Genomic DNA, 144,179 nt, shown 5'->3' on the forward strand with positions numbered 1-144,179 from the left:
ATTCACCCACATCAAAATCCAGGAGGAAATCCACGCACTCCCCACCCGCAGTAAGGGAAAAAAATCTTTTCTTTCCAGAGGGAAACTTACCTCTTTTGCCTGGGTCGAGATTTACCTCCCCTGTGAGCAGCAGCAGATGCTTTCCCAGCTCTCCTCCCAATCTCTATCCCCCATCATTCCCTGCTGCTTCCCAGCTTTAGCTTCACTGAGCAGCAGCCCAGAGGGGAACAACAGCCCAGGGTGGCCCGCCTCAATGGCCACAATAGCAGCTGAGCAGGCGTGGAGAAAGGTCACTGAGAGAGTTCAGGGTGAGCCCAGGAGCCCTCCATGGAGGGGGCCACGAAGCTGGCAGGGGTTGGGGGCGGGAGGGGATCTTTAGTGACAGCAGTCCTGGGGATCCTGGAACAAGCAGAGGCTCACAGGAAGCCAAAGGACCAATTATCACCAGCAGGCTTTCAGTTATGGGGGAGGAGTGGAACTAGGAGACATGCCACAGGTCATTAATACAGGAGCAGGAGGACCTAGTGCCATACCCATGGGGCACTTAATCCACTCAACTCTGGAACTCCTGCCCCGGGGCTTGGCCGTCCACACTGGTGAGCAAGCAAATACAAATTCATAAAACCTGCTGTTCTGCACACAACCCTCGGGCCCTCGACCAGACCATGCTTCCCATCCTGCAGTCATCCTTCCCAGCTAGTTCCTCCCCGCTGTAGGGGATCTGCTGCCCCACAGTGCTTAGCACATAGTAAGCACTTAACAAAATGCCTTCTTCGTTCGCTTATTTAGACAGAGAAACAAATGGTCGCTGGGAAATGTATTAGCTCTGTGGCTTTGAGGAAGCCATTTTAATCTCTTGGATCCCTATTTTCCTCATTTGTAGAATCGGGGTAAAAATCAATCAGTAATTGATTGCCCATGTACCACCTACATCTCAGGGAGGAGAGAGGGGAGGGTGGAAGGGAGGGCTAGAATTTGGAGCTCGAAAATTAAAAAAGAAAATGTTAAAGATCATGGGTGAAATGGGTGAAAACAAAATTTCATATCAAAAATTCATCAGCAAGTATATACTAGATCCCTACTATGTACTAGCTAATGTGCTAGATGCTGGGGGGAGGGGGGTTGCAAGTTTAAAGAATGAAATAATCCCTACTCATAATTATCTAGCATCCCAACAGGGGAGACAAAGAAATACATATAAACTATAGATGGCATAGGATCAACTTGATAGATGCATCTCCACATACATAGTAGTTAAATACAAGGTAATTTGAGAGGGAAGGCACAAGCATTTGGGGGATCAGGAAAGGATTTATGCAGAAAATAGTGTTTGATCTGCATCTTAAAGGAAGAGGTCTCTATGAGGTAGAGGGAGGGAAGCAAGTGCATTCTCTTACAGGGTTGGGGTGAGGAAAGTGTTTTTTTTTTTCCCCCAACCCTTATAAGCTTTCCAGAAGTGAATATGGTTCTGGGTAAGCCCAGTACAAGGGACTGTATCTAAATGGAACAGAGATCCCAATCTGGGGTGGGGGTGTCATGCTGTAGTGATTATTGAATCAGAGAACCTGGCTTGGAATCTTGGTTCTGCGACTTTGGGCAAGATCTTTAATCCTTCTGGGCCTCAGTTTCCCCACCACCCCATTCTTAAAGGGAACTGAACTCTGATAAATCACAATGTCCCATTTTGGGGGGCAGTGAACAAATGAGGAAACGCATTTCCCACCTCCCAGCAGAGGACAGGGTCTGAGGGTGTGGGTCGGCCAGCCAGAGTTGCTTTGTTGATAATTTTCGCTAACTGGGATTGTTGTTGTTGTTGGGGAGGGGTGTTCCAAGGGAGGGTCCGTTTGGAAGAGGGTGGATAGGAGGAAATGAGTATGATGGAAAACCCAAAAGGCATCAGTGAGAGCTTAAAGCCAGATGGGTTTGAGGGAGTTGGGCTGGCGATCTCAGAGGTCCCTCCCTTCCAGCTCTAAGATTTTGCTGCTACAATTTGACAAAAGGAGAGTTTCATCATTCACTCATATGTCCTTTTGAGTCAGCGCCTTTGCTCCTGAGCCTAACCCCCTGGATCCTCAGCATTAATCTCTGTGTTGGACAGCTCCCTTCCCAAAGGGGAAGCTTACATCAGCCCCCAGTCCAAGTGGCAGCACGCAGAGGTGGGGAACAAGAACCAGGGCAGGATCTCAAGCCCAGAACTAGTAGGTGGCTGTCCACATTAGAGAGACAATTCGTCCTTGGGTTTTTGTGATAGTGATGCTGGACTTGAGTGAGGATACCAGAAGGACTTTAACCGTACTGAGCTCAAAACTCCTGAGATGAAACAGTCCATTAAGCCCTCGAGAGCCCAGTATCAAGGATTACAATTAGCTTTATTTAAAGAATGAGTATAATAAGGTTTATATGAATGAGAGAGGATATAGAGGGAGGAAGAGAATTTGGAATAAAAAAATTTAAATTAGTAAAAAAAAAATTTCTCAGTGCTTTAATTTTTATATCCCAGCCATTTCTGGATTCTCTCTTTCCCTCCCCACCTCTTACCCCCAAGTCTGTTTTTAAATTGAATACACTCTTATAACAATATTTTTTTTAAAAAATTAAGTGAAAACAACAGATACAGTGAATCCTATAAAATGATAACATTTTGCATTTATAGTGTGGCACAGGAAGGAGAGTCTCAGTTTCATTTGTTCTTTGGAGGCACTCAGCATCTGAATCCTTTTGCGTGTATTTTTCATTTAGATGCTTGTAATAGAAATTGTGTTAACATTATTGGGGAGCTTTAAGGATCACGAATGCAGAGGTGGAGAGGTCATTAGTCCAGAGGTATAGAAACTCAAATAGAAATAGATCCTTGCTGGCCAAAGATCGACTTAGAAAACCACAAGGTGGGGCAGTTCGGTGGTGCGGTGGATAGAGCACCAGCCCTGAAATCAGGAGGACCTGAGTTCAAATATGACCTTAGACATTTAGTACTTCCTAGCTGTGTGACCCTGGGCAAGTCACTTAACCTCTAATTGCTTCAGCAAAAACAAAACAAAAACAAAAAACAAAAACTCCACAAGGTAAGCTCTGAGTTCCTATTTAACAGTAGACTCGGAATAGTGGTATGATCCTGGGCAAGTTACTTAAACTCTGTTTGCCTTGGTTTCTTCATCTATAAAATGGGGACAATAATAGCACCTGCCTCTTAGAGTTGTGAAGATCAAATGAGATAATAATTGTAAAATGCTTAGCATAGTACCCGGCAGATAGTAAGAACCGTGCTATGCAAGCTTAGCTATTATTGTTGTTATATTCATTCATTTATTTTCTTAAACATGCCCCAATTACATTTTAATGTGCTACAGACCAAAATTTGCTGGTCTACAGGTTTGACACTTCTGATGTAATTCAACCCTCTCATTTTATAGGAGAGTAAATTGAGGCAAACAGAGGTGGAATGATTTGCCCAGAAACACAAATCTCGTACATACCAGAGGCACAATCTGAATGCAGGTCTTATTGATTCCCAACTCAGCATCTATCCATTATACCACACTGCCTCTCAAGATTTACAAAAACATTTCGTAGTTGTTGGCAAATGTGAGGCATTTGGATGGTGCTATGGATAAAGTTTTGAATCTGTAGACAGAAGGACATTAGTTCAACTGCAGTTTCAAATACTAACTAGCTATGTGAAATTCTGACTCTGTTTCTCTCATCTGTTAAAAAAGAGAGAAAGATAATAACAATATCAGAGTTGTTGGAAGGATCAAATGAGATAATATTTTATTTTTATTTATTGTTTCTTTTCTTTACATTTATTTTTTTGTTCTTTTGGTTCTGATTATTTTCCTCTGTAGCATCCATCCATTTCACCTTTTTCATTTCCTTTCATTTCATTTCACGTTTGTTACTCTCACTGAATAAGGATATTTCATCACATTTAAATGCCCCAGTTTGACCAGCCATCCCTTCCTCCATTTTATTTCTATTTTTTTGATGCCACAGAAGAAGCTGAATTGAATCTCTTGATGTATATGGAACCTCTTCTTTCTGTCTTTGACCTCCTTGGGAATGTTAGCTAATGGACTTATTGGATTAAATAATTTCCCTCATAATTGCATCCCCCCCCAAAACCAGTTGAACTAATTCAGTTACATATATGTATTTATGTATGTAGTATATAAGTTTAACAATAGTGTATAACAGTGTCCATGTCCCCTTGGTCCTACCAACATAAGCCAAAGACGTTTCCAACGTATATATACTTTAGAATCTGACTCCGGCTCCCCTTTCTAGTCTTTTGGAGGCAGCTATGTGGTTCAGTGGATAGAGGGGCTGAGCCTGAGTCAGTTTCTCCTCTGTCACATACTGGCTGTGTGAGCTGGCCAAGTAAGTCACTTCACCGCCATCTGCCTCAGTTTCCTTAGCTGTAAAGTACAGATAATAATAAAACCCAACCCAAGGTTGTTGAGTAGATCCAATTAGATGCTATTTATAAAACATACAAGTACCTTGTATATAATAAGGGTTTAATAAATGATTTTTCTTTCCTATTTTCCTTGGGAGAATTCTGGGGATAGGGAATGCAAGGATTACATAATAATAACAATAACAATAATAATAATAATAATGTCATTATTATTATTCACATTTTATAGGTGGAAAATGGAATCTTAATGAAATCGCTGATTCCTTATATAGTTAGAAAGCATCAGAGATAGGGTATGAGTCTAAGGTCTAAGGCACAGAATCATAGACTGTGAGAGATGGCAGAGACAACCTCAGTAGTGATCTAAAAATACCTCCAAACAGAAGTCATATTCTTTTCTTTCTTTCTTTTTGTGGGGGGCAAGGCAATTGGGGTTAAATGCTAGCCCAGGGTCACATAGCTAGTAAACGTTGTGTCAAAGGCTGGATTTGAACTCAGGTTCTCTTGAATCCAGGGTCAGTATGTTATCCACTGTACCATCTAGCTGTCCTAAAGTCATATTTTAACATGGAAATGTGTTTTTCCTGACTTCACATCTAGAATGAGTATCATATTGCTTATCTTCTCAGTAAATGGGAGAGGGTTTGGTGGGAGCATGAGAATTTGGAGGGAGGGAAAAAGGGAGAGACTTTGGAGGGAGGAAAGGAGGAAGATAATTTGGATGGAGGAAGAAAGGGAAGAAGAGAATTGGAGGGAAGGAATAAGGGAAGGGAGAGAATTTGGAGGAAGGGATGGAGTAAGGGAGAGACTTTGGAGGGAGGGAGAGAACTGGAGGGAGGAAAGGAGAGTTTGGAGGGAGGGAAAAAGAGAGGGAGAGAATTTGGAGGGGAAAGGGAGGGAGGGAGAAAATTTTCTTTTAAAGAGTGAATGTTAAAAAAAGGAATGAATGATTGTTACTTTGAAATCTATGTGAAGTGTAATCAAGCATTATTTCTTGGAAACAGAGGTTGAATATATGGAATTCTTATTCCTTAGAACTACATGGTAAAAAAGAAAAGTCCTGGAGGGGTGCGTTTTCATTATGCACACAGTGAAATCCTGCTATTGGTAGTATCAGACTTTGCAGTGAAATGAAATATATAACTATCAAGTCACATTGCCATGTGACCATCAGTGTTTGACATTGTCTTTATCTACATTCTTTCAGAAGTAAAAGGGGACTGTTTTAAGCTGAGCCATGGATGATCACTGGGAACTGCCTGCATTGCTCTGCAAGAAACCCTGGAATTGGACTTTTGTTAACATCTTGTAAATCAAAAATGTGCTTCTCTGCACAGTAAAGTACATTATTATTTAAGAATTTGAAAGAATGAATGAATGGGGGCAGCTAGGTGACTCAGTGGATAAAGCACCAGCCTGGGAACCAGGAGGACTTGAGTTCAGAACTGTTGTGTGACCCTAGGCAGGTTATTTTTTTTTTTATTAAAGCTTTTTATTTTTCAAAACTTATGTATTGATAATTTTCAACATTCACTCTTGCAAAACCTTGTGTTCCAATTTTTTTCTCCCTCCCTTTTCCCTGCCTCCTTCCCCAGATGGCAAGTAATCCAATATATGTTAAACATGTGCAATTCTTCTATACATATTTCCACAATTATCTTGTAGCACAAGAAACATCAGATCAAAAGGGAAAAATGAAAAAGAAAAAAAAACAAGCAAACAACAACAAAAAGAGTGAAAATGCTATATTGTGGTCCACATGCAGTGCCCACAATCCTCTCTCTGGGTGCAGATAGCTCTCTCCATCACAAGATCCTTGGAACTGGCCTGAATCATCTCATTGTTGAAAAGATAGGCAAGTCACTTAATCCTGATTGCCTCCAAAAAAACCTTTTTTTTTAATGAATGAATAAATATTTTTGAAAATAGAAGTCATACCGCAACATACTCGATAAGTGGGCTCTGAGACTTGAGTCCGAGACTGCTCCTGCTGTAGCATACTAAGTTAGCAGATGAGGAAAATTAGGCTGAGAGAGGGAAGGTGACCGACCCAAGCTCACACAACAAGTTCGAGGCAGGCCACGTGTCCCTCAAGTCCCCGCGGGTGAAAGAACTCTTTCTCCTGCCTATGGGCAAGGCCAGCCTTGAGAGGGAGCGCTGGCAGTGCCATCAGCATTCCCAGGCTCAGGCTGGCTGAGGACGAGCCAGGTCCTAGCACAGTCTCTTACACTGCGGTAACTCCCAGGAGTCCTGGCTAGGAAGGGCCGAAGCTCCCTGGCCTGTCAACAAAGCCGGGCCTCTGCCTTCCCCACTGACAGCCTCCTGACAGGGCCGCTTCCCCTTCTCTGCCAGGTCAGCAGGGCCCGGCTGCTGGAGCAGACAGGGCCTCTGGCCTCCATAGTTCCCTTGGGAGGCCTGGAGAGGCGGGGGCCTGACTATCGCCAGAAGCCAGCTGCCTGTCAAGGGGCAAGGCCCTGTGGGCCGAGAAATGGCACAAGCGGGAGCTTGGGGGGCTGTCAGGCTGAAGACAACGGGCCGGGATGGCAGCTGGAAGGGAAAAGCCCCCGGGGTTGTGTCTGACCACTGACCCTTATCAGCCTCAAGACAAGCCTAGGATATGCATGTGACCAGCTGGTGGAGAGCGGGACAGGGAGCCAGAGCAGCTCTTGGCCAGCGGTTGGTGACAATGTGAAGGAGACCTCTCCGAGGCACAGTGTCCAGGCAGAATGGAGATTGTTTGTCTGAGGATCTAGTAGCTTGGGATCCTGCTAGGAATTCTGGGGGGAACTTGAGTCAAAGTGGCAGGGTGCCAGAGGAGGAGTTGGTAACCTTTCTCTTCGGGACTGAAGCTGGCATGGAGGTCTGCTCAGATGGCATGATGGTTGGCACTGTGCCCGCTGCTCACGAGAAGGGCCAGCTGGCTCCTGAGAGAGATTCATCTTTAGGTATTTCCCAGGGTTGTTGTGTTCCTTATTTGAGGTAATGGAGACTACCTTGGTAGCAAGAAAAAGGGATGGATTCCTAGTCAGAAGCCCCAGATTTCTTTCTAGTTCTGCCCCTTCTTAGCTGTGTGAACTTGGGCAAATAATTTCTTTACCTCTCTAGGGCGTCATGTCTTCAATAGTCACAAGGGGTCGTTGGACTAGATGATCCTAAAGGGATTGTCGATTCTAGATCCAATGAATTTAATTTTTTGCCTCTTGTCTGTTTTAGTTTGGGGGAAAAAAGGTATGGCAGAAGGGAAGATGCTTAGTTGACCAAGATGGTAATGGTAAGATGGGGGATTACCAGAGTTTCCCAATGAATGGAAAGTCCAGAATGGATGACAATTCACTCCAAGTGGTTCATGTGCATAAATCCCCCAAAGTCTTGCAGATATTCTGAGAACGGAGACCCCGTTCTGTGGGGATGAACTCTTACAACCCCTACTCAGGCTGACAGGCATGGTCTTGAGAAAGTTGTCCTAATATCTTTCCCTCGAGGTTCCAAGGGGCAGCTAGGTGGCAAAGTGGAGGCAGTGCCAGGCCTGGAGTCAGGAAAGCTCATCTTCCCACGTTCAAATCTTGTCTCAGACACTTCATAGCTGTTTAGTGACTCTGGGCAGGTCATTTAACTCTGTTTGCCTCAGTTTTCTCATCTGTAACACGAGCTGGAGAAGGAAATGGCAGACCTCTCCAGTATCTCTGGCAAGAAAACCCCAAGTAGCGTCACAAAACAAGAACAAGAAGGTTCTAAGCATAGCCTTGGGGATTGGTGGTAGGGAGAGGGGTGAAGTATCTTTCTGGTGATATAGCTTAGGAGCCCCCTGTAGTGTTTCTCCCAAAGTAAACTGAAGAATCCTCAGAGACTTGTCATCTCCACATGCACACATGCCATCACTTTTACAACTGAGATGTCAATAAAAATACCCCAATGCGCTGGCCCTCCAAAGTTTACAAGTCAAGCATGGGGAAACTGAGATCAAGGTCAAGGCTCTTCTTCTTCCCTGGCCCTGGTCAAGTGATTCTTTCTTGGGGAAATGGCCAGAATGGCCCTTCTTGGATTGCTACTAGTTCTAATCCTGCCCTCCAAATTAGTTTCCTGGTCTTAAACAGGGTTCCAGTGGGCACGACGAATTTCCTTACTCGATTCAAACAAACTTCCCTTGGTTACCGAGTTTACCACCACCACTGCCATCCCTTGGCATCCCCTCCTTCCCCCAAGTTGATTGATTCCATTGAGATGTGCTCTCACTGGACAAAGGGACCAGACTAAGTGAAGTGGGATGATTGACTGACTCTCTTTACCCCTGCTTCTTAACCACCTACTATGTGCAAGACACTGTACAATGTAATTGGGAAGAAGGGGCATTTGAGAATGGGGGAATCAGGAAAGGCCTCTTGAGGGAAGAGGCTCATTAAAGCTGAGTCTTGAAGAGAGAATGGGTGGCCAAGAGGCAAAGTAAGGGGATAGCACTTCAGGCAGGGAGCACAGTCTAAGCAAAGGTATAGAGGAAGAAGATGAGATGTGGCAGAAGGGGGACAGAAATTAGGTCAGTTTGTTTGTGTTGCTAAGCTAAGTCTAGAGAGACAATGGAAGATATGAGAAGGGAGCAGGAATGAAGCAAAGAATCCTTTTGTAGGCGGGAGTAACCACAGAGGGCTTCATGGAGGAGGGTGAATTTAGGATCCAATTTGATTTGGAAAATGACTTAAAAGAAAAGAAGACAAAAAAGGCAGGAAAGAGAAGAGTTGGGGGAAAAGGGAAGCTAGGAGTGATATATGTAGAGAGCACCAGCAGAGTGGTTATTTTTGCCTCTGTTGAATCCCTGGGATTGTTGTGGGCTGGTTATATCTGGGGACCGGGACCAAAAACATGAGCTGTTCTTGCTGCAATTCTTATTCACATCTCGTTTTCTGGGTTCTGAATATCTCCTGCCTCCCATTCAGAAAAGTGAGGGAGGGACAATGGATCTGGGAAAGACAATTATCCCGTGAAGCAAAGAAAGAAGTCCTAGAGAGCTGGTGACAGATCTGTGGGGTCTGAACTTAGGGAGATTCCCACAGGGGTCTACTTGGGGACAGACCTGGTGCCCATCTTTGGAGGGGGGGGGCTGATAAGGCATAGATAGTCTCAGACCTGAACCTAGCATCCTGGGATCAATTTAAAGGGGTCTGTAAATTTGGATGGGAAAGAAATGACATGATTTTCACTAACCTCTGATATTTAGTTTTCTTTCGGTGAATTAAAAACCTCTCAACATTATTCTGAGAAAGGATTCATCGAAGGGATATAAAAAAGGCTAAGAACTCCTGATCAAGAGAGAGATTGAAATCCAATGAAACCTCCCTCCCGGATAACAGTGCAGAGCAAGAGCTGGGTTGGAAGCTGGATGTCCTTGCGTGTCCCTTCTGGATTTATAGTTCACTTATTGTCACATAATCTATGGTCCAATACACTGGTTTTTCCACCATTCCTCACGTATGTCATTCTATTTGGGACACTTACAGATCCCCAAGGATCTGGAGCAAATCACTTAATCTCAGGGCTTCGTTTCCTCTCCTGTAAATGGAGGGTGATGGACTAACATGACCTCTGAGGTCCCTTTTACTTTTAGACTTCCAATCTGGCCTCTGATCTCCCATCTTCCTGCCTTTCCTCCCTGAAGTCCACTTTTCCCCTGCCAAGCGCTAGTGCCTAAGATCCAAGATTGCCGTGGTTGTGCTTTGTATGCATTTTGCATCTGCTTACAAGTCTATCTGTGGCATGTCTCTCAATATGATGATAGCTACTTGAAGACAGAAGTTGTTTTTATTTTTGTCTTTGAATCCATAGTGCCTGACCTAGTGTTTGATATATAGAATTGATTAATCCATACGTGAGAACCTTGGCAAGTCGTTTTCTCCTGGGCCCCACTTTCTTTATCTGTAAAATGGAATAATAATTCCGTCCCGGCTACTGAACAGGAGAGCTATGAGGCGGAAGGTGATTTTGGGAGAGTGATTGGAGAAAGTGAAAAATTTTACCCAAGAGATTCAATAGCTTTACAGATGGAAATGTCTAGCCCCACCCTCCAGGTTGGTCTCTGTTCAGTAGGAGGAGTCTTTAGGCTAAACTCCCTGGCTTTCTTCAGTCCTAGAGTTTACAGCTCTTCACAATTCTTTGGATCCACCAGATGCCAACCTTGGGAGGGTGGACCTCCTTCTTGGCTTGGTGACCTGTCTCTCTGGCCCTGCCAGGGCACAGTCTAAGAGCTTAATGTCTGGGGTTTTTTTAAGTCTCATGATTCATAGCTGATGGTCCTAATCTTGGGTTCAGCAAATGTGTCTCTGACCTCCAGGCATCTTGACCTGGACTTTATAAACCTGACCCCAATCTGGTGTGGACCTCCTGGCCTCCTGACTTCATTTCCTCAGGAGCTCTTTCGTCCCCTTCCCAATCGAGGTTGCTGCCTCAGACCCTCCCGCCCCACCTCTCTGCCCGGCAAACTTCCTCCTTCGGTAAACTTGGTCCTTTGCCTGATGGCTCTCTTTGTTGAAGGGCTAGTTGCTAATACGACCCTGAATTGCCCAGATTCTGACTACCACCTGCCTCCACTCCCTGGTTAGTCTCACTCCTTGTCTTCTTTCCCACCCTCCCCAGGGGGCTGACGTTCCGTTCTTTTTCTCATATTGTCCCATGACAGATCGCACATCTGTCTCCAAACCCTACAGCGGGGGGCTCCGGCTCCAGCCCCGCCTCCTCCCAGTACGCAGAGGCCCTGTGGAGTAGAGGATGAAGCTGTCTCTGACAGGGGAAACTAAAGATGTAAACGGGAGCATGAAATCCCGGGTGACAGCCGTGACCACTCTGGCTCTAACCATTAAATATGGAGTTTTAACTGCACAGAAAATACACCTGGGGCACTTGTATAAATCTTTCTTAACATCACACGCACATACGCTAAGGCACACACACATGCATGCGCAAGTGTGCACACACACACACACACACACAGAGAGAGAGAGAGAGAGAGAGAGAGAGAGAGAGAGAGAGAGAGAGAGTCCCTCAAAGATAGATTGTCAGGATATCAAAGCTGGGAAAGACTTTTGAGACCAGCAAATCCAATTCTCTCCATTTAAAAAGGGAGGCCTTGAGAGGGTCAGCCATAAGCCCAAGGTCACACTCTTAGTGATTCAGTGGCAGAAGGTCATGGGATTTGGAACTGGAAGGGACCTTAAAGAGTATTCTGGTCTTATTCCATTTTTATAAAGGAAGAAACTGAGGGTCTGAGAGGTCATGGGATTTAAACAAGGAAGCAGGATTTGAATGTGGGTTCTCGGATGACAAATTCAGCTCAATCTCAAGTCCAAGGCTCCTAACTTCTTTCTATCTCAAAGCCCTTGGCATAATTGAATTCATACATCTATGTCCCATAATTCTTTGGGCTTACACTCCATATGACCCCATACTTTCTCATCCTTTCTATCTGAATTACATATTCATACATTACATACAATGAATAGCATATTATAGCAAAGATTGTGCCAGACTAGAAATCAGGGAGATAACAGCTAGTGTTTATGCAGCACTTTAAGGTTTGCAAAGCACTTTACAAACATCTCCTTTGAGCCTCACAAGAACCGTGGTGTCATTACTATTACCATTTTTAAAGATGAGGAAACTGAGTCAGACAGGGCTTAAGTAATTTACCCCTTTAGATGAAGTTGGATTTGAATTCAGGTTTTCCTGAATCCAACTCTAGGCTCCATCTACTGAGCCACCACCTCGTCACCAGGTTAGAATCCTGTCACCAATACTAGGTCACTGTGTGATCCTGGGAAAGGAGTGTATGCTGTGCCAATCTGTCCTTGCCCATCTGCACTGAAGGGTTGGCTTAGGACCCATTTGATGGTGGAGACCAACCTGGACTCAGAAGTTGGCCAGAGAAGGAGCCAGAGAAAGGTCAGTCCTGGGAGCACCCTCGTGGTATTTCCACACCCTCCCCTATTCCACGTCCTCACAGAGGCACAGAGGCTGCCAGTACTGTGGACTCCATGGCAAGAAGAACAACGATATTCTCCTTTTTCTCTCTTCTGGGATGCAAAGTTTTGTTTCCAGCTTTGGAAGTGGCTGCACCAAGCCATCCCCCATCCTTTACCAGGAGCGACAGTGTCGGGGACCCTGATGACCTTGGAGTTTAGCTCTCACCCTCTCTTCATCATCCTCCCTAGCTACCTGCAGACGTTGTCTGCTCTCAACCCTCTGACCCTCGTGAGGATGCATTGCTTCCTAGCACCATGGACAGAAGCCTGTAGTTTGTTCTTGTTTCCTAGCACCATGGTCAGAGCCCGGTGGTTTGCTTCTGGATCCTGACTCTTCCACCAGCTCTCCAAGTGACCTCCGGTGGACCTTTTTTTTCCTTTTTGAGACTCAGTTTCCTCATGTGTAAAATGATAGGGTTGGACTAGATGGCTCCCAGGTACCTTTTTGCTTCGACATTCTCTGGATTTGATTGTTGGCAGGCAAGCAAGCAGGGAGACCTGGGGCCCGCCCCCTGGGGTGTCTGTGTGCTCAGACCCACCCTCCCCCACACCCCCAGCCCTGCAATCTCCTTTCCACCAGGGACTCATTGAAAAGAAATGACCAGCTTGCCAGAGGACTTCAAAGATAGCGTTTGATGACTTTTTAGCAGCTTCAGCAAAACTCTCATTTGAATTTCAGGGGCTGCTATGTGATTTCTTTCCTCGGTGACAGCTCAGAGGGGCTGGCTCAGGCTGGGGCTGTCATTGAGCCATACCTCTCCCCTCTTTCTCTGCACTCCATCATAGGAAAAGAAAAATGGGGAAAGAAAATGTTGAGCCAGTGAGGCACATAAAAAGATGTCAGAAGTAGCGTGAGCAAGAGAGACAGAGACAAAGAGGTAACAGAGGAGACCTCTGAGAAAGGGGCATCCGGAGGGAGACACTGAGTGGGAGGAGGAAGAAAAAACAGGTTAAGAAAGTTCCAGGACAGAGAGCAGAGAGTACACACAGAGACAAAGACTGAGAGATTCCAAGCAAGGGAGAGACAGAGACAGGTTAATAAACATTTATTAAGCACTTGCTATGTGTATTTCAGGGACTGTATTAAGAATTAAAAGTGCAAAGATAAGAAAAAAAATGCAGTCCATGATCCTCAAGGAGCTCACATTCTAATGTGTGTGTGGGGCCAGGTGGGAATCATATTTATAAGATAAATTCAGTAAAAATGGAAGGAGAGAGAAACAGAGAAGCACAGGAAGACCAAGAGGGAGTGAGGGAGGATAAGTAGGATAAATAGAATGAGAGTCATATAGATTGAGAGAGACCATAAAACAGATAGAGAGGAAGGTAAAAGAGATGGGAATGAACAGAGAGATACCAAGAGAGACAGAGAAATAGGAAGGAATGAGAGAACAAAAAAAGTCTGGAGCTGTATGCAGTGGGGGGAGGGAAGACAGAAAAGCCCCTTGCTCCCCAAAGAACTCGCACACTCAAGCTGTCTTAAGTCCAAGGCTGAGGGGATGCCAGCCCATCTTCTCCGAGCTTAATCGGAACCAGAGAAGGGCCCTGCTGACCCTCATCATTCTGTCCTTCCCTTCAGTAGCTTGAAAGCATTCCACATAAGTTCTGGGCACTGGCAGGCTGCACACACTGTCAAAGCATCACCCCGCCCTGCATCTGTCCCCTCAAAAGGGAGTGGGGGTGGGAATAAAGGGATGAATGGAGGGAAGGAAAGGAGTCTGTCTCTAAAGTGCTTCCTCTCTCTTTGCTCATTCCCAGTTCTTCACGGATAAGGGAGTAGACAGCCCACACTTTAAAGAGCTTAGTTTAAAAGACAGAAAACATTTAATATACAGAAGCAAACAAATACATAAAAAACAAATTGTATACAAGTGTTATGAGAATATAGAATAATAGAGAGAAGACACTACTATTAAGAAGGGTTGAAAAAGTTTTCATGAAAAAGTGGGATTTTAATCGGGACTTGAAGGAAGCCAGGGAAATCAGTGGGCGGAGATGAAGTGGGAGAGACAGAGGAGACAATCAGAGAAAATGCCTAGAACCAAGAAATGGAGTGTGTTGTTCCTGGAATGGCCAGTAGGGTCACCAGATGGGAGAATTCAAGGTGGGGAATAAGGGGTAAGAAGACTGGAAAGATAGGAGGGGGGCTAGATTAGGAAGGGCTTTGAGTGCGATCCTGGAAGCAATAAGAGATAGTTGATGGAGTGGGGCTGGGGGAGGTCAGACTGGAGCTTTTGGAAAAATTTGATTGTTAAATGAGGAGACACTTGAGGCAGGCAGCCCCACTAGCTACTGCAATCCAGGTGTGAGGTGACCAGGATAATGGCAGTGTCAAGAGAGAGAAGGGAGATGTTACCAAGGTGAGATCAGCAGGCCTTAGAAACAGATTGAATACTTGGGAGATGGTGGTGAATGGCCAGGAATGCAGGATATTCCTAGGTTGTGAGCCTGAGGCTCTAGGAATATGGCAGCACTCTAGGCAGTAATAGAGAAGGTAGGAAGGAGAAGGATTTAATGGGAAAGATGATGAGTTTGATTTTGGAGAGAGAATTTAAGATGGCGATGGAGTATCTCTGTTTGAGATGTCAAAGACAGGGAGATGCAAGACTGGAGATCAGCAGAGAGATTAGGGCAGGATAGATCAATCTGAAAAGCATCAGCACAGAGATGATAATTAAATCCATTAGATCTGATAAGCTCCCTAAGTGAAGTGCCATAGAAGGAGAAAGGGCCCAGGGAGGAACCTTATAGGATGTATGATCTGGAGAAGGATTCAGCAAAGAAAACTGAGGAGTGGTCAGAGAAGTAGGAGGAGAGCCAGGAGAGAATTAAAAAAAAATGTCCTGAAAACTAAGAGAGAAAAGAGTAGAAAGGAGAAGAGGGAGGACTTTTGGGTGTGAGGGTCTGAAGAGAGATAGGATCATGGTAAAGTACAATAACTCCCCCCACCCCCCATTGATCCTTACCTCAAGGTGCACAAGCCACATTTTCTCCATCTCTCTCCATAAGTCAGGAGAGGTAATGAGACAGTAGAGATGAAAATCATTGAATAACAGGACTGCATGGGCTCAAGACAGAGGTTATAGGAAGAGTGTCAGAGTTTTCCAGGAACTTGGACATCCCACAGCCTAACTCTTCCTTTTACAAATAAGATAACTAAAGCCCTAAAGAGTTCATCTCCTAGGAAGTACAGCTGGAATGCAGTCAATCAATAAGCATTCATTAAGCACCTACTATATGCCATTCACTGCACCAAGATAAAGAACACGAAGACAAAAATGAGACATTCCCTGCCCTCAAGGAGCTTACATTCTATTTAGGGAAAACAGCATTAAGTAAACATATATACAGTATGTGATACATACAGTGCAAATATGGGGGGGGGCACTAGAAACTGAAAGGGTCAGGAAAGGCCCCATATAAGAAGTAGTGATTAATCTGAGGTCTGAAAGAAAATGAGATACTAGAGGTCTAGGGGAAGAGGGAGTGCTTTTGAGGTCCTGGACACAGATCCTGCAAAAGCACAAAGATGAAAGGTGGGGGGTGACAAGTAGATCAGTTTGGCCAGAAGAAAGAGTGAGAGAGAGACAGGGAGGGAGGGAAGGAGGGAGTAATGTGTGACAAGGTTGGCGAGGCAGGTTGTGATGGGGTTTTAAATGCCAAATGACACAATCTGTTTTGGTCCTAGTGGCAAGAAGAGCTTTTTTAACAGGAGAGTGTCATTATCAAATTTGTACTGGAGGGATGTCCATCTACAGCTATGGGAAGGATGGACTGAGGAAGGAGAGAAACTCAAGACAGGGAGACCAAGTCCAGGTGAGAAGTGAGAAGGGCCCATGCTAGACTCGTGACTGAGAACAAAGAAGGCTGTAAGATGTGTGTAGGTAGAGCCTAAAAGACTCTGCTAGTAAGTGTCTGAGGCTGGATTTGAACTCCCAAAGATGAATCTTCCTGACCTCAGGACTGGCACTGTATCCACTGCACAATCTAGCTGCGCCATCATTTTCTTATCACTCCTCTAGTGTCTTACTGTGCATGGGGTTTCCCCTGAATCTCCCCATTACCCATAGGTAGTCCACTTCCATTGCCAAGGATTCTAAAATTCCCCTGCTTGATCATAAGTTCCTATTATTCCCTCTCTCCCTATACCTCCTCTTCCCTCTAAGGTCTATTTCATCTTCACTATGACTTCTACCTCTCAGTGCTTTTAGGCTTAAGGATTCTTAGTCCTCTTGGGCTAAAACCCCACTCTGGCTTCACTTGCCCCTCTTACAGTCTTGACCCTATAGCTAAGCAGTTCAATATTTCAGTGCCCTCGACTCTCAGATCCCCCACCTAGCAGCCCCTCCTATCCCCTTTCCCTCATGCAGGATGCTTCTCTAAAGTAGAATCCCTTGGATCCAACTCTGCCAAGTCTATACCTGGAGGCCAGGCTAGAAGAATCATGGGATTAGAGATGATCAGAACCAGAGACTTTAATGATCACCTAACAGACCCAGAGAGGGCAGTTTGCTCAAGGTCACACAGTAAGATCCAGGATTTGAACAGATCTCCTGACTCCAAGTCCACCAATTCCCATCTCACTACACCCTGCTCTCTCAAGTTCAGAGGTAACTGAGGTCAGGCTCATTTCTGTGTTAGGCTAATCCCTGGATCAGGGTCTGAGTCACTTCAAGGTTGTGGTCGGACTAATACTGCTGTGGATTTATGCGGCAAGGTTCCTCTCAAGGAGTCCCTCCGCCCTTCTTCCTCCTCTGTCACAGTTCACTTGCTTGTAGCCCTTTTAAATTTTTTTATTGATGCCTTTAAAAAATATCATTTAAATTTTCAGATATACCCCTTTCCCATAGTTCTATTCCTTATGATAAAGATTTAAAGAGTGGGTGTGGGGGGAAAGGGGAGAAAATTAAGCAAAAGCACAGGGCAAAAATGTGCCATTTCATAGAAGTGGCCCTCCTCCTTCCTTCATGAAGGCAGAAAGGCGTATTTTCCCAACTTTTCTCTTGCTCCTTGCAATGACGCTGCCTTATCTATTGTCCTCTATGTCCAGGTTCATTGTCTGGGCATTATGCAACTTCCTGCTTCTCATTTTGTTGTGTATCCCATTTTCCTTTCTCTGAATTCTTTATTGTCTTTTCTTTCCACACAATTATGCCCCGTGATATTGGTGCATTCTGGTTTTAGCCATTCCTGTACCAATTGGCGCCCACTTTGCTTCTGCTCTGCTGCTTTGAATATAGTGGTCATGAAGCTTGCTTAGGTGCTAGAAGGAGCCCAGATGGAGCTTCAGGCTTCTTGCTTCTGCCTGCTACCCAGGCCCTAAGCCCTTCATTCGGATCCTCGTCATTTCTCATCTTGGATTTCTCCCGAGATCCCCATTCAGCTGCTCCAACATGGTCTAGCTTCTCCCCTTATCAGTGGCAAGCACCCTCCCACCCCCACTCCAATCTCCACCAGTCAATCATGTCCTCCCAGTTGTTTCTCCATAGCCCCTCTCCCACCCAAATCCACCTGCCACAGACCTCGGGAGTCAGGGGCAAAACTTCGGTGGGAAGAGATTTCAGAGCGATCTAAGAGGGACTGTCCCTGAAGGTGCCCTCCCCAAGGTGATGAATGGTGGCAAATATGTTGGGGTGAAGGGAAGCTGCCCTTGGACTTGGATCAAAGCTGCAGGGAAGCCTCAAAGGACTCAAACGGTTCTCTTTGATGTTCTTCTCACCACCTGTGCTGGGATCAGTGCCACTACTGGGCACATTCCCCTCCCCTCTCAGGTACTCTGGGCTTTCCAAATAGCTCCAACTGAACATAATGGCAGAGGCCCAAGTGCACACAAACGGGTGCCTTCCTGGAAAGCAGCGTGCAAATCTAAGAATGGAGATTTTTGAATCTTATTTTCCTGTAGACTTCTACCCAATTTTGCAGATGTGTTCCCATATTTTGAAAGGCTTTTGGCCCCAAGTCAAAATAAAAAATCACATTTGAGAGCTTTAAAAAACTGAGGTTTAATTAAGGCAAACCATTGTCCGATAAAATATTCATCACAATAAGTCATAGCCGAATCCGGGAGCCGAGGCTGATGGCGAGACCCAACAGCTACAGCTGCTCGGGCCCCGATTTGTTTTCCAGCAGTACTTGGAGTAATAAGAGGCATTTCAAAAGCCTGTGGAAGGGAGGGGAAGCCAGGCCTAGATTCCATTGTTACCTCTCAAATCCTCAATTTTTTGTTTTGTTTTTGTTTTAACTCTAGTCCTGGCAGAGAAGGAAATGGTACTTTCCCTTGATCCTTCCAACTAGTGGAAGGTCTCAATCTCACAGCACATCTCTCTGTATTAGAATCTGCTGTGTGACCTATGTCTGTGGAAGGAAGCCGACTGTTGGGTTGAACAGGGCGTGGACCTGAAATCGAAGTGTGGAAGCCCGGGATGTTGGGCAGAGTTTTGTTGGGGGAAAAGAGGAGGGGATGAGGGTCTTGAACTGGGGAGTAAAATGATGAAAGCATCATTTTAGGGAAAAAATTAATCTGGCTAAGGATGCAGGACAGATGGGAGGGAAGAAAGCTGGAAAGCAGAGGGATTAGCTAGAAGGTGGTCCCAGTAAACCAGGCACAAGGCAGTGAGGGTCTGGGCTAACTGGAATGTTCAAGGAACAGAACTGTGGTGAGCTGAATTTTCGGATTAGCTGAGGATTAAAGCAGAAAATCCTTTTTTTTTTTTTTTTGCCTCAACCTTTGTTGAAAAATCTTGCTAAAATGTGGTAGTAATTTCTTGACTTGAGTCGGGAGTGTGGGATAATGAGAAAGACGGTGTGAGGTTTGAGTCAAGAGGACCTACTTAGTGAAACTCTCCATTCTGACCTCTTGGGACTCAGTTTCCTCCCCTGTGAAACATATGCTGGGCTAGCCAGAGATGTGAAACTTGCTGCCCCGCCTCCAACTCCACAGCGCCAGAGGAACCAGATTAAAATGTAACCAGTAAAGGTTTAACAATAAAAACACAAGTTTGGGAAGGTTAATTTGTGGCTTTCTAAGTTAATATCTATTTCTGAGTTTGGCACAACGGACCAAGCCAGTTCCTAAAACCCCTTGCAGCTTCAGATCTATGATTCAGTGACTATAGTACAGGTCACACTGTTCTTCCTTGAAGTCTGTATTACACCATTCAAGGCTCCCTCCCTGTTCCATACATCTCAGGGTGCCAGACCCCCACTTCTCAGCTTTGATGTGTCCTTCCTTTCCTCAGGATCCCCTAGTTTCAGGACTCTCAGAATACTGGAACCAGGAGGGACCTTTGGGAATGTCTAAACCGATCGGATTTTCCAGGGGCAGTCTGGGGACTTATCCAAAATCATGTGTCAGTGGACTTTTCCAGGACTGCTCCATCTCGCCTCTTATTGCATCTTCCTCAGCCCTGTGCTCATGCCTGGTGGTCTCTGGTGCAGAACAGACGCCTTTGTGATTCTTGCACACCTGCTCACCTGGCTGCACTTCCTCTCTCCTGCCAAGGTTTAACTCAGGTACACCTCCCTCCATCATCCTTGCCTGGTGCCCTCAGCTGAAAACACTCTCCCCTGAATCTCTGCTCTCCAGGCCACTTCTCTGCCCCGTGGTCCTCCACCTTGTTCTCCCACTTAAGAGTTATACATGTCGTCCCCTCCCAGGAGATCGACCACAAGCTCTTTGAAGGCAGAGGCCAGACTGGCTTTTTTTTTGTTTTGTTCTGGTAACCCCTATCTTCCCCCTCCCCCTCAAGCCTGGGACAAGGCCTTGAACAAAGTAGGGACCCGGTAAGTTTGCTCGGTTGAATGTGCACCTGTCAATGGGCCACTAGCCCAAATCTCATTCCTACCCCGGTGACTTTTATTCAACTTAATTCTTTGTGTCAAGAAAGGCATCTCTGAAGGCAGCTCTTTCTAATGGGAACGTCTGATTCTGCCTGGATCCTTCATGGGGTGCCAAGGAGAGAAGGTCTGCTTGTTGGCGCCCAAGGCCCCCTGCTCAGCTTAGCCACTTCCAATCCATCTTGCTGGGGACCCCCAACGACAGACCTGTGTAATGTTCCCTGGAGGGGCGCGGTGGGTTTCTGCAGTCACCTTGCCCTACTCTGTTCAATCCCATGTTCTCGGCATCACCAGGGAGCACTTGATGCAAAAAGAACTAGCAGGAAGGGCTTGTTATGAGCCCAAGCAAACAGCATTTGGGGGGCGGGGCTCCCCAGCCCATGTGCACAGCTCTGAATCTCCTGCTAATCTCCTTTAAGGGAGATAAAAAGGACAAGCCAAGCTTCTGATGGAGCCAGAACTGGTGGTCGTGGGCAGGATATGGGCTGCAACGTTCAATTCGATTTGTTTCTTTTTAAAGAGCCTACTGTGTGAAAATTCCCATTCTTGGCTATGCTGATGGAATAGCCATTTGGGCAGAAGGGTCTGAGCAGAGATGTCAATGTCAGCAGTCTGTCGTGAGGGCGTCCTCAGTGCTCGGTGGGCTTCTGAGGCTGGAGTAAACATGTGCAGGAGCCTTCCTCCATAAGCCTGTCTCACCTCCCCCGAAATGCTGGGCGACATGCTCAGTTCAGCTCCTGCTCCCTCCCCAACCCCCTCATCTTTTTGCTGAGATTCCCCTCCCCACCTTGTTTTGCAGCGTGTTATTCTTGCGACACTTAGGGTCAGGCTTGCACATGAAATAACCACCGATACAGGGCTCTATGTAATTAAGGGTTGTTGGATTGTGTAAATGATGCAGGGAATCTAGGAGGGAAGATCTCAGGTCATTCCATACAAAGGCAAGGAGGAACGAGAGGGGACACTGAGGTACCATCCAAACAATGGAGTTTGGGAACCAGCTTCATGAGAAAAACCAGCCAACAGTGGCCAGGGGTCTTTACCATCCTTAGTGGCAGTCATATAGAAACCCGGGCTGCTTGGAGGGGTGGCTGGAGCCCTGTTCTGCAGGGGGATGAGACAGCCCAAGAGCCTGTCAGCAAGTCTGTAGAATTTATATCATCAGTTATATGGCTGTTCCAGGTACAAGTGGAAGGAAACCAGCCTAGTTATCCTTGGCATGGTACCTGACAATTTTATATTTGAACAATTTAGAAACGGCCTGATTTAGCCTTGGGAACTCCCCTGGCCCATGCTGTCATCTAAAGCACGGATGGTCTCTTTCTTCCTTGTGTGCTAATGCACAAGCAGAGCAAGTGTCTGGAGTTTGCTCTCCTTCTCTCTCTGAACTTGGCCCAAGTCTGACCAGCTCTGGATAGTCTATCACAATATGACAGATAATTAACCACCTCACTCTCTGACAATTCCCTAATCCCAAATCCGGCTAATGTCTCCCTCTAAGTCAAACCCTCCCTTTCTTCTGAATATTCTAGGGACCCACACAGTGCTGAGCAGATCCCCGGCACAGGAGTAGTCATGGGGCCTCCCCCCCCCAACTCTCACTGTCTCTCAGAACCACCTGGCTCTACGGGGGGGAGAGGGCTGGCTGGCAACTGTCTTCACCCGGGAAGAGACGCCACATGGCCCTCTTCCTTCCAACAGGGTCCCTCCGGTGGCTCACTGAGGAGGCAATGGTGGCCAGAGGGAAAGTGGCTTATCTAAGTTCCCTCTCTTCTTCCCATCCCTGAGCATGAGTGAGTGGAGGGCAGGGATCCCACATGTCCTCCTGGCGTCTGGAGCACCCAGAGCACTCCATCGCCCGATCGAGGGGCAGCAAGGCCCTTCTGTCTCGGTAAGTCGTCCGACTTTCTCATGGCCCTGGGGGTGTGCTCCATGAAGGAAAGCACTTTATTCCTCTGAGAGGATTTTAATCACCATGGGAACACAACATCCATATTCCAGCCTCTGGTCCATGCAGTGCTAAAAAGCTTTAAGAAGGTTGTAGAATCTGGGGCTTCTGAGGCAGATGAGACAGACTATTTTCAAGAAGAGAATAAAGCCACCTTAGTCTCCTGGCTGCTCTGCTGACCTCCCGGTCCTCCCGCCATGTACACCAGGCTTAGAAGGAATGACTCACCCTCCCACGCTAATCCCTGCTTCCCGATCACCTAATTGCCTTCTCCCTGAAGTAGTTTCCTGTGATGGTCAACCCCCAACCCACAAGGCTCCATGCCTGCTCCCCATCACTTGCCCCGAAGGAGATTTCCCACGCTGCTTCCTCCTCATGGCTGCTTCTACATAAGTTAACTACTGTGGGAGCCTGGCCTGAATGAACCTGTAATTCGCCTCCCTGAAACGCCACAAGCTTCGTGAGCAAACGCCCAGTCTCTCCCTCGGCTGGGGGACACGAGGGGCCATAATGAAAATGGGTTGTTTGGAGACGGGAAGGCGCTGAGCTAGCTAGGAGGAAAGGGGTGAGCCTCCCTGGGGCACCATGTCGCTGTATCTGGGCTCGGGACCCTCTGTGGGACAAGCAGGTTCTACCATCTCTGCTCAGCAAATTCGGTTTTGGAAGGAAGTGAAGGTGGAGCGCCGATAACAGATTCTGCAGCTACGGTTTGCCTCTGCCGGAGCAGCGGGGCTCCCTGGGTGGGCCCGATCAGCAGCTCGGCCTCTCAGACCGCTCCCACTCCGTCCCCCACAGGCCAACAATTCTGTGGAAGGCTCTGTGGCCCCGATCTGAGCGCCTCTCTGCCAGAAATCTGGGCAGGACTTCTTCCAAATGCTCACATGGAGCCGGAATTTAAGTCAAAAAAGCCTTTCCACCAGGCACAGCCCATGCGCCTCCACTCTCCTGTCACCTCCATTATGAGCCCTTTGTCTTTCATTCTCTCCCTTTCTGCTAATTGTGGGCAACAGTTCCTGGCCTGTGCGCTGCTGCTCAGAGTGGCTGCCGGCGGGTTCTCTGGGGTCTGGCACTGGGACTTTCTCACTCAGGAGCTGACGTTCCAGGTCGTTCCAGGTCACTCCCTGTGGGCCAAGTTCTCTCCAAGCTTGAGAGCTTGGGGAGGGGGCCTGAGGAAGCTGAAATGACTGCCAAGAATCCCAGGGAAAGCCACTGTGGAGCCTTCTCACCAAGGCTAATGCTCCAAGTCTTAAAGGCTTGAGCACCATCTTCTGGTCATTATCAGTGTTTAAGGCTGTCCCCACTGAGAACTTCATTTATTTCAGGTTTACTGGAGAGACCCGCAGGACCCCCGGCACTGATGTGGAATCCTTCACCTACAACGCTCTCAGCCCCAGAGCCGCTGGCCCTCAGACTAAGGCATAGACTCGGCGGCTGAGGCGCTGCGCTCCCCCCCCCGCCCCCAAAAGGGGATCTGAGATCCCCCTCCAAGAGCAGGCCCACTCGGGCAGGCAGAGAACCCCTTCCCCCCTACCCCCAGGTGCAGCCACAGACTGGGAGCAGCAGCAACAAGAACAGAACGAGCTCCTGCTTCTGGGCCCAGCTGTGGGCAATAAATGGGGCGAAAAAGGGGGATGGTTCTATCTCCTGCTGGAGCTGGTTCTGGGAAGAGGGATGGAGTGGGCACGGCTCCCCGGAGGGGCTCGAGACCTGGGCTGCGGCAGGGACCGCGGCTCAGCGTGTAAACACCATGCGGGCAGAGCCCGACCTTTTGGCACAAGGAGGAGAAGATAAATGCTGGGTGCTCCCTCCAAACTGCAGGAACCTACATCCATCTAATTGCACTTCATAATGGAGTCAACAAACCATTAATTATCAGATTATATTTTAGGAAACGGCAGATAAAAGGCTTTGGGAAATGTAGTCGTTGAGGGGCCGTGGCCCAGCAACAAGAGAGGCATACCAAGTGGGCTCCGCGGCAGCCTGAGCCCCAAGGCCTCTGAGAGCCTTTCGCAAGGAGCCGGGGCCTGTGGGCAGCCGTGGCTGCACCGGGGCAGAAGGGACTGTGCTCCCGCCAACCCCACAACCATAATTCTCTCAGATGCTACAATGAAGGTGCCCGACTCTGGGGCAATTGCTGTGCTCCTCCAACAGCAGCTTCAGGCTTTCCTCAAGGAGAGGGGAAGCTGGCACAAAGGGAAGGGACAGCTCGGGTCGCTGGCTGTGCCCCGGGGCACCTCCCGAGGCACGTCCCACAGGGGCAGGGCAGAGCCGGCTGGGGCTGCCCTGGCAGCTGGCTCGTCTCACATTTGGGGTTCTCCAGAGAAGACTCCAGACTCTTTGTTCTGGGAGAGAGATTACTGTGCCGTGCAAGCTAGACCTGGTGGGGAGAGAGTCTGTATGGATGACCCAATTAAAACAAAAGGTCAGCTTGGGTCATCACCCTGGGCACAGAGTAGGGAAAAGTGCTGAGGGCCTGGCCCTTGGACATCAGCGTAATGAGAAGGTGGGGGCTGCTGGGGGGCCTCCTGATGGCCACTCACCAGGACAGGAACAGGAAACGAACAACAGAGCCTGGGACTGGTGGCGTGGGCAAGGCCGGGAGGAATGCGCCTGAGCTGGAGCTGCTGATGCCCTGCTAGGGAGTTTGACACAAAGACTAAAAATGATTTGTCGGACCCTCCTCTGCTGGCCGCGTCCATTCTGCCATGGGTGCTGCCTGTAATCGGATGAGGCCCTGGTCCCCAGCCTCCTTTCTCCGGCGCCCATCAGGCTTGCGGAGGCAGTGCTCGATGTTAGGCGGAATGTAACACGAACACCGGAGCGGCCGCACTGTGTGAGGGGTCAGGCTGCCTCTGGGGGAGGCCAGGGTCAGGGTCGCCGTCCTGGACACCGAGGGCAAAGCTCCTGGCCAGCGCGGCCTGCGCTGAAGGCTCAGTCACCACGCGGCTCTCCGGCTCACGCCCCGCGCCTCTCTGAGGCCCCCCGAGTGGCTTTTACTTTGCCTCTCCACAGATGAGGGTCACGGTTCCATCCAACAGGTCCTCCACTGTCACCGCCACCAGCTCTGAGCTGGCCTGGGGAGCCTGGGCGTCTGGCAACGTCACAAACACCTGGGATCCAGCCAGAGGGTTCTCCTCCAAAGTGATCACCTGCTCGGTGGCCGCCCCCGGCTCCGGGGCCTGGATCACCTGTAATGGAGACAAGGACCAGGACTCGGGGACCTGTAGCGGCCCCTCTGTTGTTGCTTGGGCTCCGTCTCATTCCCGTTTTACACTGTAATGATCCTGTTTGTTCTCTCACCTGAGGAGAGCGATTACAGAATGCACGGGCCTAATGGGAGACTCCGAGCCTAATAGGCAGTGATGCCCCGGGAAGGCGGGCACACAATTTAAATAACTTTGCCCGTCAGGCTGCTGCCGTGTGGCTCTGTGTGCCCTCTCCGAGGACGCAGGCTCTGGGATCACAGGCCAGGGAGCCTGCGCACGGTTTCCTAAGGGGCCCGACCAGCTGCTTTAGCAACAAGAAGGTGCACAGCAAACAGTGGCCAGTGAGCATTACTTCCCTGGCTTTTCCAAAGGGGTGATGGTCTCTGCACCGAGCACTACTGATAAAGGGCACGCTAAACCTTGGGGGCAGCAGGTGGCACAGCAGAGAGAGCACCAAGCCTGGGTCCAGAAGGCCGAGACCCTTACTGACGGTGTGACCCTGAGCAAGTCACTTCACCCTGTCTGCCTCAGTTTCCTCATCTGTAGAATGACCCGGAGAAGGAGATGGCCAGCCCCTGCAGTATCTTTGCCAAGAAAACCTCAAATGAGGTCAAGATCAAACAACAAGAACAACACAAAAGTCAACCTTGGAGGACTCAAGTCAAAGGTCACTCAATTCATGAAAAGGAGGACTTTAGAGCTGTTAAAAACTGTGGAGATCAGTAGGGCCAACTCCCTCATTCCATAAAGGAGGAAGCTGAGCCTCGGGAGGGGGGCGGCCAGTCCCGTCTCCCAGGCAGCCCCCAGGCTGGGGCTCCCCCCGCCAGGCCGGCTCTCCTGTCCAGGCCCCCCTGGGTCGGGGGCCCACAGACAGGACTGTTTCTTGAAGGCCAGGAGGCAGACACCCGGGTACCGGCCCAATGTCTTTGTCTGGGGGAGGGGACAACGTGTGTGGCGTCCCCCAAGAACCAGGGGCTGCCTCAGTGAGATGCTCGTCTTCTCGAAGAGTGAACATGACTCCTTGTTCTGGACTCCGCTTATCAAGGACAAGCAACAAAAACTGAGCCTGACTGAAAACCACCCCAGTTCCCCGTAAAGGCCATTGATTGATACAAGATTAATAGCAAAGGAGAAGATGTAGAGAAGACAAATTAAGAAAGCAGGCCTTGAGAAATCCCAAAGTGCACGTGGACTCTTAGAGTCCCAAGTTAAAACAGAAGCAACCCATGTCTCTCCAATTCTGTTTCCTGACCCTGTTCAGGTGGGGGGCTGGAGAGGACATGGCAGGGAATGCCAACAAAAACCAGGCCCTCGAGGCAGAAGCAGAAGGAAAGAAGGCAGGAAGACAGAGGTTCCACCTGCCACTGACAGGCCTGGTGGCAAATGTGGCCGCGAGATGTTCTCTGAGCTTCCATTTCCTCATGTGTGAAGTGAAAATGTGAGAATCGGGGGCACTTCTTCACCAGGTCATTGGGAGGCTCAAATGAAATAAGATTTTAAAGCACTTGGAAGATTCTAAACCACCTCAGAAATGCCATGATTACAATAACAAGTCACGTTATCACTTTAAACTTGGTGAGATCTTTTCTTTCTATGCATTTTCATTTGATCTTCACAACAAGCCTATAACGGAGACGTTCTCCTGTTTACAAATGAGGAAATGGAGGCTCAGAGGGATTAAGTGATTGTCCAGGATAAGTGCCAGAGCCGGGGTCTGAACCAAGGCCTTCCTGGCTCTGAATCAAATGCTCTACCGACACACTAAGCCACACCCCTCTCACCCTCGACAACGGTGGGGTCCCCAAGGTATGCCGAGGACCACAGGTCCGGGCACCTCCCTTCTAAAGGACCCCAGTGGGCATCCAGGCCGGTGAGTCCCGGAATCTCTTTTGGAATTTCCCTCACAAGGGGTCCTAGACTCCAACACCTGCTCAGCAGGGCCGCTCCTGGACCCTGCTCATTGTTGCAAAGGCTTTTCTTACATCAAGCCGAAGTCTGTGTCTCTGCTCTCAGTCTTGCTTGCCCTCCAGAACTAAGGAGAAGAGGTCTAAACTCTCCCAGAAAATATCAGCTGCTCCCTCAGTCTTCCCTTCTCTAAGCTAAACGTGCTCAGCTCCTTTACCCCATCCGTAGTCAGGCACGTCATGCCCCACTTGACCTCTGACCCAGGTGGTCAGTGGGGACTTTGTCCTAAAATCCGGAGCCCAGAGTAGAACCTAACGCGGGACTCTCCTGCAGCCCCCAGCTCATCTTGGCTAACTGGTCACATTTCCTCCGCTGCTCCGGATGGCTCAGAGGCTGCGGGTACAGGCTGCGATATTCCTTGACAAAAAGGCAGGACTGGGGCAGTGGCCTCCTCCTCCGCACCAGGCAGCGCCTTCCAGGCCCAAAGAAACACTCATGACTTGCCCAGGATCCTGGAGGGCAAGTTCATCGGCAGAGGGGCTTTGGCACTTTTAGCAGTAGGACCCAAAGGCACAGGAGGCGCCGGAAAAGGGCTGGCCGGGGGTTTCCGGGGCGGCGGCGCGGGGGTTTCCGGGGCGCCGCCCGGTGACAACGGCGGTGGGAATTACCTGCACCATTTGGGTGGTGGCTGCGGCCACCTGGGCCTCCGTGACCACCACCTTCGCGTGGTCGGCCTCAAAGTGCGCCTCGAGCTGGGCCTGGGAGATGAAGAGCTCGCCACACGCCTCGCAGGGGAACGTGCTCTCCGTCTGCCGGAAGTGCTCCGTGGCCACGTGGTGCTGCAGGGCTCCGGGGAAGCGGAAGGAGGCCGCGCAGTAGAGACACCGGAAGGGCTGGGAACCTGGGGGCGAGGGGGAGGGGAGGGGCTGAGGGCGGGAAGGGAGAAGTGACCGCGGCCACAGGAGACAAAGGAAGAGAAGGAAAAGCCAAGTCCGGAACGGGAGGGGAGCGGAATGGGGGGAGGGGTCCCCCGGGGGAGATTAAAGCGCGTCCCACGGGAACACCACTGACCTGAATGCCGGCACTTGGCGTGAACCTGGAGCAAAGCCAGGGTGGGGAAGAGCTCCTGGCAGGTCTCGCACTCGTGGAACGTGACGTCTGGGAAGGGGAAGGGAGAGCGGGAAGGGGGATCAGCCCGTCTGTGCCCGGGGGCGGGGAGCCGCGCCCCGTCCTCCCCGAGCACCCCTCACCTGCGTGCTCCGCCTTGACGTGCTTCTTGTGGCGGCCGTGCTGGCGAAGGTCTTGTCGCAGGAGCCGCACTGCAGGGAGGAGAACCTGGAGGAGCGGTGGTTCTGGGCAGCAAACACGTCCGGGTGGTGGGTCCGGTTGTGATACCACAAGCCAGACAATTGCTGTGAATAAGTAGGGGAAGGCTGGGTCTCAAACTGTGCTGGGGGAAAGGGTTCCAGGAGCCTGCCGGGGCTCGCTCCCTGTGCCCAGGGTCAGAAAGGGGCTCGCCGGCCAGCCCCTCTCAGCCTGGCCAGCGGCTGGCCCGCTTACCCTAGCAGGGCTTGTGAGTCTCTGAATTTAGACTGACCTGCTATTTATTTGGTTAATAGTTTTATCAGAAAAGCAGACTCCAACTGAGCTGATGCCTTAGGATAATTTTCCCACTCATGTTAATTCTAGATATTTGAAATTCCCCACAATCAAATGTGGCTTCAAGGATTTATTTGCTGTGTGACTCTGGGCAAAGCATGTGACCTGTGTCCCTCAGTTTTCTCCTCTGTAAAATGGGAGCAATAACACCACCCACTCTGAAGCATTATTGATAGGATTGAATGAGATAATAGCTCTAAGTGTTGGGTGCAGTGTCTGACACATTGTATCCCGGCGCTACATAAAAGCTTGCTCCCTTCTCTCCCACGTTCTGACACTGATCTTGGCCTTGGACCAAAGGCATCCAATTCCTTCCCTCCTTTCACCTCCAAACTCTGCATACAGTCATTATATTTTACAGAACATATACATTCAAGGAAGAAAGCAGGTCTTTCATTGTGATTTCATAACAAGGAAGCTTGGCTGAATTCTCAGAGATGGGAGGAGCAGAACTGACAAATTTTCTGCTCCTGTTAAGTCTAGCTTCCCCTGTCCTGGGCTTCTCCCAGAGTAGCTGGTATCTCTAAATGATCCATCCCTGCCTGTAGCTGAATAGGATGACACAAGCATCAGACTCCAGAAGGACGGACATGGACCCGTGCCAAGTCCAGCAGCCGGGAGAAGGTGCCCTCACCTGATAGGCCTTGTCACAGATGCCGCAGCTGAAAGGCTTCCCTCGGACGTGGGTCACCATGTGTCGCTCCAGCAGGGACGGGGCGCTGAAGATTTTCCCACAGGTAGGGCAGGGATGGTACTCCTTTGAATGGACTTCGTGGATATGATTTCGATGATCTTGCAGAGTGGGAAAACTCATCCTACACTTCTTGCAGTCATAGGGATCATCTATATCTGATGCCGTAAAACAGGAGGCAGAAAGTGAGTGAAAAGAAGAAAAGCCACAGGTATTAAATAGTAAAAAAACAAGGAAACAAAACTCTTAGTAATCCATATCACTATTCCACTGAAAAACACTTGTTCACGCATCCCCTATAAACCCAAATCCTAAGACGATGGTGGAAACCTTGCCTCCAGGTAAGATAATACCAAGTCCCCCCACGGGGATGATCCATCCCTTCTACCCATGCAAAGATGATTCCCAAAGGTATTTCGGATAAGCTCCCAAGGATGGTCTATTGTACTGTCCATTAGTTCTCCTAGTATTAAACAATAGATCTAAATTCCTCAGGCTGCAGTTTAATTCTGGTCCTCCTATTCAATGTGACCACAAATTCCCAAGCTGTTGCCAGTCTGGCCAGCCTTTCTCCACTCTCCATGACCCCCAAGTCCACAATCTTCCTTTGCACATATACTACAGAGTTGAGCTTCAACTCTGGGCTACCAAAGCTCCGTTCCAATCAGACTCATGCTCTTGTGATCTATGTGCCCACATTCCTCTCTGTCTTTTCAAGTCCATGCCCTTGAGAAAGCCTTCTTGAATAACAAATGAAAAATTACAAAACTTATAGCCACAGCTAACTTGACAAAGGTGCCTTTCTCTCTACTTATGTAAGGATCAATATTCAAATCAATCAATCAATAAGCACTTACCAAATGCTTACTAGGTGCCAGTCATTGTGCCTGATTACTAAAGATAATGAAATTCATTTTATAGTCTCAATTAAGCATTCAGGAGGCATTTAAAAATACTATTTGGGAAAAAACTCATGGTACAGAATAGGTGGAGTTCAGCTAGTTTTGTGATCAGAAGCAGGGGTCTGAGTCTCAGCTCTGAGACTTAGGAGCTGACAGCACTGGCTAAGTCTCCTGCCTTCTCAGAATTCAGGCCTCTTCTCCTAGAAAGGGGATATGAGTGAGTGTTCCAGGGGAGTGAGGAAAAGCTTCATAAACCTAGGATATTCAGGAGCCAGGGGGACTATTGTAAAGTGCCTTTGCTTCTCCCTTTCCTATTCTGCTATCGCCACAGCATTTTACCTGGGTGCCTCCTTTGCACCAGCCTACTCTCCCTTGTCCATGGTTATTTATCCATTGGTCCTGCCTCTCACTAGCCTCCTAGCTCCTTGAGAGGAAGGCCTAAAGTGCATCTACGGTTCATCTCCACTGCTTACGGGCCTTTCCTAAGTGCTTGCCAAATTCAAATGACTGAGTTAGGTTTGGGAAAACATGGGCTTTCTTCTGAGGCAAAAAGGAAGCCACATTATCTTCCTTTCTTTTACACATCTTATCTGTAGGGTTTGGTGGCCCATGCCTCTAGCCTGGTCCACTTCTGATGCGTCTTTCTGGCCTGGTGACTCTTGGGTTCCAAAAGCTCCCCCAGGCTCCCGGTACTGGCAAGTCATCAGAATGGACCTGGAGCACTCTGAAGACCAAAGTGGAAAGGTCATCATCAGAAGGACGGACATTAGAGGATAAATATTTCTGGCCACAGCAACTCAAAATGACTGGAGGGATGGCGGTCTAAGCAGATGGAAGGAATGCCCACATCAGTGAAAACACAGATCTTTTCAAGTAAGAAGATGGGATATCAAACTATCACAACAACAGCTATTACTATGTACTGGAAATTTACTGCTTTTGTTGCAATGAGATAATGAGCTCCTTAAGCTTGTGCTGTTAACTCTATTTCTCATAGAATCTTGCAGAATCCTTAATACATAAGTATCTGTGAATGGATTGAAATAAAATGTTTGAAGCATCCTGTTACAATAACAAATTTGGGGGCGGGTTGTAGGTGGGGAAGAAGAAAGATTAGCTTTGCTTTGTTTGGACTGGAAGTATTGAATCCTAGTTTTAAAGAGGCAAATTTAGGCTCAGAAAATCTTAGTGATTGCAGAAGCAGTTGTGAGTTTGGGTCCTTGTCAATGCAGATCTTAAGTAAAGGCTGGTGGGTCATTTGTCGGCTTTTATTGTAGAGGGGTTTCTTATTCAGATATCAGTTCGATTAGATACTGACTTCTGACCTTCTGTGAAAGACAAGAAGGTCAAGCAAGCAAGCAAGCTGTAAAAAGCAATGGAAGCCTAGGCCTGCAGAGGCCCAGCAGTGGGGAGTGTGACTACTTGGTCCCCTTTAGCTGTAATCACACAGGAAACGGCCGAAGGTACATGCGACTCCGAAGGGGAACCTCTTCTTTCACCTGGAGGGGTAGGGCCTATGTGTCACAGATCTGACTCTCACTTTTTCCAGGCCGGGTGAAGGCCCGAGTTGGGGGTTCCCTGGGACAAGGCAGTCTCTCATTTGTCCTGCAGCCATCTCTCAGCAGGCTCTCTCACCACTCCAGGTACAGGAGAGAGTCTGTCCCAGCCGGATGCCTCAGCTGTGATCCCGGTGTTTCCTAAGGGTCCCACAGAGGCCTGATTTATCCCCTTCCCTGGAGGATCTCCTGTGGCCCCCTTCATCCTTTGCGGTCCAAAGGGCCCTCTCGGAACCTGAGTTGTACCCTCACTGATCCACCTCCTTCTCCAAATGTCCGTTTCTTGGACCGCGCCATGGCTGCGGCTGTGACTGCTTCAGCTTATGTCCTCATCAGTGTTAGGCTGCCGAGGACACACGCTAACCCTATGTCCAGAGCAAGTGATGACAGAAGTCATCAGAGCAGTTATTATTGAGCCAAAGGGCACCCCCCCACCCCCCACCCCCCATGGCCGGCAGACTGATGCCTGAATGAGCCCGTTCTGTGAGAAGATCGAGGGATTTTCCTTCAAACAAAACTTGTATCTAGGTCAGCCAGCAACCCCAGTTGTTATTTACATAATACCTGGCCCACGGGAAGGAAGAGCTGCAGATTTCTTCTTCTCTAAGAGATGAGAGAGCCAAGGCTGGGCCGAGGCGCTCTGTCCACAGGCACATGGCTACCAAATGTCCAAAGGAATTGGGTTTTCCTGACTCTGAGCCCAGACCATTCCCTCCTCCTATGCTTGAGCCATTAGACACAGATTAAGCTCAGTTTCTAAAAACAAGTATCCACAAGACATTTGGTTTTCTCTGTGATGTGGAGATGAACCCTGAGTTGTTCTAAGAATAGGATGACAGACACTGGCCCCCCGTTCAACCCCCTTGGCGAGAGGGCCCCTGACACACGTACTGTGAAAAGTCCGCAGGTGGATGGAGAGGCCATTGGCCTGTCGGAAGCCTTTGCCGCACTCGCGGCAAACGTATGGCTTGTCTCCAGTGTGAGTGCGCACGTGCCGGGACAGCTCAATCGACTGGGCAAACACAGCATCGCAGTACTGACAAGCGTACATCTTCCCTGAAAACGACAGGTACAAGTTATAACTGAGTTGTGGAGCCAGCCCGTGGCAAAGGAGCTCTGGGGAGTCACGTTACAGTACTGGGGGCACACAAAGGTGTCCTGAAGGCTCATGTCGGACCCTCTAACACCAGTCATGGCAAGAGCCCTTACAGGTCTGACAGGCCCTGCGAGATGGTCGCTGGCGAGTGATAGAACCTCTGACTTTGAACTGCCCTGGCGGTGAGCCAGCGCTGGAAGGGATGCTAGAGAACGGGAGGGGAACCCCAGGGACCACCTCCTCAGTCAGAGATGGGACTGGCCCAAGAGCACACAGCTGCTTGGCAGCCAGGAAGGACCAGCACAAGGTGGAGGCTGCACACAGGGATAAGCTCGTTCAGGAGTAAGAAACACCAAACAAGAAACTAGGCAGGAGGAAGGAATACCTTTTGGTATTATGACACTTTTTGGAAACTTATGACACAATTTAGGCAAGTTGCCTTTAAAATAGCACTAACAAAGCAAATGACTGTTAAGAAAAAGAACCTTCATATAAAAGTTCTTGGAGAAAATAATACACTATTGAAATGCTAGATTATAGAGGAGTAAGGAGGGAAAGGGTATCATTACACAGCCAAACATGGCAAAGATTATCGCAAATTGTGGCAGTAAATCACAATAACCTATGGCAATTCTGAAATGTAGCATAAAATAAAACACTAAAAGAATCAGGATATTATTTAATTTTCAAACACTTCATATCTAGGATCCTTAGCCCTGCCCTTTTACCCAAACACATGTACATATTCTCAATCATCCAAACACGTGCCAGGGAGCCACCATCATTATTAAGATCAAAGAACGGTAGAGATGACAGGTACTTTCGAGGCCATTTCTATTCCATCACAACCTGCTACTTGCTGTCCAGCTGGGTTGTTTGGGGCAAGGCCCTTTACCTCTCCAGGACTCAGTTTCCTTCTCCACAAATGAGTGGATTTTGCACAAATTTCGCAGACAATGAAATGAAGGAGCCCAGAAGGAGCCACTCACTCTGCAGCACCTGAGCTGGGCCCTGGGCCTGGGCTCCAGCTCCGTCTACAGGGGAAGGCTTTACCTTCAGCGTGCTTCTTCTTGGTGTGATAGGCCAGGGCGGATGCCTGTGTGAACGTCATGAGGCAGTGCTTGCACATGAAAGGGCGGTCCCCGGTGTGAAGCCGGAGATGGTTCTTCAGGGTCGAATTGGCTGCAAACTTAGCCCCACATTCTTCACATGAAAAAGGCTTCTCATCGAAATGTTCCGTCAGCTTGTGGTACTGCATCCCTAGGAGACCCATGCCAGAGACCAAGAGACGGAGGCGATTAGTCACCAGCAGAAGCGCCCTGTGAATGGCAGTCCCAGCCAGAGCCAAGTCACCAGAGCCGGGCGGCCTTGGAGAATGGCTCCAAACCTTCTGTGGCTACTGGTTCTCCCCTGCCCAACTGGCATTCCCAAAGTCTTTTCCCCCCACCCCCAGCCTAGTACCCCTCACTGGGCCCTGTGGTCACAGTTTCCCTCGGGGTCTCTCTTCATGGGAATGCCGATGGCTGCCACCACCAAACGGCCAGTTACAGAGCCCCGGGTGGCTCACCTCGGATCCTGCTCATAAGGGCCAGGGCTCCCACTATCTCTAGGATCAAATGCAATCACCCAAAGTCCTCAGTCTCCCCTCCCAGTGTGCGATAGTCCTCCTTCTTGCCATCCGGCCAAAGGGGTTCATTTGCTCTCAGGCCAGATGACTTCTGTCCCCATCATCACTGCTCAGAATCCCCAGCTTCCTTCAACCCCCAGCTCCCTCCCTACAAAAGACTCACTGCCCCAGTTAGTCACCTCCCTCTCCAATATCACTTTGTACTTCTTTTTGTACATTTTACACTTATCTGTCAGAAGGAGCACAGTAAGCAGAGAGCACGCCTCAGAACCAGGACATGGGTCTCCCTTCTAACATAGCCTGGTCATGTGAGTTAAATCCCTTAACTCAGATCCTCAGTCAGAGACCACCTGGTGTTGCGGCTGTGGGAAGTGCTGGCCCACCCTCCCTTCCTGACCTCCGTCTCAGTGCCTCCCGCCCCAGGAGCCTGAGTTCAGGCCCTGATTTTGTTTTTGTATTTTAGATGTGTTTGTCCTTGTCCACGGAAGCTGGATGGGGTGAGATAATCTGTGCCAGGCACTCTGTGGGCCTGAAGGCACTATGAGGGCTGCCATTATCTCTGTGGCCCCGAATAATCCCTGGCAGCTGCTTAAAAATCAGGAATACTTGTTAATGAAAGAACATCACTCTTCCCAGGCAAGGACCTCTCACTTCACCCACAGACACAACTCTCTTGTACGACACTGGTGCGAGGGGCCTCGAGAGCAGCTGCCTGCTGAGCCCCCGCCCCACAGGGGAGGCTTCTTGCTCACCATGCTGGTGAATGTCTAAGAGAAGGCTGGAGCCCAGGCCTCTGCATGTGAGCCTGTCACTGTATCCCCCCTCCACCCAGCCTCTACACTGAACCTGTAGCACAAGGAGAAGGCCCGGTGGAGCTCTCCCGTGCCCAGGTCGCCCCTCCCGCAAAGTGTCCGACGGCCCAGGGAGGGGAGAGCAAACTCTACCAGAGGCGTGAGCAAACTCCCTCCCGCAGATGTCACAGGTCACGGGGAGCCTCCTCTTCTTCTTCTTTGGGGTGCCTGGCGCCCCCGCCCCACCATGAGCTTCCTGCAGGTGTTTCTCCAGCTCTTTCTTGGAGGCCTTTGTCTCGCCACATTCTTTGCAGGGCACCTGCTTCCCCTGGGCCGCACGGCAGCGTTTTACGTGCACCTTGAGGCGGCAGTAGAAATGGAAGCTCTTGTCACAGGCTGTGCAGATGAAGCTCTTCTTAGGGGAGGGGGCGGCACTGCTCTCCAGCTCCTCCGCCAGGGCTGCCCCCTTCTCCTTATCGCTCCCTTCCACAGGCTCATCAGGAGCCCCGGAGGCTTCTCCCTTCCCCTCCAGCACTTTCCACCGCTGGGGAGAGCCCTGCTCCTTGTCCTTAATAAGGAGACCTGCATGGGAGAAAACGGTCATTGTTTGGGGATCTCTTGACGAACCGACTTTCATTATGACTTTTAAAATTCACATGACTTCTTAGGGGAGAGTGGAGACCACTTGGTTTCTAACAAATTCTGTTAAAATGTCATCATTAGTTTTATCTTCTAACAAACATGAACTGTGTCCCTTTTTTATCCATGCCCCAGGCCTCCCTCAGGTAGCAAAAGCTCGTAAACACCAGTAAATAACTTCGGGAACCAGGAGACCCATCTCCGGGAGGCCGGCTCCTGTCTCCCAAAGGACACAAAGGGAGGAGGGGAAGCCCACCTCACCTCCGGACAGCCCCTGCCCCAGGTCTCTTACCCAGGCTCCCCAGCTCTTGCAGGACCGCCTGCAGGCCTGGAAAGACCTCATGAATGGTGCAGAGAAGGCGGCAGATCTCCATGGTGGGGAGTGACTTTTCCTGCGCTCTGCTGAGAGCTGCTTTCAGGGAGGCTTCAGGGCTGGCTGGCTCACAGGAAGCACTCAGAATCTAAATGAGGACCAAGGGACAGAAGTTCTTGGTGAACACGGTGGGGTCTGTCCTGCTTCAGTTTGGTTTTTATGGTCTCTTAGGAAGGCAGGACTCATCTCAGAGGAGACTAAATTCCGTGTGATTAGCATAGTAAAGTCCTTTATGTCTTTCAGAAGACATAAGCAAAAAAAGAAGCCAAGGGTGGATTAGGGGAAGGACTGTCCTGGTGCTTGGAAGCAATTAAGCATCAGGAGCTCTCCATGAGAAACCTTTTCATGCACAGGGAGCCTGAAGAGCCCCCTCAGATGTCTGCTCCAGAGCCTCACAAAGGCAGCTCAAGGCACGGGCTCTGTGAAGTGCAGCTCCTATCCAGGACATCAACAAACTTGTCACAGGACAATTGTTTCGGTGGTTTTAGGCTGCATGTAATAACTCCTTACTACTAGGGATGGCTTCACAGTTTTAGTCACTTTATGAAGTACAGTGGTTTTAAACATTATTAGAAGAAACTCAACTATTGCAGAAGGCTTAAATTGGGGCCAAGACTATTCTTTCAAAGCTTCCCTGTTTCAGACATTAGGCCTTGCAGTGGAAAGAGCCAGTGTGCTCAGAAAAGCAGGATGAACCACTCACAGATGGCCACATGGAATTTTTGTATCAGAGATATTTTCTTTCTACTCTTTTCAAGTCTGTCTAGATAAACCTGGTGTTCCTGGAGGCAGGCATGAGACCAATTAGAGCAGAGAAAAAACAGATCACCTGCAGACAGCTGTCTATGTCTGAAAAAGGTAGTTTTCTTCTCTTAGAGCTCTACAGAAGTTTGTGCCCCACACACGCTTCCCTTCCTCACGCAGGGGTGAGTGTGAAGATGACAAGGACTGAAATTCGAGAGGGCTAAAAACCAGAGTGATCCCCTCTCAAATGAAAATGAATTACAGGGGAGCCTCCGTCCCAATTCTGTGTTTGCAAAGGCTTTCCATTCAGGACATCTGTGGTCTTGAGCTGACCCCCCCAGGAAGTGGCCCTTCCCCACCTGGTTTTTCCGGGAGACTGGCCATGTTGTGGCTGGCACTGCATGGCATCCCATATGGGCATCCAACATCTGTTCTTTCTACAGCTAACCTGGCTCTTGCTGGAAGCCAGAATAGAGCATATCATCTGCCCGAGATGCTACATACAATTTGATCACCCTGCCGCTGAAAGGAGCTGGCCCTTCCCTCCCCGGGGCTCAGCAGTGGGGCTGGTTTGGGCTCCCTTTGTTCTTCAGCCCCGTTACCTCCTTCACAGCCTCCGCCAGTTTCTCCTCTCCTGGAGTGAGGCACTTTAGCTCAGCTCTCGGCTGAATGGCCTCAGTGATTAGCTTGCCATGTCTCAAGATGATTTCTATAGTAGCATTTTCTGGGGTGGCCACTAAAGAAAGTAAAGGGGATTAAGAAAATCAATAGCACAACCACGTACACCGTATTTACCCTTCACCTTTTCTAAAAATCTACTCTTTGCACTGAGAACAAGCCTCCATCTCCTGCCTCAAACTGGAAATTTGGAACGTGACAAACTCCACTAATCAAGAGGATAACAAAGAACTTGATTTTACGGGGACACTAGCTACCTGGGCACTACAACTTAGCAAATGACTGTGCCCTTTTCCCTGTTCATGCTGCTGGTGTCTGAACACTAACCCAAGGGGGTCATTGCCTGGTCCCAGGCCCCACTTGGCCGGATTCTCCAGCACAGGGCAGCAGGCAGCAGAGCCCAACATGTACCTGCTTGGAAGAAATAGTCGGCACCGGGCTCCTTGTGCATCTCCTCCATGAGCAGGTTCAAAGGACATGGCTCCGCTGTCTGGGCCCCCAGCAGTACCTTCCAAATGGCCCTCCCTAATAAAGGCTGTCCTTCCAGCACCGCAGAAATCAGGGAGCCAAAGCCGCCTCGTCCAGCGTCGCCTTTCACAAGCTGTTCCAGGGCCTTCAAAACAGGTGCCGAGCACAAAGATCAGGGACAATGCACTCCATCCCAGTGAATTTGACAAGCGTTTACGAAGTGCCAACTATTCTCAAGACACCGTGCTAAATGGGCTGACACCAGGGCACAATCACCAGCTTTCTCTCTTAGGAGTTCTCAGGGAGACTCGGCAGTTACACACGAGCTGGGCTGGACGGGAGGAAGCATCAGGAGACGTCCCGAGGAGAGGAGGGTCTGAGCAGAGGGAGGCAGGAGGCAGTGGGGAGGGAGCCAGCGTCCAAGGCCTAGCTAGGCTCCATCCCCTATCAGGGCGAGTTCTCAGCCGAGTGAACGCAAAGGCAAAAGGATGCTGGGCAAGGGAGCACTTGTCCCGCCTCATCCCTTCCGCCCCCTCCCTGACTTTGCTGTTGGGCACTCGGTGTCATCTCCCTTCTCTGGGCCTCAGTTACTTCATGTGAAAAACCATAGGCTGGAATAAAAGCAGGACTTCTCAGCCTTGCTTGGAGACACAGACTTCCTTGGGAGCCCGTCTGGTTTAGCTAATGGACTGACTCAGAAGGAGGCTTTAATACATAAAATAAAACCCACAGGGTTACAAAGGAAACCAGTTGTACTAGAATGCAGTTATCAAAATACTTTTAGAAAATAAGTTCTTCACAGTCCCCAGGGAAGAAGCCCTCGACTAGGCAACCTTTAAAAGGCTTCTAGCCCTAGATCCTCTGACGTTCTGATGCAACACTGACATGCAATCAAACGCACACTTGGGTCACTGAGGAAGGCAGGGGGAGACATCCCACTCCTCTAGTTTCCACGGAGACGGGGACTTTGTATCATCTCCCCTTTGGATCAGAGTCAGACTGTGCTCTGCACATAGTAGGTGTGGGATGAAAATGGTTATATTTGCATTTTGCTACATCTCTGATTGTATAATCCGGGTTTAAACATCAGGTTTTAGGTGACTCAAGGAAAATCAGTTAACCTTTCTAAAACTCAAATTCTTCATCTGTAAAATTCCAGGCTTTTTGACCAAAGGAGGAGACTTTAACCTTTGCTGTGTCTTAGACCCCCAAAGGTGATCTGATAAAGCCCTGGACCTTGCTTTTCCAGTTTGTTGTCTATGTTCATAATCAAAGGGAATGCTAAATTCCAGTTAAAGGTTAGTGGAAAAAAAAAAGAAAAAGATAGAATTTTTTTCCCTATCCAAATTTAGGGACTCCTGGGGAACTTATAAGAATCTCTGCACCAAATGATTTCTAAGGCCTCTTTTTGCCTTCTATCCCTACATCATCACTGTGAAAACTTCTACCATGCCATCCTCCTTGTCTGAGCCTAGAACAAAAAGCCCCAAGTTCAAATCTGGCTTCAGACCCTTGTTTGCTGTGTGATCTTTGGGAAGTCATTGTCTGCCTCAGTTTTTCTAACTGTAAAACTGAAATAATAACAGCATCTATTTCCCAAAGATTGTTGAATGAAATGAGATAATATTTTGCATCCTGTAGATACTACATAAATGTTTCTTCCCTTCTCATTCTCTGGTTTGCAGACAGAATTCTTCTCCTTCTCCAGGGTAATTTTTTTTACAACATTATCCCTTGCACCCGCTTCTGTTCCGATTTTTCCCCTCCCTCCCTTTACCCCCTCTCCTAGATGGCAAGCAGTCCTATAGCATATATCAATTATTGAGGAGAGGCAGTAAATATTAATTAAACACCTACTATGTGCCAGGTACTATGCTACTCCATATTGGGTTCTTTGGGCCTTTGCCTTGTCTGCTTGGGATGAATGATTTCTCTCCTCACGTCTGCCTCCTGATTTCCTGCAGTCCTCAATCATCATCAGCTCAACTGCCACCTTTATCAGGAGGTCTTCCTGGTCTCTCCCATAGCCCATCTCTACTGTATATGTCTTATACACCCCATAATACACATTGTTTCCCCATTGGATTGTGAGCTTTGTGAACTCTGGCATTGTCCTTTCTTTGCATACACAGTGATCAGTAATGCACCTAGTGCATAGTAGGTCTTTAATGAATATTTATTGAGATTCATAATTATCAACCAGTAGAGCCTGAATGTGGATCAAAGATACTTTTTTCTTTAATTTTCTTGGGATTTTTTTGTCTACTTTTTTTTTCCAAATAGAATGACTTACATGGAAATGTGTTTGGCATAGTTATACATGTACAATCTATGTCAAATTGCTTGCCTTCTCAATGGGGGTGTGTGAAAGAAAAGAGAAAATTTGGAACTCAAAATTTGACAAAAAAAAAGGTTAAAATTATTTTTATATGGAGTTGGGAAAAATAAAACATTAAGTAAGAGGCTAATAATGACAAATATCAGAAAACAGACTCACAAAAATCCTACCACATCCCTCTTACCTCTCTTTCTCCAGAAGTTAAACTGCTTGCAGATGAGATTACCTTTAGTATCATCTCATCATCAGTGAAAATTTCAGAGAGGTTTTCATGGTACCGTCTCAAGAGTTCAGTCCCATAATCATCAGGGCTTGGTTGGACTGTAAGGATATTATCAAAACAATAATGTTTGATGCAACATGACCTCCTTAAGGGTTTCTCCTGCAGAGACTGAGGGGGATTACAAATGATAAGAGGGAGAGGGAGTCAATGTAAAATGTTTCATCATCTTCAGAGTTGGATTCAACTCTCATCTTGGGACAGAGTGAAAACACATTAACAATCTTGGCCAAATGTCCCTGGGTCCTTATTTATCCATCTTCTGATGCCCACTAATAACTGTTCATGCACATGCTGCACTCTATAGTTTACAAAGTGCTTTTTCCCCAATAATCCAGGAAGTAGGGGATGTCCAGAAGGAGCAACATTCCCACCTCCCACTTTAACAGAGAAAAAAACAAGACAAAGATTAAATAATTTCTTCACAGTAACACAGCAAGGAGCTCTGTTAACATTGAGCCCAGAGTTCTTTCCATTATCCCACAATATCTTTTAGAGAAAATAATACTTTCAAAGCTGGCTGTTGACATTAAACCTTCACTCCTCTGAGGTACAGAAGTTAACCCAGGAATAGTCTATTACACTTGTAATTTAAGCTGTCTTATTGTCATGAGGGCACTTTCAAGAGTACTAAGTTTGGCCAAAATTTAAAAAATTAAGAAAGCAAAAACATGTTAGACTCAAACTTATATGTCTTTAAAATTGCCCACTAAGAGATCTAAATAATTTATAAAAGTTTAAAATAGGCTGAACTGTTTTGGGTCAGGAACCAGGATCAGTTTTGTTTGAAAAGTACAAGCATTTTTCCTGTGTGAGCCGGAGAAGGCAACCAAACTAAGAATATAGGTTTTGAAGCTATGCTATTGTATCAAGGTTATCATCAAGGGAGAATAAAAAGAGTGAGGTAGAAGTTGTAGCACTTGGATTTGACCTCTACCGCCGTGGCCTTGATTTAACTGAGGCTTTGACCTCTGACTCCCTGGCTCATCTCTTCCCAGAGATCCTTTTTGACTTTCCTCGTTATAACTCCTCTCCTTCCAAATCACTCGGCCTTTATTCTGTATCTATTTATTAAGTTCTCAGATTTACTTGTGTCCCCCAGGACAATGGAAGCTCCCTGAAGGCAGGGACTATTCCCATCTTGTCATGGTAACCCTGATGCTTGTTCCATGCCTGCCACACAGCAGATGCTTAATACATGCTTGTTATTGCTGGCTGAAGCCACCCTGGGCTTATGGGAAGGGGGCGGAGTCCTGGTGCTGCCTCATCAGCCAGGGCTGGCCCAAAAGGTCCAGAGGCTAAGCAGAGGGACAGCTGGCAAATCTCTGGTGTCCACACCCTCAAACACAATCTATTTGCATATACACACTGAGCTCCGCAGAGAAACTTGAGAGAGACAGAGGAACTTTCAAGAAGCCCCACTTTGGTTGTGTCCCCTTCTAGTTTCTGTTAACAAGGACCTTTTTCAGCAGTCCCTGCCCTTATATCCCTGCTCCAGCCCATACATCTACCCCCCTCTCCAAAGACTGCATGGAGTATATTTTTATCTACTGGGACTCTCGCCCCAAGGTCTGATGATGAATCGCTACCTGTGGTGCTTGACACACTTGCTTGTTTCTGTAAATCTTTCAGCAGAAGGTCCAAGTTGGGAAATGTGATCTTCACAGCCTGAAGGAGTTTAACCAAACTCTCAGCAGTCAATGTTTTCTCTTCAGTCACTCTGTGCAACAAATTTTCTATTGTCTCCTTGGGTGTTCCGCCCTCACAGCAATTCAAAATCACCTGCAGTGGCGGGCAATCAAGCAGACACTAGTCACTGGCAATGCTAAATTTATCTGACACACAACTGCAAACCCCAGCAAGGCTGCATTACAATTCTGCATTGCAAGATGCACCGATCTTCTTCTGCTTCTCTTGGCTCCCCTCCTTCTTCACTTCTCATTGATCCTTAGTCTCGTGAAGAAGAGAAACAAAAATGCTTTCTCCCCCCAATGGAAAAGAGATGGAAGAAACTAATTACAGAAAAATAAGAGGAATTCTATAAAACAATAGAAACCTTAAAAAAAAAAACTGAAGGAAGGAGGGAGAAAAAGAAAAGGGAGGAAAATTTGCAGCAATCTATCCTATAAAAACTTAATATCCAAAGTTGACAAGAAACCGATAACCTATTACCATTCTCCACAATAAATTGTCAAAGGACTTGGATAGACTGTTTATAGAAGTAGATTTACAAACTAAATAAAATTATACCTAATGATCAAGGAAGTACAAATTAGAACCTTGTGGAATTGGCAACAAAATTTAACTCTGGTGCAAATTTGGAGAAGCAGGGATGCTTGTCATATACAAGCACTGCACATTGGTGGAATTATTTCTGGAAAACAATTTAGTGGGAAAGATTAACTGTGAATGATCAGTGTAATATAATGCTTTTAATGTAAGTAAGAACAGAGGTTATATAAGAAAATATGAAAAGAAGAAACAATGTTTTAGGGTTCAGAGCACTGAACCTGAAATCCAGGAAACTATGCTTAAATCTTGCCTTTGATGTTAGCTGTGTGATCATAGGAAGGACACTTAATGTCTTTGAATCTTAAGACAGCTCTTTAAGAAAATCTTAACAAATTCTCACATTGGTGAAATAACAGATTCCTGAACTTTTATCACATGGAAAGACCTAAATAAAAGTTAATTTAAGTAAAAATTAAAGAAAGTAAGGCAAGGAAAATAACTGGCTTTGGCTTTAGTTGCATTAAAGGGAAAATGGTCCATTAAAATATAAGGGTGAAAGACAATAATTAGAAGGGATATGTAGTAAGTATATTTTTATACACTAGAGGTTCCAATGTCCAGTGTATTTTATATGTTGAAATTACTTTGTAATACAAATATGTGTACACACACACACAAGTTTAATATATATATAATCAGACTGATATTTGAAGTTCTGGATAAATTATTTTGAAACAATACCATGAAATCTTTTTTCCATCCTTAAGTACATGGATATAATTATATACAAATCTTTTTTTTCTCCATTAGCTTACATTTGGGGAGAATATGTTTAGCTGAGCACTGACAGAATCTATTAGATGTAAATTTCTTGACTGAACTCTCTCATTCCAAGTTACAGGGAGCTTAGGAGGTCATGACAAAGACCAGTATATCACAGAAAATGTGACATGTTTTATGGTTATTATGTAGTGAATAACTCCTAGAATAGATTATAAAGTAGGATTAACTTTATTATCCTGCCTCTTTATTTCCTTTCAACCATGATATTTGAGTATCAATCTCTAGGCCTTTTATTAGCAAGTTTTTTTTTTTTTTTTTTTTTTTTTTATGCACTGTTATTTCTTCTAGTTTCCTTCTCATCTCCTAATCTCATCCCTAGTCATGGTAGCTTCTTTAATCACAGGATCACAAGACTCAGAACTGTAGAAGATCCTAAAAATCATCTAATCTATTTTCCTCATTTTACCAGTTGAGGAACTAAGGCTCAGAGAGAGAAAGTGACTGGCAAGGGTTAGAAAGCTAATAAGGATTAGTGTCGAAGAGGCTATTTATTTAGTTGGCTGATAACAACATACTAAAGAACTGTGATCACTTCCTTAACCCTGTATTCTATGCACTTCTTAATGTATCCCAAAATTATATTAGTTTTTTGGTTGCTGTATCACATGGGGTTTACCAAAGACCTCTTTCAGATAAACTATTATCTAGTTAAATTTCTCCACTCATACTTGATGAAACTGATTTTTTTTAACCTAAGCATAAGACTTTAAATTTAGACTATTAAGTAGCTTATTAGGTTTAGTCCCAAATTCTAAGTCTGTGGGAATGTTTTTAAATACTGATTTAGCCATCCAATATGTTAACTTAGCTTTTCTAGCTTTATAACACCTGCAAACTTGATAAGCATATTATCTATGCTTTTAACCAGGTCATTAAGAAAAAATATTAACTAGCATAGGAGGCACAGTCAGGCAATAAACCCCAAAAGACTAACTTCAGGGAATGGTCACTAATGCAACTCCAGATCCACATCCCTCTAGATTATTATCCACTCCAGATTTCTCTTTATCAACAAGAAAAGCATGATAAATGATATCAAATACCTTCCTAAAATCTAGGTAAACTTCTTTAGGACATTCCTTAAATTGACCATTCTAATAGTAGTCATCTTGAAAAAAGACATGAATTTTACTTTTTAAACTTTTATTGAGACCTCTTGTTTATAATCCAATCACTTTCAGGTGTAACCCTTTTTTCTGCCCCTCTTCAGCTTGAAAACAGTAAAGCAAAGCCAATATACAGTTAATACTTGCCAGTGAATGCCATATTTCACCTCTTTATGTCCCCACCTCTTCAATGAAAGGAGGTACACTGCCCTACTTGCTCTCTAGCGCAAAAGCTGAACCCAGCAAGCAGAGAGCCTTCCCTTTCACGGGGTTTTGGGAGGCCTGGTTTCTTCTTGGTGGAACCTGCCAGCTGCTTTTGATCACACTTCTTTGTCTAGCAGGCCCCTTACCACTCCTTTTATTAAATCTTTTAGACTTATGAAGAAAGCACAGTGAAGTTCACTAGCCTGTTGTCACTCGCCTGCTAAAACAAAACAATCTTCTCACAAGCATAGCCAACACAAAAACAAGCCTCTGTTTTTTCTGGACCTTTCTTGCCAGCCTTCACTCACTGTAAGTACTCCTAGCATTAATTGTTTTTATTCTGCTCCCCAAAGACTATTTCCATACATATAGCAAACTACAAAAGAGGGATTCCACACGAAACTATAAATCTCCATTTCATGCTTGCTCTTAAAAGTAAATATATGAAGTATTATAGATTATACTTTCCAAATGGTCCTGCTTACCTGTGCTTCTTTCTGTTTTCTCCTCCACTTAGAGAAATGGGGAAAAAAAAAAAAAAGCAACTCCTGAAACAGACAAGCAAGAGGAACCCCAGGTATTGGCCACGATTTCTTTGCAGCCTTGTGTCCTGTTTAGAGGAGGTCATGGGCTGTGTCCCAAGTGCTTAGGAGACATAGCTGATCCTTAAGTCTTTTAGAGCTGTCCTTTTTCACCATTTGGTGTTTTCTATTCCCTTCCTGGGATTATCCTTCCACTTAACATGTCACCCTTCTCTTTCTGTTTCCTTGTTGAGTCTGATGTAATTCTACACCAAATTCTGTGTGTCCCTTTCCTTTGTTCCTTCTAATAAGAATGTGATTCATCACTCCCTCCACCCATTCCTCCATGTCCATGTACAAGTTCCTTCTATCTCCTTCTTCCTTTTTTCTGCACAAATGTAGTCCTTTTATTCTTCTTTCTCTTTTAACTCTTAAAGCACCTAGAACATAATCGATTTATCCTAGGACCTTGGGAGATCTAATTAATATTTGTTTTAAAAAGCTGGACTCGTGCATTTGTTGAAGCTCTCTGTTGGCTTTCAAGCTCTTCTAATTATTCTAAAACATTCAGCATGACATCTCACACCCAATACATACTCCAAAATCAAATTTAGGGCCTCATATTTATGACCAATCCAAAGTATTATGCATTTAGGAAAATGTTTCCCCAATCTCTCCTTCAATACATTGAATAGGTGTATTATAATCTGATGGATTGGTACTCAAAAAAAGTCCCATCAATATTCTGATTCTTTCTTTTTACTAATAAAATCCCTATCCAGTACAAATAGGTGGAATCAACAATTTACTCCAAATTTGGTTAGACCATTAAGTCATGTCAGGAGTTCTACTTTTCCCCTTGGTATGAGGAGGAATCTAATAACTAAAATGTCTTTAAAAGAGCTATTGTCAAAATAAATAAAGAGATAAATAAAACTACAAACTTTTTTTTTAAAGAACCAAATACTTCCTCTCTATTAATAAAGCCATTCTAAAAATTTAAATTTTAAATTCATGAATGAAAAAACCTTCAAGGTATGAGGTTAAGGCACTCAGAGCAGGGTTCATCTCAAGTAATCTCCCATCTTGTCCCATTCACTCACCTCTTTTTCCACATTGGTCAGGAGCTCCCCAGGGGCCGTCTCTAGGAATTCCCTAATGGGTCTCATCTGGGTTATGCTCTGGATCAGGTCCTGTTTGTGTTCCAGTAACAGGACAGACAAGGTCTTTCCCTCCTCTGTGCTCCCTGGGGGAGAGAAAATGTTAGAAACACACAAGAGAGACTAGTCAATTTGAAGAAAAATGACAGCTTGGTTTGTTGAGAGAGATCTAACAGAATAGTAAAGCAATCCACGGCTTATTCCGAGCACCGGAATGCAGATACTCTTTTAGCAAAGGAAAACACTTTATTATTCTGTTTAAACTTTATAAAAGGAAAACGTTTCATTTTTCTGATGGATCACAAAGCTGCAAAGCCAGCCAGAGGTTAACTTCGAGTTGGCAAGGCCACTGCTTTGTGTCTAACCCAAATGAAGAAGAAACTGTAGCCCTTCAGCTCAGTCAGAGAGCCAATTCACCTTGGACACCCAACCCATCGATCTGATAGGCCTTTTTATTTTATTTTATTTTTTTCTGAAGGGCATAAGAACACTGCTGGTTCTCTCTCAATTTAAGGTACAAGACCAGTTATCCTAGCAATGAAAAAGCTAATTTTGCTTTTATAGATACATCATACAGCTATGAGAATTGTACACAGCAGAACTCAAATGAAAATCATATGAACAGATAACCAGGCCTATGGGGATAATTAAAGCTGAACTCTGAAAACCCCTTCAATGAACATAACAGACTGACTCAAGTAGATGGGAGCTTTCCTACTTTTTAGCTGCATGTTTTCTCCATCTTCTGGATCTTGCTTTTGCAGTGCCGCTTTTATTTCAGGATGGGTGTCCTGGAATAGCTCCAACAAAGACACCACAGTCTCAACATCGAGGCACTCATTGTTTCTTACTTTACTGAGGATTCTTTTGAATGTTGAGAGTCCTTCTTTAGCTTCAAGACACTCCAAGATAGCCTTTTAAACAAAAGATTCCAGGAAGAGTAATTAGCAGCCGTATTTAATTTCCCGATGCTCTGCCTTGTGGCTTTCTGCACCCTGAGACCTTGACCTCCATACCCAGGGCTTCTGGAATCCATGCTTCTGGTCTTTGGAGAAGTTAATCCATTCATCATTAGAGCTTCAACCTTTGGGTCCCACCCTGCCAACCACCTGCTATAAATCTATTGGCTGATCTTAGTTATCAATTTAGGATTCAGTTCACTACCACCCAGTCGTCTACACCCACAAGTCATCCACCATTAGCTTGTAGATCACCACGGCTCCTCCTCCTGTACTGCCTCATCAGAGTATAACAAAAACACAGTGCTAATAGAATAGTCTAAATGATTCTGAACTCCAGAAAGTGTCACATTATTCAATTTGAGTACAAGTTAAACCGTGTGGATTTATATGGAGGAGCAAATAAATCTGAGTCAGTGAAATTTCTAAATTACAGCCTATTTCAAAAAGGAGCTAGTTTTATTATTTTGTGATCTTGCACAGTATGGTGCAAAGAGCCTTGGGTTTAGAGTCAGAAGATCTTGGCCCAAGTCCCATCAACTTCATGGGACCCAAGGTTTTTCATTGAAAAAACGAGAGATTGGATTAGAAAATCTCTAGTATGCCTTCTAAGTCTAAATTTATCATCCTTAACATATCACACAATTATAAAATATTAATGCCACAAAGGACCTTAGAAATAATTTAATCTAAGCCATTAATTAAAAAAGAAATCATTAAAATACCCCTCAAATTTTATTGATTCCTAAAAACAAACAAAAAGCCATAATTTCTAGATAGACCACTAGGAATTTTATCTCTAAATTCCCTCCCTTGTAGGAAATAAAAATAAGTTTTAAACAAAATCCATGGACAGGAGTGGCCACTCCACACCTTTGATCCCCCATCTCTTTAGTGAAAGAAGGTGGCAAATTCCCTCAGCTCATCCAGGGTCACAATCAGTCATTATAATTATGCAACATTTGGCTTCATCTTAGTTACTGCATACATTAGTCTAGTTCTGCTAAATTCACTCTGTTTGTGTGTTTCCTACATCTGTTGTGCACTAACATTCTCTTGCATTCTCATTCTGTCCACCGCCTGCTGCTCTCCAATCTCCCATCTACCTCTCCTGCCCCAGCCCCTCCGCTCACCTCCAGTCTCACACCTCTAACTGCCCTTCACACATCTTGAACATGGCCCACATGGAACTCATTATCCACCTCCTCGGTCCTCTGACCTACCCTCCTGCTGCCCAGGGTACCACCATCCTTCCAGGATGCTCACTCTAAGAGTCAGCCTGGACTCCTCGCCACCTCTCAACTCCCCCATATCCAAGCTGTTGCCCTCCTGTCCTCCACCGCTGTAACGGTCTGGTGCAGACCCTCCTCACCTCACGTCTGGCTGCTGCAGAAGCCCATTGACAGGTCTGCCTGCCTCAGCTACTGCAATACTTTCCCTAAAATGCAGATCCAATCATGTCTCCCCCCCTCCCTGAACAAACTCCAGCAGCTCCCTGTTGTCTCCAAGAGCAAATGCAAAATGCTTTGTCTGGCATTTAGAACCTTTCCTAACCGAGCCCCCTCCTTTTCAGTCTTCTTACACCTTACTCCTCCATATGCATTATTCCATCTGGTGACAGCGGCTTCCCGACTGTTGCACAAACAAGACATCTACCTCTCACTACCAGGCATTTTCTCAGATTGTTGTCCATACTTGGAGCACCTCCCTCCTCCACTCTGACTACTGACTTTCTGGCTTCCCTTAAGTCCCCACTAAAATCCCCCCTCCTGCAGGCAGCCTTCCCCAACTCCTCTCAGTTCCAATGTTAATGATTTTGTTAATGATTTCTGATTAATCTTGCATATACACTTTGCATATATTTCTTTGCATGATGTCTCCCTTATTAGAGTGTAAGTTCCTTGAAGGCAGGAATTGCCTTTTGCTTCTCTTTGTATCCCCAGCACTTGCCATATAGGCGTTTGATAAATATTCATTGATATGTTAATTCACATATTAATTAGAAGGCTCTTCAGACACATCTGCTATAACATACATTACTTACCCGTGTATGTATATATGTATGCATGTGTATATGCCCATGTGATATTACACAAACATTATCTTAGAAATCAAGACAAGAACAGAAGTATTACAAGATGAATATGAAACCACAGGTGTGCGTGTATATCCATGGCATAAACCATATAAAGGGTCTCAACTGAAAATATCCACCACCCCAAACAAGTGGTAGCCATGTCTTGTTATTCCTATTTCTGAATCTTTCATATCCGTACCCTTCTCTCCATTTGGGTAGTCACTCTTATAGGTCAAACTTCTGTTTACACTCCTTGCCCGTTCTACTGAAGCAGCTTTCTAATTGATCTCATTACTTCATCTCTCTCCATTTTAATCTATCCTCCATCAAGCTGCCAAAAGGACCGTGACACTCTCTTGCTCAATAAACCCCAATGGTTCCCCGTTACTTCAAAGCTCAGAGACAGACTCCTCTGTTTGTCATTTAAATCCCTTCGCTCCCTGGCTCAGACCTACTTTTCTGGCTCCATTACACTTCTGCCCTTATCCCACTCTATAAAACAGCAAACTGGGCCCCCCAGTGAGACCTCACACACTTCCCTTCACCTTCTGGCCGCCTCTGCAGGGACCTCTCCCACGCCTAGACTCCTCCTCCTCCTGACCGTCACTCTCTCGGTCTCATCCCCACCCCTAGATGTGACTGTCTCCAACAACTACAGGATCATAGATCTGGGACTAACGGAGGCCTCCGATGCTCTGGACTCCAGAAGGAAAGGAAAAGATAAGGAACTTCAGTGATTGATTTGCCCAAGGTGACACAGGTAGCACAGGATTTGAACCCAGGGCCAATGTTCTTTTCATGGTACGTGGCTGTCTTCCCTTCCTTCATTCTCTAGTCTGTCTATTTTTAGGTGATGCCTGGGAAAAACTGCCGCAATGAAACATTACTGGGCCAACTTCCAGCCCATTAGTGACGGCCCCAATGTTCCAGGGCCAGGCTTCCTACAACTGTTCCACCACAGTCAACTATGGTCACTCCACATATCTGCATTAGTTACAAATAAGGGCGGCTGGAGGGCACCACAGTGCACAAGAAGACATTTTCCTGAGTTCAAAGCCAGCCTCAAACACTTTCTAGCTGTGTGATCCTGGATAAGTCACTTCAGCCTCGGTGCCTCTGTTTCCTCATTGGCAAAATGAGCTGGAGAAGGAAATAACAAATCACTCCAATATCTCCATCAGGAAAACCCCAAATGGGGGCATGAAGAGTCAGACAGCATTGAAGTGACCGAACAACAAGAAATAAAAAGCTGGTCAGGCAAGAGTCAATTTTCAGCACACTCTGTAAGGATTATCTCAGTTTTTAACTCACTGATTAATGATTGATGACATTTGACTGCTAAACTACACTAAATCCTCCAGCACCTTTCCTTCACTAAGTTCAAAATGTTTGACAGCCATTATCTCATTTTAATCAAAACTCTCTTGCGAGGGCTATCGGGAGGAGGGAACATGGACTTTGGATTTCAAACAACAAACATTTCTGAAGGGCCTGTCCTATGTGGGCCTGGTGGTAGGGGCTGAGAGATGCCAAGAACCAATTCAAGGGCTCACTGAAATTGGAACAAAAGCCACTGTGGAATTTCTACTGCCACAGTCTTATGATCAAACGCTATCTAGCCCCAAAGCAGGATACATATAAAGACCCAAGGTGCCTAACAAGGCAGTCGCTTGTACACACTGAAGGCAGTTTTAATGCTACTGAAATAACTTTAATAACAATGTTAATTCATCTCATTTGGCAAGGAATTTAAAAAGAAAAAGAAAAAACTAGCAACTTGGCCAGACTTAACTCAAGCATGACAGAAGCATATATATTTAAGTTTTAGATAATCTTTCCTCAAGACAATAAAAAAAAAAAAACTATAATTATTCATTTTATCCTAATCTGACAGATCCAACTTGTTTTATGTAAACGGCTGACTTTGCAAGCGTCATTTATAATTTATTGGAGAGAGAAATTATGAGGGAAAAAAATTTATAGCCAAACCCTAAGTCTACAAGTCTGGAAACAGTCTCCTTTTATACCCATGTGCTATTGTTAACTATAGATGACCAAGGTTCAGTCGTGTTTGTGAAATCTGGATAAATGATCCAAATCAGTGTTTTCTTGAGTTAGATGAGTGTTCAAAATTCAGAAAGACCCTCTATATTGGCGACCATTGGCTACATTTCTGTAACATCCCTCTTGTTCTCATTTTCATTCTCCACATTATTTTACCTGACCTTCAAGGCCCAATTCAAGCCCTATCTCATCAGCAATCCACGTTCACTTTCCAAATCTCAAGTATAAGCTCCCTTCAGGCAAGGACTGGGTTTATACTCTACTCTCTGCATCATGGAAAACCAATTTGTGCAGAAAGAATACATGACTTTTGTATATGATGGAGTTCATACTGTAAAGTGGCATTTATCATACACCAGGCTTTGATCATCGGTCACTGCCAAGACTATGTCTTATTTCAATGGAAATAGGAAAATAAATTGGATATGAAGTGAGAAGATGTGGGTTTGAAGCCCTGCTCTGCCATTAACTGTTGATATGACTTTGGGCAGATTCCTCCCCCTTTTAGGACTTCAGTTTTTTCAACAGTATCAAGGAGGTATGATTTTCTAAGGAGTCTCTAAGGTTCTGAGGTTTTCTAAGGAGGAAGGAGTTCCTAAAGTTTCCCCCCACTCCCCAAGCTCCAAAATGGGGTTTTCATGATCTTTATTGGCAGAGGCAGAGCGGAGGACTGGACTCAATGCTCAATGCATACTTGTGGATTGGCTGATTTTTCATTTCTGTCTGCTACTTTCTCCCTAACAAATCCTATAACCCTTCCAGGTCAGTTCTAAGAATTGTCTTGTACAAGTTCTAGATTAACACAATGATAAACTCTTAAATCAGAAACACTAAGAATACATCACCCCACCCACCTCCTGCCATGGAGATGATGAACTTAAACTCAAGAATGAGACACACATCTTTGGGCGTATCCAACATGGGAATTTGTTTTGTGGACTTATTAAGAGCATTGAGTTTGGGTTTTCTTGACGAAGGGACAGTGAAAGGGAGAGATAATAAATGCTTGTTAGTTCACAAAATATCTAGGAGGCTGTAAATCTGAAATAACTGTTTACATTTTTAAAGAATGAATGATTTCATAAATTTCATCCTTTTTAAACAAATTCATTTTAATGGAATTCTACCATTTTGTAGAAAAGACGAGTTCAAATTCCAGCTCTAACAAGTCTTGGCTATGTGAACAAGAACAAGTTACTTAATTTCTCTGGGTCTCAAGGATTTTTTTAATACCCTCAATTATGATAGGATCTCTAGGGAAAAGGTCCCAGACCTGATTGGGGGTTAGGACATTGTGATGGAATTCACTGGCTTATCAACAATATGTCCAGCTAACCATTTTTCCTATCTTTACTACCATTTGCTTTCATTTGGGCACCTTAAGTGAAGCAGGTTCAGCTGTCTGTTTCTATTCTACCTTTCTCTTACTGGCAATATATGCCTAGGTATTTTTTTTTTCTTCTGCTCTGAGGCTTCTGGAAATCCAGCTCTCCTCATATTGTCCTAACTCCCTCTGGCTTTCTGATTTGAGCTGGTGGCTAAGAGAAGCTTTTATCAGCAATGGCATCTGACTCAGCTCATTATCCTCCCTCTTTCCTCTCCCTTTGCAAAGCTACTCAGCAGTGAAATTAAAACATTTGTTAACTTCATTGCTCAGCAGTGAAGACAAGGTGGCCATCTGGGAAGAGTAGCAGGGGCAGACTCAGGGAAGAGCCGGGAGGCAGGAGCCAGCTGCCTGGACAGCCTGCTCCTGGCTTTCCCTACTAATCCCTAGTGAGAAGCTGCACCACAGAAAGCCAGTTATGGTTGTGGCTCCATCAGCCATTAAGATGCTCAGGGTTCTCTAGCACAAATAAACTGGGCTCAGACTTCCTGCTGGCCATCCCTCTTCTAAAATAGCTGATCTGCCTAGATGGAAGGCTATCAGTCACATGTTAAAATATGCTGGAGGCTTAGGGGTTAAGTACCATGTGATATAAATGTCCCAACTGTTCAGCTCAACACACAAAGCCTTTCCAAAAAGGTTGAGGGCTTTAAATGTAAGTTTTCTTGCTTATGAAAAATGATTAAACAATAGATTTGCCCTTTTATAAAGGCAGTATATTAAACCAAGGGGCACTAAGCTGACATCCATCCCTAGAACTAGACCCTTATATTAAAAAAGGTTGAGTTCTCCATGTTCTCCTTCCACTCCATCATGTGAAAAGACACTTTAATTTCATCATCTGGGACTCAACAAGGATTACTTCCTTCCTCAAATCCTAGCCTTTCTGCCTGCCCTACCTGCAGACTTTTAATAGGTTGTGATCACATAGATCACATCTTCATTTCCCTTTTTCTTCTTGGTGCTCTAAAGATCCACTGACCTCATTGTGAAGGATCCCTAGCCCTTTCTCTAGGTTCTGCCTCCCTAGCACTAAGTATGATTAGGAATCAGATCATCCCAGCATCTGCTGGCCTTTCTAAGAGGATTTATCTTCAGTTATTTGATGAATATCATTAAGTCGATCTATTTTTCATTTCTAGATGTCTATCAACACTTCTATGTTCCTTCTGGCTGTATTTCTCATCCTGATAATGTAGGGACTCAGAAATAAAACACAATTGAGTTTTTTCCCTCATCCCTCCAGACCTCATACAAGTAATCTAGCTCCCCATAATCATTTCACAACAAATCTGATCCTATAATGTCATAATAGGGAACAAACAAATATACTTACTTGCTGAAGAACATCTTAAGATTTACATAGGAAAAGAGAAAACTTGACTGCCTTCTAAATAAAACTGTGTAAAGGAAAAAATGACTGAATCTTAGGCCTTCTGGCTGTAAACCTATGATCCTATGACCTCAGAATCTCTCCAGAATTTTGTGGGAAAATTAGGAAAAAATGGAAAAGCTCAGAAATCACCAGCAAAGAAAGGGAAAGTGCTCTCTTAACTCTAGTCAAAGATCTAACATTACTGTGTATATCTAATTCACTAAGAAAATGACAATGATTAGAAAAAAAGGAAAAATCAATATAAACTATAGCCCCCCAAACAAGAGAAAAATATGAATTTACTCCCAGAAGAAATGCTACAAAGACAATTGCTGTCTAACTGGCAGCGATATTATCCTGAGATAAAGACACCTTCCAATTCAAGGCCTCAGAGACTTCTTAATCAATCTGGGTTTGATCTTACACCATCTTCAGCAAGCTAGCCTTTGCTCATGTTGCTGCAATCACTGCTTGGAGAATAGATTTGCCACTTTTCATCATCTATCCCTAGGAAATAAAATCAGGAGGACATCAGTGTATGGTGTCCTCCTCAAACTAAGCACAGGGTTGTTTCACAAACTAATTTCAGTGAAGAAATACACAAAACTGTAACAACTAGCAGAGAACCTACTTTTGCTTCCTTTCCTTCAGAACAATGTGTCAAAACACAAGCCTCAAAAAGAGTAAAGTTGAAAGCACTGAAATTTGTAAGATTAATAAACACCATGACAATTAACAAGATAACAATGAAACAAGCTAACTTCTTTGGAAGATAAAAAAAAGTCTAGGAAAATAATAAAGAACTAAGTCAAGCAACAATCATCTAATAATCATCTTTCTGACACCACGCTCTAGAATCCTTTCTACCAAAAAGAACATATAAACAAAAAGGCAAGATTTCTGCTCTCTTGAGAAAGACAAACAATAGTAATATAAAAGAGAAATGGTGACTCAAATTTTCTCCTGAAATAGCTGGAGAAGACATGGTGATATTTGCCATCTTTTAATAGAAATAAATGTAGAGAGCATGGCCTTTCTAAATCTGGTCCTCCCTCCTGCCTTTCCCTCAGACACAATGACTTTACTCTGGGTAATTAGTAGTATCAAGTAATCAAGAATCCCCTGGGCTGGGGAATCTCCCCTATGTTTGGACAGTAAATAAAGAAGAAACTTCAAGGGAATTTATTTTTTTAAACTGTAAAATATTTTTTAAAAGACTATAAAACACTTAAGTCAACGTATGCTAATAAAAGAGAAGTACTAGACTAACCAGCCAAGGAAAAAGAACAATTCAAAGGTCCTTTCGGATACAACCCCAAGAGTCCCAGAGAAGTGGGACTCTGGATATTCCTTTTAATGAAGAAACCATTAAGCTTAGTTATTTTTCCAGAGAAAGCTATAATTTATATTCAGGGAAATAAAAAACAAAACTGATTCCATTGATTTAATTATCTACATCGTTCCAGCAATGAGAACACACGGTTTTCATCACCAGGGATTTATCTGGTGATATACCATATCAGTCAAAATATAAGCAAGCCTCGGGCTACTCTCAAAATCTGGTGCGTACAAAACCTGAATATGGTCTGAAACAATGAAAATAACAGCTAAAAGTAATGATTTTTAAAATTGTGATAATCAACTGGGATGGACTTGGCTCTTTTCAAGTGAGATGATTCAAGGCAGTTCCAATAGACTTGTGATGGAAAGAGTCATCCATATTCAGAGAGAGAACTATGGAGACTGAATGTGGATCAAAGCATAGTATTTTCACTTTGTTGTTGTTGTTTGTTTGCTTTTTTTCCCCATTTTTTTTTTCTTTTTGATCTGGTTTTTCTTATACAGCATGATAAATATAGAACTATTTAGAAGAATTTAGAAGAATTATACATATTTAATCTATATTGGATTGCTTAATGTCTAGAGTGAGAGGAGAAAGGAAGCTGGGGAAAAATATTTGGAATACAAGGTTTTGTAAAGGTGAACATTGAAAACTATTTTTGCATGTATTTGGAAAAATAAAAAGCTATAAAAATTAAAAGTCTCTATTTGAATTGAAAGAAATTTAAAAAAAAACCTTTTTATTGGCAAAAACATGTTCAACATACAGTAATTATATGGAATTCTTTTCATTGTATACTTACATATTTTTTTCCTTCCAAAGAGCCCACACTTTAGAAGGATGGCCTATCTTTAAATTAATATAGGATATATTATATATATTTATATTCAGACATATTATATTTAGCACATATATTATAGTATAAAGAACCCTGATTATGATCATATAAGAATAAAAGCTAAGAAAATGAAATTTAACTTTAAGAAAAATCTGCACTATTAGAATATTCTGCATATCCATTTTGCCAGGCTTCATGGCAAGCAAAGGGAAAATTGCTAAGTAGAATATAAACTCCTTGAGGGCAGAGACTAATTTTTTTGGTTTTGTTTTGTTCTTCTATCCTGGGGATGCAGGACATTATATTTTGCCCATGAAATACACTTCTTACTTGCTTCCTGGATTCCTATAAATTGCTAAGAATACAAAAAGATAGGAAGAAAATGATGCATACCTCCTTATGGGGACTTTTAATGTTTCTACATTCATCTAGTCTTTTCAGTACATCCTGGGCAACAGAGAGCGCTTCAGAGAAGATATTTTCGTTTTGCAGGAGAAAATCCAGCTTATACATTCTCCTCTCATGCTCTGCATGTAAGAAACAAGATCAGTCAGTCATTAATTGAAGGGACTAAGTGGAAGTTTAAGCTGCCTGCAAGTCTTTAGGTCAGACACATCTTTTAACTGCTATCTAGTGTGTCAGGTATAATAAGGACCAGAATGTCACTCACAGCTTCCTCTTCTGTGCCACACTCAGCATGGTTAAAACAATGAGCATCAATCCAAAATGGTACATTGTTGTTGGTCTTACTAATGTTTCTGTTCTCCTGTTTGTCTTTTGTCTTCAGACTGCTGACAGGCCCTCTTCCTACAGAGTGAGAATGGCGGCTTCTATGAGACGCAAACTGCGCCAACAAGACAAATCTAAGAATCTCACAGAAGTACGCCAAGAGGAAGAGAATTCAGCCTGGTACAAAGGCTCTGAGCACTTTACACTGAATGAAACTGATGTCAGTCATGTCACCATGACTAAACCAGACCCCTAGAAGGCTGCTAACAGAGCAGGGGTTATTGAAAACCATCAGCTGCTGTACTTCAGCACTTCAAAAGAGCCGTGACTGTGCTGGCGTGGGTGTTCCTTCACCGAGCCAAACTGCAGGCGCCCCCTCCATGACTATGGAGGGGGTCTTCAGGAGCTGTAATGGCCCAAACACTTCTTCAGTTGGCTGTTCCCCTTATGGTGAGTGCCCATAATGAGCCACTCTGAACGCCCAGAAAGGTATCTGCTGAGAAAAGCGATCGTCACATAGCCACTTCAGTTCTCTCCCACTGTTATGAAAGGGCAATAACTAATATTTATGTACACAATACCAATAACAAAAAGTGGGGGGAAAAAAGGCAAGCATATGGCAGGAGAAATGAGCTCTTAGAAACATTTGTTACACCATAAAGTTGAGATTTAAAGGATAATTCTAAAAATATAAATAAAAAATAGGATCAAAATCATTAAGTAATAAGAAGATAACCCAGACTTCAAGATTGCCTTTAAGGACAATTACCTGGCTCTGTGGTGGTCTCTGTCACTTTCTGAGATGTACATGCTGCTGTTACCGCCTCCTCTTCCTCCACCTCTTCATTTACTGCTTCTTTCCCAGGAGAAAGAGAAGGTATTTGGGAAATGGTGGAAGCCTCCCCTGGTGAAACTGCTCCCTTCATTTCAATCTCCAGAGTCTCTTCCTGGGCAGCAGCAGAAGTTGTATCAAGCTCCTGCTGCTCCATGGCAGGATTTACCTCCTCAGCTTCTTGTGTCATTGCACTAACCACCATCACAGTGTCGGCCTTCAGAGCCACAGGAGGAGGTGGAACCTCTGTGGAATGGGAAGACACAATCACATTCTTTGGGGAAGGATTCTCGACCAGCCGTCTATCAGAATCGGCGTCATTTTTGCATGGCTCCACTGCCTGAGGGGAAGCATCTCTTAGTACTTGACTTGGGCCAGAGCAGCCCACAAGGCTGGTGAGCAGATTCTTACAGCTAACTGCCACATCAAACATCTGCAGGCTGTCAGCTAAGGAGATAATCTTGGAGAAGTTGTGTTTACCCACAGGGAGTTTGCCAGTGTACATCATTTCTAACAGGAGAGCAAACTCATCTGGACTCACAACAGACGCATCAATAGAGATTGTATCTGTATTATCCAGTAATGTTTTAAAGAGGAGGCTGGCAGCAGCCAAGACCAGTTTATGGGCCCTGAAATAAACTGTCCCAATAGAAATGGTGCAGTCACAGAACTGTCTCTCCTTGCAGAGTGTATACAGCTGCTGCAGCAACTGGCGACTATAGTTGGGAAGTTCCATTGCTCCAGCTGGGGGCAAGAAGAGCACTGTTTAGCCTTCCTGCCAAAATGCCTCTTTGATGATCAACACCAGCTAGAGAGAACCAGAGAAATGTTAGGTTAGTATTTTATCAGGATTGAATGTATCACGGTTTCTACAAGCCAAAAGTATAAACCACTATTACCACCACCACTTAAACTGAGATTTGCACAGTTCTTAATATGTTAACAAATGTCACAACTGTGACTGGTGAAATCTGAAATGATTGAGGAAACAAAGGTTCAAGCTTCCGAGCATACTGATTTATTAAGCAACGCATGCCAAAGGCGCATAACAAATTGTGACCAGGCCTTCTCAGCTTGGCACTGTACCCCAAATACAAGGAGACGCAGATTTTTATGCATTAAAAGAAAATATCTAATAGGATATCAACCAGGATACAAGATTAGATCATCTGATTTCTAATTGGAGGAAAGATAGGGGCTTTTCAAGTTGGGAAGGGGAGAGCTAACAGGCACAATTCCCTGAAATCAGAAAAAGAGGTGTCCCACTCCCTAGAAGTGCCTGTATTCAATCAAAGAAATAAGGAAACAGTACAGAGCTAGTTTTCAGATAAGACATCTGGGTTGCTTACGATATATAATTGTGAGAAAACTTTTTGTATCAATCTTTGAATCTGACTGGATTTTAGGGGTCTCTAAGCAATAGGTAATGGTAATCCATGCAGGGCTGGGTTCAAACAATGCAATAAAGTTTTCTCACAATTCCCATAAATAAATTAAGTTTTTCCCCCCCCACACAAGACAGAAACTGGATTAAGCCCACAACTGAATAGAAAGGGAATGAGCTAGATACAAGATTGAGTGATAAGATGGAGTCAGTATGGTTCACTCAATTCCTATAAAACAATCTTCTGAGGCAGGCACTCCTCATTTTGCAAATAAAAAATAGGTAGACCAGAGTTAAGGGATCTGTCCAGGGTCATAGAGCTGCTAAGTATCTGAGGCTGGATTCAAACTTAGGTCTTTCTGATTGCAGGTCTAGCACTCAATCTACTAGGCCACTTGCTGTCTCAATCATTCAAGTCTAACAGGATTTAGTGAATTAAGGAACTTTTGAAACATACTTTTTGACTTGGAAAGGACCTTAAATATCATGTAGTTCAAGCTCTCGGTTGACAAATGAGAGAATAAAGGTACTAAGAAGTCAGTGGTATAATGCTAGTATGGCAGAGTTAGATCCTGGAATCCCTGTTCCTCAAATTTTGATTTGATATTCATAGAGGATAAAAGAAATGCCAAAATATTTTAAATGGTCAAATTCATGATTCTCCTTAATAAGAGAGAGAGAGACATATACACATACAAGTGTGGGATGTAAACTTTAGTTACTCTGATGCTTTAGGAGAGCATCTCACTTTGATATTTTGAAGCTTGGGAAACTATTAGTCAAAGATCTAGTATTCAATATGCAAATACCCAGAAGAATATGACATAGTGACTGGAAAAGCACCAATAAGGTTTAAAAACAAACTCTCAGCCTGATTCAATTGTCTTCTAAGACAAGAATCGGACCCTGAGATAAAGAAAAAATAACATATATAATGTATTTAGATTTGTACCACACATATGATTTTAACCCACAAAAACCAGAACATATAGTGTATCCTCTGCTATCAAGTGACTAATCAGATGACCAAAAAATATATGCCCAAAGCATAGTGATCACCAGTTTGCCATTAGTCTAAAGGGCAGATGGAAAATGGCCTGTGCTGGAAGGAGTCTAATACCATACACATTTGTATTAAATAGGCTTAGCCAGACCACAGAATTCAGGTAAACAAGTTTACTACCAAACTATAATTACAACAGCAATAGAATTTAAAGTGAAGCCAACAAACATGAAGAAACAAAGGTCAACCTATGGGGAAAACAACATGATCAAGTAGAGGCTACAGCATGACTACCTCTAGAAGCAGAAAAGTTTCAAATTTCCTGGGAAGTATGTATATAGGTAGGTATGTGTTTATTTTATGAAGCTTTTTATTTTCAAAACATATGCATAGTTTTCAACATTCACCCTTGCAAAACCTTGTGCTCCAAAATTTTTTCTCCCTCCCTTCTTACCATCCCCCCTTAAATAGCAAGTAATCCAATATATGTTAAACATAGGCAAATCTATACATATTTCCACAATTATCGTGCCACACAAGAAAAATCAGATTGGGGGGAGGAGGTCAATGAGAGAGAAAACAAAATGCAAGCAAACAACAACAACAAAAAAGTGAAAATACTATGTTGTGATCTATGGATCAATCCCCACAGTCTTCTCTCTGAGTGCAAATAGCTCTCTCCATCACAAGACCATAGGAAGTAGCCTGAATTACCTTGTTGAAAAGAATTACATCCAAAGAACTGATACTGTATAATCTTACTGCTGTATACAATGTTCTCTTGATTCTACTCACTTCACTTAGCATCAACTCATGGAAGTCTCTCCAGGCCTTTCTGAAATCGGCCTGTTCATCATTTCTCATAGAACAGTAATATTCCATAACATTCATATGCCATAATTTATTCAATTATTCTCCAACTGATGGGCATCCACTCAGTTTTCAATTCCTTGCCACTATAAAAAAAAGCTGCCACAAACATTTCTGCACATGGGGGTCCTTTTCCCTTTTTTATGATCTCTTGGGGATACAAGCTCAGTAGAGACACTGCTGAATCAAAGGGTATGCACTCTTTGGGCATAGTTCCATATTGCTCTCCAGAACGGTTAGATCCGTTCACAATTCCATTAATAATGTATTAGTGCTGGGAAGTATTTATTAATGGCAATAAGACATTCAACTAGGAAGAACTCCTGATAGTAATAACTAATGCTGATCTAAGGATTTATATACATCATCTCTTTACATGTTGATCCCCTTAATAGCTCTGTGAAGTAGGTACTATTATTATCCCCTTTTACAAATGGACAAAATTCATCTCAAAGAGATACAGTGACTTCCCCAGAGTCACACAGCTAGTAAATTTGGGCCAATATTCTTGAACCCAGGCCTTTCTGGTACCAAGCCCAACATTTTGTCCCCTGGGAAATATTATCTTCTCTTAGAATTATGTGCTAAGAAAGAACTTACAATCATTGTATCTAATTTGGGAGAGCCTAAAAAAAGTCTGATAAATAGGAAAACAACTATTTGTTGGGCATGTATTGTTTTTTAGTCAGTCACATCTGACTCTTTATGATCCCATTTGGGGTTTTCTTGGCAAAGATACTAGAGTGATTTTTCATTTCCTTCTCCCGGTCATTTTACAGATGAGGAAACTGAGGCAAAGAGGGTTCATTGACTTGTCTAAGTTGACATAGCCTAGAGTCTAAGGCTAGATGTGAATTCAGGAAGATGAGTCTTTCTGATTCCAGGCCCATCACTCATTTCCAATACTCTATGGCTGCAAATCGTGGAACCCAAGATTCATGGTGGGCATGAATAGGCTGAAATATATAATCTGTGATGCAAAAGGTACCAGAAATACAAAGGGGCTGGTGAAGTATAACAATGGTCTGCCAGAGTGCTAATATCTGTGAAGCAGCAAAGACTACTTGGTTATTGTAGAGAGGATCTTATAGAGAGAATTTCCAAGATGGCACAAATAACTTCACAGGAAGAAGAAGACTGCTGTAGGGAGTACCTACAACCAGTGACAGGGATCCCCTGAAATTTTACAGTCTTATCAATAATCCCAGACTGTAGGATCTTTCATTCCTACTCAAGGGAACACTAGAGAGTTAAACAGGCTGTGTAAGGGGACAATGCAATCTAAACTGCGGTTTCACTATGTGTTTTTTTGCTAAGGTAAATACATGTAGCTGTGTTTTTTTCCTTGTTCTCTTGGGGGGAGGTTATGAGTTTCATGTAATGAGTAACTGAACTGAACTTTCTAGAGAAGCAAAAAAAAAAAAAAAAAAAAAAAAAAAAGAAAGAAAGAAAGAAAGAAAGAGGAATACTGCACATTGGGATCTTTAAGTGGAGTCCTGGAGATGCCTATATAGAAGCAACTGAAATTACGTTATTAAGCATTTACTGAAATTGCTAGGCTTGGGAAAATTGTCAAGGGTCCCAGGGGAAGAACATTTAAGCAACAAAAGAGCAGAGGAAATCCGGATGTTCCTCAAAGGAACAATATTAAAGGCATAAGAAAAGACTGTCCCGATATAGAATCAAGATAGGAGGGGTAAGACACTTAATTGGTAGAACGAAGTGCAGCATAAAGCCCTGAAATGCGAATGGGAATTGGACACCAAGTGGAAACTAGGCCAACTTGATGAAGAGAAATACAAAGAAATAGCAGGTGCTTAGAGGAGTAAACTCAGAAAAACACAAGTGAGAACCAAGATACAATTTACAAGAGACATGAGGTCTCTTTAATGGATAGGGAAGAAAATGACACTGAAAACACAGACTTGAAATACTCCTCCTCCTCCTCCTGCTGCCACCTCCCTCCCACCTCCCATGGACTTTTACAAAAGAAAAAGGTCAGCTAGAGTGATGAATGCCTTAGCTGGAAGGGCAAGATGCCACAGTAGAAAAATGGAAAGGTCTACCTGAAGACACTAGTGTTTTATTGAATAAACTGAATGTTATCACATTTACAAACCCAGGTGTGAGGCAGAACAGCCAGCTGGCTGCTAGCTCCCCATATTGGCTATCTCCACAGGAGAAGGGAGAATGAAGCTTTTTTCTCCAGTTCTTACTTCCAGACTTCTACCCAAACTGTGCCCCTCCCCACCCCGACCCAAACACTGTTATCTCAGGCCGTGCAGAACTGAACCACCTTCCTACAAACACTAGACATCTTTCTTTTTGTTAGCCCCGGGCTCCTTTTGAAGTAAAATCTTTACTCTTTATTTCATAATGCTTAAGTTCTGTAGGAGCTAGAAAGCTGGAATATTACTTTTCAGATGAAGAAACTGAGTCTCTGAGACACAAAAAGAAGAAAGATTTCTGACTCCAGCCACAGTCTTCCCTGTAAGATTACTGCTTCTTTCTCAGAGAAGGAAGGATCTCAGAGTAAAAGCAGGAAAAGAATGGGGAAAAGCATGTGATTTGGTATCAGAGGGCCTGGACTAAATGCCAGCTCTGCTGCTAATCAGCTGTGTGACCATGAATCTCTGAACCTTGGGCTTCTCAGTTTCTTCCTTTATGCAACAGGAATAAAAACAGACTTTCAAGGGTCACAAAGCACTTGATAAGACAATAGCTCATTGGATCCTCATGATAACCCTGTGAGTTAGGTGCTATTGCTATCTTCATCTTACAGATGAGGAAATGGAGGCTCAGAAAAATCATGTAATTTGCACTACCTACCTCACAGGGATGCTGCAGAATCAAACAGAATAAAGGTAACTTACAAAGAATAAAAGCATCATATAAGTCTTAAGGTCGGGGTGGGAGTTGAAAAGGGCTGTTTGAATCAATCATACTATCTTAACTACCTTAAATCAGGCTATGAGTTGAACTCATCCATCAAAAGCATTAAACTCGGTACAGTGTTTGGAAATAACACTGGCTAAAATGAAAATGATACTCTGTGGGACTGCAATTGGTTGAGGAGACTCAGCCATTTTCACGGGGCTAATTTGGCTATGACTTATTTGAGCAAAGGGGAGAAGATGGGGATTAGTGGGAAGAGCCTCAGTCTCTTTCTTTGTGCCTTTTACCAAAGAATGACCTTGTGAATTCTAAGGGGTCAAAAGACCTGAATTTGTCTTTAGCATCCTAGTACTGTCCCCAGAATAGCCATGGTTAACAATTGGGTCTGTATCAAAAGTCAAGGAAAAATTAGACATGTTGAGGGATGACAATTTCAAGACTAGAGACCAGAAGCCCAACAGGAAGCGATTACATACCCATGGGGGCTCCATGAAAGGAGAAGAGGGACTCCTATCCAAGAGCTTTCAAGAATGCTGCATGTGCCATCTACACTTGAGCCCGCTTTCTTCTGACCTCTGTATGCTCTTGTGCTTGAAGGAGAATGAGCCCTGGGTGGGGAATGTCCATCCCAACTATCTTTACTAAGTATTCATCTCTAAAATTTCATTAAGTCTGGCTGCCTAACTGATAGAAAGTGACAATCAACCGAAGAAGCACACCAGCAAGGGACTGACTGAGGCATTAAAGGGAAGGGTAGCTGGTCAAGATCTGAGGACCCAACCTGTAACCCAAGTGAAGGTAGTGCAAGAAAGCCCAGAAGATACACTCTATATCACTTATGGTTCAGCTCTCTTGTTATTACATTCACCATTAAGTCCACAGCCATTTAGTCTTCTATAATCAACTTCTATGGCCTATTAAGAAGAAAAAAAAAACTTCTTATGACAACAGATGACAAAAGGACACAAGCAACTGAGGCAACTGCTTAAAAAGGAGAGCTTAAGTAAAGGTCCCTAAGGAACTGGGCTTAAGTTGATATGGAATCATTGGAAATTATTTCAGAAAACTAAAAGAAGACTGGTAAGGTTAGAAAAGGATGAATACTGATTTTTGGAATGACAGATTTTTCTGATTCTAAAGAAAAGGTCATTTGGTCCTATTAACCCTATTTTGACCATGCTTTTTGGATGTATGATTCTGGCCAAACCCCTGGGATTCAAAGACCTTTTAGTCTAGGGTTGCCTTATAGCCTATTCTAAGCAGGGGATGATTCTGAGGTCACAGTGGTCACTGGAAAACCTAGCAATAAACGTGGAATTTCCCAATTACTAAAAAAGAATAACTGCCAACAAAAAGCATTGATCTTAATCAAGTCGGACTCCACACAGTTTTACTTTTAGGAGATCTGGGTCCAACTTTCTTCCTCAGTTCCACTACCTCTCACTTCACTCTGGGGAGTTTATTTATTTATTGATCACTTATCATATTATCCTAACCAGCTGAAAAGGACATTAGAAGTCACCTAATTAACCTGGGGAGACTTAATTGAACTGATACAAAATGAAATGGGTGGAACCAGGAGAACAATGTATACAATACCAGCACAATATAATAATAATGATGATGATGATGATCTACTGTGAAGGACTCAGCAGACTGATCAATACATGAAACCACAACAATTCCAAAGAATTCATGATAAAAAATGCTATCCACCTCCAGGTAGGAAACTAATGGATAATTGCAGATTGAAATAGTTTTTTTTTCCCTCTTTTCTTTCTTTTTTGCAACATGGCTAATGTGAAAATAAAGGGTATTATATTTTTTGTCTTCTCAATGGATGGGGGAGGGAGAAAATTTGGAACTAAAAAAAAAAAAAATAATAAAGTGATTCCTAGAATGCATTCATAAATTTTATCAATCTGCCAAAGAGATCCATGACTAAAAAAAGAAAAAAGTTTAAGAATCCCTCCTTAGCTGAATAGGAAATCATCTTGAATACTGTGATAATATTCTACTGATGAGGGGAATGTATCAAACAGAACTGGAAAACAGTCACAAGTCTAGAGACACAATTCATTTCAGATTCCAAGGTTTTCTGACATGACCTAATCTCAAGGGTTTTGAATTGGCCTATTCTAAATGAAACCACAGACCAGACCATAAATGACTCAGAGCCAGTCCAACCTCCTCGAGTTCTTGACACTATGATGACTGGAGTCAGTATGACCTGAGTTCAAATCTGACCTTAGACATTTACTAGCTGTGTGACTTTGGGCAAGTCATTAACTCCTTTTTGCCTCAGTTCCTCATTTATAAAATGGGGACACATTGAGGAAATGGCAAACCACTCCAGCACTTTGGTAAAAAAAAAAAAAAATAACAACTGAATAATAATAAAAAAAAGTCTTTTCTCAAGAAGCTACCAGGGAAGAGAACATGCAAACAACTATGTATGAACAACATAGATACAGGATTGGATATGGGAGATAAAAAGTGAGCAACAGAGGATAAGCTCTAGGTTGTGAGCCTGGGTAACTAGGAAGCTGGAGTCACTCTCAACAATAAGAAGAAGTCAGGAGAGAGAAAAAGATATGAGGCGAAAAGATAATGCATTCAGTGTTGTTGGATGTGTTGAGTTTAGAGATCTACAAGACTTTAAGTTTGAGATGTCAATTAGGTAGTTGGAGATGTAAGATTGAAGGTCAGCAAAGAGCTGAAGTAGATTTGAGAATCATCAACAGAGAGATGATAATTAAATCCATAATAACTGATTGAGATCACCAAATAGAACAATAAAGATGGGAAAGGGCCCAAGAGAGTCGTGGGGGACATCGACGGATATCAAGCATGATCTGAATGAAGATCTATCAAAGAAGACTGAGAAGAAGCAATCAGATAGGCAGAAGGAGAACTAAGAGATAGTAGTGTCATGAAAATTCAAAGGGGGAAAAAAAAAGAGTATCAAGGAGAAGGTGATAAACAATATCAAAAGGCTGCAGAGAGTTCAAGAATAATAATAAAAAAAGACCATTAGGTTTGATCATTAAGAAATTGTCAGCAATGGGGAAACAAGGAATATTCTAACTCCTACACCTCACCAAATGGGGAGAAGGGCATTGTGTGGAAGTATAACTAGTGCTAGAAAGGGTGACTAGGTAGCTATGTCATCAGAAGTGAGCCAGAACACATGGGAGTCAGAAGATAGAAGGAATAGGATTGTAAAAAATGTAAAATGCCTTTCCAGAGACCACAATGGAAGGGTGGATAGCTTTTTAATGGCATATGGAGGTGGGAAGGTTGAGGGAAATGGGAATAAAAGATCTGGCAATGGGGTATAGAGAACAGGATTTGATTGATTGTTGTATGGGGTGGGGGAGAAATGCATCCAGAATCACTGGAATGGAGAGAGAATGGATTGGAGGAATGAATTCAAGAAGCTATACATGTTCAAAGAAGTCTACGCTCATATAGAGTCCCCTTAAGGCCTTAGACTGTTTAAGTGAAGGAATGGGTTTTTGGAGCAAAAGGAATGGTGTTATATTCAGCATCCCCAAGGCAGAAGACCAAGCAGACTTAATAGAATAGCCTTTCTTCTCTTCCCAAGAAGAAAGGAGAGTTCTAAGGAATGGTGTTTCTTCTTTTGTTCTGAGAGACTGAAGAACATGAAGGAGACTCAGAAAATGGATGACATTTTCTCCCCTTAACTCAAAGGTAGGAAAATGGTTCCCTAAATTTTACAATTCTTAGACTCAAATGCAGTGACTAAATCAATTATCATAAACTAAACAAATAAAATAATATTTAAAATACTGAATTCAAATAAAATGTCTTTGAATAAACAAGCTTTTAATAAAAAGTTTTAAAAAAAAATTTAAGCCAGTAAAAATATTCTGTTGGCCTCATCTTGAAAAAAATAGCTTCACTATTTCTTAAACCTCAATCAAACTTTCCAGTAGTAAGTGCAGCTGCAGGTGGTCTGTCCCATTTGTAAATAGGTCAGTATTTGCCTAAGCACCCTAACACAAGCATGAAAGCCCAGTTGTGGAAGAAACACTGAAACCACGAAATCTAGCAATAAAAATATGGCAGTGTCACTGTGCTTTCTCCCTACAAATTCAAAGGTTCTTCTTTTATAAGCATTAATTATCAAGTTTCCCATTTCTTTTATAAGAAGACAATACCTCAGTGCCAGTTTTAGAACTGAAAAAACTTAGCTGCTTCTCCATACACTGAGCAGGTGGGCAGAGCCAAGAACCCAGGCGCCACCATCTATGTTATCTCTCTTCTAGCTCAAATACTACAGCATGTTTAACCTCCCTGCTTTCCTCACAATGGTCACCTCCACCCAGAAATGATACAAAGCTTAATTTTTACAGACAAAATCCTCTTGTTCATAACTATTTCCTTTCTAACCTTCACCTAAGAGAAAGCAATACACCTTAAAATTGTATTCCTGAAAGGTCAGTAATTATCATTTGAGTCAACTGGTTTCTTTTTCCAAGTGGTCTATTTCTGATAGAAATGTTCCTCTGAGAATATCTATGTAATACCACAAGGCACACCACTAATATTTTCAACATGATAAATCTCTTGTAATTCTTGTGCTTTCTGGGTAATTCATAGAGCCTCATAACTTTTAAAGACTGTTAAAAATGGAAGGTTTTAGGATGAGCCTCATTTCCTGCCTTTACTGGGGCTGATACATGATACAATTCATTGGATTTCGATTTATTTAAGGGAAGAGGTTACAGATAAAATGAAGGGATACAACAGACACCAGGAATGGTGAACATGAAACAGAGTTAGGAAAGCATATAGTTAAGAGTAACCAGAGTTAGCTAGAGTAAGGAGAAAGACCCCATCAGAGGAAAGCAATGAGGAGGGAGAGAGAGTAACCTCATAATGGAGTTAGAATTAAAAAGAATTTAGCTCCAAGAACTCTTTATATCTTGAAATGAAAATCAAAAGTCTTGCAAAACATCCACCATATAAATAACTCAAAACTACTATTAAATTTCACTTAATTCTAATCTTTCATCTGTTACAATCAAGACTCTCAAAAATCAGTAACAACTTTGACATTTTAAAGCCCATCCCCAAATATTTAAAAAAATAGTTTATTCTTCTTTTTAATTTTATATGTTATATACATACTTTTTGCAATTGACAAAAATCCATGTTCTCTCCCATCCATTCCCCACCCTCACACCTCAGCAACTGAGAATAGGAAGAAACCTTTCTCATCAACACTGTCAAGCAAAACAAATTCCCATATTGGCCATGTTCAAAAACTATATGTCTCATTCTGCATTCCAAGTCCATTGAAAAGTTGAATAACATGCTTCAGGAAGGGCTAGTCTTAAAAATGATTAAGGTAGTAAAAGAGAGGAAAGAGGAAGATAGGTGGGGTGTTATAAAACCCCCAAAATTTTGATACTGAAAAAAACTGTAGCATAGTGAACAAAGTGCTGGACTGAAAGCCAATCCTACCTTAGACATTTCCAATTCTACCTTAGACATGAGCAGCATGACTCTGGACACATCACTTCTCTTGTCTGCCTCAGTTTCCTCATCTATTAAATGGAGATAATAGCCGTCTTATCTCACAGGGTTGCCATGTGAATAAAATAAAATAACTTGTCTCTTGTTAGCATGCTGAAAATTACAAATATTAGCTGTTATTATTGTGTGTCTAGCAAGAAATGAGGAATAGTGAGGTTTCCACTTTGAGAAGAAGGAAAAAGAGACTGGCATTTTCAGGGAACACGATCAACTCCCTAGAGGATCTGCTCACAACTACTCCAAGAGTTATGCAGTACAGGGGTGATTACCCTTACTCTCTGCTGTCTCCTAAATTTGTGGTTTGTGACCTTATATAAGGTCTTGTAACTGAATGTGGGGGTTGCAAAATTATGATCATCAGCAAATGTTTGACTTGTATACCTATTTCAAATATCTACATATGTTCTGGTGAAAAGAGATCATCAGTGGAAGGGACTAAGCCATGGGTCACAGACCCAGCAGATGCTGGGAGATGGGATTCCAGCCCAGGTATCCAGTACTTCTCTCACTATACCATCTGGGGGAAGTTAGAAGCAGAAAAGCCTCTGGGATGAAGGGATCGGGATCACATGTATTTCTTACTGCTTGGACTTTCCAAAGATACACAGCAGGTGAAATGGTTTTGCTCCCTGTATTGCTAGTGACAATAAAGACCTAGGACATGAATGATTCAATCATCTTCATTCTTTGTCTAACTATCTTTGTAAATAGACTATCCTTCTCTAGCATGGCTAACATTAAAAGATATTCCCACTCTTCTCACTTCCTACGCTGTAAAATTTGGCAATCTTTTTGTCTTTGAACATTTGAAGATTATTTTGATATATATATTTCTCAAGTACCCATCACTAGGGAATCTGATAAAGAGTTAGATTAAACACACACACACACACACACACACACACACACACACACACACACACACACACACGTGCTGATGAACTTCTCTATTGCTTTAAACTTCAGGACCAAGCCTCTGGGATTCCATATGATTGGCTCAAAACTATTCAGACAGACAAGGAGAAATCTGTCAAAAATTTTTTTCAACATTTTGTTGCTCAGAAATAGCCAGAACTCTGGGGGCCAATTATTCTACTGTCATGGACCCTGGCCTTGGAAAGCTCTCCCTAGAGTTTTAGTCAAGATTAAAAAAACAAAAACAAAAACAAAAACAAAAACAAAACAAAACCTTAGTGACATGCTGGCATTTATACACACTGGCTGGGTGTCTATGGCCAAACTTACTTTCTGAGTTGTATGTAATAATTGTTGTAAGCGCAAGAGTATGTTAATACTCATCCCAACTATTTTTACTAAGTATTCATCTCTAAAATCTCATTAAGTCTGATTAATAATGGGGTAGGCTATTAAAAAAACCCCATACTTTCAAACATTTCTTTGGGGCTCTCAGTTCAATTTTTGAATGTCTTGGAATATGAACAGGTAGTATGAATAAGAAGGCTCTAGACCTTCCATTGGCTCCCAAATAACCAAATACTCAAGCATATATATGACAACCCTCAGAAATTGATTTTTAAGTTGCTATCTCTGAGCTACCTACTCTCAATGTCTCCCTACTGCTAAAATGAAAGCCACTGCTTCCTAAGCCATTAGAACTTTCAGGCTTCTGGGGCAGAAAGAGGGATAGAGTTGGGAGATAAAGCACCTCCTGCAATGTCTGAGCAAGTCAGAACCAGAATTAGAATCTGTAATAACATTATCAAGGTGTGCTTCTGTCAGTGAGGAAAAAGGAGCACTCTAACACGTTTTCCCGAGGGCAAACTTGAGGCCCTTCTCTTGCTTTCTGGACTGCCAGCCTCATCCTCTCTACCTTCTCCCTCACTGATCTCCACCATTTCTAGCAGTTTATGCCACTTCTTTCATTCTCCAGGATCATTATTTTCCCACAAGCATGGGTCCTAACCATATGTGGGAGAATGGATTGTGTGAAGGGAAGGGGCTTTTTGAATCAGAAGCCTTGGGTTCATGTCTATGATCTTGGACAAATCACTTAACAGATGTGAGCCTCTGTTTCCTTATTTATGTATTAAGGGCATTAGCTAAATTCTTAAATCCTGGCCAAATTGGTTCCTAAAACAATTCCTTTTGGTAGCAACCCAAAGATGCTAAAAGATTTATGAAAATGTCCATTATCCCTCCTTTCTTTTTCACTACTAGTAAAACCAGAAAGGACAATGTAAGCATTGGATTGTTTCTTGATGCTAGCTAGCCATGGGGTTTCAGAGCCAGATACTTTGAATATCACAATGAAGGTATCTTTGAATGTCTAAAACCAAGAGTGCCCTCTTAAAGAGGGCCCTCTTAAAGAGGGCCCTCTTTAAGACCTGTCTACTCCCCTCTAGTCTGTTTCCTTCAATCCATCCTTCTCTTCACTCTCTTCACCTAGCCAATCTTCTTCCCTGACTATTTCAATCCTATCCATCTTTTTGGCAACAAATTATGTTCCCTCAGATACAAACTGTCTACAAATTGGCAAGTATTTGTCAAGAACCTACTACGTGCTAGACACTGTGCTTAGTGAAGGGGATACAAAAAAAAAAAAAAAAAAAGGCAAAAATAGTCCCTGCTCTGCTCACAATCTAATGGCAAACTAGATACCAAGATGACAGAAGCAGGAAGAATTCTAGGGTCTAACACTGGAATGCTACGTGTAAACAAGCATATCATCTTTCTTCAGGGGACAGGGCTGGTGTGGTACAAAAAGTGGTGCTCTTGTCTCATATTAAGCCTGAACAAAAGAAGACCAGCATAAAATTCTGAATTATTTTTCAGGAATTTATAAATTATTGTGATCCCTTTATCTCAGTGACTAAAAGAGCTGAGAAGCCTGGTCTTTATCACAAAGGTTTGGGCAGAAGTCTTACCTCTGAGAGTTGCCCAAATTAATCTTTCTAGTCCTCAGTTTCCTCATCTATCAAATGAGTCAAGAGTAAATTCCAAGGTCCTTCAGCTCTGACCTTCTGTGCATTAAAATTAAATCAAAATAAATAAGCCATAAGATTCTAGCTGGATGTTGCTTTTTCTAAATAGAAAATAGTGAAATGGACTTTGAATCAGAGGACAGATCCACAGAATTTTAAGCATGAGAGGACTGCAGCAGTGAGCTGGTGCCAACCATCAACTATGGTAACAAGTGGTCATGAAATCCCTGCTTGAAGACTTCCAGTGAGGGAGGAACCACCATCTTCGAGGCAGCCCACATAGCTGTGGGAGAATTTTAAGTTCCACGGGTTGTTCCGAGATCTAGTCTCAGCATGAGACAGAACAAGCCCACCATGGAACAACATTCCAAACACTAGAAGACAGACATCAAGATGCATGAATCTCTACATGTTAGGTGCTTCAAATGATCCCCAGAGAACTCAGATTCAAGGTCTCCATCCTCCAGGTGCCTTCTTTTGGGCACTTGCACACTTATCACTATCTTGAGAACTGGGCTGTCCAGAACCAAATATAATATTCTAGGTGGTCTGACCAGGTCAAACTAAATTGGGATGATGACTGCTTATTTCTGGAAGTCATGATTCCCTTCATCTATTCTAAAAGGCATGGATTTTTTGATCGCCACAACACTGATAACTGAGCTTACAAGTCACAAAAACCCCAGGTCTTCTTCACACAAACTCCATCTTGCACATATAAATTTAATCTTTTTAACCCAAATATAAAACTTCACATTTATCCCTATTAAATTTCACCTAGGTCAAGTCAGCCCAATGTTCCAGCTTCTCAACACCTTTGGATCCTAATAGTGGACTAATAATTCATCTCTTCTAATTTTGTTATGTTCAACAGCACAGGCCAAACAGATGACTGAGGGACTCTATAAGAGAACTCTAAAACTGTAATGAAAGCCAGGAAGGACTACTCAGTGAGAAGGACTATTCAACAATTTCAAATCCACCTGAATGTACTATGAAGGATACAGTCAAGCTCATTGGTCTATAGTTTGTAAACTCTATTTTCTCCTGTTTTTGAAAACCAGAGCATTTCCCCTTCTTCAGTCCTATGGTGCCTCTCCCTTTCTCCGATATCTTTCTTATTAAATACACTGCCACCTTCTGTTATCTAGATTTTCCCCAGTACCTCACTCCTCAACAAAAGAGCCCTGGATCTGGAGCCAGGAAGACCTTAGGTCAAATCCAGCATATATTTACTAGCTGTATGTATTTACTAGCTAGCCAAGCCAGCCTCTGTCTACCTCAGTTTCCTCCTCGATAAATACAGAACAATAACAGTGCCTATCTCCCAGGGTTATTGTGAAGATCAAATGAGATAATATCTTGTGCTTATGACAAAGATTTTTTTTTTAGAAAAGAAATTTTGAATCAGCAAAACCAATCAATCCAATAAACTCTTTCCCCTCTTTCAAAGATCACTGATGGTGGCCAAGTAGCCATATTTGCTATCTCACTTTCAAAGGCTATAGATCACTCGATCAGATAACATAAGTTCACCAAAGGCAGCTTATTAGGTGCCCTCTTAATTCTGAGTTCAAATCCCAGTTCCGTCCACTGGCAAGTTTGGGCAAGTCATAACTTTTTTGGGCTTGAATTTTCTCATCTATAAAATCAGAAGGTTGGACTTGGTGATCTCTTAAGATCCCATACAATTCTGTATTAGTGATTCGACAGGGCTGTGAATCTTGGAAGAATTAAAATTATAAACAACCCAAAGGGGAATGAAAAGATGCATGGCTGGTACTGACAAAGACAAGAGGAGCTAGATGAGAAGGTATGGAATAGCCAAAATCTGTCAGTGGACAAAGTTCCCTCAACTGGCTGATAGGATCATGGAGTTCTCACATACTCAACGTAGAGATCACTAGAAAGAAATTTATCACCCTGTGTTGGAATCTGATTTCAGGCACCTCACAGCTGTTTTGTACCTCTGTCTTCCTACCTGTAAAATGAGAGGTTTGGACCAAATTAGTTCTAAGGTACTGCAAAGCCCTAAATTCAATAATCCTATAAATTTCAATAATGTGGTTCCAGCCACATTTCTGTGAGAACAAAATGAATCTACAGGGATGTCAATGTACAAGTCACATCAAAAACATACTAAAATTTTATTAATCTCATTAAATTACATACTTAGTGTCCTGATTTTGACTTAAATCATAAATAAGAGGGAAATGCAGTGAAAGTTAGTTTTCTCTAGCTCAGCCACTCGCCTTAAGGGCCAGAGAAGAGCTAAAACTGAGCAAGATCCTTCACATTCACTGTAAACCAATCCACCAAGTTAAAGAGTGACAATCTTATCTCTGAATTTAAATGCCCTTAACATTATTTTAATACTTTTCTCAATGTGCTTAGCAGCTTGCTTTTCTCCTCATTATCCAAGATGATGCCTTTGAAAAGCAGGTTATTGGAGATCCAGGAAACCATATATCCCAATTCAATTTCCTTCCCCAAAATCAAAGTGCTTACTCTCTTGAAGAGTTGAGAGAGGCCAAGAGGTCCCTGCCTTCCCCCAGGGTGCTGCTGGTACAGGCAGTGCTCTAGAAGCATAATGTAAATACTCAGCATGAAGCACCAGGGCATACCAATTTGTTTTTCAATCTATTTTATTTCAGTTCAAAGCATCATTGCAGACAGAGAGCCTGAAAAAACAAGCCACATTCTGGTTATACACAACTCTCCTCAATCTCCAAAAGCAGCAGAGGATTGCCAAGATACGGCTTGTTTTCCTGGGTTGTCCCTTTGCAATGTCGCTTTGAACTGAAATAAAATAGATTGAAAAACGCATTGGCTGCTCTGGTTCTTCCTCCAGGGCTTCCATCATCCTGCCAAGCAAGGGTCATCACCTACTCTCTGGCTCAAACCCAGTCGACCCAAATCACCAAGACACACTGTACTGATGTGAATGTGAAGGGCCCACCCAAACCCAAAATAGCAAAGAAATTCAAGGCTTGCTTTTACTTTGTGTTAACAGGCCACTTTGTGTTCAGTTTCTTGCTCCATTTGCTAGGTTGGATTATAGCTTCTGATGACATTTGCAAGATGGTTTCTGGATAGAGTTTCAAGTCAAAACTTTAAATTTCTCTTTTTTTCCCATAGTACTCTCTTGATCTATTACTGCCTCAGCATAATTTTTCACAGTGGCTTAAAAAAAAAAAAAACAGTCTCCCATTTTGGACAGTTCAAAAAACTTGTTACTTCTCTGCCTACATACAATTACAGAACCATAAGTTTGGAGTTATGAAGGATCTTAGGGGTTATCGAAGGAAGACAGCTTGGTACAGGGGAAAGGCAATTGATTCTGCTGAGGAACTGGGTTCAAATTCCTCCTTTGATATTTACTATCTATGTGACCTTGGAGAGTTACTTAACTACCTAGTGCCTCAGTTTCTTGATTTGTTAAATGAAATGGATGGATCGAGGAAGAGAGGGGGAGAGAGAGAGAGAGAGAGAGAGAGAAAGCTAACAGAAAGAGACAGAGAAAAAGAAAGACAAAAAAGGAAAAGGTAGAGCTAGAAATCAAACTTACACCTTTTGAGCCCCCATCTATCACTTTACAATAGATTGTGCTACTTCTGAAATTTTTCTTTAAATTATATCTATCACAAAAAGAAGGAACTCCCCTCAAGATAAGGAAACTCCCTCTAGATCGGTCAGCACCTATTCTGCAGCTGATTTATAGTCTTAGAATGCTGCTTAGAGCATGGAGAGCTTAATTGCCTTGCCCAGGATGTTTCAGAGGCAGAATCTGAACCCATATCACCCTGATTTTGAAGCCAGATCTCTATTCAATATGGTACTGCCTCTGCTATCATTTTCCTAGCTGGTATTTACAGAGTACTTTAAGGTTTGCAAAGTACTTTAAAAAGATTCTCTTATTTGATCCTAAGCACAGTACTCATTTAACACAAGCCTAAAATAAATCATGTCCCTAACTGCCCAGGAAGAAACCATTTCAAGCATAAATTCTTGAGTCTGGCATTCAATGTCCTCCATTACCTGACAAACCTAACCTGTGCAGTTAGCTCTCATTATTGGGTACACATACTCTCATAGCCAAACAGAACTGCTCTCTATTCATCTGCCTCTCTATCCATTCCCATCTCAGTGCCTTTGCTCCTACCATCCTTCATTCCCTCAATAGCATCCCACAGATGTCTGTCTGAACTGCCTCTTCAAAGAGTGGAAGGGATTTACAAACCAGAGAGCCTCCAGAGGAGACAGACCAGGATGGTAAAGGGCCTCAAGCTCATGCTCCATGAGGACCAACTGAAAGGATGGGGGGGTTTCTGACCTAGAGAAAAGAGACCTCAAGAGACTGAGCTGCTATCTTTATACATCTGAAGGATCGTCATGTGAAAGAGAGGTCAAATTTGTCCTTCTTGGGCCCAGGGGAGCACGTCAGAGGCAGATTTGGGCTGAATCTAAGGAAGAACCTAAAAGTACAAAATTGCTAAAATAACAAGAGAGATGGTGTGGCCTCAAAGCTACAATTCGAGGTCTTCTGACACATGACTGGCTAACCCCAGGCAAATCCCTGATACTTTCTCTGCCCTAAAGGCATTCTCTGAGACTCTTACCACAAAGCAAAAAGTGAGCCCAGAATGTTCTTGTCATTTTAGCTTTGGGTGAGCCCTTCTATTTAAATCAGTCTCTGTTTTAGTTAGTAATTTTACAATGCTGATATGCCCTCGTGTTGAGGGTTTCCTTACAAGGAATCTCCTTATGCCAGTAAACCCCAGGCCTGGTCCTCTCTCCCCAAACAACCATCCAAAGGTGGAATGAATAGATTGTACTGTAGTTCCCCCTTACGTAGAAAAGCAAAGCTTTTCTTTTAGCAGAAAGAAGAGGACCTTTGGCCAAGATTTAAAAAAATAATCTGGAACTTGGCAAATGCCATGTAAAATAAGGATTTCTATATATAAAGTAGCATAGAAAAAGATTACACATGGAATTATGAATCTCTATTATCTATAGCTTATTTTTCCATTATAGCATATAACAAATTTAACCTGTAACTTTCAAAGCTATCCTACTTGTCTATGTTCCTTCTGGCCTCTTCTGCATATTTCTTTAAAATACTTCCAAGATCCTCTTTTCTTTTTTTTCTTTTTCCCTTTATGTCAAGGCTTTTGAAATGGGAATTCTTATCAGCTTGATGATCACCGAAGTACCTTCAAACCCAGATTTCTGCGTAATCCTCAGGAGACCCAAGTTCCTTAACAAGTTCTGAACCTCTATTAATTATACAGCTATGAGCAAAGCAATAAGTCAGCATGGTATAGTACAAAGTTTAAAATCAGATGACTTCTCAATGACATGACCATGCTAAGTCATTTACTCTCTCTGGGCATCAATTTGTAAGATGGGATTAGACTGGATGTTCCTAAGACTTCATTTCTTCATCTGTTAAGTGAAGATAATATTTTGGTTACCTAGTTCACCAAGGTCTTGGCTTAAGTACTTTGCAAACTTCATCTAACTATCCAGTAAGCAATCTGACCCAGATATGACCTACTGCAAAGCTTAAAAGTTAAGGTCAAAGGTTAAAAAGTTGTTACAGACACTAAAATACTCATAGCAATACTTTGTGTAGCTAAGAGCATGAAACAAAATGAATACCCATCAAAATGAATGGCAAAACAAATTGTGATGAATAAATATAAAGAAATATTACTGCATTGTAATAACCATATGACTATGAAGACATCAAAGAAGCAAAGAAAGACATGAACTAATAAAAAGTGACTGGACACTAAAATATTATGCACAAAAATAACACTATAAATTGAAAGGAAACAATTAAAACTGAACTCTGTGTAATTATAATGATCATTCCTGCCCTCAAAAGAAGAGTTACAGAATACACTTCTCTCCCTTCTGAGATAAAGTACTCTACATAGTGGGGGAGAAGAGGGGAAAAAGGAGAGGGAGAAGGATGGGTCAAGGAAGGAGAGGACACTGCATAAGTCTCAAACTGGAAATTATCTCAAGAGGCTATCCAGTCCAACTCCTTCATTTGACAAATGAGGAACCTCTAGGATTACATGATTTGCCCAAAGTCATACTAGAAGTATTAGAATTAAAGATAAAGCTAGGTCCTCTACTTTAGAAACAAATGTGAAGTCTGATGAGGAGACAATGTACACATAGACATTTGTTGTTGTTATGGGTCTTTTTTTCTTACGTAGTGTCTGACTCTTTGTGATACCATTTAAGGTTTTCTTAGCAGGGATACTAAAATGCTTGGTCATTTCATTTCCCAGCTCATTTTACAGATGAGAAAACTGAAGCAGGCAGTATGAAGTGACCAGCCTAGGGTCACACAGCTAGGAAATGTCTAAGGCTGGATTTGAACTCAAAAAGATGAGTTTCTCTGACTCCAGGCCTGGTGTTCTATCTACTGCACCACCTAGATGTTCCTAAAACAAATATATACAAACAAGCCATATACAACAAAGGCACTGGAATTCAAAGTGGCTAGGAAAGGCTTCCTGTAGAAGGTAAGATTTTAGGTGGGCCTTGAAGCCAGAGAGGCTGCTGGTCTCAAGCATGGGGGAAAGCCAGAGAAAATACTGAGAATGAGAGCTGGAGCAGTTTGTTGGAGGAACAGGCAGGATGTCAGTATCACTGCATGGAAAGAAAGGTGAAAGAAGACTGGAAAGGGAGAGAAGGGACCTGGTTAAGAAAGACCTTGAAAGTCAAACAGAACACTTTGTATTTGTTCCTGAAAGTATAGCATTCCCCAAACTCCTCAAGGAGGAGGGATTCTTTCGGTTCTTCTTTTCAACATTTGACATAAATTAATAGTATGTACCAAGCAGAGCAGCTAGATGGTGCCAGACCTGGATGCAGGAATCAGGAACTCTTCCTGAGTTCAAATCTGGCCTCAGATACTTAGTGACTATATGATCCTGGGCAAGTCACTTCTCCCTATCTGCTTCAACTTCCTCATTTATAAAATGAGCTGGAGAAGGAAATGGCAACCCATTCCAGTATCTCTACCAAGAAAGTCCCAAATGGTATCACAAAGATTGGACAGGACTGAAAAAGACTGAACAATTATTTGCCAAGCATGATGCGAGGTGCTGGGATACAAAGTTAAAAATGAAAATCTACGCCCTTGAGGAGGTTACATTCTGCTAAGAAGAAGCTGGGGACAGGAAACAAAGTTAATATGACATTCACAAACACAGTACAAGGAAAATTAAGGAAGGAGGAGCACTTACTATCAGCTGCAAAGGTCAGGGCTCTGAATGGAGCCTTAAAAGATAACAATGTTTCTGGGAGGCAGTGAGGGAGAATGGCATTCTGGGCACAGGGAACCACTTGCTTTTACATTCCCCATATTTGGCTCAGGGTTTAGCACATAGTAGCTATTAATGTTTGAAAGTTTCATCTGTGTGTCCCCTATGGAAAATAAGTACTCCATGATCACAGGAAATATTATATTTAAATTTTGTATCTTCTCCCTTGCCTAGCACAATATTTTACATGCCGTAGAAGCTTAATATATGATTAAATTGTTGAATCCCTGTATACCAATGGCTTTTAAAGCCAAATAAAGTAACAGACCTATAACTATGTGTTGATAGATTTCTTTGGAGGATGGGAGGATCCTGGAGGGAACAACTTGAAGCCCTAAGAATGAAAGTGGCTGTGCTGGGGCAAAAAAAAATTCAGAGAATTCAGATTCAAATCTCAACTTTGCAACTTCCTATCTGTGTGCTCCAGGGCACTACCCTCTGGTCATGTTCCTCCTCTGAGGGTGCCAGACTACAGAGCACTCAAGTTTTCTGTCCTTTCTGTTTATGTGGCTTACATCTAACAATCTCTAGCATATTAGAAATGAAAACATCTTAAGTATTGTAAGGCACATGGTTTTGACTTTGGAATCCCCCAAAGGATTTTAGAAGCCCTAGAAGTGTCCATACTACTCTGAGAACCACTAGACTAAAATGATAGCTTTAAGGGGAGATTTAAGTTGTGTAGTTGCATTTACATATATAGCCAGTCCCCCTCCCCCTTTTATCTATCATCCTTTCTGCTTTTGTGTACAAATCATTCCTCTTCTGCTTTCCCCAATGCTCTCCTCTGAGTTCTGCTCCTTATGCTTCCAGACCTCTCCCTGCTTTATACAACAATAAATAATAAACTCATTGTACTAATGAGACAATGAAAGAAAATTCCTTTTGAATATTCCATACAAGTCCAAGGCCAAGCATGTGCATTAAAATAAAGGTCTTCTGTAAATGAAAAATATTTTTTTTGTGTTTCTGTTGTTACTCTATGGAAATTAATAATAAGATGTTTAACCCTGTTCAAATGTGGTTTCAGTAAACAAATACTTTTGAAGTGCTGACTATATGCCAGTAGTGTGTGAAAATGTTCAATCTCTCTGGCATGAACAAAAAAAGTATGTATGTATGGCTATGATTCATGCAATACCACAACCTCAGAAGAATAAGCATTATAAGTAAGCCAAAGGACAATGGAAAGCCACATAGGGATAATCTTTAGGTAAATCATTTTACCCATCTAGGCCTATTGCCACATCTGTAAAAATGAGTGTCAGAAAAGGGGACCTCCACCAATGCTTTGAGCTCTAAACTAAGGCAATCTTAAGAATGAGAGACTGGCTGGTAGACAGTCAGAGGCTTATCCTGATAGCCCTCCCAATACTAACAGGTCCAGAATAAAGCATCCAATCATGGTGATCCTCTCTGAAAAGATTGTGGAAAGAGAGGCACAGAAAGAAAGGCCTGAAGAGATCTTGAAGCACATGGCTAAAGGAGAAAATTCCCAGAAAAAAAATCAGGGAAGAATGTAAATGGGTACATAAAAATAATAGCTTTAAAAAGTTATATTCCAATAGGATTGAAAAAAAAAATTGACTTATATGTCTTTGAAAACAAAAAGAAAAGGTTGCCATCAAAATTTTTTTACAACCAGTGTTTCTGATAAAAAGCTTCATTTCTAAAATATATAGGAGGTTGACTCAAATTTATAAGAACATAAGTTATTCTCCAATTGATAAATGGTCAAAAGACATGAACAGACAATTTTCAGAAAAAATTAAAGTCATATGAAAAAATGCTCTAAATCACTCATGATTAGAAAAATGCAAATTAAGACAACTCTGAGTTACTACTTCATACTTCTCAGATTGACTAAGATGACTGGAAAAGATGATAATAAATGCTGGGGAAACTGGGACACTAACACTTTGTTAGTGGAATTGTGAACTGATCCATGCCCAAAGGGCTATTATTAAACTGTGTATATCCTTTGATCCAACAGTGTCTCTACTGAGCCTGTATTCCAAAGAGATTACAAAAAAGGAAAAAGAACCCATATATGCAAAAATGTTTGCAGCAACCATTTTTGTAGTGGCAAGGAATTGGAAATTGAGTGGATGCCTATCAGGTGGGAAATGGCTAAATAAATTATGGTATATGAATGTTAAGGGATATTACTATTCTATAAGAAACAATCAGCAGGCTGAGTTCAGAAAGGCCTAGAGAGACTTATGTGAATTGATGCTAAGTACACATTGTACAGATTGTACACATCAACAAGATGATTATGTGATGATTAATTCTGATGGACTTGGCTGTTTTCACCAATGAGATGATTCAAGACAAATCCAATAGATTTGTGATGGAGAGAACCATCCACATTTAGAAAGAGAACTATGGAGACTGAATGTGGATCAAAGCATAATAATTTCATCATTTTTGTTGTTTTTTTCTTATGTTTTTTCTCGTTTTGACCTGATTTTTCTTGAGCAGCATGATGAATACATAAATATGTTTAGAAGACTTGCACAAGTTTAACCAATATTGGATTGCTTGCTGTTCAGAGAAGGGGGCAGAGAGGAGGGAGGGAGAAAAATTTGGAACACAAGGTTTTGCAGAGATGAATGTTGAAAACTGTCTTTGGAAAAAGGACTCACATGTGCAAAAATATTTGTAGCAGCCTTTTTTGTAGTAGCAAGTAATTGGAAACTGAGTAGATGCCCATCAATTGGAGAATGGCTGAATATGCTGTGGTGTATGAATATAATGGAATATTATTGTTCTATAAGAAATGATTAGCAGGATGATTTAGGAAAGGTGAGGAGAAACTTATAGGAACTGATACTAAGTGAAGAGAGTAGAAGGAAGAGAACATTGTACATAGCAACAACAAAATTATGTAACAATAGATTCTGATGGACATGGCTTTTTTCAACAATGAGGTGATTCAGGCCAGTTCCAATAGATTTGTGATGAGAGAGTCATTTGCATCCAAAGGGAGGACTGTGGGGATTGAATGTGACCATAACACAGTATTTTCTTTTTCTTTCTTTTTTTTTTTTTTTTTTGCTTTCTTTTTGTTTTCTTTCTCATTTTTTTCCTCTTTGATCAGATTTTTCTTGTGCAACATGCTAATTGTGCTAATATTTATAGAAGAATTACATGGTTAGTATATATTGGATTACTTGCTATCTAGGGAGGGGATGGTGGAAGGAAGAGAAATAATTTGAAACATAAGGTTTTACAAGGGTAAATGTTGAGAATTATCTTTGCATGTATTTGGAAAAGTAAGTTGTTGTTTTGTTTTTTTTTTTTTTTTTTTTTTTAAGATTGCCATCCCTGCTTAAGACTATCAGGGTTGGAAAGGTCCTTCAGAAAAGGCATAGCACTAAAACTATATTATAAAGTAGCAGTCATCAAAACCATTTGTTACTCAAGGAAGAACTAGAGGTCATTATTGATTACAAAATAGAAACTTTTGATTATATTAAGTTTAAAAAACTTCTGTACAAATAAAACTAATGTGGACAGGATTAGAAGGGAAGCAATAAACTAGGAAAACCTTTTTACAGCTAAAAATTCTGATAAAGGCTTCATCTTCAAAATATATATTGAATTGACTCCTATAAGCCATTCACCAATTGATAAGAACAGACAATTTTTCGGATGAAGAAATTGAAACTCTATCTACTCATATGAAACAGTGTTCCAAATCACTGTTAATCAGAGAAATGCAAATTAAGACAACTCTGACATACCACTACACACCTCTCAGATTGGCTAAGATGACAGGAAAAGATAATGACAAATGTTGGAGGGAATGTGGGAAAACTGGGACACTGATGCATTGTTGGAGTTGTGTATGGATCCAACCATTCTGGAGAGCAATTTGGAACTATACTCAAAAAGTTATCCCACTGTTATCCTACTCTTTGACCCAGCACTATTACTACTGGGCTTATATCCCAAAGAGATATTAAAAGAAGGAAAGGGACCCATATGTGCAAAAAATGTTTGTGACAGCCCTTTTTGTAGTGGCTAGAAACTGGAAATTGAGGGGATGCCCACCAATTGGAGAATGAATGAATAAATTGTGGTATATGAATGTTATGGAATATTATTGTCCTATAAGATATAAGCAACAGGACGATATCAGAGAGGCCTGGAGAGACTTACATGGACTGATGCTAAGGGAAATGAGCAGAACCAGGAGAGCCTTATACACTTCAACAATAATACTACATGATGATCAATTCTGATAGACGTAGCCCTCTTCAACAATGAGAGGATACAAATCAGTTCCAACTGATCTGTAATGAATAGAACCAGCTACACCCAGAGAAAGAACCCTGGGAAATGAGTATGGACCACAACATAACATTTCTACTCTTTCTGTTACTTCTTGCTTGCATTTTTGTTTTTTTCTTCTCAGGTTATTTTTACCTTCTTTCTAAATCCGATCTTTCCTGTGCAACAAGATAATTGTATAAATATGTATACATATATTGTATTTATCATATATTTTAACATATTTAATATGTAATAATTTAATAACTAAGTATGTATGTAATATGTATACTACCTACCATCTAGGGGAAAAGGTGGGGGCAAGGAGGGGAAAAGTTGGAACAGAAGTTTTTGTAAGGGTCAGTGTTGAAAAATTACCCATGCATGTGTTTTGTATATAAAAAGCTATAATAAAAATTAAATTAAATTTAAAAACCACCATTTGGTACTGGCTAAGAAAGGAAATAGTCGATCAGTAGAATAAGTTGGGTTCACAAGACACAATAATCAATGATGATAGTAACCTAATGTTTGATAAATCCAGAGACAGACAAGACATGGCCAAGCTATAATGGAATTTAAAGAATGGCACATTCCCTAGAGAGCAGGAAAAAAAAAAAAAAAAACTAACCTTTCTTTGTATCCCCAGGGCTTAGCACTGTAGCCTGGCACATATCGAATGTGTAATAAATATTTACTGACTAACCATCTCCCTCTTCTTACAAAGGAGGAAACTGAAGTCCAGGCAGGCAGGCAGGAACTGTGGAAAGAGCCCTAGATTTACTTGTCAGGAGCTGCCATAATTTGCATTCCCACAGCTGACACTTTCAAGATATATTACCTTGGGCAAATCACTTCCCTCTAAATCTTAAGTTTTCTCTTCCTAGAACAAGAGATAATTACCATTGCCATAATGGGAGGTATTTGAAGCTTTTGTAAACTTTTGTAAATAATAATAGTTGGTATTTCTACATACTTTATATCTTTGATAATTCCTAAGAGCCCTCCTCCACCTCTACCTCCCCAGGTAGGTTCTACAAGAATTTACATTTTTTTTTTTTTTTTTTTTTTTTTGGTACAGAAGAGGAAACAGGGAAGTGATTTAAATCTCTCTTCCCCATATTCAGAAAACTAGATGGAATTTGGACTTCCATTCCTCTCTGATTCCCCAGGCTTGGCCACCACACCCCAGCTGCTTCCACACTTGGTTCCTGCGGCCCCTTTCTTCTGGGATCTCCATGGTGAGGAGAGGCCATTCCTCACTCCCAGGCTGGAGGACCTCCCGCCCTCCTCTCCCCACTTTTCCCGCTCCCTTTACATAGAATCCAGGCTCCCGGAGCGCAGGCACTTGCTTGCACGATCTCCAGCACCTAGCACAGAGAAGGCTTTGAATAACTCTTGGTGACTTGGCTCTGTCCCCGTGGATCTCCAAGCACTTCAAGATTTACCAAGGGCTTCCACCCCGCCCCCTCCCAGTCATCCCGGACCCTCTGGACTGGGCCGGCCAGGCAGAGAGGTCCCGGCACTGGTCAGTATCTGGATTTTTTCCCCCAGTTCCCCCTGCCTTTCACACTTCCTCCATCCCTGCACTCTCCCACTCCTCGGGTCTCAAGATCCCTGCACTAAGCCTGGGATTTGGGAGTCGGAGGGGCTGGGTGCGAATTCAGAATGAGCCACGTGTTTTATTTTAACTGAATCCTAACGTCTTTCTAGTTGTGTGTGTGTGTATGTAAAAGGAAGGTTTAGAGCTTTGTGTGCCCTCAGGTCCGTGTTCCATAGCCTGCGACCTCCACGAGACTCTTGGGCAACTGTCTGCCTCAGTTTCCTCAACTGTAAAATGGGGGTGTTAGTAACAGGACGTGCCTCCCTAGGTTGTTTTGGGGATCAAATAAGAGTATTCGTAAAGTACTAAATAAATGTTTGTCCCCCCCTCCCACTCCATCCATAGGGAAAGGGCACAGAGAGGTCAAGGGCTGGCCCCGGGAGGCACAGCGGAAAGTCCGAGGCCGGATTCCCGAAGTGCCGTTGGGGTACTTCGGTCGGAGCCCGGGCCCGGGCCAGAAGGTGGCTGTCCAGTTCAGAGGTCCAGATCCAGCCCAGGCCCAGGCCAAGGCCACCCGCCGGCGAGGCCTCCAGAGGCTGGGCCCCAAAGCCCGGCTCCATTTAGGGGCCCCAGGCCAGCAGGGTGGTCCCAGCGGCCGAGCCCCAGCCCCGCGTCTCTATGGTTACCTGCTCGGCGCCGCCGATTCAAACTGTCTGTTCTTTATTGACAGCGGCTCGGAGGACACGCGAACACTCGGGCTTCAGGAGGTGATGGGGATGGTGGCGGCGGCTCGGGGAACAATAAAGCTTTCTCCATTCAACAGCGCCCGAGCCGCCTGAGCGACGCCATCTTGAGGCTCGCGAGGGGACGCAAGCAAGGCGGGGGAGGCGGGGGCTGAGCAGGAGTCGGCGACTTCCAGCGTCACGTGCCGGGGGAGCGGCGCCGGGAGGCTGGGGAGGGCTGTGTGGAGGAGGGCAGAGTGAATGGTGGCGGGGCTTTGACGTTCTTTTAAAAGTCCCCAGCCCCACCCCCTGTAGGCTTTGTGCCCACTTATAGAAAGAACCTGGCAGGGAAAGGGGGAGGATCGGGCTGGGAGGGAGTGCGGACAAATGGCAGTTTAACTTAAACGTCCTCTCTGGGCCTACGGGACACCCGGAATCGTAAGGGTCATCCAGGTCTGGAAGCAATGGAACGCTCCATTGGTGAAATGGCTCGGTCTTCAGTCTCATGTGATTGGCTGAGCGATTAATTTGTGTCCAATCTCCATTGAGCAGAGACATCTGATCCCCGCCCCCAGGTTCCCTAGCGTCCTGAATCAAAACACCGTCAAGCGCGCGGATCTTTCAAAAGGCACCAAGTTTCGCATCATTGCGCATGCTCTGGCGGATTCTAGGCTTGCCAGATTCCCCGTTGCGTGTCTCAACTAGTTTTGCCATCTGTCAATCAGTCAGTCACTGGCCCTCGAATCTGGTTACTATGAGACTTGAGCTCCTGCTGTATGCATGGATGTCCCTGTCAGCCCAACCTTGTCACTTGTCACCCATTCAGTCCCTGTGACATATGTCGGGCACAGTATTTAGTGAGCTCCTGCTGTGTGCACAGCTGTCCCCTTCACCCCATTCCTGTAACCTGTCACTTGTCACCTACTCAGTCACTGTGACTTATTCAGTACGGTATTTTAGTTAGCCACATTATTAATAGACAGTATTGTGTGTACCGTACAGCTGTCCCTGTCAGTCACTCCATTACTGCCACTTGTCATTTGTCACCTACTAAGTTGCACAAATGCAGCACGGTGTTCAGCGAACTCCTACTGTGTGCCCAGCTATCCCTGCCACCCCTTATCACCTGCTCAGTTACTGTGGCATAAATAAAGCACAATATTTAGGGAAGAGGAAGGAATAAGCATGCATATAGTATTCACCATGTGTCAAGCACCATGTTAATCTTTTACAAACATTAATTCAGCTCTCACAACAACTCTGGAAGGTAGGTGCTGTTAATATCCTATTTTACAATTGAAGAAACTGAGGCAAACAAGAGTTTAAGTGACTTTCCCAAAGTCACAGAGCTAAGAAGTATCTGAGGCTGATTCTGAACTCTGGCCTTCCTGACTCCAGGACCAATGCTCTTATCTATTACGTCATCTAGACACCCTCAGGACAATATTTTCTGAACTTCTCCACAGCTGTCCCAATCCATTTCTTGATCACTGTTACACAAAAACATGATGATATGATTTAACTCCTACTCTGTTTATGGCTGTCTCAGTTCATCCTAATCATGTGTTGCCATGCTCAGTCACTGTCACATAAACTTAGTACATTATTTACAAAGTTTCTATTAGGCACATGATTGTATCATCCACAAGCAATTACCAAGTTACTGATCTCCTACTGTGTATGCCCTGCTCCATCACTATTAAACACTGCCAATTTTCTTCCTCCTAGAAATTCCTAATGTGTAGGCCATGGCCTGTCACTCTCCATTGTAGTCACCATTCATACAGTTACTGTCAACCCACTTGTCAATTCTTGCATTGGTAGACAAGCTCAATACAGTATTGTTTGTGCTCCTGTTGTGTAGACAGTTACCTACTTGGCTACTTTCATTGACTCATGGCTACTGTTACAGCCACATTCATTGTATCAAATTCAGATGAGCCCCTGTTGTGTGCATGACCCTCATTCACATTCAGACTAAAAGATGCAAGATTAGTCAGAAGTGAAACAGAGAGAAGAGAGAGAAGAGAGAGAGAGAGAGAGAGAGAGAGAGAGAGAGAGAGAGAGAGAGAGAGAGAGAGAGAGAGAAACAAAAAAAGACAGGAAGGAAGAGAAAGGAAAGAAAGAGAGGGAGGGAAGAAAGGGGGAAGAAAGAAAGGGAGGGAAGAAAGAATGAAAAAGAAGGAACAAAAAGGGAGGGAAGAAGGGAGGGAGGAAGGGAAGGAGGGAAGAGGGAGAAAAGGGGGGAAGAAGGGAAGGAAAGGGAAGAGAAGGGAAGGGAAGGGAAGGGAAAAGAAATCAAGGTCTGGGTCAAAAGGAATTTGACCATGCCATTTGAGGGAATGGAAAGAGCCTGGTCTGGGACACAAAAACTCAAATCAGAAAATGAGGTTGGAAAAAGAAAACAATGACTTATGAAAAATATTGTGGATTGAGACACCCAAGAGGTAAACTGAGAAGAGAGTAATTCTACAGTTACTACAAGCAGAAACTAAGAGAAAAACAAAAAACAAACCAATTTGAAAAAAACAACAACCATGGCTTGGCCACAAGGAATAGACGAATACTTGCAAGGAATGAAGCAAGAGTTAAACATGTAAGTGAAATAAAAGTGATATAAGAAAGCGCAGAAAGAAAAATAACCTGAATAGGAAGTAGAAAATCTTACAAATAGAGACTCCCTGAAATTAGAATAGGTCAAATAGAACTCAGCAATCACATCAGTTATTAATATTAGAAACAAAAATCAAAAGTTTATTTTTTAATTGAAGAAAATGGAGGTGGAACCAAGGTGGAAGAGTAGCAAGAAGTTTTACAGTTGAGTTTCTCGCTACAAAATTCCTTCAAACAGAAATAAGACAATGAACTAGACAAAATCTTGATGGGGAAATAAATCACAGTGAGTCATTTGTCCAATTCAGTCTGGCTTAGAGAAACAAAGAGACTTATGGACACTGGACATGAGTTCAGGCTCACTGCATAATGAGTACACTAGTATCCAAATGATTCCAAGCATCAGGGAAACAGGAGGTCCTAGAGCTATCTTGGGGTATTCCTAGATCCATAATAAGGCACCTGGAGGGGGAGAGGTGCTAGCTAGAACTTTTATCATTCACTCCCATGTTCTGAGGAGACTGGAAAGGGGATCTTTACTGGGGCTAACTTTCCATATAGGGAGTCCCTAAGTTGTAAAACTGAGAAGAAAGTTGTGAAGCCAATAGCAGCAGTGTGACTCAGTCCAGAGGAGCACAGTAGAGCCCCAGTTCTAGCAAGTAGCTCAGCCTGCAGCAGAATAAGGAGAGCAAGAATTCCTTACCAAGGGGGAGTCTACAATTTGCCAAATTAACAGTTTTCCAGCTGACAGATAGGGACTGAGTCAATAAGATGCCTTATCTATCAGTCCTAATACTAGATTTTAGACTGTGTGAAATACTTTTTAATGTTACAGAATGAGGTAAAATGCTATGGGAACTCTAGTTGAGTGAGATTTTTGTTACATGCTCTAGGTCCTATATAAAAGTATCAAGCTACTTAAAATGTGGCTTAGAGATGCCAGAAAGGAGCAAATGATTTTGAAGAACATTCCAACTGAAAAGTAATCTCTTATGGAAGGTCAAAGAAGGTGGAGAAAAAAGCAATTTGGTTTTACCTTGGTCTCCTTGTCCATTCCTTACCCCAATTCCACTCTCTTATTTTATCCATCGAGGGCCCTTTGTGTGTTGAGGAATCAAGTGGATATTGAATTTCCCATGTCTTCATCTGTGTTCTAGTAGGTCAGCTGATGGCAGTGTTTGCATTGGGAGTCATGGACATGGAAGAGTCATGGGTTCAAGGGAGTCCAGGAAAGAAAGTATATCATGTCTAAGGGGAACTTTCTAAGGAGAAAAGGAATTACAGTAACCAGAAGTTGTAAATTACCCATTTCTACCATGTGTTCTCTCTAAACTGAAGTCCACTTTCTCCTGGATGCTGTATGTACTTGTGGGAGAGTGTCACAGACCATTGGAGGAGGAAAGGGGATGTTTTGTATTGTGTTCTTCTTATAGCACCTTATTAAATGTCCCTTTCTAAAGCTACTCAAAGCTGGCTGATTAATTGATAATCACCTGATAAATCTTGGAAGAAAACATACCAATGAAGATTGAGCCAATGACATTAGAAGATCATCCCTAACTCCTCAGAGATAGGCCCAGAACTTATATGGGAAAGCTAATCTTGTACTGGGATCCAAAGCTTATCTGTGAGAGTGAAAGCTGGGATAAGAGCTCTTAGAATTATATGCCCTTCATATAAAATAAAGGCTCTTGGCTAAATATACTCCAAGGTCCTTCTATTATTTATGATCTTATAAGTATATTTATTATAAAGATTCCGACAATGTCCTACTGGGGATCCAAGGGTCATTATTAACTTGAAGAATCAGAAAAGACTTTGGGAGGGTAACCTTGGAGTTAAGCTTTGAATAATATCTGGGCAAATTCATAGGGTAAATGGGGAAAGAGGATCAGCATTGAAAGCATAGGGGATACATGAGTAAAAGTACAGGCAGGAGAAGTCAGTGCAAGTCATATATAATCATCAATTCAGTCATATACAAACATATACTCACAGAAATGGTTCTCCCATTCTTAAGATCAGCAGGAGTATATCCATCTATGCTCCAGTTACATCATGATAAAGGTGACAAGGAAGCTAAACTATGTAAATGAGCATGGGTATATGTGATGGGGAGGCACAACACAACAATGAAAGTCACTGATCTGTGTCTAAATTCTAATGATTGATGAGGGAAAATGATATGATTTGGGTCTAAATACAAAACTAATTATTAACTGACTTGTTAATTGTAGGAATTGACTGGATCACAGTGGCTACATCTTGTGATTCAATTCTGGATCCAACTCAATTCCTTTCTATTCGGTTGTGGGTCTAGTCCAATTTTTGTCTTGTGAGAAAACTTTATTGAATTATGGGAATGGTGAGAAAACTTTATTGATTGTTTGAACCCAGCCTTGCATGTCTAGGAAGCTGGACCATCCCTACTTGTTACTTAGAGACCCTTAACAAGGAAATAGGTTATGCTGACCAGAAACCAAGTCATATCCAAAGATTGATACAAGGAATTTTCTCACAATTATACATCTCAAACAACCCAAATGTCTTATCTGAAACCCGGCACCGTACAGGTCAATCAAAACTGTTTCTTTGTTCCTTTGATGGAATACAGACACTTTTGGGGGTATTGGGACACTTTTTTCCCCCTGATGTCAGGGAATTGCACCTGTTGGCTCTTCTCTTTCCAATTCAGAAAGCCCCTAACCTTTCCTCCAATTCGAAATCAGATGACCTAATCTTGTATCCGGGTTTATATCCTGTTAATTGTTTCTTTTTAATACATAAAAATGTCTCCCTTTGTATTTAGGGTCCAGTGCCAAGTTGAGAAGGCCTGGTCCTGGTTTGTCATGCAATTGGCATGCATTGTTTTAAAAAAATCAATATACTTTGAAGCTTGAATCTTTGTTTCCTTAGTTACTTTAGATTTCACTACCATCATTATGACTTTAGGCAAATTCACTCGATGTCTCTGTCCTATGTTTCCTCATCTGTAAAAAGGGAATGAATAACATCAATCTTACCTGCTCCTATAGCGTAGCTGTGAAGATCAAAGAAGATAATAAACATGAATCATTTTTGTAAATTTTAAAGTGTTACATAAATGCCAGCTATTTTGTATGTAAGGATAATGACATTTCCCATTGACTTCATGTAACATTTTGTTCCTTTTTTGAGCTTTTAGAATTTATGTAGGATCATAGAGCTAGACCTGGAAGGGATTTCACAGGTCAGCTAGTCCAATGGCCTCATTTAACAGATGAAGAAACAGAGTCCCATTAAGTGACTTATTTAAAAGAACACAGATAGCATCAGAAGCAGAATCACCAACTCCAAATCTCTTTCTACCAAGCTATACTGCCTTCACATCATATTGTATACTTTAGCCACCTGTATATGTTATCTTAGAGGAATTGTGACTTCTCTAAGTTTCCAGAGCAGATTATTCTGTCTCCAGTAGGCATCTAATAAATATTTGCTGACTTTGAATACGATTGTATGAGTGGGACAGTGAAAGTGATTGAATAGTGATATCTGTTTACAGTATGGGAACTGCAAAAATGCAGAGTTAAAATTGTAGGCTGGACAGAGTGCCTGTGTATGACAGACAATGGGAATGATTTGGATAAATGTACACATAGTAGGTTCTTGGCAAATATTATACTGATGAAAGCTGGGTAACATTGTGAGCCTGTAAGTGACCTGAAAGTGACTGGGAGGATTAATCTGGGACAGTCATATACTTAAAATATATAACTATACTGAAACTTTGTGTCAATGGAAAGTAGCTGTGTGGACAGGAACAACCATGCCTGAGTCCATTAGGGATTCCATCAGTCTCAACCACCATTTTCTGGAAGAGTTAAAAATGGTAATTTGTGACAGATTGCAGAATCCTTGAGCTAAAAGGAGCTGAAGCAATAATCTAGTCCCAACTTCTACTTAAGTCTTCTCAGCAGCATCCCCAGTAAATAGTTCTCCAACCTCTCCTGGAAAATCTCCTTCTGAGCTCTGGGGAACTTGTTCTTTACTCCTTCAGTCAAGTTACACATGAAAAAGTCAAATAAAAAAATAAAAAATAAAATAAAAATGAATAAGCCAAATAGCCAAGGACCTAGGGTAGAGCCAGAGTTTAGCATATGGCTGTTAATGTTCATTCCTTGGGTCTGGACATTCAACTGGTTCTGAACATTCAACTGATTCTGAATCTACCTAACTTCTCTATGGTATAGGCTTAGTCTTCCTATTTTATCCAACAGAATAGCATTGAAAAGATTTTATTGGATAATCCTGTACACTGAAGTTTCTTTCCATTATTGTCTTAGAGCCTCAAGGGAGGGGGAGGGGGAACCCCATGTACTACAAATATTATTATTTCCATTTTGCAGATAAGGGAACCGAGACTTTGGTAGATGAAATGACTTTTCCAAAATCACATAGCCAGTAAGAGTTGGAGACTGGATTTGAACCCAGGTTTTCCTGATTAGCCCTATCTACCTACTATAATGTCTTTTTATCTGCCAGTAGAGAAACCTTCTTAAAAGATAAAATTGGGTTAGTGGGACATGACTAGAGCTGTACTAGCTTTGGGTCATCACTGCTTCCTTTTTTAGAATTTCACTACCTGTATTACACAAGTAGTACAGACAATAGAGCCTTTGGCTTTGAATCAGGAATGTCTGAGTTTAAATCCTGGCTCAAATATTAGCTATGGGACTCTAGGATATTTAACTGCTGTCTGCCTCAGTTTCCTCAACTGCAAGATAGGGGTAATAATAGTACCTGCCTCCAAAGGTTGTTCTGAGGATAAAAATAAAAGGCAAAATATGTAAACTAGTTTTGCATGCCCTAAATAATATAAATGCTGGTTATTGATATTATTACTGCCACTACTATTGCTTCAATGCTTTGCTGTCCCCCCCAGTGATAGAGATTACAATCTGTTCCTGCTTTTTTGTCTCTGAGTGACTTTTCAAGGCCTACATTGAGTATGAGACTTTCTTTTTTGTTCATATCCATACCCCAACACTTAGCACAGTGCCTAGAATCCGGTAAGTGTTTAAAAAATGTTTGTTGTCTTCTTACCAATAATATTCTTCCTGTGATTGTTTTTTTGATTGAAAATGTTTAACAGTCTCTGAAGAGGAAGGGGGAAAGGTAAACCTCTATCATGAGCCTTATAGGAAAGTATAGACAAGAAGAGAATCCTGCTCTAAGTTAATGATCCTTAGCATTAAGTGATATCTAAGGTCCCTTCGAGGGGTCCCAAAGTATAATTTTTATACTTATTTTATATAAAAGGAAACTGACATGTAAGTCATTTATCTCACCTCACACAAGTAGTAAATGCACAAAGTCGTAGATTTGTAGACTCTATATTCTGAGTTTTAAGGGCCCTCCCAACTCTGACATCCTGGGTTCTAAGTGCTCTTGACATCCTCTGTTCTTAGGACCTTCCCAGCTCTAACACTGGGTGCTTTAAGGGCCCTCCCAGCTCTGACCTTCTGGGTTCTAAGGGCCCTCCCAGCTCTGACATCCTGGGTTCTATATTTCTAGACCTTCTAGACCACATTGAGTTGGGTATGGGAATGAATGACAAAGCTATGATTAAGTAAGAAGCCATAAGGAGACAGGAGAACTTGTATTCATATCCTATCCCAGAGGAGTATGTTGTGTGACTGTGGGCACTTCAGTGCCCTCATTACTTTAGTCTAGACAATAATCTGAGATGAGATATTGCAGAAAAGATGCTGACCTGTACCAGTGAAAGAAGTTTCCCCTTCCAGGAGATCCCAATATCAGTGAAAGCACAGGAGATTGTCCTGTTTCTGTGCTAGGTATTTTGTGGAGCACCAAGGACGGAAAAAGAGAAGAAAAAAATAATTTCCTGCCCTCAAGGAGCTTTATATTCCACTGGAGACAATACATATGGCAGGAAGTGGTATTTTAGTTTAAAAAGCCATTGGAATGGTATGTGCAATCCTGGGAGGATTTACATTATAATGATATATTAAATGGTGTTATATTTACATATATATGTCTATATGCATGTATATATACCCATATATGTACACATACATATACTTGTGCTTTTATATATAAACATGTATATATGTGTGTGTATGTGTGTATAAATATAATTGCAGAGTGGATAGAGTACTGGGTCTGGAGTTAGAAGATCCTTCTTTCTGAGTTCAAATCCAGCTTTAGACCTTCACAAGCTGCGTAACCTGGGCAAGTCACTTCACCCTGTCTGCCTCAGTTTCTTCTTTGGTAAAATGAGCTAGAGAAGAAAATGGTAAATCATTATAGGATCTCTGCCAAGAAAACTGTAAATGGGGTCATGAAGAGTTAAAAATAACTGAAAGCAACTGAACAGCATATATGTGATGTGACATATGACACTATATATATAAACACACACACACATACATACATACATACTATCCCTTTTCAGGACCTAAATAAGTATTGATTTGATTATGTTTCCAAAAATGGAAAGGGCAGTGGAGGGTGGGAGCCTGTGATATCTACACTTTGGCAGGATAGTACATAAGATGATGCATAAAAGCCAGTGTCAAATGAGGTACTCACAAATTAGGACCTGTGGGAGTCCCTGAGCTGAAAGTGTTAAGTTCTCCAGGTCTTTGTGGGGAGATACAACAGAAGAAAATAAGCATTAAGTGCCTTCTACGTGCTGTGCACTATGCTACACTCTGTAATTATGTTCTGGAAGGCAGGTGATAATTCCCCAATTATGAGGAAACTGAGACAAACAGATTTTAAGCATCTTGCTCAGGGTCACACAGTTAGTAAATGTTTGCACTCAGGTGCCTCAGGGGTAGGGCAGCTGGTGAAGAGATGGCTAAATGGTCTTCGGGTCTTTGGGCTTATAGAGCAGGAAGTTAAGGACCAGAAAAGAGAAGAGTCTTGCTCAAGTTGGTGATAGAGTCCCATTCCACCCCAATCCTCCTGGTTCCTGGACCTGAGTCCCGTGCCCTTCCCAGTTCTGGCATTGTCTGTTCCCAGGCACTTCTAGTCTCAAGAGCCCTTCTACATAGAATGGGAAAGTTTTGTCTTTCTCTCATCCTGAACAGCCTTCCCCACCCCACTTCTGCTCAGGGCTGCATGTCAGAGTACTTAGTAGGGTAATCTGCCGCAGCTTTCTCCCCTGGGGACCTAGTCTACCTCGCTTCACTCTCTGGGCCCAGGGTTCTTTAGCCCTGATTCTGCCTGCTTTGTGTATTTACAGCAGCCTTTCTTCAGCTCAGCATGAACAGAGAGCAATTGCTTCAATTTCCTTCAGTTATCCATACTCCTCACTAGGGAGTAGAAGGTAATAATAGGTAGGAATAGACTGCAAGAGAGGGAGAGCTGAAGCTGGTCAGAGACTGTCAGAGCTCAGAGGGTCTGCTCTGATATTCTGTGTTCTAAGGGCCTGAAATCCTCTGTTCTAAGGACCTTCCCAGCTCTGATATTGGGTGCTTTAAGGGCCCTCCCAGCTCTGACATCCTGGGTTCTAAGGTCCCTCCCAGCTCTGACATCCTGGCTTCTAAGGGCCCTCTCAGCTCTGATAGTCTATGTTCTAAGGGCCCTCCCAGCTCTGACATCCCTGATAGTCTGGGTTCCAAGGCCCCTCTTTTCTCTGACAAAACAGGGGCCTGTTCTAAGGCCCCTTCCAACTCCAAGATTTCTGGGTTCCTTTTAGAAACAGCCTGTATTCTAAGGCCCTTTGACTATCTTTAGTTCTAAAGAAATTTTTCTAAAATAGCTTTTAATTCTAAACTTGCTAGTAGAAATTATTGTTATTAATATCTCCTTTTCTCTGTCTCTATCTCCCCTGGATCCTGCTTTCTGATAACCCCTAAATCCTATGTTCCTAAAGTATGTTGATAGATGGTACATTATTCCTACTGTGCTATTTTCCCAGAAAAATCTAGTTCAGCCCTTGAATGGTGTGTGAGTGTGTGTGTGTGTGTGTGTGTGTGTGTGTGTGTGTGTGTTTCCCTTTGTGCTTCCTTCCTCACTTCTCTCTCCCTTCCACAAAGATCATTTCTAGGATCTCTATCAGCTTAGCTGACTTCTGTAAATAGCACCTTCTGCAGTGACTGCTGACTGGTCAAATGTTCCCGTAATTCCCTGTGTCGCTGGTGTCATTTGTAGGGAGCCAAAGTCGGGTTTGCCGTGTGCACACCATATGCCACATATTTATCAGAGCTGGCGTCCGGCCCTTGGCGTCCCATTCCCTGATATTCTAATTATGAGACCAGCTCGGTACTTTTCTGTAGGCCCAGGGAATTGGGACTCATATTGCTTTCTTCAGAGCCTGCTTGGCAGAGGCCAGGAAATCTCAGTGGTGGAGGCTGTAGGAATTTGCTAAATGAGGCAGAAAGGTCAGTAGGCTTCTCATCCATTTCAGGTGCAAAAAGATTGGGATGAGAGCAGCTGCCAGCCTGGGACTTAAGAGACTGACACTCTCAGATAACTCTGCTAGCTTTCTTTTAGAAATCAGAAAACTTTAGAAAAGGAAAGAGAGTTAGAGGTCATTTGGCCAAGTGCCTCCATTTTAAAAAGAAGGATCCAAAGCCTACAGAATGAAGCCAGTTGCCCAAGGTCACACAAGAGCTTTCATGGCAAAGCTGGGACTAGACATGTCTCCTGATTCCTAACTTAGCCAGCCTTCCACTAGAGCATGATAAAAACTTGTACTATAATAAGTTTCCCCTGATGACGCTTCACTGGGTATGAAGGTGACCCCGCTTTCTCAATGGTCAGACTATGGCAAGTTTTACCACATTACAAAAGTCTTTGGGCACAAGCTCAGACTCATGTATGTGGTACATGGAACTTCCCAGCTGAGATCAAAAGAGGGTTATTATCCAATTGATCCATAGGGTGATGAATTGTTGGAACCATAGTGATTCAAGAAGTTTATTCATCAAAGGAAGCAAAGAAGAGGAAGGAAGGGAGAAAGGGGGGATGAAAGGAGGAAGGAAGGAAGAAAGGGAAGGAGAGAAAAAAGAGAGAGAAAGGAAGGAAGGGAGAAAGGGAGGCAAGAAGGAAGTAAAAGGAAGGAAAGAGGGAGGGAGGGAAGGAAGAAGGAAAGAAAAGAGGGAGGGAAGAAAGAAGGAAGGAAGAAGGGAGATAAGAAGGAGAGAATGGGGAGAAGGGAGGGAAGGAGGAAGAAAGGGAGAGAAGAAAGGAAGGAAAAAGGAAGGAAGAGAAAAGAGGAAGGAAAGAGAGGGGAGGGGAGGAAGGAAAAAGAAAGGAAAGGGGGAGGGAAAGAGGGAAGAAGAGAGGGAGGGAAAAAAGAGGGAGGAAGGGAGAAAGGAGGGAGGGAAAAAGAAAGGAAGAAGAAAAAAAGGGGAGAAGGGAGGGAAGGAAGGAAGAAAAAAGAGGAAGGAAAGGGGGGGAAGGAAGGGAAAAGAAAGGAAAGGAGGGAGGGAAGGAAGAAGGAGGGGAGGAAGAAGAAAGAGGGAGGGAAAAAAGAGGGAGGAAGGAAGAAGGAAGGTAGGAAAGAAGGAAGAAAATAAGTATTTATTAAGTATCTACTTTGTGTCAGTCACTATGCTAAGCATTTTAGAAATATTCTCTTATTTGATCCTCATGAGAACCCTGGGAACTAGATACTATTATTAATTATCCCCATTTTGCAGTTGAGTACCTGAGGCAGGCAATGGTTAAATGGCTTGAACAAGAGCACACACTGAGGAAGTATCTGAGGATGGAGATGAACTTTGGTCTCCTGGCTTCTATCCACATCACCTAATCACAGAGTGTTCTAAGGGGTTCATTGCAAAGATATCAAATATCCTTGAAGCCAAAGCAGAAGCAGAAGCAGAAGTCTTTCCCCCCCACATTTAGGCTTAGTGAAAGGAATCTGAAGGTTATTTAGTCCCACTGGCTCTTGAATGTAAGAATTCTCTCTGTTGATGACTTCCAGTTTAGAGAGAGAGAGAGAGAGAGAGAGAAAGAGAAAGAGAGAGAGAGAGAGAGAGAGAGAGAGAGAGAGAGAGAGAGAGAGAGAGAGAGAGAAGAGAGAGAGAGAGAGAGAGAGAGAGAGAGAAGAGAGAGAGAGAGAGAGAGAGGAGACAGACAGAAAGAGAAACAGAGAAAGAGAGAGAGAGAGAAAGAGAGAGACAGAGACAGAGACAGACAGAGACAGAGAGAGACAGAGAAAGAGAGAGAGAAGGAATTTTTTATTTAAAAATAAAAATTATATACTTTAACATTTAACATGTATTGGTCAACCTGCCATCTGGGAGAGGGGATGGGGGGAAGGAGGGGAAAAATTGGAACAAAAGGTTTGGCAATTGTCAGTGTTATAAAATTACCCATGCATATAACTTGTAAATAAAAAGCTATAATAAAAATAAAATAAAATAAACTATTCTATCTGTTGAACTAAAACCCGCCTCCCTATGACTTTTACACATTGGTCTTTGTTATATCCTCTGAGGTCATGTGCTATACAAGGAGAACTGGTGATTTTTCTGCTGAGTCTTCCTTCCATGTGTAGCCTTGCTGTGCCTTAGGAGATAATCTTTGGAGCTGCTCTGGCTGAAAGATTCATCATCCTATGATCAACCTGATAATGAACTACTTGGAACTTAGCAAGGACTGGTCCTCAGACAGTAAACATACTGTCTCCATCATGAGACAGATTTCAGCTCAACAGATAGAACTTGTTAAAAATCACAGCTTTCAACAGGGTGCTTTCAAAATAAGTAACTCTGCACTACTAGGGGTATTTGGGCAGAGGGACTTCAGGCATTTAGTAGAAGTAGGACCATTGAGGCACCACAGAATTGTTAGGAAGGTCCCTCTGAAGACCTTTTATATATTTGAAAACGATTCTATACATGTATTCATAAGTTCACACATCTTTATTTGGAAGGGGCATCTTGTTCAATCCTCTCATTTTCAGAGGTTCAGAGAGGTTAAGTTGTTTGCCCAAGGTCAGGCAGGTAGAAAGGGGACATACTCTGTGATCCAGGGACTCCAGCTTCCTGGCTGGAACAAGACTTTCCATCTCCTGACTTTGGGCAATTTCCTTGGCTGTACTCAAGCTGGGAACCCTCTTGCTCTTCATCTCTGCCTCCTGGCTTCCTCCTAGGCTTAGATAAAATCCTGCTTCCACAGAAAGCCATTCCCAATGCTCCTTCATTCTAGTGCATTTCCTCAGTTGAGGAATTTATCCTATATCTTGTTTATACAAGAATGTTTACACATTGTCTTTTCCATTAGACTGTGAGCTCATTGAGGGCAGGGATTGTAGCCTTAGCATTTAGGATGGTTCCTGGCACACAACAGGTGCTTAATAAATATTTTTTGACTGATTGATTGTTGACTGATCTGCCTTCCAGTTCCAGCACTTTTTGCATATACCTTGCCATCTGATAATTATCAAACATCCTCTGTGTGCAAGAGACAAAGATATGGGACAAGACCCCGTTTGATGCCTTCCAGGAAATCCCACTCTCAAAATGAACTAAAACATGCATATAAGAAATTAAACTATAAGGCATAACCCAGTTTTAAGCTGTAGGAATAAAGACATCATATCCATAAGAAAGGGATTGATCACCCCTGTTTCTTAGCCCTTGTCTGAAGATCCAGTCTTGTCAGCTATTCCAGGTCCCAATCGGAAAAATAGAAAAGAACTGAAGGTATTTTTTAAATAATAACTTTTTATTTTCAAAATATATGCAAAATAGTCTTCAACATTCACTTTTTTTTTAATGGAGGCAATTGGAGTTAAGTGACTTGCCCAGGGTCACAAAGCTAGGAAGTGTTAAGTGTCTGAGGTTAGATTTGAACTCGGGTCCTCCTGACTTCAGGGCTGTTGCTCTATCCACTGCACCACTTAGTTGCCCCAACTTTCACTCTTGCAAAACCTTTTGTTCCAAATTTTTTCCTTCCCTTCCCCTCACCCCTTTCCCAAATAGCAAGTAATTCAATATAGGTTAAACATGTACAATTCTTTTATGCATATTTCCACATTTATCATGTTGCACAAGAAAAATTAGATCAAAAAGGAAAGAAAAATGAGAAAGAAAAAAATAAATAAGCAAACAACAAAAACAGTGAAAATACCATGCTGTGGTCCACATTCAATCCTCCCTCTGGGTACAGATGGCTCTCTCCATCACAAGTCTGTTGGGATTGGCCTGAATCACCTCGTTGTTGAAAAGAGCCAAGTCCATCAAAATTGATCATCACTTAATCTTCTTATTGCTATGTACAATGTTCTCTTGGTTCTACTCACCTGATTTAGTATCAGTTCACATAAGCCTCCCTAGGCCTATCTGAAATCATCCTGCTGATCATTTCTTTTTTTTTTTTCTTTTTAAAATTTTTTATTTAATATATTCCCCAATTACATTCAAAACTATTTTTTTATATTCGTTTTTAAGATTTTAGAGTTCTAAGTTCTCTCCCTTATCCCCACCCACAATTAGGAAACCACATGTGAAGTTATTCAAAATATTTCCATACAAGTCAAGTTGCAAAAGAAAACATAGATGTCCCACACTAATGAAAATTAAAACCCTCAAGAAAAATAAGTTAAAAATGAAGTAGGAGATAGAAGAATGACAGAGAATGCTCTGATCTGTGTTCAGGCTCAATCAGTTCTTTTCTGGGTATGGATAGGTTTTTTTCATCATAAGTCCTTCAGAGAACGTGTGGATGATTATAGTACTAAGAATAACAAAGTCATTTACAGCTGGTCATGCCAGAACATTGCTACTACTTTGTATACAATATATTTCACTTTTTTCATGGAGCACTTTCCAGGATTTTTTTTTCCCGAAAGCATACTGCTCATCATTTTCCAACTGCCGATCTCTTTTTACAGAACAATAATATTTTATATCATTCATATACCACAATTTATTCAGCCATTCTCCAATTGATGGGCATCCATTCAGTTTCTGTTATGAGTTTCTGGCCACTACAAAAAGGGCTGCTGTACACCTCTTTGCACATGTGGGTCCTTTTTTTTTTTTTTTTTTTTTTGATCTTCGAGGGTAGTTTTTATATGTATTGTATACTAATTGATTACATCACTAGAACTCAAAGAGCATTTTTAAAAAGCTTTTTATTTTCAAAACACATGCACAGATAATTTGACATTGACCCTTGCATAGCCTTGTGTTTCAAATTTTCTCCTCCTTCCCCTAGATGGCAAGCAATCCAGTATATGTTAAACATGTTAAAATATATGTTAAATCCAATATACATACTTATACAACTCTCTTGCTGCACAAGAAAAATCAGATCAAAAAAAAAAAAAAGAAAGTAAATGAGTAAGAATACAAGATGCAAGTGAACAACAGCAGAAAGAGTGAGAATGTTATGTTGTGATCCATAGTCAGTTCCCATGGTCCTCTCTAGGTGTAGATGGCTCTCTTAATCACAAGATCATGGAAACATCTCATAGCTGGAAATACATGAGAATTGATCATCGTATAATATTGGTATTGCCGTGTACAATGATCTCCTGGTTCTGCTCATTTCACTGAGCATCAGTTCCTGTAAGTCTCTCCAGGCCTCTGTAAAATCATTCTTCTGATTGTTTCTTATAGAACAATAATATTCCATAACATTCATATACCACAACTTATTCAGCCATTCTCTGACTGATGGGCATCCACTCACTTTCCAGTTTCCTGCCACTATGAAAAGGGGCTGTCACAAACATTTTTGCACATGTGGGTCCCTTTCCCTCCAGAGGACATTTTTTAATTAAACTTTTTTTATTTTCAAAACATATGCATAGATAATTTTCAATATTCACTCTCACAAAACTTTTTATTCCAAAATTTTTCCCTTTCTTTTTCCCTACCCCCTTCCTTATTCAGCAAGTAATCCAATATATTTTAAACATGTGCAAGTTTTCTACATATATTTCCACGATTATCATGCTGCCCAAGAAAAATCAGATGAAAAAGGGAAAAAATAAGAAAGAAAACAAAATTTAAACAAGCAACAATAAAAAATGAAAATACTACATTGTGATCTGTACTCAGTCCCCACAGTCCTTACTCTGGGTACAAATGTCTCTTTCCATCACAAGATCAAAATGTCTCTTTTCATCACAAGATCACTGGAATTGACCTGAATCATCAGAGGACATTTTCAAGGATGAAATCTGAGTCATTGACTTTGGAGAACATATTTACCATTGCCCAGCCTTTTAGTGTACTATGCACCCAAGATCTTGGGCAATATACAGCATGGTCCAATGCACATATATATACCCAAGATCTTAAACAATATACAGCATGGTCAAATGCACAAACCTTTCCCCGGGAATGAACACAACCCAGGAAAATATAAATAGAAACACACAGAACCACCCAAGGAAAACTACAGGGCTCTGCCGTAATAAAGACACCATGTTTTAGAGAGTCTGGAGTCAAGAAGATCTGAGTTAAAATGTCACCTAACCATACAACCTAAATAAGTCTTTTAATCTCAGCTTCTTTAATTGTAAAATGAAGATAAAAATAGCATCTACCTCGAAGAGTTATTGTGATGATCAAATGAGATAATATTTGTAAAATATTTATCACAATGTATGACACATAATAGGTGATGTAATAAATGCATCTTCCATTCCCTTTTCTTACCCTCTCCTATTAACACACTAAGTTCCATCAAAATAGTTTTGAAGGGTCTGTTTATGAAAAGCAGCTCAGAGCCGGCTCTTCAAGCTTTTTTTAATGCTGCTTGTAGGTAGCCTTAGAATGAGAGAAAGGCTGAAGGTCTCATTAGGCTTATTGACCCAGCTGCTACCTTCCCTCTTCATACGCAGCCCAACTAGTCTGTTCTCCTGGTCGTGTTAACAAGTATTATGTTCAATTCTGGAAACCACATTTTAGGAAGGACATCGACAAACTGGAAAACAGCCAGAGGAGAGTGAATAGAGTGATGAGGGAACTGGGAATTCTGCCATACAAGGATCAATTGAAAGAACTAGGGATGTTTAACCTAGAAACGTGGGAGGGAACATTTGAAGGCTGTCATGTGAAAGAAATAAGACTGTTTCTACTTGGCCCCAAAGGGCAGAAACAGAACCAATGGGTAGAAACTGCAGCTAGGAATATTTCAGCTCCATATATGGAAAAACTTGCTGATTTTGTTGTTATTCTTCAGTTATTTCAATTGTTTCCAATCCCATTTCTTGACAGAGATACTGGAGTAGATTACTATTTCCTTCTTCAGCTCATTTTGCAGATGAAGAAACTGAGGCAAAAAGGGTTAAATGATTTGCTCAGGATTGCACAGCTATTAAGTATCTGGGGCTAGATTTCAAATCAGGATGATGAGTCTGACTCCAGCCAGCATTCTATCCATGATTTATCTACCTCGCTTCCCTTCAACTAACAGCAAATGGGCTACAGAAAGACTGTTGTGGGGTCCCCACCATTTGTCCAGGATATCAGAGAGAGGATTTCTGCTCAGGTCAGTATTGAAGTAGCTATCTCCTGAGGTTACTTCCAAACCTGAATATGACTCTAGGAGCGATAAAAGGTCACTTCCCCAAGATGGGGATCTGTTACCAAGTTCCTGAACCATCAGAGACCCAGGCCAACTCAGAGCCTCCTGACCCTATCCTGAGCCTAGTGCATTCTCCATAATGGTTTGTCTTCTGGGTGGGTTTCATCCTGGAACTGATGCTGAGTGTGAACTCAGTATCAATGATCCAGAAACCTTGTTACCAAGTGTTTACCATCCTGTACACTCAACCCATCCCTTCCTTTGACATCTTGATACCTAGCTCCCTGAGGGCTAGATAAAGACATAGAACTATTGCTCCCATCTTTTCCTATTCAATCTGTCTGTGCCTTGTGTATATTTTTCTTTTTCTTCTTGTCTTATCCATTAGATTGTAAGCTTCTTGAGGGGAGGGATTATGGCACAGTGCCCCAGCACATATTAGGTTCTCAATAAGTGTTTATTGACTGGCTGACTGATTCACGTACCCTTAGTCACCACAGTTTCCCATATGTTGCCACTCTAATGATGTAGTTCATCGATTGATAGAAAACAAAGTAACACTTCCTGCTGCTGCCTTAATCTCTGTGATTCAGAGGTGCTTCATATTGATACAGAATCCCTTCTCCTTGCTATTGTTCCTGAAATCTCCTTCCTATTTCCCACCCTTCTTAATTAATGTGTATTAAATTAAATATCTATCATTTGTTCCCAATGTCTTCTACCAATCACATCAGGTCACAGGATACCAGCATTACAATCAGATGGAGTTCAAGTCTAATCCCCTCTTTTTACAGGTGAGGAACCTGAGGTCCAGAGAAGGAGAGCAATTTGCTAAGGTCACACAGCTGGTACTTATATCAACCCAAGTCTCTTCTCCATCCACTACACCACACTGCTCCCTCCTTTCTCAAGGAGTTCACCTGGTTCACATCTTCTACCTCATCATTTGCTCTCCCTTTCCCACCCCGGTCTCCCTGGTGATTAACTTCCTTCACTACACCACCCACAAGGGTCAGCATAGCTTAGATCTCACCATCCTCCATAACTGCACCACCTTCATGATACTGAACTAGTGCCCCTTCCCTGATCATATTTTCCTGGCTTTCCCATCTTCTCTTTGCCTCATCCTTCCTTAATTATTTTTTCTTCTTTCTCTTGACATCCAATCCTATCTTTCTCTGTTCTCCTAATCCACCTCCCTTGCTTGAGCCTCTCTTCTAAATCTTTGTTGCCATCCCCAAGGATGAGGTGGCCTTTCACCTGGTCAGAATCAGCCTCTTTGCCTAGGTGGGGCCCTTGATCCCTCTTCCCTCCTTTCTCCTCCCCTTCTGTCTCCTCAGGTAGCTCAGCTTTTTGATCATTCCCTCTCTCTCATCTTCAGGGTTTTTCATTTTTACTGACACCTTCCCCCGCTGTCTCCAAGCACGTCCAGCTCTCCCCATGCTTTAAAATACACACAACACACACACACATGTACACACATCCTTCACTTGTCCCTACCATCCCCTGAAGCCATTGTCCTATATTTTTCCTGCCTTTCATTGCCAAACTTCTAGGAAAAAAAGTCTGTCTCTCCTCTCTGCCCTCATTTCCTCACTATTCACTCACTCACTCCCCAACTCTTTACATTCTTATGACCACATCTCCCTAATGAAATTGTTCTTTTATCCCCTTTGACTTTGGGGTGTTTTTGGCAAGGCTGAGCACTGCTCCTACCCCCTGACCGCTCCTTCTCATTGGAGAGCTCCTCTCAGAACCTCAGGTTACTAAGAGTACACCCAAGCTAGCTTTGTCTTTATCCCTCTCCAGACTCCATTTGGATCTTTCTCTGTGACTTGGTACTTCACTCTGGTCCCCAACTCTTTTTCATGTGCTTTTTCTACCACTAGAATGTATGCTCCTTGAGGACAGGACCTGTCTTCCTTTCTCCTTTTATTTGTATTCCCAGCTCTAAGCCCCATGCTTAGCACATAATAAGCATTTAATAAGTGTTTGTTGCCTAGCTGACTTCCTCCTAAGTATTTTCTTTCTTTTGTTTTTATCATACCATTCTCTCCTGGCTCTACTATCTGATTGCTCCTTAGTCTCCTTTGTCCTATCCATACCCATTGCTACTGATATTAATGAGCTATTTCTTTGTGTCTCTGTTTCTGACTCTCTCTCTCTCTGTCTCTCCCTCCTCTCTTTCTCTCTGTCTGTCTCTCTCTGTCTTTCTGTCTCTCTGTCTATGTCTCTCTCTGTCTCTTTGTCTGTCTCTCCCTTCTCTCTTTCTCTGTCTGTCTGTCTGTCTATCTGTCTCTCTGCCTTTCTGTCTATGTCTCTCTCTGTCTCTCTATTGGTCTGTCTGTCTCTCCCTCCTCTTTCTCTCTCTGTCTGTATGTCTTTATCTCTCTGTGTATCTATCTCTATCTTTCTGTCTCTCTTTATCTCTCTATATGTATGTCTCTTCTCTCTGTCCATCTGTCTGTCTCTTTTTCTATCTGTCTGCATCTCCCCGCCATTTCTTGGTGAAGGACCACTACTTGACCTCTCACAGATCCCAGAGTCATAGTTAGCTTTGGAAGGAAGCTCAGGGAATGATGGTCTAATACTGACTTCAGCAGAAATCTCCTCTCCAATATCCTGAACAAGTGGTGGGAAGCCCATAAAATTCTCTATATGGCCCATTCCACTTTTAGATGTGTCTTAAAGTCAGATAGAGTAGCTAAGTGGTATAATGGATAGAGTTCCCAGTTTCATGGAATCCGGAAAACTCATCTTCCTGAGTTCAAATCTGGCCTCAGATATTTACTAGCTATGTGAGCCTGGGCAAGCCACTTAACCCTGTTCTTCATCTGTAAAATAAGCTGCAAAAGGAAATGGTAAAAGACTCCAGTATCTTTGTCAAGAAAATCCCAGATGGGGTAATAAAGAATCAAACACTACTGAACAACCAGAAAAATTTCTTGGTAATTTTTTCAAATTATAGATAAGGACATTTAGAGCCAAAGTGAGACTTGTTCAAAGTCATACAGATAATATGTAGCAGATCTTCCTTCTCAAGCCCTTTCCTGCATCTTCCCTGAACCACCCCCTCTTCCCCAGGAAAGTTCTGAACTTTAAAAGGCCAAGACTCCCATTGCATCTAGGGCCAACTCCAGTCATCCCCATCTATATCTTGCCATTGGACCCAGATGGCTCTGGAGGGGAAAGTGAGGCAGGTGACCTTACACAGCCCTCCCTCATTTCAATCCAATTCACTTGAAAGTCACAACATGTCCTTCCTGATGTCATTGATCCTCTTGAGAATGAAGGACAAACAGTCCTACCACATTCTCAATTGTTTTGGGAATAAAAGGAACCTAGATTTCTATAATGAGCATAAATTATTAAGCAGTATCTAACAGAGGGGCTCTCCTGCAGGGGTTTGATCCAGACTGGTGGCCAGAGAAAGAGTCAAGGAATATCAGTGACTTCCCAGGAACTCGCAGATCCTCCCAGCCACTGCAAAGCTGGGTGACAGATGCTCATGTGGAGCTGGCATTCTTTATAAGCAGAAATAGCCAAGCTGGGATGGAACTAGGAGTGGGCCAAAGTTCTATAATCAAAGCATCATCTAAACTTGGAGTCCAAACATTTGGATTCAACAGTCTGCTACTTTCTCCCTGACTGTGGACATGTGACCTCTCCAAACAGCGTCTTTATCCTTGCTAATAGAATGATGGGGTTGGCTGATTTACTTGTCACCTTACCTGATTTAAAGTGATAAGCTACCCTAATAGCTTAACAAGATAAGAGCAAATCTCAACCTATCTCAGTTATAGGCATAAATTTCAATTAATCGCAAGTTTTACTTTTTAAAAGAATTATTATTTATTTGTTAATATTTTCCTTTAAATTTTAAGTTCTAAATTCTCTCTTCCTCCTCCTGCCCTTCTCCCCACCAATCAAGAAGGCAAGGAATATGACATTAATTATACATGTGAAATTATGCAAAATATACTTCCATATTGGCCACATCACACAAAAAAAGCATGAAAAAAGTGAAAGAATTATATTTCAGTTTGCACTCTGAGTTCATTAGTTTTCTCTCTAGAGGTGGATAGCATTTTTCATCATGAGTCCTTTGGAATAATCATAGGCTTTAGATTAAATATAAAAAGTATTTGGAACATTACAAAGGAAATATAAAAAGCATTTGGAACATTAGATGGGGCTGAGAGGAGGAAACCTGGTCATGTCCTAGCACTCAACTATAAATTATCAAGCTAGGTTAGAGCTGGGGTCATTCCCGAGTTTGGTGCAAGTGCAATGTTCCAGCTCACACCACTGAAAAGGAGAGGTCTAGATCCTCATTGCCCCCATGACAGAAAACCCTGTGAATCAGAGGATTTCAGACTTCATGTCTTCCCTGTCAGAGTCCTAGTATCCTCTCCAGGTCATCTGAAAATAGTGTCGCAATGGAAGCCAAGGACAGAGTGGATAGAAGGAAATTATACCATGTTTAAGGAAAACTTTTGAGTATTCCACAAAAGGGAAACTAACAGCAACAATAAACACTTATAAAGCTCTCATATAATTATTATCTTTTTTTAAAACTTTTTATTGACAGAACCCATGCCAGGGTAATTTTTTACAGCATTATCCCTTGCACTCACTTCTGTTCCAATTTTTCCCCTCCCTCCCTCTACCCCCTCCCCCAGATGGCAAGCAGTCCTTTATATGTTAAATAGGTTACAGTATATCCTAGATACAATATATGTGTGCAGAACTGAACAGTTCTCTTGTTGCACAGGGAGAATTGGATTCAGAAGGTATAAATAACCCGAGAAGAAAAACAGAAATGCAAGCAGTTTATATTCATTTCCCAGTGTTCTTTCTTTGGGTGTAGCTGCTTCTGTCCGTCCTTGATCAATTGAAACTGAATTAGCTCTCTTTATCGAGGAGATCCACTTCCATCAGAATACATCCTCAAACAGTATCATTGTTGAGGTATATAATGATCTCCTGGTTCTGCTCATTTCACTTAGTGTTAGTTCATGTAAGTCTCGCCAGTTCTCTCTGTATTCATCCTGCTGGTCATTTCTTACGAAACAATAATATTCCATAACATTCATATGCCACAATTTACTCAACCATTCTCCAATTGATGGGCATCCATTCATTTTTCCAGCTTCTAGCCACTACAAACAGGGCTGCCACAAACATTTTGGCACATACAGATCCCTTTCCCTTCTTTAGTATCTCTTTGGGGTATAAGACCAGTAGAAACACTGCTGGATCAAAGGGTATGCACAGTTTGATAACTTTTTGAGCATAGTTCCAAATTGCTCTCCAGAATGGCTGGGTGTGTTCACAATTCCACCAACAATGTATCAGTGTCCCTGTTTTCCCACATCTCCTCCAACATTCCTCATTGTCTTTCCCTGTCATTCTAGCCAATCTGACAGGTGTGTAGTGGTATCTCAGAGTTGTCTTAATTTGCATTTCTCTGATTAATAATGATTTGGAGCATATTTTCATATGGCTATAAATAGTTTTAATTTCTTCATCTGAGAATTGTCTGTTCATATCCTTTGACCATTTATCAATTGGAGAATGGCTTGATTTCTTTTAAATTAGAGTCAGTTCTCTATATATTTTGGAAATGAGGCCTTTATCAGAACCTTTGACTGTAAAAATATTTTCCCAGTTTATTGTTTCCCTTCTAATCTTGTCTGCATTTGTTTTGTTTGTACAAAAACTTTTCAATTTGATATAATCAAAATTTTCTATTTTGTGGTCAATAGTGATCTCTAGTTCTTCTTTGGTCATAAATTCCTCCCTCTTCCACAGGTCTGAGAGGTAAACTATCCTATGCTCTTCCAATTTATTTATAATCTCATTCTTTATGCCTAGGTCATGAACCCATTTTGACCTTATCTTGGTGTACGGTGTTAAATGTGGGTCAATGCCTAGTTTCTGCCATACTAATTTCCAATTTTCCCAGCAATTTTTGTCAAATACTGCATTCTTGTCCCAAAAACTGGGGTCTTTGGGTTTGTCAAACACTATATTATTAAAATTATTGTCTGTTTTGTCCTTTGAACCTAACCTATTCCATTGATCAACTAGTCTATTTCTTAGCCAATACCAAACAGTTTTAGTAACTGCTGCTTTACAATATAATTTTAGATCTGGTACAGCTAGGCCACCTTCATTTGATTTTTTTTTCATTAATTCCCTTGAAATTCTTGACCTTTTGTTTTTCCATATGAACTTTGTTGTTATTTTTTCTAGGTCATCAAAATAGTTTTTTGGGAGTCTGACTGGTATAGCGCTAAATAAATAGATTAGTTTAGGTAGTATGGTCATCTTTATTATATTTGCTCGCCCAACCCAAGAGCATTTAATATTTTTCCAGTTGGTTAGATCAGACTTAATTTGTGTGGAAAGTGTTTTGTAGTTTTGCTCATAAAGTTTCTGATTTTCCCTTGGCAGAGAGATTCCTAAATATTTTATACAATCAGTAGTTACTGTAAATGGAATTTCTCTTTGTAACTCTAACTGTTGGGTTTTGTTAGTGATGTATAAGAATGCTGATGACTTATGTGGGTTTATTTTGTATCCTGCAACTTTGCTAAAGGTGTGGATTGTTTCTAATAACTTTTTAGTAGAGTCTCTGGGGTTCTCTAAGTATACCATCATATCATCAGCAAAGAGTGATAATTTGGTTTCCTCATTGCCTATTCTTATTCCTTTAATCTCTTTCTCAACTCTTATTGCCAAAGCTAGCATTTCTAATACAATATTAAATAATAATGGTGATAGTGGGCCACCTTGTTTCACTCCTGAGCTTATTGGGAATGGTTGCAGTTTGTCCCCGTTACATATGATGCTTACTGCTGGTGTTAAATAGATGCTCCTGATTATTTTAAGGAAAAGTTCATTTATTCCTATACTCTCAAGAGTTTTTAATAGGAATGGATGTTGGATTTTATCAAATGCTTTTTCTACATTTATTGAGATGATCATATGGTTTTTGTTAATTTGATTATTAGTATGGCCAATTATACTGATAGTTTTCCTAATATTGAATCAGCCTTGCATTCCTGGTATAAATCCTACTTGATCATGGTGTATTATCCTGGGAATGATTTTCTGTAGTCTTTTTGCTAATATCTTATTTAAGATTTTAGCATCAATATTCATTAGGGAGATTGGCCTATAATTTTCTTTCTCTGATTTCAACCTACCTGGTTTAGGTATCAATACCATGTCTGTGTCATAAAAGGAATTTGGCAAGACTCCTTCATTCCCTATTTTTTCAAATAGTTTATATAGCATTGGGGCTAATTGTTCTTTGAATGTTTGGTAGAATTCACATGTAAATCCATCTGGTCCTGGGGATTTTTTTTAGGGAGTTGATTAATAGCTTCTTCTATTTCTTTTTCTGAAATGAGACTATTTAAGCAATTTACTTCCTCCTTTGATAATCTGGGAAGCCTATATTTTTAGAGGTAGTCATCCATTTCACTTAGGTTATCAAATTTATTGGCATAAAGTTGGGCAAAGTAACCCCTTATTATTTCTCTAATTTCCTCTTCCTTGGTGGAAAGTTCTCCCTTTTCATTTTTAAGACTACTAATTTGATTTCCTTCTCTCCTTTTTCTAATCAGATTTACCAAAGGTTTATCAATTTTATTGTTTTTTCATAAAACCAACTCTTAGTTTTATTTATTAGTTCAATAGTTTTTTTTTTTTTACTTTCTATATTATTAATTTCTCCTTTTAATTTTAGAATTTCAAGTTTAGTAATTGATTGAGAGTTTTTAATTTGGTCTTTTTCTAACTTTTTAAGTTGCAGGCCCAATTCATTGATCTTTTCTTTCTCTATTTTATTCAAGTAAGCCTCTAAGGATATAAAATTTCCCCTTATTACCACTTTGGCTGCATCCCATAAATTTTGGTATGATGTCTCACCGTTGTCATTTTCTTGAGTGAAATTATTAATTGTGTCTATAATTTGCTGTTTACCCAATCATTCTTTAAGATGAGATTATTTAGTTTCCAATTACTTTTTGGTCTATTTACACCTAACTTTTTGTTGAATGTAGTTTTTATTGCATTGTGATCTGAAAAGAAAGCATTTACTATTTCTTCCTTCCTGCATTTAATTTTGAGGTCTTTATGTCCTAATATATGGTCAATTTTTGTGTAAGTTCCATGAACTGCTGAGAAGAAAGTATACTCCTTTCTGTCACCATTCAGTTTTCTCCAGAGATCTATCATACCTAATTTTTCTAATATTCTATTTACCTCTTTAATTTCTTTCTTATTTGTTTTGTGATTTGATTTATCTAAATCTGAGAGTGCAAGATTGAGATCTCCCACTATTATAGTTTTGCTGTCTATTTCTTCTCACAACTCTCTTAACTTCTCCTTTAGTTAGATGCCATACCACTTGGTGCATATATGTTTGATACTGATATTGCTTCATTGTCTATAGTACCCTTTAGTATAATTATTATCTTATTTGATCCTCACAACAACCTTGGGAGGTGGGTGCTATTTTTATCTCCATTTTGCAGATGAAGAAACTGAGACTGAGCAAGATTAAGAGACTTGATAGTAAAGATCTGAACTCAGGTCTCTAGGTACTATGTCATACCTACTAGTCAAGGGCTCCTACTAATCAAAAGTCATGAGTTAACCCTTTGCTATCTTAGTCTAGACCCTCTTTCCTCTAGACTCTGGATCTACTTGTTGGAAAATTTGTCATAATCTGTGTGTGTGTGTGAGAGAGAGAATGTTCTTATTGTACCAATTTTTTTTTTTTTTGTAAACACCCTTTTCTAAAAAACAAGATAAGGCAGAGAAATGGGGCGATAAGTAGAGTACCAGGCTTGGAATCAAAGAGACTTATTTTCCTGAGTTCAAATCTGGCCTCCCTGGTTGCTGTTCTTTGTTCCTGAGGAAGACCAAAAGGACATCACTGTGTCAGAGTCCAGTTACTGTGAGTCTGACTGTGGCTGATCAGACCAATACGACTCAGAATGCCCTGCCACAGGTTGGACACAAATAATTCCCTAGGAACATTTGGAGTGGATGCTCTAACTTAGTGCATCTCTCATTTCCTTTGGGCTAATTCAATTCTGTTTTGTTCATAGAGCACAGCACCTTCTAAGATGAGGGCACGCCATTGTCTCATAAGAGATTTTAAAGTTCTTAAGAGAGATCTTGAGAGTCTCCCTGTATTGCTTTTTCTGAATGTCTTGTGAGCACTTGCTCTGTGTGAGTTCTCCATAAAAGGGTCTTTTTGGCAAGTGTGCATTTGGCATTTAGACAATGTGGTCAGCAACAGAGCTGAGTTCTCTTCAGTAGAGTTGCAATGCTTGGCAATTTGGTTTATGTGTGATCCTGTGCTTGCCACTTACCCTTGTTTGCCTCAGTTTCCTCATCTGTAAAATGAGCTGGAGAAAGAAAGGACAAACCACTCCTAGATCATTGATAAGAAAACCCAAAATGGGTTCACAAAAAGTCAGACATGGCTGAACAACAACAACAAAAACAACATTGAGTCTGGCTGATTAAATGATAGCCTGTAATTTTGAGAACTTGAGCCAGTATCATTGTCCCACCCTTAGGCATATCCTTTGCCTGGTTGACAGTCTCATAATTCTGGGAGAGATCAGGAAAGAAAAGGAGTGATAAAAAGCTGTCAAAATGTTATCAGATAAACTGATCCAAGACAACTCCAAAGACTTGTAATAAAAAATGCCATCTACAATGTGGGAAACTAATGCATTATTGGAGGAGCTAAAAAATGATCAGCCATTCTGGAGAGCAATTTGAAATAATGCCCAAAGGGCTATAAAACTTTGATCTAGCAGTATCTCTACTGGGTCTGTATCCCAAAGAGATCTTTAAAAAGGACCCACATGTGCAAAAATGTAGTAGCTTTTTTTTTTTTTTTTTGTAGTGGCAAGGAACTGGAAATTGAGTAAATGCCCATTGGTTGAAAATTGGCTGAATAAAGTTATGACATATGGATGTAATGGAATATTATTGCTCTATAAGAAATGATGAGTAGGTTGATTTCAGAAAAGCCTGGAGAGACTTACATGAATTGATGCTGAATGAAGTGGGGAGAATCAGGAGAACATTTTATACAGTATCAGCAAGATTATGTGATCAACTGTGTTGCGCTTGGCTCTTCTCAACAATGTGGTGATTCAAGGCAATTCCAGTAGACTTGGGAAGAAAAATACCAATCACATCCAGAAAAAGAATTATAGATTGAATATGGATAGATAGTATTTTCATCTTTTTTGTTGTTTTTTTTCAAATTACAGTAAAAACAATTTTATCTCTCTCTCCCAATTTTGAGTTCCAAATACTCCTTCCCCTCCCCTTTCCTGAGACAGTAAGCAATTAAATAAATGATTTATACATATGCAGAAATACAAAAACATATTTCCAATTAGCCATATGGCAAAAGAAAATGCATACCCCTACCCACAAACCCCCCCCAGATAAAATTCTTAAAAAAACAAATTTTGATCTATATTCAGACTTCATCAGTTCTTTCTGTGGAGGTGAGTAGCATTTTTCTGGTGGTTTTATTTCCCCTTTTAGTCTGATTTTTCTTGCACAATATGACAAATAGGGAAATATATCTAAAAAGATTGTACATATATGACCTTTATCAGATTGCTTGAAGCTTTGGGATGGGTTAGATGAAGGAGGATGGGAGAAAAATTTAGAACATGGTCTTACAAAAATGAATGTTGAAAATTATCTTTACATGTATTTGGAAAATAAAATACTATTGGAAAAAAAGAAAGTAGACTGTTTAATTCCTTGTATTTGTATTCTCAGTCACTAGTATGTATTAGGCAATTAATAAATAGTTGTTGATGGATTACTGTTGACAATAAGATAAGTTAAAAAAAATGCTACTCACCTCCAGAGAAAGAATTGATGGAGTCTGAATATAGATCAAAGTATTTGAAAAAAACTTTATGTTGTGGGGGAGTTTTGTAGGAGTCTGTGTTTTCCTTTACAACATGGCTAACTAGAAATATATGTTTATGCCTGCATATGTATAATCTATTATCTAATTGCTTACTATCTCAGGGAAGGGAGAGGGGAGGGAGGAAGAGAATTTGGTATTCAAAATTGGGGGAAAGTTAAAAATAATTTTTATGTGTAATTTGGAAAAAATTAAAAATTTCTGAGCAGGACCAGGAGATCATTATATACTTCAGCAACAATACTACATGATGATCAATTTTGATGGATGTGGCCATCTTCAGCAATGATATGATCCAAATCAGTTCCAATAGAGCAGTAATGAATTGAACCAGCTATACCCAGCGAAAGAACTCTGGGAGATGACTATGAACCACTACATAGAATTCCCAATCCCTCTATTTTTGTCCGCCTGCATTTTTGATTTCGTTCACAGGCTAATAGTATACTATTTCAAAGTCTGATTCTTTTTGTACAGCAAAATAACTGTCTGGACCTGTGTATACACACACACACACACACACACACACACACATATACACACACATATATACATATATAACTTATACTTTAACATATTTAACATGTATTGGTCTACCTGGCATGTGGGGGAAGGGGTGGGGAGAAAAAGGGGAAAAATTGGAACAAAAGGTTTTGTAACTGTCAATGCTGAAAAATTACCCATGCATATATCTTGTAAATAAAAAGCTATATATATATATATATATATATATATATTAAGTGAAAACAATGTCTTTCAAACTGTGGTGAACAAGTAGTGACATCTCCATATACAAATAAAAAAGTTATACTTTCACATGTTAAAAAAAAAATTAAAATTTTCACCACAAAAAGGAGTACCCCTTGAATACCAGGAAGGAGATGTAACCAACCTCTCTCTGGGAGAGTGAGTCCACAGAACTCCCCACTTTGAAGAACAGATGATTGGATTTATGTGAGCATTCCTTCTGCCCATGCAGTGCCAAGACCTTCCAAGCCTTAGGAGATTATTATATGAGTGATTCTAGTTCTTCTGAATCAGTCTCCTGTTGACCAACTCTCTGGTGAGCCTCTCCACATTTAAAAGAATTTGTCTTGTTCTCAGATGACAATGAGGTAGCCCCCAGATGGGATGTGGGAAAGGGAGAAATTGCTTTTTTTTCCTAAGCAAAGATTTAGGCAAGATTGGACATTCTAGAGACAGATTAAACAATTTAAGTGACATGGAGAGGCAATACAATATAAGGAAAAGAAATCTGACCTGGAACCAGGAAACTTGGCTTTGAATAATAAAAATAGGTTATGTTTATGTATCACATTAAGGTTTACAAAACACTTTGCAAATATTATCTCATTTGGTTCTCACATATGGGGAGCTATGCTCTTAATATCTTCATTTTACTGATGAAAAAAACTGAGTCTGTGTGACTCTGGGTAAGTCCTTTAATCTATCTGCCTCAGTAAAATAGGGATAAAAATAGGAATAAAAATGGCATATCTGTAAAATGCTTTGCAAATCTTAAAGAACCATATTAATATGAGCTGTTTTTAAAAACACACACACAATTTTAACTTCACAATACAGCTTATTTCACTTAAGGACGAATTTAATTGTGAGGAAATTTTCCTTGCATCAAACAGAAACTGCCCTGGCAGTTTCCATACATCACTGCTAGTTCTGCCAAGCAGAGTGAGTCTATTCCTTCTTCCTCTGTGACAGTTCTTCAAATACTTGCAGGCAAATTTCATGTCCCTTCTAAGTCTTCCTCTCTCTCAATTATATATCTCCATTTCCTGAGGCTCTTTACCATCTTGGTCTTTCTTCTCTAGATGAAGTCTAATTTTTTCAATGACCTTTCTGAAATGTGATACCCAGAAAATGAATCCAAGACTCTTTGTACAATCACGGTAGAAAACAAAACAGTCATATCCCTAGATTTGATTGCTCTAAAATAACAGGAGATTTGTTCTCTTATCAGTATGGGTATTCTCTCCAATAATTTAGATTGCAATCCATCTGTGATCCAGATTGCCTGCCCATCCTGTTTAATTCCTATTCATAGCCTCCCATGATGCTGCCATAGGAATACCACCCAACATGGCGAGTAGTCTTCCTCTTGTTCTCTTGATATTGTAGGACATATGGACTTTCCAAAGATTCATTACCACCACATGACCTGGTCAGCTTTTTTTCAGTCATTCTCTTCTTTTGATGGCATCTCTTCTCAGTAAGGATGCATGTGTTACCCATGTAATGAGATGCCCATTTGGTTTTGTTTAGATGCGGATTGAAGGGAGGCAGGAATCAATCTAGATTCTCCTCCACCTACCCTTCTTTTTTTTCTGGGCTCCCAAGTATATCAGTTTATTAAGCAATGCATGCCAATTGCATAGCAAATCAAGACCAGGACTACTCAATTTGGCACTAGATCCACAATAAATCCACTCGCTATTCTCAAAGGAAAACTCATATTTTTATCTAGAGGGAATCAGGAGATCAATGTTAGAGGCTGGCCATTTTGGTCTCCTTGGAGAAAGGGTACCCCATTAGAATTATCTCTATCTTCCCTCTTCCTCTCCCCAAATATTATTAGTCTCAGAGACATAAAGGACAGCTAGGTGGCTCAGTGGAAAGAGTGCTGGGCCTGAAATCAGGAAGACCTGACCTGAGTTCAAAGCCAGCCTCTGAGCTAGCTGTGTGACCAGGGCAAGTCACTTCATCCCATTTGCCTCAGTTTCCTCGTCTGTCAAATGAATTGAGAAGGAAATAGCAAACCACTCCAGGATATTTGTTAAAATCCCAAACTGGGTCAGGCACAATCTAAACAACTGAACAACAGCAACAGCTTTCTCACACAAACACTGGTTTTTGAGTAACCCTTACTCAAAAATTATGGCATTCCCTTGAATCTGAATCATACAACATCACTGGAAGAATATTGGGCTTTCATTTCTGAAGAAACTGGGGATCATTAAAAAAACAATGTCCCAAAGGCCACCTAGTTCTGCCTCCTTTTTCTGTTCAGTTCTGGACCTAGCTCATTTTTCATTAACAGAACTGTTAGGTTATCTATATGGGTTGTCCAGCTAACTTTTGGACAAACTGGGCAATAGAAATTCTTCATCCACTTGAATTTTGCAGTATAGTTAGGCAAAACTCTTCTTAGTGATTATGAGTCTCATTTAAGAGGCTTTGTAGCAGTACAATGCCATGTGCAAACAAGAGTATCAAGAGGTCCTGACTTTTTACCTTCAGTCAAGCTTCTGGGCTAGATCTTCTCCACGACGATGGTGAACATCTTTTGTGTCTTGGACATTCAGCTTCTTTTAATAAAATCTCAAATCATATATATATATATTTCCTTTGGGGGAGTGCAACCATATGATTTTTTATTCATATTGAGCTTGCAATCTACTAAAATCCCATTGGTTTTTAGACCAAACTTCTATCTAGCCATACATTTCCTGTTTCTTATTTGTGGAATTGATTTTTTGGACCCTATTCACATTTATTTATATTTATCCCTATTAAAAAAAACATACTTTTAAATGCATTCTTTAAAATACAAATGTTCTGATAAGGGCAATACATGGAATCTCTAAAGCCTTGGAGTAAATTATTTGATCAGATAGAATGCTTCCCCTCCTCCCCAGTAGAACCCTAGGATGGAACCCTAGATAGATTTTTTGGGTGGGGGAGAGAAGGTAAGTATTTGGCTCAGAAATATCTAGTTTTAAGTCTAGAGGAAATCAACTCTATTTTCCAAGCACTTGGAGAGTGGGGAGTGGGAGAAGAAATGATTCATCTGATGCTGCAACAGGAATGGAGAGAAATGAGCTTTGGCTCTGGCTCTGCTGCTAACTCACTGGGTAAACTGAAGGCATATTGATGCTTTTCTTTGAGCTTCCACTCCCTTTGTAATGACAGGGTTGGAATACTGGACCCCTGAGGTCCTTTCCCAGCACTTACATTTCCTTCTCTTCCAGCTCTCATTCTTTGTTCTCTAATTTCCACAGGGTGAGGACTTAGCAGAATTGTGTTATGGTGAGGAAAACAAGTCTGGTTTGGCTACTGCCTGGTATTGATCTGAGGGGATATGGCTCAGGATGAAAGGAGTCAAATGCAGAGAAAGGCTCATGATGGCACTCCCTCTCATGGTATCTGGTCTCCTTCCATGTGCTTCTCCCCAAGGCTACCTTCTGTGTGTTGACTTTCAACCAAGAGGCTTGGTAGCTGCATAGTTGGGAATTGGGCAGCATTCCTTGCGGGGGAGGGAGAGTGGGGAGATGGATGAGTAGGATCTATAATAATGGGATGTTTTTTTTCCTTCCCATGCTCTGATAAAGTAGGGGTAGATTGTTTAATCTGGGGGGCTAAGGCCCTATGGCCACCTTACAGAAGAAAGGATATAACATCAAGAAAAATCTTCACTATTTTACATTTTCTCTTCCATAACAGCTAATCCTTTGATTGGAAACTTGTGGTTTTTATTTTATTTTTTGCTTCATTTTAATTTAATTTTTATAAACATTATTTTCTCTATTTCCTCCTCTCTCTACCCCAGTTGAACCAAATGAAAAAGAGAAATCTCATAATAAATTCATATAGTTTAGCAAAAACCAAATTCCCACATTGGCCATGACAAAAATGCATGCTTCTTTCTTTATTTGAAGAGCATCATCTCTCCAGCAGGAGGTGGGGAGGACATAGTACCTTTAGTCCCATGGAATTAAGGTTGATCGTTATATTGATCAGAGTTCTAAAGTCTCTCCAAGTTGTTTTTCTATGGCATGTTGTTATTATTGCATAACTCGTTCTCTTAGTTTTGCTCGCTTCATTGCATTGGCTCAAGGAGACCTCTCCAGTTTTCTCTGGCAGACCCTCTATTTAAGACCATACATTCAGCCTGTCACACATCTAGAAGCTTAGAAGTCTGGGGAAAGCAGAGACTTTCAGAACGACTTCTGCTGGAAAATACATTTTCCCTCATGCACAAAGAATAATGTCCCCCTGGCTGCCCAGAGAATCTAATGAAGGTGGCTGATAAGACATAAGCTTTTGTGTGCTGTGTGGAGGTAGAGAGAGCTAGTCCTTGAGGGGAAGGGTGGTAGTTTTTTTTTATCCTGAGGCAATTGGGTTAAGTGACTTGCCCAGAGTCACACAGCCAGGACATTAAGTGTCTGAGACTAGATTTAAACTCAGGTCCTCCTGACTTCAGGACTGGTGCACCACCCAGCTGCCCCGGTGGTAGCTTTTAACATGGTGAATCCTTGAATTCTCACCTGGGGCTACACACGTCCTTCCTTCCTCCCCTCACCAAGTTAATAAACTCTAATTTGGGACTCTCTCAGCCCTGATTAAATTTTGCCCCTTTTAGAGATTGCTATTTAGTCACCTATGCTCAGGAAAAAAAATAATAATAGTAATAATTATAGCCATCACTTATATAGCACCTACTATGTGCCAAGCATTGTCTTAAATGTCTTATTTGATTCTAACAACAATCTTTCTGAGGTAGGTGCTATTATTATCCACTTTTTACAATTGAAGAAACTGAGGCAAACAAATTAGGTGTTCTGCCCAAGGTCACATAGCTAGTAAGTATCTAAACCTAGGTTCTCCTGATGATGGGTCCAGCACTCTATTCACTGAGTCCCCTAACTCAGAGGTGGGATTTGAATTCCAATCTTAGCATCAGTGGATTATCAATAGAGATCCTGAAAGAACTTTAAAGGTCTCCTCTCTCTTCATTGTTGTTGTTGGGGGTTCTTTGGTTATTGTTGTTTTTCATTTGTTTGTTTGCCCACTGTCCGGTGCTTATCACCTCTTTAGCAGAAATAAGAATTGGTTTTGTAGAAACCAACTGGGAAGAAACCAAGGGCTAAAGATTTGGCATTGCCCTTTTTTCTTATCTGTCAAAAAGGAAAGGATAGAATGATCTGAGATAGTGAGGGAGGCAGGGCTTATCTTCAGAGATTTGGGGGATTTGTGCACAGACAGAGTGAAGGGAAGAGTGTTTCTGGGAAAAGGATGAACCCAGATCAAAAACAAGGGTGCTTTTTATCTAGCTTTGTTAAAATGATAGATGTCTATGTGTAATTTTGTATATAGGCACATACCTCATTGCTCAGGTTTGATTCCTTCTCACTTCTCCTTTGTCCCATGACTTTGAGATCATCCACATGCTAGGTCTAGTCTTGAAAGCTGACCCCAAGAAGCTCATTTTCTCTTTAGTTTATTTTCCTCACTCCCTAGAGTTATTCTAGGAAAATCTCTACATTTAATATATTTGACTTGTATCTGTTTCTTCAAATGTGGGTTATAGGTCCTTTGGCTCCCATATAGTCATTCATGACAGCAATGTACCTGGAGAGGACAGTCTTTATTTCATTCCTAAGATAATGCAGAAAATGCAAATGATTTTTTAAAAAATTTATTTATTTACAAAGCATATGCATGGATAATTTTTCCAACAGTGAAAATGCAAATGATTTTAAGGAAACTATGAACATTCATGGAAACACACAGAGAGAATAACCAAATCATCCATCAACTCCTCTTGGGAGGAAATGAGCTTGGGGTCTCCAGGGGCAACCCTATGACATTCTGGTGAATGTCTATGCTTCCTACAGTGTGGGAAACTTGCATTATCACCTTCTGGTTTGGTTTTCCCTATGGACATATTTTGGATTTCCGAACAAGTGCTCCCCTTCTTACTGGACCAGAACTGGATAATTTACTGAGTTTGCTCTACAGGTAGGACAGTTTTCAGAAACCATAGAAGTGATTCTTTTTTCCCCTTCAAGAACATACTACATCATAAATTCTATCTGAAAGGGCCCTTAGAGGCTAGTGTATTCAATTTCCTCATTTTAAAGATGATGTAATAGAAATATAGCGAGTTTAAGCCCAATATTGAACATCAAGGAAGAGTCTAAAATGGGATTTGAATCCAGGTTGTCCTGGCTATAAGACTAGTACCTTTCTCCTTGCACTATCCTGCCTTTCAATTCTTAAACTCAGGAAACATAGAACTCGGGGTTACCCACAAGGCAATTGTCAAGACTGGCTCTCTCCAGGAAATCAAAACTTCTCTGCATTAAGAGTCTGACTTTTGGAACATTGAATAAATGGAAAATAAAGGAATGCATGACAAAGCATTTATAAAGCACTTTTCTTTCTTTCTTTCTTTTTTTTTTAAATAACTTTTTATCGACAGAACCCAAGCCAGGGTAATTTTTTATAACATTATCCCTTGCACTCACTTCTGTTCCTATTTTTCCCCTCCCTCCCTCCACCCCCTTCCCCAGATGGCAAGCAGTCCTATACATGTTAAATAGATTACGGTATATCCTAGATACAGTATATGTGTGCAGAACCGAACAGTTTTCTTGTTGTACAGGGAGAATTGAATTCAGAAGGTAGAAATAACCCGGGAAGAAAAACAAAAATGCAAGCAGTTTATAGTCATTTCCCAGTGTTCTTTCTTTGGGTGTAGCTGCTTCTGTCCATCCTTGATCTATTGAAACTGAATTAGCTCTCTTTATTGAAGAGATCCACTTCCATCAGAACACATCCTCAAACAATATCATTGTTGAGGTATAAAATGATCTCCTGGTTCTGCTCATTTCACTTAGCGTCAGTTCATGTAAGTCTCGCCAGTCCTCCCTGTATTCATCCTGCTGGTCATTTATGAAGCACTTTTCTACATGCAAAGGACTATGGATACAAGTAGATAGCAAGACAGTCCCTGTTCTCCAGGTGCTCACATTCTGTTAGGGAGATACAGTACATATGGGATGTTTTAGTTATATGTCAGACAGAAAGGCTTAGAGAGGTCCTTGGGGTGTAGCAGCAAAGTAGATGGAAATGTGTCTTCTTGATTCAGTTTTCTGAAAGTTAGAAGGGACCTCAGCAGCTATCTAGTCTGACTTGGACTTATTATATAGAGAGGCTATTAAATGGGGCCATGGATAGTGTACTGGGCCCGGAGTCAGGAAAGCTTGAGTTCAAATATGGCTTCTGACTGTCACTAGCTATGTGGCCCTGCATAAATCACATAACCTCTGCTTGCCTCAGTTTCCTCAATTGTAAAATTATAATAACACCTAGGACCCAATTGTTGCAAAGTGCTTAGCATAGTGCCTGACTTGTAACCTTTCTTCTCCCTTTGTTATAATAGGGATTCCTTTCAGTTATGGATTGGATTAGGTGGTTGCTGATGTAGCTTCCAACTTTCAAATTCTGTGATTTTGTGATTCTGAACTGAAGCTATTCAGCTTCGAGAAGAAGGTTGGGTTGGGAGGGATGTTATAGCAATCATCAGGTATTTGTAGGGTTTATTGAGTAGGGGGATGAGACGGTCAGACTTGAGCTTCAAGAAAATCACCTTGGCAGTTGAGTGGAAGAAGCATTGGACTGAGATTCAAAAATAAAATAAGAAGCTATTGTGTTAATATAAGCATGAATTGGTGAGGGACTTCCCTCATTGACTTTCTTTTTAAAAAATTTATTGATGCTTTTTTGTTTTTACACGATCCTCCTTTCTGCATAGATCCTTTCCCACTTCCTTACCAAGGGAACCATCCTTTGTGAACAAAGGAAAAAGAAAGCAGAAAAAAATCAATTTAACAATACTAACCGGACTTCCGGCCAAGATGGCGGAGAGGAAATACACTTCTGTGTAATCTCCGTGTTTTTCTCTCACTATTCATTTCATTTCATGCCTCTGAATTAATGCTCGACTGAAAAAAAACCATACAATTACTTACCAAGAGAAACCATCCTTGAGACTCGTCAAGAAAGGTCTGTTTTTGCGCGAGGGCGGGGACTGTATTTGGAAGCAGTCTGCGGGCAGCAGCGGCAACCAAAGCACAGATAGCAGCTCAGAACCGGGTGGAGCGGAGTGGGGGTAGGACGCGATCGCAGCCGTGAGCTCTGCGGTGAGAGCTTTGCTATAGGAGCAAGTCAGCAGCCCAGCAGAGAAGCTAAAAACACCGGGGGTGAAGAATACAATCCCAAGCAGCTGGAGTTTCTCGGGACCTGGCCACCCCTCCCCCACAGTGTCTTAGCCCGCTCGGATCTCAGAGCGCTCGGATCTCAGTGCGCAGGCGCCATAGCACAGTAGGACCCGTGCCTCACGAATACCCTGCCCCTTCCCCAAAGAAAGCAGCCTCCATTCAAGGGGTTTTTTTTCCTTCTGTTTCTTTGATAGTTTGTCTTTGATAAATAGACAGAATGAGCAAGAAACTGAAAAAGAATTTAACCCTGGACAGCTTTTATACAGATAAAGAGCAGACTCCAAACCCTGAGGAGACTAAAAACAAACAGTCCCCAGGTGAATCCCCGAAGGAAGAGACCTTATGTCCCTCAGCACAGATAAATCTCATGGAGGAAATTAAAAAGGCTCTCACAAGGGAGCTAGAAGAAAAATGGGAAAAGGAGAGGGAGGCTCTGAAAAAGGAGAGGGAGGCTTGGCAAAAGAGCCTGGAGAAGTCAGTTAAAGAGAGAGTGGATAAAGAAACCAAATCCTTGAAAAATAGGATTAGTGAACTGGAAACAGAAAACAGCTCTCTAAAAAACAAAATTGGCGAAATGGAAAAAAATTCCACAGAACAAAAGAACTCAATTGGACAATTAGAAAAAGATCTTAAAAAAGTGAGTGAAGAAAATACCTCACTGAAAATCAGGGTCGAACAATTGGAATTGAATGACTCGAGGAGACAAGAAGATTCAGTCAAGCAAATCCAAAAAAATCAAACAATGGAAAAGGATGTGAAATACCTTCTGGGGAAGACAACAGACCTGGAAAACAGATCCAGGAGAGACAACCTGAGAATCATCGGACTTCCAGAAAAGTATGATGAAAAAAAAAGCCTGAACACTATCTTCCAGGAAATTATCAAAGAGAACTGCCCAGAAGTCATAGAAACAGAAGGCAAAATAGACATTGAAAGAATTCATCGATCCCCTACTGAAAGGGATCCTAAAATCAAAACACCAAGGAATATAGTGGCCAAATGCCAGAACCCTCAGGCAAAGGAAAAAATACTGCAAGCGGCTAGAAAAACCCAATTCAAGTATCAAGGAGCCACAATAAGGATCACCCAGGATCTGGCAGCATCCACATTAAAGGATCGAAGGGCCTGGAATATGATATTCCGAAAGGCTAAGGAACTTGGTATGCAACCAAAAATAACTTACCCAGCGAGATTGAGCATCTTTTTCCAGGGAAGAAGATGGACATTCAACGAAATAAGCGAATTTCATCTATTTCTGATGAAAAAGCCAGAACTTAACAAAAAATTTGATCTACAAGCACAGAACTCAAGAGAAATCTAAAAAGGTAAAGATTAATCTTGGGAACTATATTTCGGCTGTAAAGATGTATAAAGAATACATGTATACCTTGTTCTAGAAACTAGTTGTGGAAAGGACATTGTACTAGAAAAAAGGGAAAGTGGGGGTACTACATTTCATGAAGAGGCAAAGAAAACCTAGTAAATCTGAGAGAAAGAATGGAGAGGAATGAAAATAGTGAGTATTTTACTGCTTTCAGAATTGGCAGTAAGAGAAGAATTTTAGACATATTCATTCTATGGTGAAACTTCTCCCACCTCATTGAAAAGTGAGAAGGGAAAAGTGAAAAAGGAAGGAATAAGCTAAGTGGAAGGGAATACGGTAACTGGGAGGGAAAGGGGTAAGTTGGGGGGGGGGAACTCTAAGGGGGGGGAGGGATACTGTAAAAGGGAGGGCTGTGAGAAGCAAGGGGAGCTCACAAGCTTAATACTGGGAAGGGGGGTAAGGGAGGGGGTAAGGGAGTAAGAAGGGAGAAAAGCATAAATCGGGGTTAACAAGATGGCAAGTAATACAGAATTGGTCATTTTAACCATAAATGTGAATGGGGTAAACTCCTCTATAAAGAGGAAGCGGTTAGCAGAATGGATTAAAAGCCAGAATCCTACAATATGTTGTATACAGGAAACACACCTGAAGCGGGGTGATACATGCAGGTTAAAGGTAAAAGGTTGGAGCAAAATCTACTATGCTTCAGGTGAAGCCAAAAAAGCAGGGGTAGCCATCCTGATCTCAGATCAAGCTAAAGCAAAAATTGATCTAATCAAAAGAGATAAGGAAGGGCACTATATCTTGCTAAAGGGTAGAATGAATAATGAAGAACTATCTATATTAAATATATATGCACCAAGTAGTGTAGCATCTAAATTCCTAAAAGAGAAATTAAGAGAGCTGCAAGAAGAAATAGACAGTAAAACTTTAATAGTGGGAGATCTCAACCTTGCACTCTCAGAATTAGATAAATCAAACCACAAAATAAATAAGAAAGAAGTCAAAGAGATAAATAGAATACTAGAAAAATTAGATATGATAGATCTCTGGAGAAAATGTAATGGGGACAGAAAGGAGTACACCTTCTTTTCAGCAGTTCATGGAACTTATACAAAAATTGATCATATATTAGGACATAAAAACCTCAAACTCAAATGCAGTAAGGCAGAAATAGTGAATGCATCCTTTTCAGACCATGATGCATTGAAAATTACATTCAATAAAAAGCCACAGGAAAGTAGACCAAAAAATAATTGGAAACTAAATAATCTCATACTAAAGAATGATTGGGTGAAACAGCAAATTATAGACATAATTAATAACTTCATCCAAGAAAATGATAATAATGAGACATCATACCAAAATGTATGGGATGCAGCCAAAGCGGTAATAAGGGGAAATCTCATATCTCTAGAGGCCTATTTGTATAAAATAGAGAAAGAGAAGGTCAATGAATTGGGCTTGCAACTAAAAATGCTAGAAAAGGAACAAATTAAAAACCCCCAATCAAACACTAAACTTGAAATTCAAAAAATAAAAGGAGAGATCAATAAAATTGAAAGTAAAAAAACTATTGAATTGATTAATAAAACTAAGAGTTGGTTCTATGAAAAAACCAACAAAATAGACAAACCCTTAGTAAATCTGATTAAAAAAAGGAAAGAGGAAAATCAAATTGTTAGTCTTAAAAATGAAAAGGGAGAACTCACCACTAACGAAGAGGAAATTAGAGCAATAATTAGGAGTTACTTTGCCCAACTTTACGCCAATAAATTCGACAACTTAAATGAAATAGAAGAATACCTCCAAAAATATAGCTTACCTAAACTAACAGAGGAAGAAGTAAATATCCTAAACACTCCTATCTCAGAAAAAGAAATAGAACAAACTATCAATCAACTCCCTAAGAAAAAAACCCCAGGACCAGATGGATTTACATCTGAATTCTATCAAACATTTAAAGATCAATTAACTCCAATGCTAAATAAACTATTTGAAGAAGTAGGGATTGAAGGAGTCCTACCAAACTCCTTTTATGACACAGATATGGTACTGATACCTAAACCAGGTAGGCTGAAAACAGAGAAAGAAAATTATAGACCAATCTCCCTAATGAATATTGATGCTAAAATCTTAAATAAAATATTAGCAAAAAGATTACAGAAAATCATCCCCAGGATAATACACTATGACCAAGTAGGATTTATACCAGGAATGCAGGGCTGGTTCAATATTAGGAAAACTATTAACATAATTGACTATATCAACAACCAACCAAACAAAAACCATATGATCATTTCAATAGATGCAGAAAAAGCATTTGATAAAATCCAACAGCCATTCCTAATAAAAACACTTGAGAGCATAGGAATAAAAGGACTTTTCCTTAAAATAGTTAGGAGCATATATTTTAAACCTTCAGTAAGCATCATATGCAATGGGGAAAAACTGGAACCTTTCCCGGTAAGATCTGGAGTGAAGCAAGGTTGCCCACTATCACCATTATTATTCAATATTGTATTAGAAACACTGGCCTCTGCAATAAGAGTCGAGAAAGAGATTAAAGGAATTAGAGTAGGCAATGAGGAAACCAAACTATCACTCTTTGCAGATGATATGATGGTATACCTAGAAAACCCCAGAAATTCTACTAAAAAGCTATTAGAAATAATTCATAATTTTAGCAAAGTAGCAGGATACAAAATAAATCCCCATAAATCCTCAGCATTCTTATACACCACCAACAAAATCCAAGAACAAGAGATACAAAGAGAAATTCCATTCAAAATAACTGTTGATAGCATAAAATATTTGGGAATCTACCTACCAAAGGAAAGTCAGGAATTATATGAGCAAAATTACAAAAAAGTTTTCACACAAATAAAGTCAGACTTAAATAATTGGAAAAATATTAAGTGCTCTTGGATAGGCCGAGCAAATATAATAAAGATGACAATACTCCCTAAACTAATCTATTTATTTAGTGCTATACCAATCAGACTTCCAAGAAAATATTTTAATGATTTAGAAAAAATAACAACAAAATTCATATGGAACAATAAAAAGTCGAGAATCTCAAGGGAATTAATGAAAAAAAAATCAAATGAAGGTGGTCTAGCTGTACCTGATCTAAAATTATATTATAAAGCAGCAGTCACCAAAACCATCTGGTATTGGCTTAGAAATAGATTAGTTGATCAGTGGAAAAGGTTAGGTTCACAAGACAGAATAGTCAACTATAGCAATCTAGTGTTTGACAAACCCAAAGATTCTAAATTTTGGGATAAGATTTCATTATTTGATAAAAACTGCTGGGATAACTGGAAATTAGTATGGCAGAAATTAGGCAAGGACCCACACTTAACACCACATACCAAGATAAGATCAAAATGGGTCCATGACCTAGGCATAAAGAACGAGATTATAAATAAATTAGAGGAACATAGGATAGTTTATCTCTCAGACTTGTGGAGGAGAAAGAAATTTGTGACCAAAGATGAACTAGAGACCATTACCAATCACAAAATAGAAAATTTTGATTATATCAAATTAAAAAGCCTTTGTACAAACAGAACGAATGCAAACAAGATTAGTAGGGAAGTAACTAACTGGGAAAACATCTTTACAATTAAAGGTTCTGATAAAGGCCTCATTTCCAAAATATATAGAGAACTGACTCAAATTTATAAAAAATCAAGCCATTCTCCAATTGATAAATGGTCAAAGGATATGAACAGACAATTTTCAGATGAAGAAATTGAAACTATTACCACTCACATGAAAGAGTGTTCCAAATCACTATTGATCAGAGAAATGCAAATTAAGACAACTCTGAGATATCACTACACTCCTGTCAGATTGGCTAAGATGACAGGAAAAAACAATGATGAATGTTGGAGGGGATGCGGGAAAACGGGGACATTGATGCATTGTTGGTGGAGTTGTGAACGAATCCAGCCATTCTGGAGAGCGATCTGGAATTATGCCCAAAAAGTTATCAAACTGTGCATACCCTTTGATCCAACAGTGTTTCTATTGGGCTTATACCCCAAAGAGATACTAAAAAAGGGAAGGGGACCTGTATGTGCCAAAATGTTTGTAGCAGCCCTGTTTGTAGTGGCTAGAAACTGGAAAATGAATGGATGCCCATCAATTGGAGAATGGCTGGGTAAATTGTGGTATATGAATGTTATGGAATATTATTGCTCTGTAAGGAATGACCAGCAGGATGAATACAGAGAGGCTTGGAGAGACCTACATGGACTGATGCTAAGTGAGATGAGCAGAACCAGGAGATCATTATACACTTCGACAACGATATTGTATGAGGATGTATTCTGATGGAAGTGGATTTCTCTGACAAAGAGACTTAACTGAGTTTCATTGGAGAAATGATGGACAGAAACAGCTACACCCAAAGAAGGAATACTGGGAAATGAATGTGAACTATTTGCATTTTTGATTTTCTTCCCGAGTTATTTTTACCTTCTGAATCCAACTCTCCCTGTGCAACAAGAGAACTGTTTGGTTCTGCAAATATGTATTGTATCTAGGATATACTGCAACATGTTTAGCATATATAGGACTGCCTGCCATCCTGGGGGGGGGGAGGAGGGAGGGAGGGGGAAAAAACGAAACATAAGTGATTGCAAGGGATAATGTCGTGTAGAAATTATCCTGGCATGGATTCTGTCAATGCGAAGTTATTATTAAATAAAATAAAATTTAAAAAAAAAAAAAAAAAAAAAAAAAAAAAAAAAAAAAAAAAAAAAAAAAAAAAAAAAAAAAAAAACAATACTAACCAACAAAGTCTGACAGTGTGTGCAATGTTCTACACTCCGTTCCCCTATCTCTGAAAAGAATGAGTGAGGTGCTTTTTTTCCATCTCTTTCTAAGGCCAAGTTTCTTGTTCATTTTAATTACATAGTGTTCAATTTTGTTTCTTTAGCCTTTCCATTTACATTGTCATGTGTGTGGTTTGGTTTGGTTCTGTTTATCCTTCTTTCACATTATAGCTCTTCAAATACAGGATAACCGTTATCATGTCCCTGCTTCTTCCTCCCCAGTCTTCCCTTCGCCAAGTTTATAAAACAAACATCCTCAGTTTATTTAAATGATCCCCATGTGGCGTGCTCTGTAGACCCCTCACTATTCTGGTTTCTCCATGGAAGGTTTCTGGCTGGTCGATAGGCTTTGCAAAATATGGCACCAAGAACAGAAATTTCTCAGGGTCTGTGAACGTTTCTTAACTTTGAGGAAGGGGCTGTCATAGACCCCTTTGGCAATCTGGTGAATCCTAAGGATTACTTCTCAGAATAAAAATTTTAAATGCAAAAAATAAAATACTAAGAGTTATAAAGAAAACTATTAACATTGAAATATAGTTATCAAACTATATATTTTATTTTATTTAAAAAATTTTTTTGTTGTTGAGGCAATTGGGATTAAGTGACTTACCTAAGATCACACAACTAGGAAGTATTAAGTGTCTGTGGTCAGATTTGAACTCAGGTCCTTCTGACTTTAGGCCTGATCTACTTACTGTACTTACTAACTGCCCCCCAAAATACATTTTTTAAAAATCTGAACCAAGTTTACAGATCCCAAGTTAAGAACCTCTGCTCTAAAGACTTGACAATATACTCCATTTTTCACTTCAGGTTTGGAATTTCTCTAGGGCTAATAAGGATGGTTTATTCATATTATTTGAGGTTACTTCTCATGACTTCCATAGGAAGGAGCTAGGTTATGAAATGCTTTGAATGTGAAACAAGGAATTTTTAATTTGATTCTGAAGGCAATAGGGAGCCACTGAGATTTATTGAGTAGGGGAAGAGTGACATGTCAGACCTATGCTTTAGGAAAATGACTTTGGTGGCTGATTGAAAGATGGACTAGTCAAGTCAGGTGAATTCAACAACCAATTATTAAGCCCCTACTATGTGGCAGATACTGTAAGTGCTGGGGATACAAAGAAAAGCAAAAGATAAGTTCTCTCTCAAGAAGCCTATAGTCTAAGTATGTATAACATAGAGATAGGTCAAATTATAGATAACCCTAGAGAGAAGATACTAAAATGAAATAGCATTGGGAAAGGTTTTTTGCTGAACATAGAATTTTAGCTTGGAACTGAAGTAAGTTAAAGCCAGGAGACAGAGATAATACTTATGTCCTACTATGTGCCAAGCATTGTGCTAAATGCTTTGCAATTATTATCTAATTTGATTCTCACTAATTACAACTTTACTCCCATTTTACAGATGAGGAAAGTGAGGCAAAAACAGAGTGAAATGACTTGCTGAGGGTCATGTAGGAAGTAAGCATCGGAGGCTAGATTTGAACTCAGACCTTTCTGACTCCAAAACCAGTGCTACCTATCTTTTCCAAAATGGAGCAGACTACCTTGGGAGGGAGTTGCTTCTTGTTGCTGGAGTTTTTCAAATAGTAACTAGATCACCATTTGTTCTCATGTATTGTCTTTTCAGTATGGCTGCGGAGGAGAAGGGGTAGTATTCCAGGCATGAGGGACAGCCAGTGACTCGCTTTTTAAATTTACACTCAAACCTTGGACATCTTCTTTAATGCTAAATATGAAAATAATTTAGTTCATCTTCCTTCCCTATTTCTTGTACCTGAAGATGGAAGGAAAATACAGAGGAAAGAAGAATTCCATCAAGCAGGGGTGACTGTACAGGGAGAGCACTTTAGCTTCCTGAAGGCAGAAGTTCCATGTTGGAAAAGCTTCCAGTGGGAGTCTAGTGACAGACTATGCAAAGGACCTCTTTGGAGCAATCCAATTCATGGCAGGTGGGGTCCATGACCATAGAATGATCCATGAGCAGATGGCCTGTTTTGGTCACAACAATTTACAAAGCTCGTCTAGTAAGTGTGGGAGCTACTATGTCTGAGTTGGTGGAGGAAACATAGTACTTTGTAACCCTGAGTACTAAACCAGCTTTAACACTCCCTTAGTTTGCCCATTAAAATTGCACAGAAAGAATCTCAAGAAATAGGCAATACGAGAATCTAAGCTTCATCATGGAGTTGCTAAGTTTCAGCTGACTGTGCCCTTTCCCCCTCCTAAGATGGAGAAGCAGAGGGATAAAAAAAGATTATGAATAATCCTGCCCTGAGGTCCTGGAAGATGGCAGCAATTTTCTTCATGGATATAGAGTATGTTTGTTATTTTATTCAATTCCTTGTTTTTTATCTTACTATTTTATATTAACGAAATGCCTTTTTTTCTTCAGAATCATGTATCTTTTGTCTGACTTGGCATGGAGCTATATTGGTGGGGGCTCAGGGTATAATTTTGAATAAATCATTCCCCCAAAGTGCTTTTAAAAAATAATAGTAGCTTTTTATTTCTGAAATACATGCAAAGATAGTTTTTAATATTCATTCTTTTTTTTAGTGAGGGGTTCTTTTTTTCATTTTTTATGAAAGCTTTTTATTTACAAAACATATGCATGGGTAATTTTTCAACACTGACCCCTTGCAAAAATTTCTGTTCCCCCACCCCTCCTGTAGATATCAGGTAATCCAATATATATTAAATATATTAAAATATATGTTAAATCCAATATAGGTATACATGTTTATACAGTTATCTTGCTATATAAAAAATCAGATTAAGAAGGAAAAAAACTGAAAAAGAAAACAAAATGAAAGCAAATGACAACAGAGAGTGAAAATGCTATGTTGTGGTCCAACTCAGTTCCCACAGTCCTCTCTCTGGGTGGAGATGGCTCTCTTCCTCACAAGAGTACCCCAAAGCATTTTCAACTTGAGAAGTAGTGAGGGGTCACAGAAATATGAGGGCATGTGTGAGAAGCCCAGTCTTACATAACCAAACTGTATTACAAGCTATTCCTTGATTTTGGTCCTCCCACTTGTGTGGGAGAATCCTATTCTCATGCCTCTAAAGCCCTCCCTTCTGCCTATTGATTCCTTCTCTTCTTTTTGAGTCAACTGAAGCCTTTTGCCATGAAGCCTTCTATGTTTATCTCCCAAATGAAAGCATTCTCTTTTATTTTCCTTGCTATTCAGTTTGGCCAGCTCTCCATGATCCTATTTGGAATTTTCTTGGCAGAGATACCGGAGTGGTTTGCCATTTTCTTATCCAACTTGTTTAACAGATAAGGAAACCAAGGCAGCTAGGGTTAAGTGATTTATCCATACAGCTACTGAGGCCAGATTTGAACTTAGAAAAATGAGTCTTCCTGACTCCAGGCCTAATGCTCTATTCACTGATGCCACCTGGCTGCCCTATTATTTTCCTAGGCATTCAAATATAGATCTCTGTTGCCCAGTCAGATTCAAACTTGTATCAGGATTAGTTATGTACCCGAATTTTTACCTCCTTATTTCTAAAAATCCCACTTCCTTCTACTCATACTATAAGGTCCTCAAGGACAGGAACTGTGTCTCTTTTCATCTTTTTATCTCCAATTTTTAGTACAGAGTCTGGAAAACACAAGGGACTTAACTACTGTTTGTTCACTTGTTTTTGTTGAATGTTAAGTTCCTATATGGATTGAAATGAGATTTATGTTGTCAAAATATTCATGTTTTTATTTTTTTTATCTGTCTTGGGGTTTAGCACTTAGCACCAACTTGCTAAATGTTTATTGAATTGTTTGTGGAAAATTTTTCTCATGAGTGGGCCATTTAGAACATCGGGAACTGGATAATAGTAGAAGTTCTTCATCTGGTGTTATAAGATTTAGGTTTTAATCCCAGCTCTGCCATCAACTAGCTAAATGACGCTTGCCAAGTTGTTTCCCCATTTTGTGCCTTAGCTACCTCCTCTATAAAATGAAGGGTGTAAACTAGTTATTATCTCAAAAGTGCCATCTAGTTTCAAGGCTGTCAAATTGATTCTCATAAAGGGCAGATTTGACCATGTCACTTTTCTATTCAGTAAACTCTTTTGTGTTGTTGTTCAGTCATGTCTGACTCTTGGTGATCTCATTTGGGGTTTTCTTAGCAAAGATACTATAGTGGTTTGCCATTTCCTTCTTCAGTTCCTTTTACAGGGGAGGAAACTGAGGCAGACGGAGTGAAGTGAAGTGATGTGTCCAGGATCACACAGATAGTAAGTGTCTGAGGCTGGATTTGAACTCAGGAAGATGAGTCCTCCTGATTCCAAGCCTGCACCCTATGTACTATGGCTCCACCTATCTGCCCTTCAATAAACTCTAGTGGCTCCCTATTACCTCTACAATCAAATGTAAAACCTTCCATTTGGTTTTTTAAATTCTTCATAAACTGGTTTCTTCCTACTTTTCCAATCTTCTTATACCTTATTCCTTTCTATATACCCTAAAATCCAGTGACACATTGTATCCCAAATAAGATATTTACAGTAAACAGCATGTGCTATTTATGTGTTATTTTCATTGACTCTTTCCCCATGCCTGGAATTCATTCCTTGTCAACCTCCATCTCTGGTTTCTCCGACTTCTTTTGTCCCAGGTAAAAATCTCACCTTCCACAACAAAGCTTTCTTCAGTCCCCTTAATGTTAATACTCTCCCTCTATTGACATCTCTCTGTCTACATTTAAGTTCCAACTGAAACCCCACCTTCTGCAGGAAGTCTTCCCCAAATCCTCTTAATTTTAATGTTTTTTCCTGTTAATCATTTCCTATGTAATCTGTAGATAGCTCTCTCTGTGGGTCTCTCTTTCCCTCTCCCTCTCCCTCTCTGTTTCTGTGTGTGTCTCTGTCTCTCTGTTTCTGTATCTCTGTGTCACTATTTTTGTCTCTGTTTTTGTCTCTCTATCTCTGTCTCTCTTTGTGTGTCTCTGTCTCTCTGTATCTCTCTGTCTCTGTCTCTGTCTCTGAATCAATAGGCAGAAGGGAGGACTTATAGGCATGAGAATAGGATTCTCCCACACAAGTGGGAGGACCAAAATCAATATATATATATATATATATATATATATATATATATATATATATATATATATATATATATATTATATATATATATATATATATATACATTTGTTTGCAAGTTGTCCTCTATATATATATTTGTTTGCAAGTTGTCCTCTCTCCCCCATTAAAGTATAAGGTCCTTGAGGTAGGGATTGTCTTTTGTCTTTTTATATGCTTTGCATAGTTCTTGGTGCATAGTAAGCATTTGATAAATAATTGTTGGGCTAGTTGTCTTAAAAGAGAAACTAAATCATTAAAGCCATGAGAGTATTTCTTCCTAGAGTAGGAAAAGAGGAAATCATTCAGAATGACTGTTAGAGGAAGACTCATATTATTGGTTTTCACTTTCAAAGACTTACTAGTTGTGTGACCCTGGATAAGTCATGTAACCCTATTTGCCTCAGTTTCCTCATCTGCAAAATGAGCTGAAAAAAGGAAATGACAAACCATATAAACTCTGGTATCTTTGCCAAGAAAACCTCAAAAAAAAGTCAGAAAGAGTCAGAGTAACTAAAAATGACTGAAAATGATTGTATTTATTCTATGGTAATAGACAGAAATCAGATTAAAGGGCCTAAGTAAAATTTCAGAGTCAGGAAAATGTAGTCCCTTTGGAAAATATTGTCCACTTGAGCTTAGGCATAGGATATGTGTGTGGCAGCAGTAAGAATTATACTTAAGGAAAGTGCAATTCAGGGAATAAAAAAGAAAAAAATAAGAATGATTGTTAGACTAGGAAGTAAGAAGTCAAACTCAAAAAGAGAAGGACAGAATGGGGATAGAGTGATTAAAGTTGACAAGACTAATGGACAAATTCAGAAAAAAAAGAAAAAAAAATCAGTAGCCTGGGGTGGGGGTGGATGAGAAACTCAAGTTAGAGCTTGGTTGGAAGGGCCATTTTTTAGAATACTACAGTCATTCATTCAATTAATAAACATTTGTTAATTGCCTACGATGAGTCAGACACTGTGCTAAGCAATGGAGGTTATATTTTAACTGGGACGACAATATGTTCATATGTTGTCACTAGAACCCTGGAAGTGAGTTTGGGAGGGTAACTAATATATGCTGCAAATCTACCTATGTTTAGTTATTTCAGTTGGGGTCAACTCTTCATAATCCCATCTGGGGTTTTCTTAGACAAGACATTGGAGTAGTTTGCCATTTCCTTCTGCAGCTCATTTTACAGATGAGGACACCGAGCAAACAGGGTTAAGTGACTTGCTCAAGATCACACAGCTAGTAAAGTATCAGAGGTTGAATTTGAACTCATGAAGTTGAGTCTTCCTTATTTCAAACTCAGCATGCTATCCATTGCACCACCTAGCTGCCAAATCCACCTACAACTTAGATTTGATCTCTTCTTGCTCTGATTTGCTTAAACTCTTTCAGCAAGATGTGATCATATTTGAAAAGGCACATAATTTGGAAGGCAACATGGAACACTTTCACCACACCATGAAAATGATGCTATGGACCTCAAAGTAGTTGCCAGGAAACCAGATACCAAAGAGAAACTGTATAAAATCTTGGAGTCAGCAATTCTGAGTCCTCCCCATTCTATCCCCCTCCTCCCCCCGCCACCTCTTTCCACTGCTCACCTGCTTTGTGACCTTGGGTTCATTCCTTAATCTTTCATAATGTCATGTTCTTTAGCAAAGAAAGGGAGCTGGATTGTATGACTTCCTAAATTCCCTTCCAGAAATGTTATTTGAAGAAAAAAAAATCTTTGCATCAAATATTTCTGCTAAGTCTCTGCTATGCATGGTATAAATCGAATTAATACAACCAGTTAAGACTTACAAGCCTTTCCCAGATATTAAACAAAGGAAATGATCAGCTCCTAAAGAAGAATTGCCACATTAAAAGTTGTTTCATATCACTAATGACAAGAGAAATATACATCAAAATAACTCCTTTTTTTTACTTTTACACCCCCAAAAATGGCAAAAATGAAAAATGAATTAGAATAGAATTAATGTTGGAGGGGTTGTGGGGAGACAGGCACACTAATACACTGTTGGTGAAACTGCAAATTCGTTCAATCATTTTTGAAAAGCAATTTGGAATTCTCTTTTAAAAGTACCTATACGTCCATACTCTTTGACCCAGAGATTTTACCGCTGGAGGATACCGCAATTAGATCAGATAGCAAGAAAAGTCCTATAAATCTTAAAATATTTGTACCAGTGCTTTTTGTGGTAACAGAGAACTAGAAACAATTTAGATACCAATCAGTTGAGGGAAATGGCCAAACAAATTGTGGGGCAAGGATGTAATGGAGCATTATGGGACCGTGAAAAATAATAAGTGTGAAGAATTGAGAGAGAAATTTGGGAAGACTCACATGAACTGATGGCAGCTAAAGAAAGAAGAATCAGGAAATAATGCAGATAAGAAGAAATGATAAATTTGAAAGGAGAAAAAAAACCACACGAATGCTGTGCAGCTATTATAGTGACCAAATTTGAACATGATATCATGAGTTGAGAAAATACGGCTTCCCTTTTTTAATTGGAAGAAGTGGACAATGGTAGATGTGGAATGCTGTATTGCTAACCCAGTCAAGTAGTGGTTGATTTTGCAAAACTGTTTTTTTTTTTTTAAAGAGTTGTTGAAGTGAAGATTTGCTATGGGTGTAGAGAGGAGAGAAATAGTCGAGAATCAGAGTGAGATAAAAAGAAAAATATCAAGGAAAAAGTCCCTTTAACATCTAACATTCCATATTCTATGATGGTGTATGATATAGAGAAAAGAGAATTGTATTTGCAGCCCAAAGTTTGGGGGTTGAATTGCTGCCTCCGCCTCTTTCTAGTTTTATGACTTTAGATCTGTCATACATCTAGGTTTCTTATGTAAGATGACCAGGTTGGACTTAATGATCTCTGAGATTTTTTCTAGCTCCAACTGCTATGGTCATTTGCTGTCTATCAGATTTTAACATTCTGGGTTCTAAGAGCCCTCCCAGCTCTGACATCTTGGGTTCTAAGGGCCCTCCCAGCTATGACCTCCTGGGTTCTAAGGACCTTCCCAGTACTGACATCCCATGTTCTAAGGGCCCTCCCAGCTCTGATATTCTGGATTCTAAGGGCCCTCCCAGCTATGACCTCCTGGGTTCTAAGGGCCTTCCCAGTACTGACATCCCATGTTCTAAGGGCCCTCCCAGCTCTGACATCCTGGGTTCTAGGTTCCTCCCTCCTCTGTCACTTAAAGCCTCTATGACCTGTATGAAGTCACTTCCCTTCCTTTGGCCTCAGTTTCCCCATTTAGAAAATCAAAAGATAGACCTAGATAAGCTCTAAGCTCTATTCTAGTTCTAACGTTCTACCCCCTCAGGGTCCATTCCACCCCTAACATTTTAGGATACTAAATATATCCCTCCATCTCTTTACCTAAGGAGGAAAAAAAAGCCTACCAATTTAAAGAGGAGACAGGGCCTGCCCTTGCGGTGACTTGGTTGTCACTGCGGATTCTGCAGAGCAGGCATTTCAGAAACGCTGAGAGCTCTGACAACTGGGATTTCTTTTCTGTACCAAGAAAACTGAAGAAAATGTCAGCCACCGAACGGCTGCAACCCAGTAAAGGCTCCCAAGATTCCGGTGACCTTGGCAGCGACCTTCAGAGCGGATTTCTGGGGCTCGTCGGAGGGTTTCGGAGCCGCCCCCCAGCTCCGGCATCAGTGCCGCCGCCCCGCCGCAGCCTACTTCAAACAAACAAGGCGGCACGTCCAGGGACGCCTTGGTAGCAATTAGAATTCTTCTGCCAGCACCTCCATCGGCTTTTCTGAGATGAAACTGATAAAGACGCAAGATCAAGCCTGAGCCTCTATCAGCTTCATTATTTCTGTTCTCTCTGGACCCAGGGTAAAACGAGGCTGTGTTCAGGGTGCCTATTACTGGTTAGAAGATTAATTAGTAGGAAAGAAGGCACATGAATGGAAAGAAGAAAAATATATATATATATACATGTGCAAATTTATTATTATTGTGGCAAAAAATATAGCTTGGATTTCTATAGTTTGGGAGGGAGATAAGCATAGAAATGCTTGACTCCATTTCATAGATGGGGAGACTGAGGCTGAGAGTGGGATCTCTGGGCTCAGTGTGCTGGGTCTCTAGCTAACTTCCTGTTAAATTCTTTTCATTTTCTCCCTTTAAGTTTCTGTTCACTTCTGCTAGGTGGACAATGTCTTTGTTCCTTTGTTTTTTTTAAGGATTTAAACAAAGGGATGCAATAAATGATTTTTTTTTAATTTGCTGAGGCAGCTGGAGCTAAGTGACTTGCCCAGGGTCACACAGCTAGGAACTGTTAAGTGTCTCAGACCAGATTCAGACTCAGGTCCTCCTGACTTCAGGGCTGGTGCTCTATTCACTGCGTCACCTAGCTGCTCTGATAAATGAAAATCTTATGAAGCTTTTGACCCAAAGTGGACTCATAGCCTTTCAGAGGAATCAATCAATGAATTAGCCATCATTTATTGTGATTACTCTTTGCTAGGTACTGTATTAGGCTTTGGGGAATAGGAAAAAAAAAAGAAAGAAAGAAAAAGAAAAAGAAAGAAGGAAATATTTGCCACTTTTTGAGAGCTTCTCTTCTCACAGGGAAGACAAAAAATACTTAGAAAAGTTTGACCAGGCACAAGATGTATGCAGATTTGCCCTTCCTAATGGTAGACCCTCCTGACTTCTGCCCATTTCCAGTCTACTCTGTGGACACCTCAACTCAGATACAACCATCTGGTGATGGAGCTCCCTGCTTGGTTGCAGAGCCAAGGAGTCAATAGATTGAGGGGGTGACAAGAAAGCAAGCTCTTGGGGTCTGGAAAGTCATTTGTCTTGTTTTCTTTTGGATTGACGATTTTGAGCTGAGCTGAAGAATCCAGTTCGCATTGAAGAGGCTGCACTAGTTCCCACCAGCCCACTATGCAAGTTCTAAGTATATGACCCACGGGTAGCGATAAATCTCTCATAATCTGTAGCATCCATATATATATATATAACATATGTAAAGATATAAATAAGACCATATATATCTATAAGATTTAGGTAGATGTAGATATATAAGGATATATAAAGATATAAATAAGACATATACAGTATATTTATGGATATATAAAAATATAAAAAATAAATGATATGTATATAAAGTATAGGTAGAGATAGATACGGAAATGGATATATAAAGATATAAATATAAAGAGAATCAAAGGCCCTCCCAGCTCTAACATCCTGGATTCTAGGTTCTTCCCTCCTCTATCACTTAAAATCTCTAAAATCACTTCCTTCCCTTGGCCTAATCTTCCTTTCTGACCCGATTCCAGGCAAGAACGGCTCCCACAAAGAGATGTGGAGAGAAAAAGAGACATCTTTCCATCAGTGAATGGTGATCAGAGAGTACACCATGAATATTCACACATATCCTTGGAGAAAGCTTCCAAAAAAAAGTTTCTCAGGCTATGAAGGAAATCCGCATATTTGCCATGGAAGAAATGGGACTCAGACATTGACTCCAGGCTCAACAAAGGAAAAAGGAACGCCCCACACTGAATCTGAGTGTATTTGTCTAGGAAATGCAATGAGGATGACATTCCTCCAACAAGCCACGATGCTGGTTATTTATGCCCGTGTCTGATACCACTTTCAAAAGCTTAAAGTCAATGTGGTGAAAACAAAATTCAACTTCATTTAAATGAAATTATAAAATATAAAATAGCAGTAAAAAGAATTAGTAGAAATAAATATGGAGGTGATCAAATACAAGCTAAGCAAGGAGGATTTTAGCATGTGGGAGGGTCAAGAAAGTGTGTGTGTTTGAGCTATGTCCTGGAGAGAGGGATGCTATGAAGCAATAGGGAACACTTCCAAGCAAGTGAGGCAGTCAGCTCAAAGGCAAGAGAAGATGGATGGGCGGATCCTCCCACTGAGATTTTGTGAGTCTACACTGACCAAAGGCTTCACAAGATTTCCATCGGAAGGGACCTCAGAAGTCATTCCATTTCAATCTTCCCCTGCATAAATATCTCCTCTACAATATCCCTGACAAGTGGGCAATCAGCTTCCGCTGAGTCATGGGGATCCACTCGATCAAGGTCATGTAAGGATAAGTGGCAAAGATGGGATTGGAACTCAGGTCCTGAGATTCTAAGTCCACCACTCTTGCCATGGCCCTATACACTTGGACTGTGAGAGCTGGAAAGGGCCTTAGAATGCAGAATGTTTGTTGGGCATAGACTTGGAGAGCTAGGAAGTATCTTAGAACATGGGAGGTCAGAAGTGAGAGAGCCCTTAGAACCCAGGAGGTTAAAGCTGGTAGGGCCCTTAGAACCCAGGAGGTCAGAGATAGGAGGGCCCTTAGAACCCAGGATGACAGAGCTGGGAGGGCCCTTAGAACCCAGGAGGTCAGAGCTAGGAGGGCCCTTAGAACACAGGATGACAGAGCTGGGAGGGCCCTTAGAACCCAGGAGGTCAGAGCTAGGAGGGCCCTTGGAACACAGGGTGTCAGAGCTGGGACAGTCCTTAGAACATAGACTTTGGGCTAAGCCCCTTTTTTATCGAGAAGGAAACAGTCTCTCGAGAGGTTCAGAGAACAATGAGGAGATGTGGTTGAGCCAAGACTTATATTCAGTTCTTTTTACTCCACGTCCCATTGAATTTTGCACTATGGCTATGATGCCATGGTTGTCTTGCATGTGAGAAGAAGACTGGCTCTCGAATCAGAGGATTACTGTTCATATCCCAGGGCTGAATCTTACCGTGATCCAGAGCAAGGTCTTAAGTTCCCTGGGTCTCAGTTTCCTCATCTGAAAAATTAAACCGTCAATCTAGATAGTCTCCAAAGTCCCTTCCAACGCTTGGATCTTGATCACTTCATTTTCAAAAAACAATCGAGATTGAGTTAGATGGTGTGAGAGAGACAAATATATAAAGAGATAAAGAGACAGAGAGAGGCAAAGAGATATGTAGGAAAAGAGACATACAAAGAAAGAGACAGAGAGAGAGAGGGAGGGAGAGGGAGAGAAAGAAAAAAAATGAGAGAGAAAGAAAAACAGAGACAGAGACACAAAGAGAAACAGAGAAAAACACATTCTGAGATAAGGGAGATATGGAGAGAGATAGATTGAGAGACAGAGACAGATACATAGAAAGAGAAGGAGAGATGAGACACACACACACATACACATAGCTTGGGGGAGACAGACAGAGACAGAGACAGTAATGGAGAGACAGAGAGAGACAGAGAGAGAGAGACACAGAGAGAGAGACAGAGAGAGAGAGAGACAGACAGACAGAGAGAGAGAGAGACAGACAGAGACAGAGACAGAGAGACAGAGAGAGACAGAGAGACAGAGACAGAGACAGAGAGACAGAAACAGAAAAAAGAGTCGCAGAGATAAAGAGAGATATGCAAA

General features: G+C 41.7%; 1 protein-coding gene across 1 annotated transcript; it reads right to left on the minus strand.

The window, feature by feature from the left end:
* Window positions 1-24,061: 24,061 nt before the first annotated feature.
* ZBTB40 (zinc finger and BTB domain containing 40) lies at window positions 24,062-87,930 on the minus strand. The gene is given in 19 exon segments (XM_051988292.1): window positions 24,062-25,389; window positions 27,981-28,213; window positions 28,384-28,470; window positions 28,563-28,598; window positions 28,601-28,724; window positions 29,606-29,820; window positions 33,012-33,176; window positions 34,270-34,476; window positions 35,788-36,216; window positions 36,566-36,734; window positions 37,993-38,126; window positions 38,480-38,681; window positions 41,059-41,195; window positions 42,744-42,936; window positions 47,164-47,306; window positions 47,939-48,134; window positions 57,653-57,786; window positions 58,758-59,628; window positions 87,333-87,930. Coding segments are annotated over 18 exon segments (3,798 nt in total). The 5' UTR covers window positions 59,557-59,628; window positions 87,333-87,930; the 3' UTR covers window positions 24,062-25,194.
* Window positions 87,931-144,179: the final 56,249 nt, after the last annotated feature.

This window comes from Antechinus flavipes, chromosome 3, assembly GCF_016432865.1.
Source record: "Antechinus flavipes isolate AdamAnt ecotype Samford, QLD, Australia chromosome 3, AdamAnt_v2, whole genome shotgun sequence".
NCBI classification, from domain to species: domain Eukaryota; kingdom Metazoa; phylum Chordata; class Mammalia; order Dasyuromorphia; family Dasyuridae; genus Antechinus; species Antechinus flavipes.